The sequence below is a fragment of the Ranitomeya imitator genome, chromosome 1, assembly GCF_032444005.1.
Source record: "Ranitomeya imitator isolate aRanImi1 chromosome 1, aRanImi1.pri, whole genome shotgun sequence".
NCBI classification, from domain to species: Eukaryota; Metazoa; Chordata; class Amphibia; order Anura; family Dendrobatidae; genus Ranitomeya; species Ranitomeya imitator.
The window spans coordinates 1053167904-1053312082 of NC_091282.1; the positions used below are offsets into that span (position 1 = coordinate 1053167904).

The 144179-nt window shown below is 43.5% G+C and overlaps 2 protein-coding genes across 2 annotated transcripts; both read right to left on the reverse strand.

The window, feature by feature from the left end:
- Nucleotides 1-14135: 14135 nt before the first annotated feature.
- LOC138656841 (uncharacterized) lies at nt 14136-19360 on the reverse strand. Its single transcript, XM_069744120.1, has 2 exons — nt 18953-19360; nt 14136-15640 (listed from the first exon to the last, which is right to left on the reverse strand). Exon 2 carries the CDS (start codon nt 15632-15634, stop codon nt 14375-14377), a length of 1260 nt encoding a protein of 419 aa, XP_069600221.1. The 5' UTR covers nt 15635-15640; nt 18953-19360; the 3' UTR covers nt 14136-14374.
- Nucleotides 19361-30291: 10931 nt separating this feature from the next.
- ASIC5 (acid sensing ion channel subunit family member 5) lies at nt 30292-101849 on the reverse strand. Its single transcript, XM_069743846.1, has 10 exons — nt 101840-101849; nt 96986-97304; nt 87200-87437; nt 85133-85255; nt 81944-82093; nt 68609-68756; nt 62056-62112; nt 38953-39121; nt 35614-35705; nt 30292-30922 (listed from the first exon to the last, which is right to left on the reverse strand). The coding sequence occupies exons 1-10, from the start codon at nt 101847-101849 to the stop codon at nt 30741-30743; spliced, it is 1488 nt and encodes a 495-aa protein (XP_069599947.1). The 3' UTR covers nt 30292-30740.
- Nucleotides 101850-144179: the final 42330 nt, after the last annotated feature.

Genomic DNA, 144179 nt, shown 5'->3' on the forward strand with positions numbered 1-144179 from the left:
TGTGTTTGATGGATCTGGATAAGTTGGAAACTTGGGCTGAAAGGTGGCAGATGAAGTTTAACAATGATAAATGTAAGGTTATACACATGGGAAGAAGGAATCAATATCACCATTACACACTGAACGGGAAACCACTGGCTAAATCTGACAGGGAGAAGGACTTGGAGATCCTAGTTAATGATAAACTTACCTGGAGCAGCCAGTGCCAGGCAGCAGCTGCCAAGGCAAACAGGATCATGGGGTGCATTAAAAGAGGTCTGGATACACATGATGAGAGCATTATACTGCCTCTGTATTAAATCCCTAGTTAGACCGCACATGGAGTACTGTGTCCAGTTTTGGGCACCAGTGCTCAGGAAGGATATAATGGAACTAGAGAGAGTACAAAGGAGGGCAACAAAATTAATAAAGGGGATGGGAGAACTACAATACCCGGATAGATTAGCGAAATTAGGATTATTTAGTCTAGAAAAAAGACGACTGAGGGGCGATCTAATAACCATGTATAAGTATATAAGGGGACAATACAAATATCTCGCTGAGGATCTGTTTATACCAAGGAAGGTGACGGGCACAAGGGGGCATTCTTTGCGTCTGGAGGAGAGAAGGTTTTTCCACCAACCTAGAAGAGGATTCTTTACTGTTAGGGCAGTGAGAATCTGGAATTGCTTGCCTGAGGAGGTGGTGATGGCGAACTCAGTCGAGAGGTTCAAGAGAAGCCTGGATGTCTTCCTGGAGCAGAACAATATTGTATCATACAATTATTAGGTTCTGTAGAATGACGTAGATCTGGGGATTTATTATGATGGAATATAGGCTGAACTGGATGGACAAATGTCTTTTTTCGGCCTTACTAACTATGTTACTATGTTACTATGTGTCATTACTAGGATTACTCCCACCCCCCAGAAATTAAAGTGTCCCACAGAAAGTATTAATGCCCCTCCTGTGCAAAGACCTGTATGCTCCTTTGAAGGATATAATATCCCAAGTTCCCCCTTCCAGTAACAAATACCCTTGAGTGTTCACTTAAAGTAACAATGCCACCAAAAAAAAAATGGAACCTGAATGCCCCTATCAAAACTAATAATGTCCCCATTCATAACAAATAATGTCCTCTGAACACCCACACAGCTCTGTGTATACAGAATGATGGTCCTACAGCCCCCAGTACCCCTTTAATATACATTGAGGACCCCAAAATTCCCTATATATAGTAAAATGGCTACATAGCCCCCCATATACAATTATATAGTATGAGGCTTTACAGTGTCCTATATGTACTATAGCTCCCCACAAATAGTATGTCTCCAAACTCCCTATAAATAGTATGATGGTCCCCTACAGCTCTGTAATTGCAATATTATATCCCTCACAACTGCCTATATATAGTATGATGATCCCGCATCCCCTCTATACCGTATATAGTATCATATCCCTACAGCCCCCTATATAGAATATGTTGGCCCCACAGCCCCGTATGATGGTTCCCACAGTTTCTTTTAGTTATATACATATTATATATAGTGTGTAGGTATCCCACTGCCCCACATATATAGTATGATGGTCCCCACAGCCCCACATATATATTATATATAGTGTGATGACCCCAGTTCCCACCATAAATATAGTACGATGGCCCCAGTTGCCCATATATATAGCATGATGTCCCCAGTTCTCCCCACATATCAGTTATCCCCATATATATAGTATAATTGCCCCAGTTCTCCCATATATATAGTAGGATTGCCCCAGTTCTCCCCATGTATGTTATAAGATGGCTCCAATTATATATATATATATCTACTATATAATTGTCTAAGGGGTACTTCCGTCTGTCCTTCTGTCTGTCTGTCACGGATATTCATTGGTCATGGCCTCTGTCTATCATGGAAATCCAAGTCGCTGATTGGTCGCCGCAAAACAGCCACGACCAATCAGCGACAGGCACAGTCGGGAAGAAAATGGCCGCTCCATACTCCCCGCAGTCAGTGGCCGGCGCCCGCTCCATACTCCCCGCTCCCCGCAGTCAGTGTCCCCGGCACTCTGCTCCCTGCAGTCAGTGTCCCCGGTGCTCCGCTCCCTGCAGTCAGTGTCCCCGGCGCCCGCTCCATACTCCCTTCCGGTCACCGCTAACACAGGGTTAATGCCGGCGGTAACGGACCACATTGCCGCGGGTAACGCATTCCGTTAACGACGAGAACGGTGAGTATGTTAAACTACAAGGGGCCCTCGGATCGTTAGGTGAGTATGTTTACTTTTTATTTTTATAACCTGTGACATACGTGGCTCGGTAATATACTACATCACTGGGCAATATACTACGTGGCTCTGTGCTTTATATATTATTGAAACACAGAAGTACCACAAGATATCAAAAGATATACTCTGCAAGAAATATAAATATATAAACTATTTGTATATTGATTTTAGGTACTCTGTGAAAATATGTGATGACCACCACCACTTAAGGGTAAGAACCACCCAAACACAATGATAATGGACCTACCAGAGATAAGCACCACAACAGGAATGTATCACTTAAAATCTGCTTTTATTACATAATTTGAGTAGCAACAATACAATCATTAAAAAAATGTATCATATAAAAACAAACAATCAGTACGCACCACAGGACATATGAGAATAGTACAATAGCAGCAAATACCCAGATTTATAAATTTAGATCCCTACCACGGATAGAAAAAGGTATTCTGTTATCGATAACACTTGGTCTAAAAAAATGGTCTGTCTAAAAAAGTGCATATAGTAGGCAAAGATGTCAAGCTAGAGACAGTGTTATATCACAGAATTTGTATGTGCTGAATATTAATGCTTATATATAAGGAATGGACCTAGTCTTTAAAAACGCTAAGTGCTGTGTTTGGAACCAATAATCCGATGCGTATTACTATATAATATATATATTACTTGCCTATAAAATCCCAAAAAATTTTGTGCAAACAACTAAAATGGACTGCTAATTACTTAAAAGCATGTGTAAGTGTGTTAAAAAAAGAGAAAACAACTGGAAAGTGCAATGTGCCAAAATAATTTATATATATGAATATATTATATATGCATCTGCAAATGCCTATCAACTCAGATGAAAAAGTGCTAAGTGCTACGTAGAAATCGGTGACCAGATGCTTATTGCCACAACAAATGCCTATATGTTCAAATGAGCCTAAAACCAATAAGTGCTGCGTGCTGTGCCTAGGACACCCATATATTTGTGCCAAAAGAATAGAGATGTCAGAGGAGCTGCCTACCCACTGCAGATAACCATAAAGCAGGGGACTACTCGACAACAAAAAGTGCTTGGAGGGGATCTAGAATTGTATTATCATAGGTCAATACCTTGGGTAGCTGGGTCCTGTGGTCGCGCACCCTGACGCGCGTTTTGGACAAATTCCTTCGATCCTGTGATCGATAACAGAATACCTTTTCCTATCCGTGGTAGGGATCTAAATTTATAAATCTGGGTATTTGCTGCTATTGTACTATTCTCATATGTCCTGTGGTGCGTACTGATTGTTTGTTTTTATATGATACATTTTTTTAATGATTGTATTGTTGCTACTCAAATTATGTAATAAAAGCAGATTTTAAGTGATATATTCCTGTTGTGGTGCTTATCTCTGGTAGGTCCATTATCATTGTGTTTGGGTGGTTCTGTGGCTCTGTGCTGTATACTACGTGGCTGGACAATATACTACGTGGCTCTGTGCTGTATACTACATCGCTGTGCAATATACTACGTGGCTCTGTGCTGTATACTACGTGACTGGGCAATATACTACGTGGCTGGCCAATATACTACGTCGCTGTGCAATATACTAGGTGGCTGGGCAATATACTAAGTAAATGGGCAATATACTACGTAACTGGGCAATATACTAGGTGGCTGGGCAATATACTACGTCGCCGGGCAATATTCTACGTCGATGGGCAATATACTACGTGGCTGGGCAATATACTACGTGGCTGTGCAATATAATACGTGGCTCTGTGCTGTATACTACGTGGCTGGACAATATACTATGTCGCTGTGCAATATACTACGTGGCTCTGTGCTGTATGATACATCGCTGTGCAATATACTACATGGCTCTGTGCTGTATACTTCGTGGCTGGGCAATATACTACGTGGCTGGGCAATATGCTACGTCGCTGTGCAATATACTACGTGGCTCTGTGCTGTATACTATGTGGCTGGGCAATATACTACGTGGCTGGCCAATATACTACGTCGCTGTGCAATATACTACGTGGCTGGGCAATATACTACGTAAATGGGCAATATACTACGTTACTGGGCAATATACTACGTGGCTGGGCAATATACTACGCCGTCGGGCAATATACGACGTCGATGGGCAATATACTACGTCGCTGTGCAATATACTACGTGGCTGGGCAATATACTAGGTGGCTGGGCAATATACTACGTCGCTGGGCAATATACTACGTCGATGGGCAATATACTACGTGGCTGGGCAATATAATACGTGGCTCTGTGCTGTATACTACGTGGCTGGACAATATACTACGTCGCTGTGCAATATACTATGTGGCTCTGTGCTGTATAATACATCGCTGTGCAATATACTACATGGCTCTGTGCTGTATACTTCGTGGCTGGGCAATATACTACGTGGCTGGGCAATATGCTACGTTGCTGTGCAATATACTACGTGGCTCTGTGCTGTATACTACGTGGCTGGGCAATATACTACGTGGCTGGCCAATATACTACGTCGCTGTGCAATACACTACGTGGCTGGGCAATATACTACGTAAATGGGCAATATACTACGTAACTGGGCAATATACTACGTGGCTGGGCAATATACTACACCGTCGGGCAATATACTACGTCGATGGGCAATATACTACGTCGCTGTGCAATATACTACGTGGCTGGGCAATATACTACGTAAATGGGCAATATACTACGTAACTGGGCAATATACTACATGGCTGGGCAATATACTACGCCGCCGGGCAATATACTACGTCGATGGGCAAAATACTACGTGGCTGGGCAATATACTACGTGGCTGGACAATATACTACGTGGCTCTGTGCTGTATACTACATCGCTGTGCAATATACTACGTGGCTCTGTGCTGTATACTACGTGACTGGGCAATATACTACGTGGCTGGCCAATATACTACGTCGCTGTGCAATATACTAGGTGGCTGGGCAATATACTAAGTAAATGGGCAATATACTACGTAACTGGGCAATATACTAGGTGGCTGGGCAATATACTACGTCGCCGGGCAATATTCTACGTCGATGGGCAATATACTACGTGGCTGGGCAATATACTACGTGGCTGTGCAATATAATACGTGGCTCTGTGCTGTATACTACGTGGCTGGACAATATACTATGTCGCTGTGCAATATACTACGTGGCTCTGTGCTGTATGATACATCGCTGTGCAATATACTACATGGCTCTGTGCTGTATACTTCGTGGCTGGGCAATATACTACGTGGCTGGGCAATATGCTACGTCGCTGTGCAATATACTACGTGGCTCTGTGCTGTATACTATGTGGCTGGGCAATATACTACGTGGCTGGCCAATATACTACGTCGCTGTGCAATATACTACGTGGCTGGGCAATATACTACGTAAATGGGCAATATACTACGTTACTGGGCAATATACTACGTGGCTGGGCAATATACTACGCCGTCGGGCAATATACGACGTCGATGGGCAATATACTACGTCGCTGTGCAATATACTACGTGGCTGGGCAATATACTAGGTGGCTGGGCAATATACTACGTCGCTGGGCAATATACTACGTCGATGGGCAATATACTACGTGGCTGGGCAATATAATACGTGGCTCTGTGCTGTATACTACGTGGCTGGACAATATACTACGTCGCTGTGCAATATACTATGTGGCTCTGTGCTGTATAATACATCGCTGTGCAATATACTACATGGCTCTGTGCTGTATACTTCGTGGCTGGGCAATATACTACGTGGCTGGGCAATATGCTACGTTGCTGTGCAATATACTACGTGGCTCTGTGCTGTATACTTCGTGGCTGGGCAATATACTACGTGGCTGGCCAATATACTACGTCGCTGTGCAATACACTACGTGGCTGGGCAATATACTACGTAAATGGGCAATATACTACGTAACTGGGCAATATACTACGTGGCTGGGCAATATACTACACCGTCGGGCAATATACTACGTCGATGGGCAATATACTACGTCGCTGTGCAATATACTACGTGGCTGGGCAATATACTACGTAAATGGGCAATATACTACGTAACTGGGCAATATACTACATGGCTGGGCAATATACTACGCCGCCGGGCAATATACTACGTCGATGGGCAAAATACTACGTGGCTGGGCAATATACTACGTGGCTGGACAATATACTACGTGAACATGCATATTCTAGAATACCCAATGCGTTAGAATCGGGCCACCATCTAATATATATATATATATATATATATATATATATATCTAATATATAATTGCCTAGAATACTACTTCCTGCAATTTGTGCCAACTTCCATGGCTTTGTCCGGAGCTAATGTCCGGAGCTAATGTCCGAAGCTAATGTGCGGAGATAATGTCCGGAGCTAATGTCCGGAGCTAATGTCCGGAGCTAATGTCCGGAGATAAGTGACGTCAACAGTGTCCAGTGTCTGATTGGTTGCCGCCTGCTGCGAGCGACCAATCAGAAACGTGCCGTACTGTGACACACTCCGCCCGCCATTTTGGTGTGATTTTTGAATTTTTACCTCACAGCAAGTTTCTACTGCGTGGAGGCGGGCCCAGTGACGTTGCTCTTCAAGCTCCTGCCGAATTTCGTCAAAAAAATGATAATACCATTTACCAAAACTATATATATTTAGTTGTGAAGTGGTTCAGTGACATTTTCACACCAATTTTGAACTTTTGTTTGGTGTTTTCTCCATATAATGCCTATTATTTTTGTTCTTTCTTACTATTATTTATTAATTGTATTATTTTTACATTTGAATAAATAAAGTATATATGGATTCTAGACTCCCGATTCTTTAGAATCGGGCTGCCATCTAGTATACTGTATATATATATATATATATATATATATATATATAATGATGGCCTAAGTTCTCCATATTAAAAATAATGAAGTTTATACTCACCTCATCCTGATTCACAGCACTGCAGCCTCCATTTTCTCTTCTGGTCCGCAGAGCGACATGAGACAATAATGTCATTGCACCGCTTGCATGAGCACACTGAAGTCTCAGGAAGCTGCGGTCTGCAGTTTATGAAACAGACCAGGGCTGCCACTTGGAATTTCAGGACCCATACTGGCAACATTTTTGGGCCCCCTTGTGACTCCGCCCAGGATCCACCCCAGCTCCGCCTCCACCACCCCACTGCCCACTCTTTGAAAAACTCAACTTCTCCACCACATCCTCACCAATCAGATATTACCAGTTCCCATCCAACACCAGATCACATTCATAACCAGCAGCTTTTGTTCTGGCCAGAATAATTTTTAAGCTGCCAACATGACACGGTAGACTCATTCGGGCAGGTCCTACTCTACTCTAAACTATTAAAAATAAATATATCTTTAGGTATTTTTTTAAGGGAATGACTCACATACATTTTTTTTAAACAACCAAATAATACCACATACAAGGAACAAATACCGCCACACCATGGCCAAACCACATATTACCACCACATAGATACTGAAAACTATAATACTGATCATTTATTTAAAAAAACACAATACTAAGTGCCATTGTACACAGGAACTCTGTATTTACTGTCAGTGTACAGGAAGTACAATGATCACTGGTGACATTATACCAGGAGCTCTGCATATAGTGTCAGTGTACAGGTAATACAGTGATCACCAGTGACATTATACACAGGAGCTCTGTATATAGTATACAGTGTATAGTGTCAGTGTACAGGTAAAACAATGACTCATCAGTGATATCTCTAGCTGAAGTCCTTCATCTTTGCTTTTCTTTTTCATCCAACACAGTCTGCCGTCACTTCTTCCAGCCAGGACTCATCTCTGCATGAAATAACACAGTTACCGTTTCCAGAGCACATTCCCCACTTTTTCCCTTTCTTCTACACTACACATCTGAATACAGAGGTGCACCCACAATCAATATATAATTGGTTATTATGCAACTCACCATTCCAAATCTAAATTATAATCCACCATTGTGCACCCACTAACAATAAATAGCCACTTTCCCCATTTAATATATAAATTAATTACTGTACTCTTTCCCCCAATTCATTACCAGTCACTTCATCCTCAACGCCCCCCACTATGTACCTCTCACTCTAACCCTAACCCCGATTCATTATATTTGCATGCCCCTCCCACCCCAATTCATTGTCATGTCTTTCTCCCCCACCCTCTATTAATTATCAACTGCTCTACCCCACATTCATTTACTCCCCCACCCTTAAATTCCTTTATTTGTTCTCCCCCTAGATTATCATTTACTCTCCCCACCCCCCACCTTCAATTCATCATTTGCTCTCCCCACCCCCACCTTCAATTAAATTGGTGACCCCGTCCCTCACACTGAATTCATCATTTGCAGTCCCCTGTTCTCTCTCCCACTTCATCATTTGCAGTCCCCTCACTTTAATGTGAAGTCCCCTTACTTCATCCATTGCAGTCCACTATCACCCCCTCAGTTCATCTGCTGCAATGCCCCTTCATCATGTGCAGTCCCTCTTACCCCCCCACATCATCATGTGCAGTCCCACTCCCCCACTTCATCATGTGCAATCCCCCTTACTCCCACACTTCATGTGAAGTCCCCCTTACCCCCCACTTCGTGTGCAGCCCCACTGCTTCTTCATCATGTGCAGTCCCCGTTACCCCATGTCATCATGTGCAGTCCCACTCCCCCACTTCATCATGTGCAATCCCCCTTACTCCCACACTTCATGTGAAGTCCCCCTTACCCCCCACTTCGTGTGCAGCCCCACTGCTTCTTCATCATGTGCAGTCCCCGATACCCCATGTCATCATATGAAGTCCCACTCCCCTATTTCATCATGTGCGGCCCCACTTCATCATGTGCAATCCCCCTTACTCCCCCATTTCATCATGTTCAGTCCCCCTTACCCCCCACTTCATGTCCAGCCCCACTCCCCCTTCATCATGTGCAATCCCCCTTATCCCCCATGTCATCATGTGCAGCCCCACTCCATCATGTGCAGCCCCACTCCCCCACTTCATCATGTGCAGTCTCTTTTAACCCCCAAACTCCATCATGTGCAGTCCACCTTACACTTAACAGTTCATCACATGCAGTTACCCTCACCCCTCACCCACTGAATTCATTTTATAAAGAAAACAAAAAAGTTTTTCATACTTACCTTACAGTCTCTCGCCCAGCAGTGCCGCTCTGCTTCCAGCGTCCGGTACATGTCGGCGCGTGCGCGATGACGTAATCGAGCATGTGTCGACACCTGACCCGGAAGAACAGAGAACATGGAGGGAGTGGGAGCTGTGCAGTGGCAGCCGTCAAGGTTAGATGGCTGTGCACAGTTCCCGGTCCCGATGCTGACGTGTGTGCTGATAGACTGTGATGCGGCTGTGTCTGCTGCCGGCTGCGTCACAGTACAGCGGACATGGCTGCACACAATTTGCTGTGCATAGCCATCAGGCGGGCGGCCCTGTACAGCTGCTGGGGTGCAGCCTGGGGCCTCTCTGCCCCCCGACACAGCCCACCCCTGTGCTTTAGCACAACTTGTCAGAGATTGACAGCAGCATTTAACATGTTAACAGACACAGGTGGATCAGGATTCCACCCAATAAAATCAGCTGTTACGTGGAGGGAAAGATGCGGGCCCCGGCGCTGAACCCACAGAGAAACGACTGATGATGTATGAATACGTCATTGGTCGGGAAGGGGTTAATGTGTTAATGTGTTTGCATTAAAGAGGTCAAAAGGGATTAAATACAGTCTTAGGAGATCTCAGAGTGTTGTGTACCTCTTTTCCAAGGAATCAGAGGCTTTGAAATTTGTGGCAATCAAAATTCTGCAAAGCTGGCAACCTGTAATTTCAAAAGATCCACTCATCTCCACCTTTAACATTATAGATGGCTTGCAGCATGTTACATGCCAAGTTACTGTTTGCTGCATCTTGGTACGCAATGTACTAAATGTCCAGTTAATGTTTGCTATATCAGTAAGTGATGGGATAAGGGCACTGAACTATATCCATTACTAGTTTAATCTTGTGTGAAGGTGCAGTAGAGGAAGAAGGCACGTGTACCTAGATGATGAGGTTTTAATGTTATATAGAACTATCCTGCTTGATAATTATTTACTTAAGATGGAATGGAATCAGGTGTGGGCTTCCCCGGGGGCAGAGGAGCATATCTCCCACTATCAGGCAGGCGCCCATCATCTGTTTTGGGCCGCTGTCTGCTGCTTTGGATGACAAGGGCTAGAACTGTACATTTAACTGTGATTTCACGTCACCCAGCGTGCTTTGCTGCTTCTACACGCCAAAGATAAGCTTGTGGGCAGAATGGATGAGGTTAGCATAGTGCTGCGACAGGAGGTCTCGGACGTGAGGTGGGGAAAGGACACTATACATCTTGCTATGTACGGGACGGATCCTTCTTTGTGTCTGCGGTTGCTCTACATAATGCATGGTGGGTTTTATTACAGCAGTTTGAACAGTGTCGGACTGGGGTGTCAAGGGCCCACCAGTAACCTACTCAAGGACCCCACTTTTTAGCTTCATACAAATGTGACATTGTCCTCAATCACAAATTTATATAACAATGAACTGGGTAGATTGGTAAATGAATTAGATGCTGCCTTTGCTTATTATTTTTTGCACATAGACGTATGAGGGGTTGTTTTTTCCAGGATGAGTTGTACTTTAGAATTACACCATTCATTTTGGTGCCTGTCTCAGCACCATTCATTTTACCACATAATGGTGGTGGAAAAAAAAATCTAAGTGTGTTGAAATTGGGAAAAAAATGTTATTGAGACAATTGTTTTTTAGGAATTTTTTTTTACAGCAGACATTTTGCAGTAAAAAATGAACTGGCCGCTTGATTCTCCTTATCAGTACAATTGCAGCAATACAACATTTTCCAACTTTTTAAATCACTTTACTGGTGAAAAAAATCAGAACTTTAAACAAAAATAGTTTTGATTATGTCACCATTTTCCAAGACCTATAAATTCTTTCATTTTTCAGTCTATGGAGCTGTGTAGTGCTTAATTTTTGCAGGTCGATACATTACTATTGATAACATTTTAGGATAGATATGACAACAAATATAATCCGTGTACCAATCACAAATCAGGACTATAAGGTCATGGGTTCCTTTTCTTGTACATCCTCCAACGTGGTGTACATGATACAATGTACGAGGTGCCCTGGAAGTATTTATATTGGGGAAACTATGCAAAAGCTACAAACTAGGATGAATCTACACAGACATACAATCAGGAATGAAATGGACACACCGGTGGGAAAACATTTCTCTGGACCTGGACACAGTATGACAGATTTAAAAGTCTTAATACTTAAAGGTAATTTTAAGGACCACAGGGAAAGAAAAATTTTGGAATACAAACTAATGAATATGTTTAATTCGTTGACACTAGGACTCAATTTAAAGGTACCGTCACACTAGACGATTTTACAACGAGAACGACAACGATCTGTGACGTAACAGCGTCCTCGTTAGCGATATCGTTGTGTTTGACACGCAGCAGCGATCTGGATCCCGCTGTGATGTCGCTAGTCGGCGCTGAAAGTTCAGAACTTTATTTTGTCGTTCGATTGGCGTGTATCGTTGTGTTTGACACCAAAAGCAACGACGCCAGCAACGATCATAGGGGCCGTCGCAGCGTCTTGCTCTAGCCAGGTAGGCGTTGTACATTAAAAAGGAGACGCCTTTACAATACATTGCAGTGACGCCCGTAATAGATTTAAATTTTAAACGTTTTCTTGGAAAATATCAATTTACCACGATCACATAAACTTCCCATACTATGATAGCCTAGGTCCAATACATATCGCCTGATTAATACAATATATTAATATATATTAATATATTAATATTAAAATATGCAATTACAAAGGATAGGGGACCGCCAAGTGATAAAGTATTACCTAAAATAAAAAAAAGGATACGCTATTACAAAAGGTGACTCCCTCTGTCCTGATAAAGCCTGGGAGGTGGTGTGTACATTCCATAAAAGAGGTCTTTACAATACATAACAATTACAAAAGGAGACGCCTTTACATTACATTATAACATTAAAAAAGTGACCTCAGGACATGACTTTACAAAGGAGATGCCATGTGTCGCAATAGTCTGTGATGTGGTGTCTACATTATAAATAAAGGGGGTCTTTATAATACATTACAATGACAAAGGGGAGGACATAATGACATTAAAAAAGGTGACGCCATAACATGACTTTACAAAAGGAGATGCCATCTGTCGCAACAGCCTACATGGGGATTACAACAGCCATTACAAAAAAAGGCTTTTACTTTATTTAATAAAAAAAAAATGGTGACGCCATAACGTTATACAATGGAGTGGGTGTGATGTCTCCCTGTGAACTGTGATAGGCCACAGCGGGATCATCTATAGGTAGGTTCTATAGCAAGGTTCCGATATAAAAAGCTTGAGTCAACTGTTCAATCACTTGTGCGTACTTCAACTACGAGCATCTTGCAATAGGTTGGAAATCCACAACTCTGCATCGTGTTCATTCTCCATCTCGTAAGCGTTCTGGTTGGAAATCAAGATCTTTGCAGCGTCTTTGTTTTATAACCTCTCGTGAGCGTCTTGTTTTGAAATCTGGAATTCTGATCCGTATTGATTTAACATCTCGTGAGCGTCGTGGTTGTAAATCGAGACCTTTACATCGTTCTCTAGCTTCTTGTGAGCGACCTGGTTGGAGATTTTGAACTCATCAGCGTTCTTATTAAATCTTTCATGGTAATTTTTTTTTTTTTTTTTAATCTGCCATTTTCAAGCCCCAAAATTGGTATTAATATTATAAAAAAAACATACGAACCATTCCATCACTAAAATGGTGGAAAACTGAGCGACACATCTATGTTGAACATCACTGAGCGTCAGCCCAGTAGCCAGTTTTATTTGGGACCACCACAGGAGCCCATGCACAGCACTCCTGTCCGCAGACCAGGCCCACATCATTCTCAGTTCTGGACACCACCTGCACCTCCTTCTTTTGCAGACTTTTCACAAGGACCTCCTACGTCCACGGACCGGTACAGCGAGATGGGCACCTACTATCAAAATTTGTAGGGATCTTGTCTTGAAAACACTATAGACTTCAGTTTTATAACGTCCATAATCCACTCTGCCTACTGCCCTGCAGTCATTGGCCTGACGCCCGGTAATTAATCCTTGTGCCACATGAAAATGTCATGTGAAAACAAATAAAATATATATATTTTTCAAATTTGTCTCCATACTACGTGGCTCTCTGGATGGGCAAAATACTATGTGGGTGGGCAATATGCAAAGTGGACATGCATACTGTACAATACCAAATGCATTATAATCGGGATATATATATATATATATATATATATATATATATATATATATATATATATATATATATATATATATATATATATATATAGAACAGCACAATGCTCACCAATAGCGGGTGCCTAGCCCCCTGGATAGAATGGTCCAAGCATTTATCCAACATATATACAAAATAGGAAAAAGAAGGCAGCACTCCCAAAGTTTCATGTGAAAAAAATATGGAGATTTCATCGACCCACATCACTGCTCGACGTTTCGGCTCCCTGAGCCTTTTTCGAGCCTTGAAAAAGGTTCAGTGAGCTGAAACGTCGCGCAGTGATGTGGGTCGATTAAATCTCCATTTTTTTTTTCACATGAAACTTTGGGAGTGCTGCCTTCTTTTTCCTATTTTGTATATATATATATATATATATATATATATATATATATATATATATATATATATATATATATATACACATACACACACACACACACACACACATCATGAAAGCGCTAGGGCAGAAGAGGTTGTTGATTCCCATGGTTCATATGTTTGATACAGAAGTAGAGTATTTTCATAGTTCAATATTTTAATTGGAATGGAATAAAAAGAACAAGACAATGTACATAAATCAATATATCGTTATGTTGACATTGTTACTTGACAAAGAAATTGGTTGGGTTCTAAAAAGAATGGTACACGAGAGCGGATGAACAAAAACAAATGTAATCCATAATAAATGGTAAAAGATATGCCGACAGTTGCGCTACAATTGTTGGTGCTGCCATGAGACAGCCCCTGGACCATTGAAAAAGTCACAGTATTTTTCCCTGCAATTTGTCGCGTCATCATTGTTCCTTCCGGATCCCAGACTTTCCAGGCCAGAAACCCTGTGCTCATCTAGACGCCATTCTCCCTGGGTTATATCCCCGTTTGCAGGGTCAACAGAGTCTACATACTGTGGAGGGCTGTATGCAGTGGCATCACGGCGGCGCAAAAAGTTGTGGAGGACGCAACAAGCAAGAACCACAGAGTCTATAGACGATAGTTTCATGTTCATTGCAGTGTGGAAAACACGAAATCGGTTTGCCATGATTCCAAACGCATTCTCCACAACGCGTCTAGCTCTCGAAAGCCGGTAATTAAATATGCGCCGCTCAGGTGTCAGAGTTTTCTGGGAGAATGGCTTCAAAAGGTTGGGATGCAGTGGGAACGCCTCATCTCCGACAAACACAAAGTTCATGTTTTCAGTAGTGTCACTGTTGGGAGGCAAGGCCAGTTTGTTTTCTTTCAAGCGGTCCCCAAAATCGGTTAGCTCCAAAACTCCGCCATCAGATAATCTCCCGTTAATCCCTACAGACACACTTACAAATTCGTAGTTCGCATTAACGAGGGCCATCAGAATTACGCTGAAATAACCCTTATAGTTATAATAAAAGGAGCCGGAGTGTGGTGGTTGGGTGATGCGGACATGTTTCCCATCCAAGGCACCCCCGCAATTAGGGAACTGCCATTGCTCATGAAATCCCCTTGAAATCTCTTTCCAATCATCCGGGGTCTCCGGGAAAGGCATGTAATTTTGGTGTAAAGCAGAGATAATTGCTTTACATGTCTCCGGAATTATGACGCTGAGTAGGGTTCGGGAAATCGCAGCGCAGTAATGCAAGTCTTGCATAGACCTTCCAGTCGCCAGGAACCGGAGCGTAACAGCCAGTCTCTCATCCACAGGGACAGCAGCTCGCATCCTTGTATTTTGCCGCCTAATATAAGGTTCCACAGCTTCAAGTAGGAAATTAAATGAATCCTCGGACATTCTCAGGTAGTTCTTGAAATCATGCGGGTTGTTCTCCTTCAGTTCCCTGATTAGGCCCATGTGGGACAATTGATTCCTCTTCTGCAGCCACTGTCTGGTCCACATGCGGCGCTGTCGCTTTGCACGATTGTTTCGCGCTTCAGCCTCCAGCTGGTTCTGAGCTTCTAACAGCAATGCAGCCGCTACAATCGCAGGTACATCCGAAAGAGACATGGCAACCTGAAAAAGCACAATAAAAAATAATTATTACATATGATTTGCTAAAGTGACACAAGACAACCAATACTGTTAAATAGTGTTCACACATCTTTTTTTTTTTTTTTTTTTGTTATAAGGCAAAGTTCACATTAGCGTTTTGTTCGGTGCAGCCACGGCAATGCATGTGCCACTATATTTTACCTAGGGGCCTGAAATAACATGTGTTGCCCTATCGTTTTGTGAATCATGCGTCAGGACACAGAGGACGATGCATGATGTTTTTTTTCTGACCCTAAAACCATGGAAAAGTTAATGCATGGGTCACAAAAAGCGGCGTTGGGCATGTGCTCACATATCTGTTCAGCGTTGCATCTCAGACGCTGCCCTGTTCTACAGAAATGTGAACATAGGATTTAATGGAAATTTATATTTACATGTGTAATAAGCAGCGTTTAACACTACAGCTGCACCTCATTAACATCCCAAAATTACGATACAAGCTACTACAAAACTGAAAGCAAGACAATAAACGCTGTGACTTGGTAACGGGAACGCCAAAAAAAAAAAAAGGATGTCTGGAGCCGGCGTCACAAACGCGACGCTGTGCATAATCAGAGACGCTATAGCGATGCCGATCGCGCCGCAGCTAGGACCTCCTCTGGGCGTGGTTAGGCGGTGCCGTACAGCGTCTATCTTTAGAAAATGGCGGCGAGACAGCGCTGTGCTCCTCTGGGGCAGGCCGAGGTGCGTTTTTTTGTGGACAGAATGGATGCCCTCGACTATGAGGGACGGAGGAGCCGGCCTGCCCACCCAAATTTGCACAAGAATGCAGTGCTGGGCCGCATTGCAGAAATGATGGAGAGGAGGTTTAGCATCCGGCGCAGTGCGCTGCAACTGCGCAAGAAGTGGGCCGACCTGCGCTATAAGCAGCCACTCCATCTGGCACACTTGCGAGCGGAGGCAAAGCAAGGCAAGTATCAGAATGGTGGAATTGGAAGACGCACGGTACCGAGCGGGGGGAAATGGGAGACTCGTGCCCGTGGTTGCCAACTTGTCCGGGACTTACGAGGACAAAAATTTAATATTTTCTTTTCAAATTTCTATAGTGTCCAAGCGCAAAAATGCGTTGTCGCGTAAAAATTGGTCAGGTCATGAATTCCATAATCTCCACCCCCCATATTTAATTTATACGGATGTCCGCAATTGTAATCCCGATTGGCCTGAAATCATTACGTGGAGGTTGGCAACCCTGCTCGCACTGCCAGTAGGGGGAAACAGGAGACGTGCACTGCCGTGAGGTGCTTCCTATGTTCTATATATGTAATTACATTTAGCTTGTCAAAATTGATTTTTACTCCTTCCCGCAAATGGCCTCTTTTTTTTTTTTTTTTTCTACAGCTCTGTACTTTTGTTGTCTAAACATGGCGATTTCTTTTTTTTAATTTTTTTGTGTAGAGAGACGCCGCCGGCACCAGAGGGCACTGGCCTCCACCACAGCGGCCAGCAGCAGGCCACAGCCTGGACCGTCACGTAAGTTATCCATCATTCATTTCAATTTTATAACTGCATATGGGACTTTACAGGGGAGCAGAAATATAGAATACATTACAGATGCTGCCGAATTTCGATAGGCTCCTAACTTTTGCTGTCAATGTTGTCTAGTTTTATTGTGATGTCTACAGCTCTGTACTTTTGTTGTCTAAACATGGCGATTTCTTTTTTTTATATTTTTGTGTAGAAAGACGCCGCCGGCACCAGAGGGCACTGGCCTCCACCACAGCGGCCAGCAGCAGCCCACAGCCTGGACCGTCACGTAAGTTATCCATCATTCATTTCAATTTTATAACTGCATATGGGACTTTACAGGGGAGCAGAAATATAGAATACATTACAGATGCTGCCGAATTTCGATAGGCTCCTAACTTTTGCTGTCAATGTTGTCTAGTTTTATTGTGATGTCTACAGCTCTGTACTTTTGTTGTCTAAACATGGCGATTTTTTTTTTTTATATTTTTGTGTAGAAAGACGCCGCCGGCACCAGAGGGCACTGACCTCCACCACAGCGGCCAGCAGCAGCCCACAAGCTGGACCGTCACGTAAGTTATCCATCATTCATTTCAGGCTCCTAACTTTTGCTGTCAATATTGTCTAGTTTTATTGTGATGTCTACAGCTCTGTACTTTTGTTGTCTAAACATGGTGTTTCTTTTATTTTTGTGTAGAGAGACGCCGCCGGCTACAGAGGGTACTATCCTCCCCCACATCTTCCAGCAGCAGCAGCAGCAGCCCACAAGCTGGACCGTCACGTAAGTTATCCATCATTCATTTCAAAATTATAACGGCATATGGGACATAAGAGGTGAGCTGAAATATTGTATACATTACAGATGCAGTAACCCCACCGCAGTCCACTACTCCGCCCTTCCGCTACCCATCTTCCTCCCCCGGCTCGGCATCATTCTCCCCAGAGGCGAGCATTCGTAAGTGACGATAAACTGCGAGCGGTTCCCCACAGCGAGTTCAATTGTTAAACAGATATGATTTTGATTACTTTTAGCTCCGGGAACTCTGGCCCGAGACAGGGGATGGGTGGTCAGCAGCTCCAGTGATGGACAACAGGCGTCCCTTCTCCGTAAGTATACAGACAGTGGGAGGGGTTATCGGTGGGATGTCACATTTGACAGCGACTAATAAAATGCAACCAATAAAAAAAAGACCTCTGGGACAGGACAAAAAAAAAAGACTTTTATTCTATCTTCGATCTACAGAACCGGACACTGTGAGAGAGCTGCTGGCCAAACAAGAGGGACTGGAGCGGACAGTAGCGCTCTTGGAGCGCACAGTAGTGCTGCTGCAGCATCAAGTGCAGCAACATGGACGCACGCTGCGACACCTTTTGGCGCGCGGGCGTTAAAAATGTTTTTTTTTTCTGTTTTTCTGTAGTGTTTTGTTGAAAAAAAAAAAAAAACAGTTCAGTTTCTAAAAAAAAAAAAATTTCGTTCCTTTAAGTTGTGTGCTGTTTTATTTACTAGCGGAGCACGCCAGGGCCAGCCAAGGCAGACACAAGAGAATTAGTTAACCTTTCCATATAGTGTGTGCAAAATTGGCAGACAGCTAGTTTACCTTTCCATATGGTGTGTGCAAAATTGGCAGACAGCGCAACTGAGTTTGCAAATCGCATAGTAATGCCTCCATCTTGTGCGTCTGCTTGCCAGATGCACAAGATGGCTGCCGGAGGTGTTTTATCCATCATTACACCATATACATAGATAAACATTATTGAATAGCCATAACTATACACAAAAGAAACAAACAACTGAAAGACATTTCATACCGTTGATGAGCAAGAAAAGAAACGATGAAGACGCCTGCAGTAGAATACGTTCTAGACAGAACGTCCACGGGAGAAGAGGATCGTAGCTGGCGAAGGATCGTTCCGAACAGGACGCTGGAAAGGCAGAAGACCGTGAAGACACAGCGCTCCAACAATATGAATCAATCGCTGTAGAGTTGCGGTTTATATTCCGGGACGCCGTAACGTCACATCCTGGGTGTCTCCCTGTGCAGAAAACACACCTATCTGGCTACGTCTGCATCGTTAGATCGTTACACTCTTGCTGTGTGACACTGAGCAAACGACTAGCGAGGACGATCTGTGAGTCGCTGTTACGTCACTATATCGCTCCAGCATCGTTCGTAGGTTGGTGTGTTTGGCATCTCTGCAGCGACCTAAACAGCGACGTTCCAGCGATCTTATTTTGGTCGGATCGTTGTCGTTCTCGTTGTAAAATCGTCTAGTGTGACGGTACCTTAACACCTGGATTTATGAGTCACTACATGGATACAATTCACACCTCCACCAGACCGACTCCAGATAACTAAGAACATTATAACCACTGCCTCTCCATTTGTAAGAAAATGCCTAATTTGATTACCTTGGCTTATCTATGGACTCATCACACTTGCCACCCCCTAACAAATTTAGTTTTTTTTTTTTGCTTTAGTATTCTTTAAATGTTGTGCTTGTTTCTTATTAATCTATTTGTAATCTGCCTGAAGAAGGAGCCACTGTGCTCTGAAAGCTTGCAAACATATTATTTTCTGGTTAGCCAATAAAGGTATCACTCCTAGAATACTTCTGTCATCATTGGGCAGAAAAGTATTCACATCGATTTTTCTGGCTAATACGGTACCACAATACAATTTGTTATTGTACATCAGGATAGATATGACATTTTGATAGATTGGATTTTTCTGGACACGGTGAAGTCACATATGTGTATTTTTTTAGGTATTTTCAATTTTTTTATTATTCACTATATTCACTATATTTATTAGTATTCTTAGGGGATTTGAACCTGCAATTATCGGTTTGCTCGTACTACAAGTGTTTCTCACAAAATTAGAATATCATCAAAAAGCTAATTTATTTCAGTTCTTCAATCTAAAAAGTGAAACTCATATTATATAGAGTCTTGACTTGGCTTACAGCCAATGAATACTCAAAAGTCATTTTCTTAGTAAATTAGAATACTTTATAACACCAGCTTGAAAAATTATTTTAAAATCTGAAATGTTGGCGTACTGAAATGTATGTTCAGTAAATGCACTCAATCCTTTTGCATCAATTACTGCATCAATGCAGTGTAGCATGGAGGCGATCAGCCTGTGGAACTGCTGAGGTGTTATGGAAGCCCAGGTTGCTTTGATAGCAGTCTTCAGCTCATCTGCAATGTTGGGTCTGGTGGCTCTTATCTTCCTCTTGACAATACCCCACAGATTCTCTATGGGGTTAAGATCAGGTAAGTTTGCTGGTCAATCAAGCACAGTGATACTGTTGTTTTTAAACCAGGTATTGATACTTTTGGCAGTGTGGACAGGTGCCAAGTCCTGCTGGAGAATTAATTTTCCATATCCAAAAATCTTGTTGGCAGAGGGGAGCATGAAGTGCTCTAAAATTTCCTGGTAGATGGCTGAGCTGACTTTGGTCTTAATAAAACACAGTGGACCTACACCAGCAGATGACACGGCTCACCAAACCATCACGGATTGTGGAAACGTCACACTAGACCTCAAGCAGATTAGATTCTGTACCTCTCCACTCTTCAGATTCTGGATCTGGGACCTTGATTTCCAAATGAAATGCAATATTTTCTTTCACGTGGAAACAACACCTTGGACCACTGAGCAACAGTCCAGTTATTTTTCTCCTTGGCCCAAGTAAGACACTTCTGGCGTTGTCTATTGATCATGAGTGGCTTGAAACAAGGAGACACTTGTAGCCCATGTTCTGGATACGTTTGTGTGTGGTGGCTCTTGAAGCAATGACTCCAGCAACAGTCCACTCCTTGTGAATCTCCCACACATTTTTTGAATGGCCTTTTCTTAGCAATCCTTTCAAGGCTGCAGTTATCCCAGTTGCTAGTGCACTTTTTTCCACCACACTTTTTCCTTCCACTCACCTTTCCTTTAATATGCTTGGATACAGCACTCTGTGAACAGAGCCAGCTTCTTTAGCAATGACCTTTATGACCTTTTGTGGCTTACCCTCCTTGTGGAGTATGTCAATGACTGCCTTCTGGACATCTTTCAAGTCAGGAGTCTTCCCCATGATTGTGGCGCCTAGTGAAACAGACTAAGGGACCTTTTTAAATGCTGATTGCCTCCATGCCACGCTGCATTGATGCAGTAATTGATGCAAAAGGAGCCTCGACCAAGTACTGAATGCATTTACTGAACATACATTTCAGTAGGTCAATATTTCGGATTTTAAAGTCATTTTTCAAGCTGGTGCTATAAAGTATTCTAATTTACTGAGATAATGACTTTCGGGTTTTCACTGGCTGTAAGCCATAATAAGCAACATAAACAGGAATAAACGCTTGAAATAGATCACTCTATTTGTAATGATTCTATATAATACACTGCTCAAAAAAATAAAGGGAACACTAAAATCCCACATCCTAGATATCACTGAATTAAATATTCCAGTTCTAAATCTTTATTCATTACATAGTGGAATGTGTTGAGATTGAGAACAATAAAACCTAAAAATGATCAACGCAAATCATAACTAATTTCCCACGGAGGTCTGGAGTTGGAATGATGCTCAAAATCAAAGTGAAAAATGAAGTTACAGGCTAATCCAACTTCAGTGGAAATGCCTCACGACAAGGAAATGATGCTCAGTAGTGTGTGGCCTCCACGTCCTGTATGTCCTCCCTACAATGACTGGGCATGCTCCTGATGAGGTGGCAGATGGTCTCCTGAGGGATCTCCTCCCAGACCTGGACTAACGCATCTGCCAACTCCTGGACAGTCTGTGGTGCAACATGATGCTGGAGGATGGTGCGAGACATGATGTCCCAGATGTGTTCAATCGGATTCAGGTCTGGGGAACGGGCGGGCCAGTCCATAGCTTCAATGTCTTCATCTTGCAGGAACTGCTGACACTCTCCTGTCACATGAGGTCTGGCACTGTCCTGCATTAGGAGGAACCCAAGGCCAACCGCACCAGCATATGGTCTCACAAGAGGTCTAAGGATCTCATCTCGGTACCTAATGGCAGTCAGGCTACCTCTGGCGAGCACATAGAGGGCTGTGCAGCCATCCAAAGAAATGCCACCCCACACCATTACTGACCCACTGCCAAACCAGTCATGCTGAAGGATGTTGCAGGCAGTAGATCGCTCTCCACAGCATCTCCAGACTCTGTCACGTCTGTCACATGTGCTCCCAGAGTGCCAGTAGTGAATTTGCCATTCCTGGTGTTCTGTGACAAATGCCAAGCGTCTGGCACGGTGTTGGGCTGTGAGCACAACACCCATCTGTGGACATCTGGCACTCAGACCATCCTTATGGATTTGGTTTCTAATTGTTTGTTCAGACACATGCACATTTGTGGCCTGATGGAGGTCTTTTTGCAGGGCTCTGGGAGTGCTCTTCCTTTTCCTCCTTGCACAAAGGCTGAGATAATGGTCCTGCTGCTGGGTTGTTGCCCTCCTACGGCCCCCTCCAAATCTCCTGGTGTACTAGCCTGTCTCCTGGTAGTGCCTCCAGCCTCTGGACACTACGCTGACAGACACCTTGCCACAGCTTGCATTGATGTGCTCTCCTGGATGAGCTGCACTACCTGAGCCACTTGTGTGGGTTGTAAAGTCCGTTTCATGCTACCACGAGTGTGAAAGCACAAACAACATTCAAAAGTGACCAAAACATCAGCCAGAAAGCATTGGTAGTGAGATGTGGTCTGTGGTCCCCACCTGCAGAACCACTCCTTTATTGAGTGTGTCTTGATAATTGCCAATAATTTCAATCTGTTGTCTATTCCATTTGCACAACAGCATGTGAAATTGATTGTCAGTGTTGCTTCCTAAGTGGACAGTTTGATTTCACAGAAGTTTGATTTATTTGGAGTTATATTTTGTTGTTTAAGTGTTCCCTTTTCATTTTCATGGCGGAAGACCCAACCACAATCCATCTTCAATGCTCTTAATGAAGGAAGAAGGTTGGCCAAAATTTTGCGATACATGACCCCATCCATCCTCCCTTCAATAAGGTACAGTCGTTCTGTCCTCCTTGCTGAAAAGCACCCCCAAAATGTGTTTCCCCCACCTTGCTTGATTGAGACGATGTTCTTGGGGGTGTACTCATCCTTCTTCTTCCTGCAAACACAGCGAGTTGAGCTGATACCAAAATGTTCTATTTTGGTCTCATCTGACCACACGACCTTCTCCCATCCCTCCTTTTTATCATCAAGATCGTCATTGGTGAACTTCAAACAGGAAGAAAAAAAAGGAAAAGCCAGTTCACCGATCTTTCAGAAGGTGCACAGTACCCACGTTCTGATGAGACGAACCATGTAGAAAACACAGAAAAAAAAATTTGTTCCAGCTCTTCTTGATAAAAGATTTTTTTTCATACGTTTAAAATACAGCTAGCCCCTCGGACAATGCACAGGAGGACATGAGCTATGCGTTTCGATCGCTGCCGTGATCTTTATCAAAGCTACACGCCACTGAGTGAAAAAACATTAAAAAGAACCCAACACTGATCAAATGTCAGATTTCCATCACATGATCAAAAGGTCCTTGTGCCAAAAATGCATACATTTGAACATATATAAAAACACACATATATATCGCTGCAAATTGGTTATTTACACATATAAAAATTAACAAAAGACAATAGCAATACAAATCAATATATTATGCCTTGATTATTAGTAGTGAAACATGGTTTAACCCATCCAGAAACCTGGTTCCCAAATTGAAGATCCAAAATGTTTCTCGGGTAAGTAAATTTCTCCTAGTGTCCCCACCATTTTAATCCATGATAGTGAAGCTTGTTACTAATGGTAATGCTTGAGACTGTGGTCCCAGCTCTCTTGAGGTCATTAATCAGATCCTCTCATGTAGTCCTGGGCTGTTTCCTCAACTTTCTCAGAATCATCCTTACCCACGAGGCAAGATTTTGCATGGAGCCCCACACAGAGAAAATTTGACTGTCATCTTGTGTTTCTTCCATTTTCTAATAATTTTGCCAACAGTTGTTGCCTTCTAACCAAGCTGCTTGCCTAATGTCCTGTAGCTCATTTCAGCATTGAGCAGGTCTACAATTTTGTCTCTGGTGTCCTCAGATAGCTCTTTGGTCTTGGTGGAGAGGTTGCAGTGTGATTGATTGAGTGTGTGGACAGGTGTCTTTTATACAGATAACGAGTTCAAACAGGTGTAATAATACAGGTAATGAGTGCAGAGTAGGAGGGCTTCTTAATGAAAAAACAACAGGTGTGTGAGAGCCATAATTCTTGCTGGTTGGTAGGTGGTTAAATACTTATCTCATGCAATAAAATGTAATTTAACTAGGCAAAATAGTAAAATGAGATTTTCTGTTTTTAATTTTTAGATTCTGTCTCTCACAGTTGAAGTCTACCTACAATACAAATTATAGACCTGACCATTCTTTGTAGGTAGGAAAAATTGCAGAATCGACAATGTATCAAATACTAATTTTCCCTACTGTACAGTAAAAATCACGGTTACTTTTGAAGCCTGGCATGACATGTTCCCATTCTGGCATGCTTTTAATGCCACTTTTAATTGCCCAGAGCTCAAGCAAGTCAAGGACCCACGTGTGCTGATGGCTGTTGATAGCTGAAGATATTTTCCCCTCTTCCCAGTTTGTTGTGCTTGTTGCACCTCCCCTGCTGGATGGTAGCAATGCTGCAGCTGCTGAAGTGTCCTAAACACTCAGTCAAGGACTGGATCCTATCCAATAGGGAGAAACTGCCTCTAAGGGACTGCGTCCTTGTCTCAAGAACCAATGTTTATGGGAGGGCAGATGGAAGACCTGATGATTCAGCTGAGTTCAAGACAGATTGACTGGGCCCATGAACTTATGGGGACACTGTTGTGTTGGCCTGAAGGCCTCTGATTTTAAAGAACTTGAACTCTTTGTTCCGGGGTCCTAACTCAGCGGGACCAGAATCTCCAGAAAGAGACTTAATGCTTATTGTTTTCTAGAAGTGAGATTGTGTGTAGTAATGTAATGTATAAATGGGGTAAAGTGAGAGTTAATTTTGGGGACTAGTCTTGGTGAAAAGCATTCCTTTCTATTGGGAAGGGAGACAGGGTCTGGTCTTCAGAGTGAGCAGTGCCGTTTACGTGGGTAACCCTAGATAAGTGAAGACTTGAGAGGAGGGATAGCGAGATCCTGAAGATAAGTGATTAAGAGAGACAGAGTGGCCTTCCAAAGACGGGTTCTAGGAGAGGATGCCTAGCCACGAGACGTTGGGCTTTTAAAGCTGAGAGGTAAGGGGCCTAAACAGGACTGAGTATGGTGGACTAGTGAAAAATCATGAGTGGACATTCCAAAGCACCAGTAGTGGAAGAAAAAGAATGTAAATAGCCAAACAAGTAAATGAGACTTGTTGATCAGAACTGTAGTGTTAAAGCTGAGTTGTGGCAAAGTTGGGAGAAACTGGGCACATAAATATCCCTGGAGCATACTACTGTGAGGTGGCCAGGCAGGTAGTCGTGGCGGTGAGCTGTTGTGTTCCCACACCCTGGCACCCCACAAAGGAAACATAATGTCCCATCAGTTGTGCGTGATAAGTGCAAAATAGAACACTCACATTAGGCTCCGGGGTTCTGAATTTCTAGTTCCAGCTTCCGGATTCACACAAACAGTTCCAGACTTGGTATTCATGATTAACAGTTCAACTTTACTTGAGGACAGGGGTTTTTAATACAGATGCAACACAGTTCACATTCATTTGCATTTCCTGAGCTCTTCCTGCATTCTCTAGCAACTCTCCTCCCGAAGACGCTCCTTTCACACCTGCTGCTCTCGTGCCCCTAGGTCTAGGTCCTCCAGCTCTATCTTTCCCCATCCGGTTTCTCTTGGGAAAGGTAAAAGGCCCACTCAGCTCTGCCTAGTCCCGGCAATATTCCCCAACTCCTCTCAGAATGATTACTACACTGTATGGTGACCGCTCACATGCTGCCCATCCAGGGGCCCTGCACCGCCTCAGCGGTCTCCAGCCCCAAGGCCCTTCTGCCTTCCGTCTCCAGTTGCTATATCCCTCGCTCTGCTCTTAACCAGGAAGTCTCTCCACTATATCTCACTGCTATGTACTACACCCATCTCTCGCTCCTTCCAACCTGGAATAACCCTTATTTTATCTATGCTTATACTGACACTCTAATTCCCTTTCTCTATTGTGCCCCACTAAACTATACCCAATACTATCCTATTCTACAGCTACCTTCTTAACTTGTCCTTCTCATCTTCCCCAATTCTTGTAATAATATTGAACATTAGATGTAAAACTCTTATGCAATATAACATACACAATATTATTATTAAGATACAAGTAAGCATCGTTCACATTGCTTCAATTTAACTGTACACACATGGACAAGGGGAGATGTGCATGACAGCTTCGATCACCCCCTTACACTACTAAGGAAGGATACTGTGTGAAAAATGCTTCATGTTGCAAAGAAATGTCCATAAGACTTTGTACCCGCTATCCCTTGTATACAAAACTTACAAAGTTAATGGTTAGTAAAGAGTTTATTTTTGAATGGTGATCTCCCTCATTTAACTGTGAAACGTCTGGTCCTAGTAAACCAGCAAAATCGCTTTCAAGCAGCCTGAACGGGGGTGTTGCCCACACAGCACAAGGCCACACAACCAGCCTGGACCCTGTGCAACATTCCACAAATGCAGTATTGGAGGAGCGCAGTGATAATGACGCTGGACAGATCGGGAGACAACAGTACACTCCAATGACACTAGCCATCTCAAGAAAAGTCTTTACAAGCTCAATATAAAAGAGCTTATAATCACAGTGCTCGTTTGGCCATCGCTGCAAGACTGCACTGATGAACATAAATCCAGACAATGAGCGGTAAACAATAACATTCAAATCACTCTGCGTGAGAGGATTTTTATCGCCTTGCTGATATCCACCGTACACATATGACATAAGTTGAAAGCGGGCGGATCGGGCAGACAGGCTGAGCCCACCCGACAGATGGCAGATAATGACTGTGCGTCGCAGACATAACCTGCCTCCAGCATTTCTACCCGTGACTGTTAATCTGTCAATCTCTGACAACAACATTGGCACTGGTGTGGAGGACACGTCATTCTATACTCTGATCAGACACCTGGCGACATGATCATGGGGAACCGAAGGGTTGCTATGGCCTGTTGAAGACCCCCATGCTTACCCTCAGTGAGCAGTATTGAAACTGAGCATTTGGCTGGGATTCAAATCAGACTGTGATTTTTACTGTACAGTATATAGCAATAATGAAGTATTGCTGTATATAGGATAAGCAATCAGACAATCACAGGCTCAAGTCCCCTAGGGGAATTAACAAATATGGTAAATGGTAAATGATTAAGTTTTTTATTTTTAAATGACAAACAAATTTTCTTTTTTTCAGAACTTTCCGATGTGTCTTTCCCCACTAAAATAATAACAAGCTTGGAATCGCAGAAAATCATATGAACTTGGACAATCATGAAGCAAAGTAATTTTCACCACACAATGTATGCCGTGAAAACAATTCCCAAAAAACAATGTCAGTATTTCTTTTTCTCTTTGTAATTTTACTGCACTTTTTCCAGTACAATATGTGGGAAAATGAATGGTGTCATTAAAACGTATAACTTGTCCCCCAAAAAACAAGCCCTCATATGTTTATGTTAATGGAAAAAATAAAAAAAAGATATGGCTCTTGGAAGAAGGGGAGGAAAAAACGATAACATTAAAAAACAAATTGGCTATGTTAGGAAGGAGATAATAACCAGTAAGTTGAAAAGTTGCTTGTATGAGCACTTAGCAATTTTATAAAACATGGGAGTAACCCTTTAAAGATTGAAATGCAGGATATCTACACATGCACCCAAATGCAGCTCTGCAGCAGTGAGTTAGGAGACTAGTATAATGACGACTTCCCACCGTGACCATGGACATTTTCATTGTATAACAGACATTAGCATTGTTCATATTCCTTAGGTTAGCCTGGGAGAAAAAAATGCAATGTACAGCAGAAAGAGTATTTTAAAATCTTTACTATTAATGCTCATTACATTTCTTTGCTCAAGGTCCCAAATAAATGTAAATTTTAGTAATTACAATAAAAACTGTCTATTCGATTCTTATACATAATTATTGTACTTTTTTACATATGATGTAAGCAAATCAATAAATAACTACAGTGGAGAAAGTAAGCATTTGATACACTGCCGGTTTTGCCACCTGCAAAAAATGGAGAGGTATGTAATATTTATCGTGGTTACACTTCAACTGAGTGAAACGAAATCTAAAAATAAAAACAGAAAATCCCACTGTATGATTTTTAAATAATTAAATTGCATTTTATTGCATGAAATAAATATTTGGTCACCTACCATCCAGCAAAAACTCTATCAAAGACCTGCTACTTTTTCTTTAAGAAGCCGTCGTACTCTGCACTCATTACCTGTATTAATTAATTGCACCTTTTTTAACTCATTGCCTGTATAAAAGACACCAGTCCACACACTCAATCCATCACACTCCAACCTCTCCACCATGGCTAAGACCAAGGAGCTGTCTAAGGACACTAGGGAAAAAATTGTAGACCTGCACAAGGTTGGAATGGGCTACCAGACAATAGGCAAGCAGCTTGGTAAGAAGGCAACTGTTGGAAAAATTATTAGAAAATGGAAGAAACACAAGATGACTTTCAATGGTCTCGGGCTCCTTGCAAGATCTTGCCTCGTGGGATAAGGATGATTCTGAGAAAAGTCAGGAACCAGCACAGAACTATCAATACCAATATCAATACTACCTGTCAATCTTCCTCAGTCTGGGGCTCCATGCAAGATAGTGAGGTAAGGATGATTCTGAGAAAGGCCAGGAATCAGCACAGAACTACATTGGAGGAAATGGTCAATGACGTGAAGAGAACTGGGGCCACAGTCTCAAATATTACTGTTAGTAACATACTTTGCTGTCATGGATTAAAATCCTATACAACACGCAAGGTCCCCCTGCTCGCTCCAGCAGATGCCCAGGCCCGTTTGAAGTTCGCCAATGACCATCTGGATTATCCAGAGGAGGCATGAGAGAAGGTCATGAGGTCAGATGAGACCAAAATTAGAACTTTTTGGTTTCAACTCCACTTGCCATGTTTGGAGGAAGAAGAAGGATGAGTACAACCCCAATAACACCTCCCTAACCTTGAAGCATGGTATGGGAAACATACTTTGGGGCTGCAAATCTGTAAAGGGAACAGGATGACTGCACAGGGGAGGATGGATGGGGTCATGTATCGCGAAAATTTAGCCAACAACCTACTTCCCTCTGTAAGAGCATTGAAGATGGGTTGTGACTGGGTCTTTCACTTTGGAGGGAGTTGAAACTTAATGTTGCCCAGCGGCAGCCCTGAAACCGGAAAGATCTGTAGAATATCTGTATGAAGAAGTGGGCCAAAATCTCGCTGCAGTGTGTTCAAACTTGGTCAAGAACTACAGGAAACGTCTAACCTCTGTAACTGCAGACCAAGGTTTGTGTACTAAATATTAAGCTCTGCTTTTCTATTGTATCAAATACTTATTTCATGCAATAAAATACAAATTAATTATGCAAAAATTGTACAATGTAATTTTCTGGATTTTTTTTAAAGATTCTTTCTGTCGCAGTTGAAGCGTACCTACAATTAAAATTACAGACCTCTTCATTCTTTATAGGTGGGAAAACTTGCAGAATCGTCAGTGTGTCAAATGCTTATTTTGCTGACTGTAGATACTATAAGTGCATGTAAAACGAACATGAAAACATCATATAACAAAATGTCACTATGCATGTCAACATGCTACATCTGTACTTAAAGATCTTTTACATTTATGGATCTACATATCTGGAAAGTTTCTGCAGCTGTGGCTTTAAATGAAATCTTTCAGTATAATCAACCCTCCTAAGCTTTATATGGGCATACAGATAATGGAAAGTCGAATATGATAACACCTTGATGTCTGTGGTCTTATTCTAGAATAATCCAGTTTTGTCTGAAAATGTAAATGAGCTGTTAAGATCTGTGAGCCTGTCGTAGATTCCCAAGAACCTGCATCCAGAAATTATTTTACATGAAAGAGGGTGTTACAAGTGTGAAATGTGATGACTGTTCTCTGTTCTCTTGATCTCACTGCAGAGCTAAGTGTGATTATAACTAACAAAGTACAGAATAGCTGAACCTTGTCTTATTACAAGCACATTTGCAGTTGTACTCCTTCTCTTATATTGTTGTCAACTCTGCTGTGCTGCCGTTCTCCCCACTGGCTGGTTGTGAGATGGAAGTTGAAGAAGTGTTAAAGAAGAATAAGACATTGGATTGCAGATATCAAAGTGTCACTTCATTCAGCTTCCTATGACGTACTTGCTCATATAGACGACTTAGCAGGGTTGATCATACTAACCGATTCAATTTTAAAAGCTATAAAATTCATTCGAAATATGCATTACATACATTATTTAAAGCACTCCCTTAGCGGAAAGATTTCCATATACATGAATTTATGGAAAATAATTATTAGTGGTCAAAAGACAGATAATAGACTGGTCATTAGCATTCTTGCCTCTCCTGTTTATATCTTGACTGGCTGTCAGTCCATTGTGAGATATTGGGAACTTTCAGAATGAGAAAGGCACATAACCAGAAGAAGTTGGTCAGCAGGAACTCTAGAATTTCAATAATTGTAATCATGCTTGCTCCACAGAACAAACCCATCTGGCCACCAACGTCAGCTAAAAAAAAGAACACGATGGGAGAACCTGTTAACATGGCTGTCACCAAAAGAATTTACAGATCAATTTAAAGCTTATAAAGGATCACAATTGACGTAGATCCAAATTAAGGACAAGATTCTTTGCTGTGGATGGCACTTCCAAAGACAGAATCAATACTGGCAAAGCTGTTCAATTCATTTGAAACCAGCCTCAATCTATAGTATATTCTCCACAGGGCTTTCATTCATCCAGTTCGCAGTGATTATTCTATGCCCTGAACTCACAAATAGTTATACTCACAAATGTATTAATTACAACATTTCTATTTGTGAGGGTGGAGAGGATGACGTTTCACCTCTCTGAAAACTCCTGTTATTTTAATGAATGGAAAATGTACTGTTTTTTTTGTGTTATCCTCATTGAAGCTGCAGTTCCTGATAGTCATGTAAGGGTTAACTGTACGGCCGGCCCACATTTGGGGAAAAGTATAAGAGACTTATGGGTTAGTTTCAATTTTGTGTAAGCAGTTAGCAAAAAAAGAGAAAGGAAGGAGTAAGGACAACTTCAAAAAAGGTGCTCAGGACTGTGTGTGTGTATGGGCTGAGAGAATAGGAAGCAACAGAATCTCATTGGTGGCAGCAGTCTACTGTAAGCAGGTGAGTCGGTGGAAAACCTAAATTGAGGAGTTTCACAAGGGTCTCTAAGTGACTACAGGGAACAAAGGAGTGTGGGCCAGGCTTGGAAACGTCAGTCGCAGAAAGAGACAGTCCACAAGGTTGGGGGTACCCTCAATAAGGTGAGAGCCAGAGGTCTGCCATTATGTGGTTTCATAGAAGTAGGCTGAAATGTGGTAGTCACAACTCAACACATCTCAAATTTCAAAAACCTGACCGGCACATCCAAACATAGACTCAGTGTGAACAGGTGCTGAACCTAGAGTCGCCAACTCGTATATAGTTAAGTAAAAAAGGCAGCACACTGCAGCGCTAGAACATACAAACTTGAAAAACAAAATTTGAACTGCATTACTGCACTAGAAATATGAACAATGAGAGCATTTAGCGCATAAAAATGGCCAATTTTATGTGTACCTGGTAGCCCCTTTACGGCATCTCTCTTATACCAGGTCCTACACTTGCCTTACCTTGCTGAGAATAAACGTCTCCATCTGAATGGGTACATGTGAAACCTCTTCCTAGACTAAAATTCTCTCTCTCTATGGAGGGGTATTGGACCTGCTGTAATTAAAACACCTGTATTGTATGTATTCTCTAGCCTTCTGATCGTGCACTCCGCCTCCTAGCCAGAGGTGTTTTAATTACAGCAGGTCCAATACCCCTCCATAGAGAGAGAATTTTAGTCTAGGAAGAGGTTTCACATGTACCCATTCAGATGGAGACGTTTATTCTCAGCAAGGTAAGGCAAGTGTAGGACCTGGTATAAGAGAGATGCCGTAAAGGGGCTACCAGGTACACATAAAATTGGCCATTTTTATGCGCTAAACGCTCTCATTTTTCATATTTCTAGTGCAGTAATGCAGTTCAAATTTCGTTTTTCAAGTTTGTATGTTCTAGCGCTGCAGTGTGCTGCCTTTTTCACTTAACTATATACGAGTTGGCGACTCTAGGTTCAGCACCTGTTCACACTGAGTCTATGTTTGGATGTGCCGGTCAGGTTTTTGAAATGTATTCTCTAGCCTTCTGATCGTGCACTCTGCCTCCTAGCCACAGGTGTTTTAATTACAGCAGGTCCAATACCCCTCCATAGAGAGAGAGAATTTTAGTCTAGGAAGAGGTTTCACATGTACCCATTCAGATGGAGACGTTTATTCTCAGCAAGGTAAGGCAAGTGTAGGACCTGGTATAAGAGAGATGCCGTAAAGGGGCTACCAGGTACACATAAAATTGGCCATTTTTATGCGCTAAACGCTCTCATTTTTCATATTTCTAGTGCAGTAATGCAGTTCAAATTTCGTTTTTCAAGTTTGTATGTTCTAGCGCTGCAGTGTGCTGCCTTTTTTACTTAACTATATACGAGTTGGCGACTCTAGGTTCAGCACCTGTTCACACTGAGTCTATGTTTGGATGTGCCGGTCAGGTTTTTGAAATGTATTCTCTAGCCTTCTGATCGTGCACTCCGCCTCCTACCCACAGGTGTTTTAATTACAGCAGGTCCAATACCCCTCCATAGAGAGAGAGAATTTTAGTCTAGGAAGAGGTTTCACATGTACCCATTCAGATGGAGACGTTTATTCTCAGCGAGGTAAGGCAAGTGTAGGACCTGGTATAAGAGAGATGCCGTAAAGGGGCTACCAGGTACACATAAAATTGGCCATTTTTATGCGCTAAACGCTCTAATTTTTCATATTTCTAGTGCAGTAATGCAGTTCAAATTTCGTTTTTCAAGTTTGTATGTTCTAGCGCTGCAGTGTGCTGCCTTATTTACTTAACTCAACACATCGACCCAAGTGGCACTATACTGGGAAGATGGAGGTCTCAGACTTAAGCTGCCATTCTCCATCTGTGATGCTGTTCATATCCATTGGAAGCGTACCAATGCATTGTACAAAAGATCATGACAACTGTATCTCTTGCTATTTTATATGTGCAAACCGGATTGTTATTAAAGAGAACTTTGTTTTCATGAACAGGTGTTGTTTCAATATCTTTGGTCGAAGGGAACCGATGCCAAGCAAAGTGTGGCAGAGCAGGAGTGGGAGGTAACCATAGCAGAAAACTGCCGTTCAAACACACAAATTCAAGACTCTGTTTTCCTGTAGTGGTCTGGGGTCTGGGAGTTGAGTACCTTTCCCGCGGCTACCACCCCAGGCACCATTACATATATATAAACTATCCACAGAACAAAGGACATCAAGAGCATACTTGCTCAATTGGGGTGTTGATGGCATCTGCTAAACAATTTGATTGAATATTTGTGAAACTTAAGATTTGTTTTTGCCTAATTGCTAAATAAAAGCCCACACAAATTCAAAATTTCGGGCAAAACTTAGCCCTGGTCTTTATTATTATGACTCAATTTGGTCCACCAAAAAGTATTATTCATGAGAATATGCCCCTAATTTCATCCTAATCCAATATCAAAAATTACCGCACACTTGAAGCTGCTATGATGCAAATATATAACAAGTTTATTATGTTCAAAAAACAGGTTGCCACAAAAAGGAAACAAAAAGTGCAGATAGAAACCCAACGTTTCGACCCTCCCAGGCCTTATTCATGGGGTTACTTGATGCACGCTAGGATACATATGTAGGTGGCAGGCATAGGGTAGGAGGGCAAGTCCCTTGGTATATAAGCTATCGCTTAACCTGGAACAGGCTGGGAATATGCTGTTTTGTAATGCAAAGCGATAGTGGCACACAGGGGCTGTGACATCCGTAGTGGGCCTGTGTATTGCTGAATGACCCGTGCGGGCAGCGCTCCTGAGGCTTGTAGTGACGTAAATGGAGGGTGCTGGATGAGCGGCGCTCCTGCACCCTGCTGCTGTGGCATGCCCGCACGGGTCATTCAGCAATACACAGCATTACAAAACAGCATACTCCCAGCCTGTTCCAGGTTAAGCAACAGCTTATATACCAAGGGACTTGCCCTCCTACCCTATGCCTGCCACCTACACCTGTATCCTAGCGTGCATCAAGTAACCCCATGAATAAGGCCCGGGAGGGTCAAAACGTTGGGTTTCTATCTGCACTTTTTGCTTCCTTTTTGTGGCAACCTGTTTTTTGAACACAATAAACTTGTTATATATTTGCATCATACCAGCTTCAAGTGTGCGGTAATTTTTGATATTGGACTGTTTTGGACCATACGGTCTGTTTTACCAGCACCTACTTACCTCTGACCTGAGTGCACACCATTATTTCCTTCCTAATTTCATCCTAGGCATGAAGAGGTTTCTGTTTTGGATTTGTACAAAATCAGCAGGAAAAAAATCCTGGCATGCTTCATTGGAGGTAGTTTAGGTGAGAATATTGTTGTAAACATGGAACTCAAGATACTCCTACAAATAGCTTTACCTCTCTACATTTCAGTCATAAGAACAGAGGATTCATGTATTTTTTTATGCACTAATTTCGGTATATTTTATAGGTAAAGATGGTTTAAAGGGAATCTGTCAGTAGGATAAACCCTCCTAAGCTATTTACATGGGCGTGTAGGTCATAGGAAACTATATAAAATGATACCCTGATATCTATGATCTGATATTTTACTCCAGAGATATCCACGTTTTTCTTATATGTAAATGAGCTGTTCTAGGCTATGGGCTGGACACTGATCTGTATGACAATCTGCCTCCAGAGCTTATTATATATAAAAGTGGGTGTTAGCACTGTCACTTTGAATTCTTTAATCTGTGATATACTGCAGTAACAGCACAGCAGCACCTTTATAACAGCATATTTTTTAAATTCACATTATACACCTTGCTTTCAAGGCAAATAATAGCTTTGCTGTATTGAGATTAGCGACAAATATATTCACTGCTTATCAAATTTTGTTGAAAATTTGGAAAAGCCTGTAAATTCAAACTTCAAGAGAGTTGATCATCTTTAATGGCAGTTTAATGAACTGATTAGTTCTTTAATAAAGCAAAAATCGTTTACAAATGGAGTCAAAGAACTTTATGCTGGATAGTACAGTAATACAGATAAAAACTATTTCAGTAGGATTTTTTGTATGGTAACTTACAAAGAAGTTCAGTAGATGACAAAGCTTTCTGTTGCTTGGTTATTTTATAATTCAACTCATGATATTTAATGTCAATGTACACCAAATTATTCCTAAAAAGAAAAAAAAAGATCAAATTCACCTACTGTATTAAAGTAGAAATAAAAACTTTATACTAAAAACAAATGTTATGTCATTCACACAATATAGACATAATAGATTTGTGAATATTAATTTTGGAGAATACAGTAGGTAATTTTCCTAAGAAAAAGGGTTTAATTTAAACTCTCAACCATTTTATTTTCTTGGGATATAAGTTGCTTTCAGTACTGCCTGGCAAAGGCTTTTTATGTTCTTATTGAACACACATGAACATTTAGTCAAGTGGAAATTGTAAATATAACTAAAAACAATTTGTGGTCTTCTGGCACCTCTAAATATGGCTACCATGAACAGTCTTGGAGCTAAATACTCCATTTTCCAGATGCCAAGAATTCCATGGCTTTTACCCTTTAACTCCTATACAGGATTCTGGACTTAAAATGGACCCCCCAAGGCTGAAGCTACAGAATTTGCTGCTGTTCCATGGTGCGAGTTGAAGGCAAGAAAGTTGAGCAGGCGGGGTCAATGCCAAAAGGTCATATCAGGGACGAAATCCAAATGCAAGCTGATGGTCAAAATTAAAACCTATTTCAGAAATCGGAATGCATCACGACAACACAACAGGAGCACAGAATAGACTTACAGACAAGATAGCAAAACTATTTACTGATGGTGGAAGTCAGAGCTTCAGGGGTTTAAATAGCTCTCAGGAAAGAGTGATCAAAACCAGATCAAAATTAAACTCATAGTTCCTTGAATAAGCTGCACCAAAAGTCCCTGGAAAAAAACAGGACTGTTGCTGTCATGCGTCACCAGTAATACAGGTGCACCACAGCCCAGTAGCCAAAGCAGATAAAGAGGAGACATGAATTGACACATATGTTACACATATAATGTATTTTTTGGACTACATCATGTATTTTTTAGCAAGAAAAAGTCTTACTTAAAAGTGGCTGCGTCCTATATTCTAAAGTCAGAATCTCAATCTCCCCACACCTGAGCAATGCCTGACCCTCCTCTCCAGTTCCTCAGTGATCTGGCAGGGGGCTCATGAAGTGCTTCTCCTCATCATCCTGAGCATTTTGCAGCGATGCATACATACAGTGGGTACGGAAAGTATTAATATCCCTTTGAATTTTTCACTCTTTGTGTCATTGCAGCCATTTGGTAAATTCAAAAAAGTTAACTTTTTTCTCATTAATGTACACTCTGCACCCCATTTTGAGCTAGTACAGCCATGAGTCTTCTTGGTAATGAATAATGATGCCACAAGTTTTTCACACCTGGATTTGGGGATCCTCTGCCATTCTTCCTTGCAGATCCTCTCCAGTTCCGTCAGGTTGTATGGTAAATGTTGGTGGACAGCCATTTTCAGGTCTCTCCAGAGATGCTCAATTGGGTTTAGGTCAGGGCTCTGGCTGGGCCAGTCAAGAATGGTCACAGAGTTGTTCTGAAGTCACTCCTTTGTTATTTTAGCTGTGTGCTTAGGGTCATTGTCTTGTTGGAAGGTAAACCTTTGGCCAAGTCTCAGGTTCAGAGCACTCTGGAAGAGGTTTTCATCCAGGATATCTCTGTACTTGGCCGCATTCATGTTTGCTTCAATGACAACCAGTTGTCCTGTCCCTGCAGCCAAAAAACACCCCCATAGCATGATGCTGCCACCACGTTTCACTGTTGGGATTATATTGGGCAGGTGATGAGCAGTGCTTGGTTTTCTCCACAAATACTGCTTAGAATTATCACCAAAAAGGTCTATCTTCATTTCATCAGACCAGAGAATCTTATTTCTCATAGTCTGGGAGTCCTTAATGGTTTTTTTTTTAGCAAACTCAATGCGGGCTTTCATATGTCTTGCACTGAGGAGAGACTTCCGTTTGGCCACTGTGCCATAAAGGCCTGACTGGAGGGCTGCAGTGATAGTTGACTTTGTGGAACTTTCTCCCATCTCCCTACTGCATCTCTGGAGCTCAGCCACAGTGATCATGGGGTTCTTTTTTTACCTCTCTCACGAAGGGTCTTCTCCCACGATTGCTCAGTTTGGCTGGCCTGCCAGGTCTTGGAAGACTTCTGGTGGCCTCAAACTTCTTCCATTTAAGGATTATGGAGGCTACTGTGCTCTTAGAAACATTGAATACTGCAGAAATTCTTTCATAACCTTGGCCAGTTCCTTTGACCTCATGATTCTCATTTGGTCTGACATGCACTGTGAGGTCTTATATAGACAGGTGTGTGCATTTCCAAATCAAGTCCATTCAGTTTAATTAAACACAGCTGGACTCCAATTAAGGAGTAGAACCATCTCAAGGATGATTACAAGGAATTGGACAGCATGTGACTTAAGTATGAGTGAATGAGCAAAGTGTCTGAATACTTATGACCATGTGATATTTTAGTTTTTCTTTTTTTATAAATTTGCAAAATAATTACTGCATTTTTGCTTTTTTTCAGTCAAGATGGGGTGCAGAGTGTACAGTAATGTGAAAAAAATGAACTTTTTTAAATTTACCAAATGACTGCAATGAAACAAAGAGTGAACAATTTAAAGGGGTATGAATACTTTCCGTACCCACTGTAGTTGCAGAGTGCTTTTCTCTCTGCCAAACACTAACCTGTCTGATCAATGCAGGGCAGGAGAAAATGAGCTTTTTTACTGGCTCTGCTCCATTACATCTGCTAGAGACTTTTCTGGCACCGAGGTCATTCACACAAATACTGTGTCCAGCAGCCCCTTCCTTCATTCTCTCTTCCTCCTCCTAGGTCAGTGAAGCTCCAGTATCAAAACCAAGTGCCTCCAATTTTCTTATAGACCGTAGCATCCTAAAAATGTAGCAGTTTATTTTGTCTTTAAGACGAAAATCTAATACTACAATAATGTGGGATTAAAACAAAACACATTAAAGATACCTCCTTTGTGGATGGTCCCTTTTTTATCTAGGAAATAACTGTACAAGACATTCTTCCCTCAGGTTACTCATTTAAAATCAATAGACCGTTCACTAGCTGATGTTTGTCACTTGCTGTCTATGATTTATGTTGCTTAAGTACTTAGTGATAGAACAATGTTTTATCCACAAGTTGTTTGACTGCCAGTCTCCTGGCCTTCCTATGTTTGCAGACCATAAAATTCCAGCTTGAGAAAATCTGAGGTCATCAATGAGCTCAAATATTTCTTTGTAATCAATAAGGGAACGTGGATAAATATTAGTAATGAGGTGACAACGCAAGAACTTTAATTCAGACTGGTATATGCACACTTACCTCATGTACGAAGCATTTTTGTTAAGTTTACTTGAGAGATAATCAGCTGCTTTGACACTTGGAAATGTTGAATATGAGAGGACCGCAGGATAGTCTGTCTCTTCACAAGGAACGGGACACGTAGAATTGTATGTTCCTACTGTACATAGCTCTTCCTTCTCAAGTCGAACTGCAAACACAATATAGTCTAACCACATACAGTAAAACTACTTACAGTTTATAGGTAAAACAATAAATAATATATCTTTCTGCTAGATCATGAAATTCATGCTACTTACTCTAAGGATGTCCACGGCTGGGGAGAAGAAGCTACTATAACCAAAAGTTGGGTGACAGTGTGTTAGGCATCTGGATTCTCCCACTGTGCGGGATAGATCCCAAGCATTGTCTGTAGCTGAGGTCTCCCATTCGGGTCTGGCCGCTGTGGATGCTGCTCAGCACAGACATCAGTCCCAGCGTCTTGCTCAGGCTTGTGGTATACGTTTGGTTACTGCTGGCTCTCCAGCCAACTCTATGGTAACCAATGATATGCAGGTGGAGCCTTGCGCTCTGGAGTCTAAGTCCAGAGATCACCTTTCTGAGCATGTCCATGATGTGGCGTCTTCTTATTGGTGGTCAGACTTTAGCTGCTCTGGTGATGTGGCAGCTCTGGATTGGCCCGCAGGCGATGTCTCGACCAACTGGGCATGAGTGTTTGGGGTGGAGCCTGGCATATAAAAGGCTCTCAGCGGCGCACGCGGGCGCACTAGTGTCATTTATGTTTGTTGTGTGTGGGTGGCTACTCTACCACTCCATGTTTGTGTGTGTGTGTCTTTGCTCAGAGTTTGTACATATTGGCAGGCAGGTTGCACACTTATGCGGTTTCGTACCATTGGCTATGTGACGGGGCCTCTGGTCTGCTACATGCTTAGGGTGCCGGTCAGGCACAGGTTCAGTAGTGTCAAGACTGGGGTAACTAGCCGCTTGGCTTAGCATTTGTTTCGTACATGTGCGCGATTAGTACAGCTCAGTTACAGAGCAAGTTCAACCCTTATGCTATACTTCTCGGTGTAAGCAACAGGGTATTGTACCTAGCGTCAAAAAGCTCTCTTTCGGCTAAGCATCTGCTTCATTCATGTGTGCGGTTAGCACTGTTTAGTTGCAGAGCTTGCCCAATCCACGTGCTATTATCCCTGTGATGCTAACAGGGTATAGCACTTTCATACTGGTACTGTACCTCTTGGTGAAGTAACTGAGTTGGTACTCAGTGTTCCGTTCACACTGAGTGGCATTAAAGCAATGTGTGTTCAAGGGAATGCTTGCTGTTGTGTTCCGTCAATACTCACACTAGCAGCAGGGTTCTTCTCAGGTTTTAATTGCACTTTACTTTTATATTTTATTTAGTGCAATCCGCCAACCCTAACACAGTGGGTATCACCTGGTACGGGGCCAGTGGAACTACTGACCCTAGGTTGGGATCTTGTGGACTGGGACCATCTCACTGTGACCATTTACCTTGAGTTGCTGTAAGACCGTGGATGGAAGAAATAAAACTAATAGAAATATTATTACAACCCACAACATCAGATCTATACAAGTGGTGGCAGCAGAGGGATCACCTATCTATCGACAGCTTACCAGGTAAATTTATTGAGCGATGACTTGGCAGAAGAGATGGCAGAATTCATCTACAAGAGGCTCAAGAAGGAGAAGCTGAAAGTCCTTTGCTCTGGGAGAGAGCTACAGTGGTTGCCGTAGGTCAACCGTGTGACCCTAATTCAATGCTTTGACCGAGTGGGATCGAGAACACCCACGGAGGTGGTCACTTCAGATGTGGAGGAACCATGTTTTGGCATTGGTGGTTTTCCTTTTTGGATGCTGCCCTTCCCGTGGTTGTTCCTTCCATGTGAAAGACCTGGCTATTTATTGCTTGCGTTGAGAAACACGTGATGGTGTCTCCGTGACTTTTCTACATGCATTTGCATATTTCCCATAAGGGATGGGGGCAGTGTTCTGGATCACTGCGTTGAGAAACACGTGATGGTGTTTCCGCGGTGTTGGATGTTTTGATCTCCCCGAGGTAACATAGTAACATAGTAACATAGTTAGTAAGGCCGAAAAAAGACATTTGTCCATCCAGTTCAGCCTATATTCCATCATAATAAATACCCAGATCTACGTCCTTCTACAGAACCTAATAATTGTATGATACAATATTGTTCTGCTCCAGGAAGACATCCAGGCCTCTCTTGAACCCCTCGACTGAGTTCGCCATCACCACCTCCTCAGGCAAGCAATTCCAGATTCTCACTGCCCTAACAGTAAAGAATCCTCTTCTATGTTGGTGGAAAAACCTTCTCTCCTCCAGACGCAAAGAATGCCCCCTTGTGCCCGTCACCTTCCTTGGTATAAACAGATCCTCAGCGAGATATTTGTATTGTCCCCTTATATACTTATACATGGTTATTAGATCGCCCCTCAGTCGTCTTTTTTCTAGACTAAATAATCCTAATTTCGCTAATCTATCTGGGTATTGTAGTTCTCCCATCCCCTTTATTAATTTTGTTGCCCTCCTTTGTACTCTCTCTAGTTCCATTATATCCTTCCTGAGCACCGGTGCCCAAAACTGGACACAGTACTCCATGTGCGGTCTAACTAGGGATTTGTACAGAGGCAGTATAATGCTCTCATCATGTGTATCCAGACCTCTTTTAATGCACCCCATGATCCTGTTTGCCTTGGCAGCTGCTGCCTGGCACTGGCTGCTCCAGGTAAGTTTATCATTAACTAGGATCCCCAAGTCCTTCTCCCTGTCAGATTTACCCAGTGGTTTCCCGTTCAGTGTGTAATGGTGATATTGATTCCCTCTTCCCATGTGTATAACCTTACATTTATCATTGTTAAACCTCATCTGCCACCTTTCAGCCCAAGTTTCCAACTTATCCAGATCCATCTGTAGCAGAATACTATCTTCTCTTGTATTAACTGCTTTACATAGTTTTGTATCATCTGCAAATATCGATATTTTACTGTGTAAACCTTCTACCAGATCATTAATGAATATGTTGAAGAGAACAGGTCCCAATACTGACCCCTGCGGTACCCCACTGGTCACAGCGACCCAGTTAGAGACTATACCATTTATAACCACCCTCTGCTTTCTATCACTAAGCCAGTTACTAACCCATTTACACACATTTTCCCCCAGACCAAGCATTCTCATTTTGTGTACCAACCTCTTGTGCGGCACGGTATCAAACGCTTTGGAAAAATCGAGATATACCACGTCCAATGACTCACCGTGGTCCAGTCTATAGCTTACCTCTTCATAAAAACTGATTAGATTGGTTTGACAGGAGCGATTTCTCATAAACCCATGCTGATATGGAGTTAAACAGTTATTCTCATTGAGATAATCCAGAATAACATCCCTCAGAAACCCTTCAAATATTTTACCAACAATAGAGGTTAGACTTACTGGCCTATAATTTCCAGGTTCACTTTTAGAGCCCTTTTTGAATATTGGCACCACATTTGCTATGCGCCAATCCTGCGGAACAGACCCTGTTGCTATAGAGTCCCTAAAAATAAGAAATAATGGTTTATCTATTACATTACTTAGTTCTCTTAGTACTCGTGGGTGTATGCCATCCGGACCCGGAGATTTATCTATTTTAATCTTATTTAGCCGGTTTCGCACCTCTTCTTGGGTTAGATTGGTGACCCTTAATATAGGGTTTTCATTGTTTCTTGGGATTTCACCTAGCATTTCATTTTCCACCGTGAATACCGTGGAGAAGAAGGTGTTTAATATGTTAGCTTTTTCCTCATCATCTACAACCATTCTTTCCTCACTATTTTTTAAGGGGCCTACATTTTCAGTTTTTATTCTTTTACTATTGATATAGTTGAAGAACAGTTTGGGATTAGTTTTACTCTCCTTAGCAATGTGCTTCTCTCTAGTGCTTCTCTCTATCCTTAGCAATGTGCTTCTCTCTTCTTCTCTTCAACACTAGAGGTCATTCATCCTTATGTTTATAGTCCTTTTACTAGACACTGCTCCTAATAGCCAGTTTCCTACTCCACACTGATGAGGGGCAAATACCCCGAAACAGCTGTCTGTGGATGGATACCATGTTTTGGCATAGGTGGTTTTCTTTTTTGGATGCTGCCTTTCCCGTGGTTGTTCCTTCCCGGTGAAAGACCTGGCTATTTATTGCTTGCCTTGAGAAACACGTGATGGTGTCTCCGCGGCTTTTCGACATGCATTTGCATATTTCCCATAAGGGATGGGGACAGTGTTCTGGATCACAGCGTTGAGAAACACGTGATGGTGTCTCCGCGGTGTTGGATGTTTTGATCTCCCTGAGGTCATTTATAATTATGTTTATAGTCCTTTTACTAGACACTGCTCCTAATAGCCAGTTTCTTACTCCACACTGATGAGAGGCAAATACCCTGAAACAGTTGTCTGTGGATGGATACCATGTTTTGGCATAGGTGGTTTTCCTTTTTGGATGCTGCCCTTCCCGTGGTTGTTCCTTCCTGGTGAAAGACCTGGCTATTTAGTGCTTGCGTTGAGAAACACATGATGGTGTCTCTGCGGCTTTTCGACATGCATTTGCATATTTCCTATAAGGGATGGGGACAGTGTTCTGGATCACTGCGTTGAGAAACACGTGATGGTGTCTCCGCTGTGTTGGATGTTTTGATCTCCCCGAGGTCATTCATCTTTATGTTTATAGTCCTTTTACTAGACACTGCTCCTAATAGCCAGTTTCCTACTGCACACTGATGAGAGGCAAATACCCCGAAACAGTTGTCTGTGGATGGATACCATGTTTTGGCATAGGTGGTTTTCCTTTTTGGATGCTGCCCTTCCCGTGGTTGTTCCTTCCTGGTGAAAGACCTGGCTATTTATTGCTTGCGTTGATAAACACGTGATGGTGTCTCCGCGGCTTTTCGACATGCATTTGCATATTTTCCATAAGGGATGGGGGCAGTGTTCTGGATCACTGCGTTGAGAAACACGTGATGGTGTCTCCGCGGTGTTGGATGTTTTGATCTCCCCGAGGTCATTCATCCTTATGTTTATAGTCCTTTTACTAGACACTGCTCCTAATAGCCAGTTTCCTACTCCACACTGATGAGGGGCAAATACCCCGAAACAGCTGTCTGTGGATGGATACCATATTTTGGCATAGGTGGTTTTCCTTTTTGGATGCTGCCTTTCCTGTTATGAACTGGTGGTTTAGGAGCAACATGGGACGAGCTCTGAAGGAGGTGGTACCTGTACTGACCGCAGTCCCTAAGCTCAACACAACACTAGAAGTAGCCGTGGGATACTCCTGTCACTCCCTAGGCACCTCGTCACAGCCTTAGAACTAACTACCCCTAAAGATAGAAACAGGAAAACTATCTTGCCTCAGAGAAAATCCCCAAAGGATAGATAGCCCCCCACAATTAATGACTGTGAGTGGAGAGGGAAAAGATATACACAGAATGAAACCAGGATGTAGCACAGGAGGCCAGTCTAGCTAGATAGATAGGACAGGATAGAATACTGTGCGGTCAGTATTAAAAACTACAAAAATCCACACAGAGTTTACAAAAATCTCCACACCTGACTAAAGGTGTGGAGGGTAAATCTGCTTCCCAGAGCTTCCAGCTTAACTGAATTAATCCATACTGACAAGCTGGACAAAACATAGAATGCACAGAACGAATAAGTCCACAACATGTGGACAGAAAAGAACAAAGCAAGGACTTATCTTTGCTGAACTGGTCAGGATATCAGGGAAATCCAAGAGAGATGTGAATCCAACCAGGAACCATTGACAAGTGGCACTGGCTGAAGGGAAGAGCCAGGCATAAATAGCCAAGCAGAAAGACAATCAGTGGAAGCAGCTGCAGACTGCTAAATCCAAGGAACAGCCATACCACTTAAAACCACCGGAGGGAGCCCAAGAGCATAACTCACAAAAGTGCCACTTACAACCACCAGGGGGAGCCCAAGAGCGGAATTCACAACAGTACCCCCTTCCTTGAGGAGGGGTCACCGAACCCTCACCAGAGCCCCCAGGCCGATCAGGACTAGCCAAGTGAAAAGCACAAACCAAATCAGCGGCATGGACATCGGAGGCAACAACATAAGAATTATCCTCCTGGCCATAACCCTTCCACTTGACAAGATAATGAAGCCTCCGCCTCGAAAAACGAGAATCCAAAATTTTCTCAACCTCATATTCCAACTCTCCCTCAACCAACATGGGGCAGGAGGATCAACCGAGGGATCAACGGGCACCACATATCTCCGCAACAAAGATCTATGGAAAACATTATGAATGGCAAAAGAGGCTGGAAGAGCCAAACGAAAAGACACCGGATTGATAATTTCAGAAATCTTATAAGGACCAATAAACCGAGGCTTAAACTTAGGGGAAGAAACCTTCATAGGAACATGACGAGAAGACAACCAAACCAAATCCCCCACACGAAGCCGGGGACCAACACACCGACGGCGGTTAGCAAAACGTTGAGCCTTTTCCTGAGACAACGTCAAATTGTCCACCACATGAGTCCAAATCTGCTGCAGCTTGTCCACCACAGAATCCACACCAGGACAAACAGAAGGCTCAACCTGCCCCGAAGAAAAACGAGGATGAAAACCAACATTACAAAAGAAAGGTGAAACCAAAGTAGCCGAACTAGCCCTATTATTAAGGGCAAACTCTGCCAACGGCAAGAAAGCCACCCAATCATCCTGATCAGCAGATAGAAATCATCTCAAATAGGTTTCCAAGGTCTGATTAGTTCGCTCAGTTTTGCCATTAGTCTGAGGATGAAACTCCGAAGAAAAAGACAAATCAATGCCCATCCTAGCACAAAAGGCCCGCCAAAATCTAGAGACAAACTGAGAACCTCTGTCCGACACAATATTCTCCGGAATGCCATGCAAACGAACCACATGCTGAAAAAGCAATGGAACCAAATCTGAGGAGGAAGGCAACTTAGGCAAAGGTACCAGATGGACCATTTTAGAGAACCGGTCACAAACAACCCAGATAACAGACATCTTCTGGGAAACAGGAAGATCCAAAATAAAATCCATGGAAATATGCGTCCAGGGCCTCTCAGGGACCGGCAAAGGCAAAAGCAACCCACTAGCGCGGGAACAGCAAGGCTTGGCCCGGGCGCAAGTCCCACAGGACTGCACAAAAGCACGCACATCGCGCGACAAGGAAGGCCACCAAAAGGACCTACCAACCAAATCTCTGGTACCAAAAATCCCTGGATGACCAGCCAACACTGAACAATGAACCTCAGAATTTACCTTACTTGTCCATCTATCAGGAACAAACAGCTTCCCCACTGTACAGCGGTCAGGCTTATCAGCCTGAAATTCCCGAAGCACCCGCCGCAAATCAGGGGAGATGGCAGAAAGAATCACCCCTTCCTTAAGAATGCCAACCGGCTCAAGGACTCCAGGAGAATCAGGGGAAAAACTCCTAGAGAGGGCATCAGCCTTAACATTCTTAGATCCCGGAAGATACGAGACCACAAAATCAAAACGGGAGAAAAACAGGGACCATCGAGCCTGTCTAGGATTCAGCCGCTTGGCCGACTCGAGGTAAATCAGATTTTTATGATCAGTCAAGACCACAACGCGGTGCTTAGCTCCCTCAAGCCAATGTCGCCACTCCTCAAACGCCTACTTCATAGCCAACAACTCCCAATTGCTGACATCACAATTGCGTTCCGCAGGCAAAAACTTTCTGGAAAAAAAAGCACACGGTTTCATCAAAGAACCATCAGAATCCCTCTGAGACAAAACGGCCCCTGCCCCAATCTCAGAAGCGTCGACCTCAACATGAAAAGGAAGAGAAACATCCGGCTGACGCAACACAGGGGCAGAAGTAAATCGGCGTTTAAGCTCCCGAAAGGCCTCAACAGCTGCAGAGGACCAATTCGTCACATCAGCGCCTTTCTTCGTCAAATCAGTAAGGGGCTTAACCACACTGGAAAAGTTGGCAATGAAACGGCGATAGAAATTAGCAAAGCCCAAAAATTTTTGAAGGCTCTTCACAGATGTGGGTTGAATCCAGTCATGAATAGCTTGGATCTTAACAGGATCCATTTCCATAGACGAGGGAGAAAAAATAAAACCCAAAAAAGAGACCTTCTGAACTCCGAATAGGCACTTAGACCCCTTCACAAATAAAGCATTATCACAAAGGATCTGGAACACCATCCTGACCTGCTTCACATGAGACTCCCAATCATCGGAAAAAATCAAAATATCCTCCAAATATACGACCATGAATTTATCAAGATAATTGCGAAAAATATCATGCATGAAAGATTGGAACACAGATGGAGCATTAGAGAGCCCGAATGGCATCACGAGGTATTCAAAATGGTCTTCGGGCGTATTAAATGCAGTTTTCCATTCGTCACCCTGTTTAATACGAACAAGATTATATGCCTCTCGGAGGTCAATGTTAGTAAACCAACTAGCCCCCTTAATCTGAGCAAACAAATCAGAAAGCAAAGGCAAGGGGTATTGGAATTTGACGGTGATCTTATTAAGAAGACGATAATCTATACAGGGTCTCAAGGAGCCATCTTTCTTAGCAACAAAAAAGAAACCCGCTCCCAATGGTGACGAAGACGGACGAATATGCCCCTTCTCCAAAGACTCCTTAACATAACTCCGCATGGCGGCATGCTCTGGCACAGACAGATTGAAAAGTCGGCCCTTAGGGAACTTACAACCTGGAATCAAGTTAATAGCACAATCACAGTCGCTATGTGGAGGAAGGGAACTGGACTTGGGCTCATCAAATACATCCTGGAAATCCGACAAAAACTCAGGGACCTCAGAAGAGGGGGAAGAGGAAATTGACATCAAAGGAATGTCACTATGTACCCCTTGACAACCCCAACTAGTCACAGACATAGTTTTCCAATCCAGCACCGGATTATGTTCCTGTAACCATGGAAAACCCAGTACAACAACATCATGCAGGTTATGCAACACCAGAAAATGGCAATCTTCCTGATGTGCTGGAGCCATGTACATGGTCATCTGCATCCAGTACTGAGGTTTATCCTTGGCCAATGGTGTAGCATCAATGCCCCTCAAAGGAATAGAGCTCTGCAAAGGCTGCAAGGAAAAACCACAGCGCCTGGCGAATTCTAAGTCCATTAAGTTCAGGGCAGCGCCTGAATCCACAAATGTCATGACAGAAAAGGACGACAATGAGCAAATCAGGGTCACAGTTAAAAGAAATTTAGGCTGTACAGTAATGATGGTAACAGACCTAGCGACCCTCCTAGTACGCTTAGGGCAATCAGAAATAACATGAGCAGAATCACCACAGTAAAAACACAGCCTATTCTGACGTCTGAATTCCTGCCGTTCTGTTCTAGTCAAAATCCTATCACATTGCATAGGCTCAGGACTCTGCTCAGAGGACACTGCCATATGGTGCACAGGTTTGCGCTCGCGCAGACGCCGATCAATCTGAATGGCTAGAGACATAGATTCGCTCAAACCAGCAGGCGTAGGGAAGCCCACCATAACATCTTTAAGGGCTTCAGAAAGACCTTTTCTGAAAATAGCAGCCAGAGCATCCTCATTCCATTTAGTGAGCACAGACCATTTCCTAAATTTCTGGCAGTATAATTCTGCCGCTTCCTGACCTTGACACAGGGCCAACAGGGTTTTTTCTGCATGATCCACAGAATTAGGTTTGTCATACAATAATCCGAGCGCTTGAAAAAATGCATCTACATTCAGCAATGCCAGATCCCCTGATTCAAGGGAGAATGCCCAGTCCTGAGGGTCACCACGCAGCAAGGATATGATGATTTTAACTTGCTGAATGGGATCACCAGAAGAACGGGGTTTCAAAACAAAAAAACAATTTGCAGTTATTTTTAAAGTTCAAAAACTTGGATCTGTCCCCAAAAAACAAATCAGGAGTAGGAATTTTAGGCTCCAAAGCCAGAGTCTGGACAACATAATCTTGGATACTCTGTACTCTTGCAGCAAGTTGATCCACAAGAGAAAACAAACCCTGAACATCCATGCCAGAGCATAAATCCTGAACCACCCAAAGATCAAGAGGAAAAAAAAGACAAAACAGAGCACAGAAAAAAAAATGGCTCAGAATTTTTTTCCCTTCTTTTGAGATGCATTTAATTCATTTTAGGCCACTTGTACTGTTATGAACTGGTGGTTTAGGAGCAACATGGGACGAGCTCTGAAGGAGGTGGTACCTGTACTGACCGCAGTCCCTAAGCTCAACACAACATTAGAAGTAGCCGTGGGATGCTCCTGTCACTCCCTAGGCACCTCGTCACAGCCTGAGAACTAACTACCCCTAAAGATAGAAACAGGAAAACTATCTTGCCTCAGAGAAAATCCCCAAAGGATAGATAGCCCCCCACAAATAATGACTGTGAGTGGAGAGGGAAAAGACATACACAGAATGAAACAGGATGTAGCACAGGAGGCCAGTCTAGCTAGATAGATAGGACAGGATAGAATACTGTGCGGTCAGTATTAAAAACTACAAAAATCCACACAGAGTTTACAAAAATCTCCACACCTGACTAAAGGTGTGGAGGGTAAATCTGCTTCCCAGAGCTTCCAGCTTAACTGAATTAATCCATACTGACAAGCTGGACAAAACATAGAATGCACAGAACGAATAAGTCCACAACATGTGGACAGAAAAGAGCAAAGCAAGGACTTATCTTTGCTGAACTGGTCAGGATATCAGGGAAATCCAAGAGAGATGTGAATCCAACCAGGAACCATTGACAAGTGGCACTGGCTGAAGGGAAGAGCCAGGCATAAATAGCCGAGCAGAAAGACAATCAGTGGAAGCAGCTGCAGACTGCTAAATCCAAGGAGCAGCCATACCACTTAAAACCACCGGAGGGAGCCCAAGAGCAGAACTCACAAAAGTGCCACTTACAACCACCGGAGGGAGCCCAAGAGCGGAATTCACAACACTTTCCCATGGTTGTTCCTTCCCGGTGAAAGACCTGGCTATTTATTGCTTGCGTTGAGAAACACGTGATGGTGTCTCCGTGACTTTTCTACATGCATTTGCATATTTCCCATAAGGGATGGGGGCAGTGTTCTGGATCACTGCGTTGAGAAACACGTGATGGTGTTTCCGCGGTGTTGGATGTTTTGATCTCCCCGAGGTCATTCATCCTTATGTTTATAGTCCTTTTACTAGACACTGCTCCTAATAGCCAGTTTCCTACTCCACACTGATGAGGGGCAAAAACCCCGAAACAGCTGTCTGGAGTGAGGTTTTCTGGAGCAATCCAGACCCTTTTGCAGAGAATTCTGTTTTTTTTTGTGGTCGTTTGTACCGACAGCTTTGAAGATGAGTTATGTGAGGAACACCATCCGAGTGACGTTGGAGCCATCTATCCGGGCAAGGAACAGCGTGGTCTTTATTGTTCGTGACCTTATTGAGGAAAAGGCAGGAGGAAAGCGAGAAAACATCTTTAGTATCAATGAGTTCCCTAATCAAGGTAACTACGACATTACTTTTATGTCAGAGCATTATTGCCTGAACATCTATGAGTGGTTCCGGAATCATGCTAGAGATCCCTGTTTGAAGGGAGTGAAATGTGAACCACTGTTTGGTCTTCAGGAAAGGCAGGTGACTATCACTGTCTATAACCCCTTTACTGAACCTGCATTGTTGGAGAGCTTCCTCTCACAGTATTGTGACTTTGTTTCAATGGGAGAGAAGCAAGTGAACTGCTTAGGAATCTTTAATTGTCGATACAAGTATCGTGTAAGGTTCAGAAGAGATCCTGGCAGTGTGGGTGGGTTCAGACACCCTCCGGCGAACTTCTCTGTGGCAGGGCATAGGGGTTTCCTGACGTACCCTGGGCAGCCTCTGTTTTGCAGGAGATGTTTCTCTTTTGGACGTGTCCAGGCAGACTGCCAGAAGGGGCAGTGTTGCCGAAACTGCAAGAAGGAGGGGCATATGGCTGGTGATTGCCCGATGGCTAAGACCTGTGATGTGTGTGGTAGTAGTGACCACATATATAAGGATTGTCCGCAGAGAGCGCCTAGACGCTCAGAAAGTGAATGGAGGGAGGAGGAGGAGAGAAGGAGGAGGTTGGCGATTATCAGAAAGGAATCTGAAAGAATGGAGAGAGAGGAAAGGAGGGAGAGGGAGAAGGAGAGGGAAAGACGCTCTGTGACTCCAGATGACATTGTGCTAGCACCCCGTGGTGCTATGAGTGATGCACAGAAGGAAGATAAGGAGCTTTGGTTGGCGGCAAAAAAAGTAGAGAAGGGGTTTAAGAAGAAGGAAGAAGATCAGGAAGAGGATGAGGAAGAAGATGATGACTCTACTGTGCCTGAAATGTTTTCTCTTGAGGAAGCAATGGATGCAACGGAGGAAGACGTGCGCATTTCGGAAGCTGAGAGCCCTGTGCTCCCCTCAGATCCTCAGAATATTGGAGGGCTTTCTTCAGATGAGGACAGGGGTGGGAATAAGTGTCAGAGGGAGGAGGATGGGGAAAGTGATGAGGCATGCAGTAGTATGCCTAAGAGAAAAATTGGGCCGGCTATAAAAAGATGGAGTGAGCACGAAGGGGCTAGTGGTTCAGAGACTTGCTGTTCAGTCCTAATGGCAGAGGAGGACAGTGGTGATACTGGGTAAAATGAAAGCTCAGTGGATCTGTTGTTTTTTTTTCTCTCCTTTCTGTGAGTCTTGACCTTTGTCAAGGGCTTTTTGTGTAATGTGTGTAGTTTTGTGGTAATTTTTGCATTGTTTTTTGTTTTTATAGTATGGGTTTTTCTATAGTTTCTCAAAATGTGAGAGTTTTTAAGAAAGCGAGGAGGAGAGCAGCAATTCTTGATTTTTTAGCTATGCAGAGTGCATCTATTTTTTGTTTGCAAGAATGTGGGATTGTGGATGGTGTGAAAGGGGATGAGTGGTCTTATGGTGCGTCTGTATGGTCTGGTAGTGCAAATAATAGAAATGATGGTGTGGGTATTTTAGTTAAGGGGCAGGAGGTGGTTTTGAATAATTATTTGGTGGTGGAGGTGGGGAGGTGTATCTTAGCAAATTTTGAATATAAAAATGTTAAGTTTTGTGTTATCAATATTTATGCGCCAGTAGAAAAAAATGAGCGTAAGTTATTATTTGAAAAAGTGAAGCTTTTTGTTCCAGGAAGAGTGCCTGTGGTGATTGTGGGTGATATGAATTGTGATGTGGGGGGAGTGAATGTGGATGTGTCTGGAAAAGTTTTGCTGGAGTTAGTTACTGACTTTGATTTGAGTGATATGCAGCGTGTGTGTAAGGTTAACCCTTTGTTAGATACCATTTTTTCTGATAGTGGAAGAGCACAGTCCAGGTTGGATTATTGTTTTATTTCTAAAAATATTATTCCTGTTGGATATAAGCAGGATAGGGTCGTTTTTTCGGACCATGTTTGTGTGTTGTGCGAGTTAGATATTAATGTTAGTGGTGTGTTTGGAAAGGGTTTGTGGAAATTAAATGTGAAATTGTTGGAAAATGAAGCTGTGAGGAAGGAGTATGTGAGAAAGTATGAACAGTGGTGTAAAAGTAAGGAAAGTTTTGGGAATGTTTGTGAGTGGTGGGATTGGGTTAAGAGGCAGACAAAAAGTTTTTTAAAAGTGTGGGGTATGAATTTGCGGCAATTAAGAGGGAAAAGTTTGTTAAGTTGAATGTCCGTTTATGTTTATTGTATAAATTGAGGGAAGGAGGAATGGAGGTGGAGGAGGGGATAAAAAAGGTTAAAAAAGAAATTAATGAGTTTTTGGAGGAGAAAGGGAAGAGTATTATTTTTAGGGCAAAAATTGATAGAATGGAGCAAGATGAAAGGTGTTCAAGGTTTTTCTTCAAAAAGGTTTTTGGGAAAAAGCAGAGTATGAGTGTTTTGAATGCAGAGGATGGAAGAGAGGTAAGTGGGGAGGATATGTGTGAACATGTGGCTAAGTTTTATGAGGAGCTGTATGCAGTGAAGTGGAGGGATGAGGCTTTGGAGGAGGATGTACTAAGTGTATTAGAAAATAAATTGAGTGAGATGGAGAGAGAGAGAGTGATGGGTGAGGTGACAGGTGATGAGGTATGGAAGGTAATGAATAGCATGGCGTTAAATAAGACTCCAGGAGAGGATGGTCTTCCTATAGAGTTTTATAGGGTGATGTGGCATGTGATTGGTAAGGATTTTGTGGATGTGTGTAAGTATATGTGGTCTAGTATGGAGGTGGCTGAGAGTATGCGTGCAGGGATGGTTGTGTTAATACCTAAAAAAGGAGATTTGAAGAGTTTAAAAAATTGGAGACCGATAACGTTGTTGAATTGCGATTATAAGATCTATGCAAAAGTAATGGCGAATAGGATGCGTGATGTGATAGAGAGTGTGATTGGGGATGAACAGTGTTGTGCAGTGCCTGGGAGACGTATACATGAGTGTGTGTGTATGTTGAGAGATTGTTTGTGGGACTGTATGAGTCGGAAGAAGAGTGTATTTGTTTTGAGTTTGGACTTTGAAAAGGCGTATGATCGGTTATCACATAGTTTTTTGTTTCGGGTATTATTGAGAATGGGGTTTCCGCCTGATTTTGTTTGGAGGATGAGGAGCTTATATAAAGACATTTATAGTTGTGTTTTGATGAATGGTTCTGTGGGTAGAAGAGTAAATGTTTTTTCAGGTGTGCGACAAGGTTGTCCTTTGTCTCCTGTGGTTTTTATTTGTGCGATTGAACCGTTGCTTTGTATGTTGAGGAAAGATAAAGTGATTAGAGGTGTACAAGTGCCAGGAGGTGGAGGGAGGGAATGGAAGGTTAGTGCTTATATGGATGACGTGTGTGTGTTGTGTGATTCAAAGTATTCTGTGAGGCGGGTGAAGTTATTAGCGTCTATTTTTTGTGGTGCGTCAGCATTTAAGGTGAATTGGGAGAAGAGTGAGTGTAAGGTTTTTGGGGGAGGGGTTTTAAGTAAGGATGTAGGAGTGAATGAGGTGACTGGGTCTATTAAGGTTTTGGGGGTGAAATTTTCAGAGAGTTTGGATGGGAAAGAAAGTTGGGATGATGCGAAAGGAAAGGTTGAGCGGAAGTTATGTTTTTGGAAGATGAGAAGTCTTTCGTTTTTTGGAAAAATCTTAGTTATTAAAAGTGTGATTTTGCCTATTTTCTTATATATTGCAGTGGTCTTTCCGCCGGGGTATATGTGTATGAGGGGGTTAAATAGGATTCTGTTTGTGTTTTTGTGGAATTCTAGAATGGAGAGGGCTAGGAGGGAGGTTTTGGTGAAACGTTTAGAAAAAGGTGGGTTGGGTTTTCCAAACCTTGAGGTGTTTTTTGGTGTAAATATTGTGGTTTTTGTGTTGAGGGTGATTAGGATGGATGGCAAGTTTTCTTGTCTGTGTAGGTTTTTGTTTGGGGCATATTTATTTCGTTTGAAGTGGCGAGAGAGGGATCTGAGGTATCCGGTTGCTTTTGACGTGCCTAGATGGTATGTGTGGGTTTATAAATCTTTGGTGAAGTATGAGTTGTGTGATGTGGATGTTAGGTTGTTGAGTAATAAGAAGGCTGTGTATAGGATGATTGAATGTAGAGAGACAGAGTGTGGAATAAACATGGTTAGAGGGAATGATATAGAAAAAGTATGGAAGAAAGTGCGGTTAGACGGTATGACGAATAGGCAGAGTGAGATTGTGTGGCAGTCTTTGCATGGAGTGTTACCAGTTAGAGAATTTCAGAAGAATCGTGGGTTGGGGAGAAATGATATGTGTCCGAGAGGTGGGTGTGGTGGAAGGGAAAGTGTAATACATGTGTTTTGGAATTGTCATTATGCTAGGGAGGTGATTGGAAGAATGGGACCGTTGTGTAAAGAATTGTGTGGTGTGAGCTTGTTATCATTCGAGTTGTTCATGTTTGGCTTGGGAATGTGTGATGGAGTGAAGGAGAGAGTGTTGTGGTTAATAGTTGCATGTATAAAGGAAGTATTATGGGATGTGAGGAATGTGTATGTTTTTAAGAGAAAGGAAATTGTAGTAAAGAATAGTTTAAAAGTGATTTTGGGGAAGATGTATGTGTGTTTTCTATGGGATAAAAGAAGAAGGGGGGAGGTGGATGCCGAAGGGATTTGGAAGGTGAAGAAGTGGAGATACCTTGTAAATATGTCTTGACTTGTTTTTTCTGATGTTGTAGTGAACTGAAATTTTCCGATGATGATGGGAACAGCTTTTGTGTTTTGGATTTGATGCAGCTGTTTGGGATTTTTCTTTGGTCTTGGATTTCTGGACCGTGGATTTTCCCATCTGAGGGAAGAAAAAAAAAAAAGAAACAGCTGTCTGTGGATGGATACCATATTTTGGCATAGGTGGTTTTCTTTTTTGGATGCTGCCTTTCCCGTGGTTGTTCCTTCCCGGTGAAAGACCTGGCTATTTATTGCTTGCCTTGAGAAACACGTGATGGTGTCTCCGCGGCTTTTCGACATGCATTTGCATATTTTCCATAAGGGATGGGGACAGTGTTCTGGATCACAGCGTTGAGAAACACGTGATGGTGTCTCCGCGGTGTTGGATGTTTTGATCTCCCTGAGGTCATTCATAATTATGTTTATAGTCCTTTTAATAGACACTGCTCCTAATAGCCAGTTTCCTACTTCACACTGATGAGAGGCAAATACCCCGAAACAGTTGTCTGTGGATGGATACCATGCTTTGGCATAGGTGGTTTTCCTTTTTGGATGCTGCCCTTCCCGTGGTTGTTCCTTCCTGGTGAAAGACCTGGCTATTTATTGCTTGCATTGAGAAACACGTGATGGTGTCTCCGCGGCTTTTCGACATGCATTTGCATATTTCCCATAAGGGATGGGGGCAGTGTTCTGGATCACTGCGTTGAGAAACACGTGATGGTGTCTCCGCGGTGTTGGATGTTTTGATGTCCCCGAGGTCATTCATCCTTATGTTTATAGTCCTTTTACTAGACACTGCTCCTAATAGCCAGTTTCCTACTCCACACTGATGAGAGGCAAATACCCCGAAACAGTTGTCTGTGGATGGATACCATGTTTTGGCATAGGTGGTTTTCCTTTTTGGATGCTGCCCTTCCCATGGTTGTTCCTTCCTGGTGAAAGACCTGGCTATTTATTGCTTGCGTTGAGAAACAGGTGATGGTGTCTCCGTGGCTTTTCTACATGCAGATATGGAGGACGGCAGCTCTTGGGAGGGACCACAGCTAAAGGCTGTCATCTAGATGGCGAAGGATTGACTGACTGAGTTGATGTGGATGCTGGCTGCGCTAGGATAGACGGCCATGGAGATAGAGCGGGCGGCAGTGGTAAACAAATATCTACTCCCACTCGCCTCACCGCAGATGACAATGGATAACAGAAGAGAGGGGCCCCATCTTTAAGGTACTGAGACATATTACAATTCAATGATGTCACCTCGGATATTGATGTACATCTCTGGTTATTTGAAAACCTCTACCTGCAGCATGAGGTGTCAGTCAGTGACTAGCTGAGATTTTTGAGTTTTGGCCTGACTGGAAAAGCAAGAGAAGCTTTTAATAACTTTTCTTCTGGTTATCAGAGATGTTACTCTACCATTCATAGTGCATTACTAGAGAACTATGCCGTCATGCCTGATACCTACACGAGTAAATTTTGTGAGACTGACAAACCCATTTCACATGCGCATCATATGTCATGCACTTGGTGGATAGTAAGACTGAGGGCTCGGGAAGCAGAATATGTCTTGGATATATTAATGCAGAAACAATGTATGTCTAAGCTCCCAGGTGACTTAAAGGAATGGGTGGTGGTTAGAAAACAACTCAGTCTAGATGAGGCTGCAAGACTGGCTGATGATTAGTCTGCCAATCGACCCGGGCTACATGGAAAGACAGCCCCAGTGAGTCGGAAACAGGGGCTTACATGGAGGTCGGTGAGACCCATGGACCAGCAAGAAGAGGAACTGTGGGGATTTCAGACTTTACCACACTTCACAAAGAGGAGGTTTCCCAAGCCCCCACGTATGGTCCTCATCAAAGCAAGGGGGGTTAAGGTTCCATATCTGTGGATGCATGGGACACTTTGCCAGGGAATGCCAGGAACATTCTAGCCTACATCATCCGCATCCCCAACCAGTGAACACTGTACTGCAAGGGGTCTGGAATGCTGGGGGAGAGACGATCCCACTAACCCAACCAGAAAAGGAAGAGGCATGTTTGGTACAAGGACAAGTGTACTGAACTAAGATAGTATACATCAGTGATCAGAAACCAGCATCTGCAGCCAGTGTGGGTAGAGGGCATGGAGGCTAAGGGGGTGCTGTGACTCTGGAGTCTCAGTAATTTTGATCAAAGAACATCTAGTACCGGACGACCAATGTCATTTTCCCGCCAGCCATGTTAGTCAACGTAGCTAGAGGTGAATCTCTGAATGTTCAGAGGGCCCAATTACATTTAGACTTTGGATCACAGTCATAGAATGGTGGATGTAGGAGTAGTGTGGCACTTAACAGTAGATGTGTTGCTGTGGAACAACCTATATTTAGATTGTGAGCCTCATCGGGGACAGCGATGATAATGTCTGTAAAGCGCTGCGGAATATGTTAGTGCTATATAAAAATAAAGATTATTATTATTATTATAGGCAGTGTTGGTGTGCCACTGGGCAAATGTCTTCACCCGAAGACAAGGATCCATATCATTGAGCTGAAGAATCACAAGAGAGAGGCACCACATCGTTTGTCTTCATTAGCTTCCAGGATCTGTGGAATGCGAAGGATACCATGGTTGGATGCAATGGATATGAGTTCAGTTCTCATCAGTTATATGTGGAGTTTCCCAGGTCGAACCCAGGATCAGGGGGAGGATACCAAGGACCCCGTGGAACGAACAGACGCCTGCCCCGTCAAAGTGAACACAGAGTTCTCGTCTCAGGGCTTCCCCCATTGAGGAGTTGGCAGGATCTGAAAGATCATATGAGAGAAGTTGGAGATGTCTGCTATGCTGATGTACACAAGGATCAAATGGGGATTTTGGAGTTAATTCGGAAGGCAGACAGAGAATATGCTTTGAGGAAACTGGATGATACAAAGTTTTGTTCTTAAGAAGGTGAAACCCCTAACATCCTTGTCTGTGATGAAAGAAATGCTGATAGCTTGTCCTCGACAAGTGGAGAAGGATGACCAGAAGCCTATCACGTCTGGCTTATTAAGAAGGAGGAGGAAAGTAACGAGACAGCATTTATTCTTAATTATGCCAGACGTACAGAGATTACAGAAAGTATTCATACCCTTTTAAAATTTTCACTCTTTATTTCATTGCAGCCATTTGGTAAATTCAAAAAAGTTAATTTTTTCATATTAATGTACACTCTGCACTCCATCTTCACTGAACAAAAACAGAAATGTTGACATTTTTGCAAATTTAATAAAAAAGAAAATCTGAAATATCACATGGTCATAACTATTCAGACCTTTTGCTCAGACACTCATATTTAAGTCCATTTCCTTGTGATCCTCCTTGAGATGGTTCTAATCCTTCATTGGAGGCCAGCTGTGAAAGGCACACACCTGTCTGTATAAGACCTCACAGCTCACATTGCATGTCAGACCAAATGAGAATCATGAGGTCAAAGGAACTGGCCAAGGAGCTCAGAAACAGAATTGTGGCAAGGCACACATCTGGCCAAGGTTAAAAAATAATTTTTGCAGTACTCAAGGTTCCTAAGAGCACAGTGGCCTCCATAATCTTTAAATGGAAGAAGCTTGGGACCACCAGAAGTCTTCCTAGACCTGACCCTCCAGGCAAAATGAGCAATCGTGAGAGAAGAGCCATGGTGAGAGAGGTAAAAAAGAACCCCAAGATCACTGTGGCTGAGCTCCAGAGATGCAGTAGGGAGATGGGAGAAAGTTCCACAAAGTCAACTATCACTGCAGCCCTCAACCAGTTGGGCCTTTAGGGCACAGTGGCCCAACGGAAGCCTCTCCTCAGTGCAAGACATATGAAAGCCCACATAGAGTTTGCTAAAAACACATGAAGGACTCCCAGACTATGGGAAATAAGATTCTCTTTTGTGTTGATACAAAGATAGACCTTTTTGATGATAATTCTAAGTGGTATGTGTGGAGAAAACAAGGCACTGCTCATCACAAAGCAAGGCACTGCCCAATACAATCCCAACAGTGAAACTTGGTGGTGGCAGCATCATGCTATGGGGGTGTTTTCAGCTGCAGGGACAGGATGACTGGTTGTCATTGAAGGAAACATGAATGCGACCAGAGGTATCATGGATGAAAACCTCTTCCAGAGTGCTCTGGACCTCAGACTTAGCAGAAGGTTCACCTTCCAACAAGGCAATGACCCTAAGCACACAGCTAAAATAACAAAGGAGTGGCTTCAGAACAACTCTGTGACCATGCTTGACTGACCCAGCCAGAGTCCTGACTCAAACCCAATTGAGCATCTCTGGAGAGACTTGAATATGGCTGTCCACCAACGTTCATCATCAAACCTGACGGAACTGGAGAGGATCTGCAAGAAAAAATGGCTGAGGATCCCCATATCCAGGTGTGAAAAACTTGTTGCATCATTCCCAAGAAGACTCATGGCTGTACTAGCTCAAAAGGGTGCTTCTATTCTATGCCGAGCAAAGGGTCTGAATACTTATGACCATGTGATATTTCAGCTTTTCTTTATTAATAAATTTGTAAAAATTACTACATTTCTGTTTTTTTTCAGACAAGATGGGGTGCAGAGTATACATTAATGAGAAAAAGGGAACTTTTTTGAATTTACCATATGGGTGCAATGATAAAAAAGAGTAAAAAATTAAAAGGGTATGAATACTTTCCGTACCAACTGTATTGATCCTATATTCCTATGGTCATTTACCTGGAGTTGCTGTAAGACTGTGGACTGAAGAAATAAAAGTAATTGCATCACCTGCCTAGGTGATTATTACAACCCACAACCTCAGACACTGACATTAATAATTTCCTCAACACCATTGAACAAGTGAATCCGAGCAGACAGAGTTAGCATGTGTGACCGCCAGCACTTGACACATTAGACATTCTGGAAATTAATTAAGGAACTTCTTTGGGACACCATAACAAGAATGTAATGGCAATATCTAGACAAGGGAACTTTTTTTAAATGATTCCAAGTAAATTTTTGGGGAATCATGGAGTGTTGATGAATTATCATTGCAGCTATGTAGAATATGATTGCAAGTTCAAGTCGCCAAATGGTTGAAAAAATTCCAATAAATAAAAAATAATCATCTGACATCACTCCGGAATGAAAACTAGTCATTAGAATAATGGACCATTTTGTCTTGATTATTTTTGCTCTGGGGGAATTGCGTACGGGCTTTTGTGATTGTAGTTATTGCTGTACATTACACAGTAAATTTATTATTGTGTGTACTATAATCAGGTATGGACTAGGACTGAAATTCAGCCCTGGCATTTAAAATCATACAGGCCCATGCTGTCCCCATCCCCAAGCACCAGATGGAATATATTACTACTATTAGCCTGGATGGAGGAAAGCAAAATTTACTACAAGGCCAATATTTCTAATTATTCCCGTGGCCTACTGGGGTAAGTGATGGAGACAGTGACTTTGTGCTCCGTCAAAACTCTTAATAGTGTGGGTGAATTGAGAACACCAATTCTGTTAACAATGTAGAAGACAAGGCGGCCCACGACCAGACAGGCCCTTCTGGTATTTGCCAGAATTGTCAGATGGCCAGTCCAGCCCTGATTATAAATTATATACATTATATTAACAATATAATATAAATCATTCCTTTTTCCCTGCAGGGTTGTTTATCATTCCTGAAAATGTTATCTGTCTGTCGTTATCAGCTTTGTTAAAAAAAAAATGAACAGTTACAATTAAGAAAGTCCTGAAATTTCTGAGCTCAGCAATTAATAGCAGACGAATACTCTTCCTGTGAGTTACTGGACTGTACTATGAATCCTGGGACTAGACATTATACAGTGTGTATACACTAGATGGAGGCCCGATGTGAGGGCGGTAATGTCACGATGGGGGCAGGTTTTTTGCAGCGCTGAGAATCTCCGCCCATGTGCTCACCCACCTATCCACTCTCTCTTTCCCCATGTGCGGACTTCTCCTGTCTGTGCTCTCTTCTTTGTCCTGTCTACCCCATGTGCAATCCCCCTTGTCCACTGTCTATCTCCTTCCTGCGCTATGTTCTCCCCTCATGTGCTGTCCTGTTTAAGCTGTCTTCCCCCTGTGCTCTGTCTCTCTCACTCCTATGCACTGTGTGTGTGTGTGTGTGGTGGGTAAGGCATATACAGTGTGTTTTTGTGTGTGTGTGTGTGTGGTGCGTACAGCATATACAGTGTGTTTTTGTGTGTGTGTGTGGTGCGTACAGCGTATACAGTGTGTGTGTGTGGTGCGTATGGTGTTTACAAAGGGTGTGTGGTGCGTACAGCGCATACAGTGTGTGCGTGTGTGGTGCGTACAGCGTATACAGTGTGTGTGGTGCGTACGGTGCATACAGTGTGTGCGTGTGTGAGTGTCATGCGTATGGCGTATACTGTGTGTGTTTGTGTGTGTGTGGCGCGTACGGCGCATACAGTGTGTGTGTGGTGCGACAGTGTTCTGCTGGTGGTACCGCAGAAGAGGCTGGTACCACCAGCAGTTTCCATATTGAGATACAAATCACTTGGGTGTCCCAATATGGCGGTCAGTGAACTTCTGCCATTTGGAATTCTGGGATCTGGACACATCTGGACGGAACAGGATGTGAAGACATTTCAAGGTAAGTATATATTAAGATCACGTTTTAACATAAACCTGATATGGCAATCAACTGTTCACCACGTGACAAGTCTTCAAAACATCAATCACCCAGATTTCCAAGAAAATCAGGCATTTCATCAGACATCTTCACCTATTACTCATTCCTAGTACATTAAATATTTACATAGTTGCTGCATCATTTACCATCACTTCTTTCTCAACCAAGTCCCCTATCTGCCTCATGCATGTACGAGTATATATAGTAAAAATACTATAGTACGCAAATAAATACATTCAATACAACTTACGAAGTGTTGGGTATACACAGTTATAGAAACGATGAAGATCACATTCTTTTCCAATACCTATAAAGAAAAAAAGTGTACTTTACCTGCATTGTTTCATCAGACAAGTAATGCTGCCTGTCACGCAGATGTAAAGGGAATTTGTAAGTGTTAATAACCCTCCTAAGTCATCTATATGGCCATGTAGGTCACAGAAAGCTGGACAAAATGATACCTAGATATCTGCGATCCAATAACTTAATCCAGAGAAATCCACATTCTTCTTAATTTGTAAATAAGTTAGGATCGGATTGCAGATATCAAGGTATCATCTTGTTCAGCTTTCTATGATCTACATGCCCATATAGACAGCTTAGAAGGTTGATCCCTTTATTAAAAAGCATTCATCATTATTAGGCTTTGGCCAAAGTAGACTATTGTGGCAAATAATATACATTTTCCCAAGGACTCATCATCCAATAGCACAATGAAAAAGGTTAAATGGCTGTATGCATGTATACATCCGGATAATCCATACCATGTATGGCAATGGATCGGTAATTTCAGGCCCACACAACAATGCAAACTATCATGAAAATTACACTATATAATTTGTATAATCAAGATACAGCACTTCAGCGTTTGTTATGTTATGTATGTATGTATGTATGTATATATACAGCTCTGGCAAAAATTAAGAGACCACTGCAAAATGTTCAGTTTGTCTGATTTTTCTCTTTATAGGTATATTTTTGAGTAAAATGTAAATTGTTCATTTATTCTATACACTTCTGACAACATGCCTCTGAATTTCCAAGCAATAAATTTAGTATTTTTTTCTGAAAAGGAGAAATGGTCAACATTTAAAAAAAACAGTGCTTTCAGACCTCAAATAATGCAAAGAAAACAAATTCATAATCATTTAGAAACAACAATACTAATGTTTTAACTCAGGAAGAGTTGAGAAATCAATATTTTGTGGAATAACCATGATTTTTAATCACAGCTTTCATGTGTCTTGGCATGCTTTCCACCAGTCTTTCACACTGCTCCTGGCATAAAAATGTAAGCAGTTCTTCTTTGTTTGATGGCTTGTGACTATCCATCATCCTCTTGATTGCATTCCAGAGGTTTTCAATGGGGTTCAGGTCTGGAGATTGGGCTGCCCATGACAGGGTTTTTATGTGGTGGTCTCTTAATTTTTGCCATATACAGTATATATACATATATATGTGTATATATATATATATATATATATACAGTGGGGCAAAAAAGTATTTAGTCAGTCAGCAATAGTGCAAGTTCCATCCCTTAAAAAGATGAGAGGCGTCTGTAATTTACATCATAGGTAGACCTCAACTATGGGAGACAAACTGAGAAAAAAAAATCCAGAAAATCACATTGTCTGTTTTTTTAACATTTTATTTGCATATTATGGTGGAAAATAAGTATTTGGTCAGAAACAAAATTTCATCTCAATACTTTGTAATATATCCTTTGTTGGCAATGACAGAGGTCAAACGTTTTCTGTAAGTCTTCACAAGGTTGCCACACACTGTTGTTGGTATGTTGGCCCATTCCTCCATGCAGATCTCCTCTAGAGCAGTGATGTTTTTGGCTTTTCGCTTGGCAACACGGACTTTCAACTCCCTCCAAAGGTTTTCTATAGGGTTGAGATCTGGAGACTGGCTAGGCCACTCCAGGACCTTGAAATGCTTCTTACGAAGCCACTCCTTCGTTGCCCTGGCGGTGTGCTTTGGATCATTGTCATGTTGAAAGACCCAGCCACGTTTCATCTTCAATGCCCTTGCTGATGGAAGGAGGTTTGCACTCAAAATCTCACGATACATGGCCCCATTCATTCTTTCATGTACCCGGATCAGTCGTCCTGGCCCCTTTGCAGAGAAACAGCCCCAAAGCATGATGTTTCCACCACCATGCTTTACAGTAGGTATGGTGTTTGATGGATGCAACTCAGTATTCTTTGTCCTCCAAACACGACAAGTTGTGTTTCTACCAAACAGTTCCAGTTTGGTTTCATCAGACCATAGGACATTCTCCCAAAACTCCTCTGGATCATCCAAATGCTCTCTAGCAAACTTCAGATGGGCCCGGACATGTACTGGCTTAAGCAGTGGGACACATCTGGCATTGCAGGATCTGAGTCCATGGTGGCGTAGTGTGTTACTTATGGTAGGCCTTGTTACATTGGTCCCAGCTCTCTGCAGTTCATTCACTAGGTCCCCCCGCGTGGTTCTGGGATTTTTGCTCACCGTTCTTGTGATCATTCTGACCCCACGGGGTGGGATTTTGCGTGGAGCCCCAGATCGAGGGAGATTATCAGTGGTCTTGTATGTCTTCCATTTTCTAATTATTGCTCCCACTGTTGATTTCTTCACTCCAAGCTGGTTGGCTATTGCAGATTCAGTCTTCCCAGCCTGGTGCAGGGCTACAATTTTGTTTCTGGTGTCCTTTGACAGCTCTTTGGTCTTCACCATAGTGGAGTTTGGAGTCAGACTGTTTGAGTGTGTGCACAGGTGTCTTTTTATACTGATAACAAGTTTAAACAGGTGCCATTACTACAGGTAATGAGTGGAGGAAAGAGGAGACTCTTAAAGGAGAAGTTACAGGTCTGTGAGAGCCAGAAATCTTGATTGTTTGTTTCTGACCAAATACTTATTTTCCACCATAATATGCAAATAAAATGTTAAAAAAACAGACAATGTGATTTTCTGGATTTTTTTTTCTCAGTTTGTCTCCCATAGTTGAGGTCTACCTATGATGTAAATTACAGACGCCTCTCATCTTTTTAAGTGGTGGAACTTGCACTATTGCTGACTGACTAAATACTTTTTTGCCCCACTGTATATATGCTCAAAAAAATAAAGGGAACACTTAAACAACAGAATATAACTCCAAGTAAATCAAACTTCCATGAAATGAAACTGTCCACTTAGGAAGCAGAACTGTTTAACAGTCAATTTCACATGCTGTTGTGCAAATGGAATAGAAAAAGGTCCTTGGAGTGCACTCAGCCCTAATAAGGCGAGGTGCTGGCATAATCGACCAATGGTCCCAAATACCAGTGGAAATTTAAATTCACCGCACACTCTATTCGATTTTCATGCAAAATTTAGTATAATTTTATTAATACATAATCTGGGAGCATAACAGAATATTATAGTTTATGCGATCTTACAAACATTTTGGCTCAACCAAAGCCTTTGTCACGTAATCGCTTATTCCAGTTATAAGAGTAGCATGCAGAAAAGGGGAAGAAGGTCCCAGTAGTGTTACACATACACTATTGTAATGTAATCGGCGATCCAAGCAAGGCACGGGAGCACCGCTTCTAATAGCAAACATAACAGATCTACATCTACTGGCCATGAACATCTTCATGCCGGCATTTACATTACAATAGTGTATGTGTAACACTACTGGGACCTTCTTCCCCTTTTCTGCATGCTACTCTTATAACTGGAATAAGCGATTACGTGACAAAGGCTCTGGTTGAGCCAAAACGTTTGTAAGATCACATAAGCTATAATATTCTGTTATGCTCCCAGATTATGTATTAATAAAATGATACTAAATTTTGCATGAAAATCGCATAGAGTGTGCGGTGAATTTAAATTTCCACGTGCAAATGGACTAGACAACAGATGGAAATTATTGGCAATTATCAAGACACCCACAATAAACGAGTGGTTCTGCAGGTGGGGGCCACAGACCATGTCTCCTGGTGTACTAGCCTGTCTCCTGGTAGCGCCTCCAGCCTCTGGACACTACGCTTACATACACAGCAAACCTTCTTGCCACAGCTCACATTGATGTGCCATCCTGGATGAGCTGCACTACCTGAGCCACTTGTGTGGGTTGTAGAGTCCGTCTCATGCTACCACGAGTGTGAAAGCACAACCAACATTCAAAAGTGACCAAAACATCAGCCAGAAAGCAATGGTACTGAGATGCGGTCTGTGGTCCCCACCTGCAGAACCACTCCTTTATTGAGTGTGTCTTGATAATTGCCAATAATTTCCATCTATTGTCTGTTCTGTCTTGATTATCAAACAGTGTTGCTTCCTAAGTGGACAGTTTGATTTCACAGAAGTATGATTTACTTGGAGTTATATTATGTTGTTTAAGTGTTCCCTTTATTTTTTTGAGCAGTGTATGTAACATAGTAACATAGTTAGTAAGGCCGAAAAAAGACATTTGTCCATCCAGTTCAGCCTATATTCCATCATAATAAATCCCCAGATCTACGTCCTTCTACAGAACCTAATTGTATGATACAATATTGTTCTGCTCCAGGAAGACATCCAGGCCTCTCTTGAACCCCTCGACTGAGTTCGCCATCACCACCTCCTCAGGCAAGCAATTCCAGATTCTCACTGCCCTAACAGTAAAGAATCCTCTTCTATGTTGGTGGAAAAACCTTCTCTCCTCCAGACGCAAAGAATGCCCCCTTGTGCCCGTCACCTTCCTTGGTATAAACAGATCCTCAGCGAGATATTTGTATTGTCCCCTTATATACTTATACATGGTTATTAGATCGCCCCTCATTCGTCTTTTTTCTAGACTAAATAATCCTAATTTCGCTAATCTATCTGGGTATTGTAGTTCTCCCATCCCCTTTATTAATTTTGTTGCCCTCCTTTGTACTCTCTCTAGTTCCATTATATCCTTCCTGAGCACCGGTGCCCAAAACTGGACACAGTACTCCATGTGCGGTCTAACTAGGGATTTGTACAGAGGCAGTATAATGCTCTCATCATGTGTATCCAGACCTCTTTTAATGCACCCCATGATCCTGTTTGCCTTGGCAGCTGCTGCCTGGCACTGGCTGCTCCAGGTAAGTTTATCGTTAACTAGGATCCCCAATGTATATATACATTTGTGCTCAAAAGTTTACATACCACTGCAGAATTCTTTCTTTCTTTCTTGTTTTTTTTTTTCAGAGAATATGATCGTTAACATCAAAACTTTTTCTCCACTTATGGTTAGTGGTAGAGTGACACCATTTATTGTCAAACTACTGTGTTTTCTCTTCTTAAATCATAATGACAACCCAAAACATCCAAATGACTCTGATCAAAAGTTCACATACACTGGTGATTTTGGCCTGATAACTCAGAAGTTGACACAAATGGGTTTGAATGGCTACTAACGGTAACATCCTCACCTGTGACCTGTTTGCTTGTAATCAGTGTGTGTGCGCATAAAAGCTGAGCGAGTTTCTGGGATTCAAACAGATTCTTGCATCTTTCATCCAGCCACTGATGTTTCTGGATTGTGAGTCATGGGGAAAGCAAAAGAATTGTCAATAGATCTATGGGAAAAGGTAGTTGAACTGTATAAAACAGCAAAGGGATACAAAAAGTTATCCAAGGAGTTGATAATGCCAGTCAGAAGTGTTCACAGTGTGATTAGAAATGGAAAATCAGGGGTTCTGTAAAAACAAAACCACGGTCTGGTAGACCAACAAAAATGTTGTCCACAACTGCTAGGAATATTGTTTGGGATGCAGAGAAAACCCTAGAAATAACATCAGCTGAAACACAGGACTCTTTGAAAACTAGCAGTGTGGCTGTTTCAAGATGCACAATATGGAGGCACTTGAAGAAAAATGAGCTGCAGGATCAAGTCAATAGTAGAAAGTCATTGCTGGGCAAATGCCACAAAGTATGTCACCTACAGTATGCATAGCAGCACACAGAAACAAGCCTCAAAACTTCCGGAAAAAGGTAATTTGGAGTGATGAGACCAAAATTGAACTTTTTGGCCACAACCATAAATGTTACGTCTGGAGAGAGGTCAACAAAGCCTTTGATGAAAGGAACACCATTACTACTGTAAAATACTGAGGTGGATCTCTGGTGTTTTGGGAATGTGTGAGCTACAAAGGCACAGGAAACTTGGTCAAAGTTAAAGGAAAGATGAATGAAGCATGTTATCAGCAAATACTGGGGGCAAATTTGAACTCATCAGCCCAGAAGCTGTGCATAGGACATACTTGGACGTTCAAACATGACAACGATCCAAAACACAAGGCCACAAGTTGCCCTGTCATTGGCTACAGCAGAACAAAGTGAAGGTTCTGGAGTGGCCATCTCAGTCTCCTGACTTCGATATCATTGAGCCACTCTGGGGAGATCTCAAACGCGCAGCTCATGCTAGACAGCCCAGGAATTTACAGGAACTGGAGGCTTTTTGCCAAGCAGAGTGGGCAACTTTACCATCTGAGAAAATATAGAACCTCATCCACAACTACCACAATAGACTTCAAGCTGTCATTGATGTTAGAGGGGGCCAATACATGGTATTAAGAAATGGGGTATGTTAACTTTTGATCAGGGTCACTTGGATGTTTTGGGTTGTCATTATGATTTAAAAAGAGAAAACACAGTAGTTTGACAATAAATGGCTTCACCTAACCACTAACCATGAATTGAGAAAAAGTTTTGGTGGTATCATTCATATTCTCTGAAAAAAAGGCTTTCAAACGTTCTTTATAGCTATTTTACATCTGGCTTTTAAAATGAAATGCGTTATTTTTAATTAAAACTTATACCTGGCAGAAGAAAAGGCAAACATCCACATTCATTTTGTATATAAGACGACTTGCATTCTTGAAGGCATCCATAAGTGCTGTAGACTTCTTCATATGCTAGTACTAATGCAGGATTGCACTCACCCCAAGGATATTCCTGAGTAATTGTCTGGAATGTGTACAAATGGGTTTTCTAATTTAGTGATTTTCAAAGAAGAGGAAAAGGTAAAACAAACTGAGCCTTAATGTGAATTAATTTAGAAAAGAAGAAGTATCATTTTATCTTTAAGATCAATGTAGAGTTTTACACAAAAGCCTTTAAAATAAATAATAATGATATCCACTCGACATAATAGATATATGGTCTGTCGCCATTTAAAGGTAAATATTTTATGTCAGTTTATTATATGTTCCCCAGTGCGCATTCAGGTATATGAAATAATTTACTTTTAGTTTCTCTGTAATACATGTCATTTTCTTATTTACCAACATTCACAAATCTAACGTTACTTAAGCCCAACATTAGTATGACCTGGATACCTGCCAAAAATATACAGACACTCGCCAAAAACTACCACTTTTGGGCAAGAATTTATTTTATTTGCGGTAATTAAAATGAGCCTGAATGTCATATCTGAAGGTGTATTAAAGGCTGGAGTTACAGTGAGAGCTCCGATTAATCAGATTACGCAAAAGTATAATAATCTTTATATAGCGCTAACATATTCCGCAGTGCTTTACAGTTTTGCACACATTATCATCACTGTCCCCAATGGGGATCACAATCTAAATTCCCTATCAGTATGTCTTTGGAATGTGGGAGGAAACCGGAGTACCCGGAGGAAACCCACGCAAACATGGGGAGAACATACAAACTCTTTGCAGATGTTGTCCTGGGTGGGATTGGAACCCAGGACTACAGCGCTGCAAGGCTGCTGTGCTAACCACTGCGCCACCGTGCTGCCCAAGTATGAAAGGTAACGTGATTAACCAATAAGCTGCTTAAAACAAGAGATGAACAAGCGTGAAACGTGTCATGAATAATGATCAACAGCGATTTTGATAAGATACATAAATAAAATTCAGGTTTGCTGTAATGTAAGTTTCTATAAGAAAACTACAATGACATTTTAGAATATATTTGTCATTTAATTCCATAATGATTACTCCAAAAACATAAAATTGGAGAATTTTCATTCCTTATTTTCTTCAAAAGTAGCAGCAGTGGTTTACTCACTCAAAGATTTTACCCAAATAGATTGGGGTACGTGACAGAAATAAAACATATCTTTGTACTGTATATGCTATTAAAATGCACAAACATGGGAATAATAGGTAAATATCTCCATGTAGATAGATAGAAATAGAGATGAATAGTATATTAGTCCTTAATATGAGGCAAGCGATTGGCTAAACGGGAAGAAACTGGAATTCTTCAGTATTATGGTCAGTCTGCAAAAAAAAATTCTATGAAAAAAGTAGGGTACTCATTGAATATCTATAGATTAACTGCAATATACATAAAAACAGTGTAATAAATGAATCTCAGAGATGAGTCCCAAAGAAAATTGAGTCACTATTAATGATGAGTGAGCGTGCTCAGATATCATGTTATCCAAGTATCTCGGGCATGCTCGAGTAAGACAGCCGCAACACATGGAGGGATTACCTGTTTGTTAGGCAGTCCCCACATATGTTGTGTCTGTCTAACAGCCGTGATTCATGCATCCACAGGGACTTGAACATAATATACGAGCACAGTTGACATACTCGGATAACACCAGAGCATTCTCAGATAGCACGCTCACTCATCACTAGTCACTATACAATAAGCATACAGATGTCACCAAACCTATGGTGCACTGATGACTCATATGGACGTATTTAGTATGACCACAGTGGTGGGTTTATAATAATTAAACAAAATATTAATAAAGTAGAATGTCCTCACCTGTTAGTGGTAGATTGCTGGTGGTCTGGCATTGTGGGTGTCTCAGATAGTACTTTGCAGATATTGTGGGAAAGGCATCTGGTATTGCGCCCATCTTTCCCTATATAATCTGCACTAGTCTGATACCCCTTTTGCTCCCACCCTGACAAGGGCAGCCTACAGCTAATTCCTATATCAGTTGGCCATGCACTCTGCCTTTATGCCGCTTGTTTTCCCGACATGTTTCTTGCAGAGGAGTCATCAGGGAACATGTACACATGGTGTAGTAGGAGTATATACTAAAGTGCTCGTCATAAGAGCCACTCCTATCTCCTCTACCTCTAAGCAAAGCAGTGGGGAGGTTTATGGGCAGGGGTTATATCCCATCACATAATGATTATAATAAGGAACAGGTGATATGAAAGTCAATTGTCCAATAAAAACATTATTAGTAATTACAAAGTCACAAAATTATATACTTGCTGTGACCTAATTAGTTACATATCACTCACCAGTGGGTATAGCGTGTGGTAAGACATGCGGTCTTTAGGTCTATGTGGTGTGCGCTCCTGATGGAACGCAAACAAACTGAAATGAACTGTAAAAACGTAATTTCTGGTAACATAGGGATCGCGTCTTCATGACGTTTCCTCCTCTTCATTGAGCGCACAACCATTTTGGAGTGGGCTATATCATCGCTATGTGGCCAGTAGTGGCTGTGGTTGCAGTTCTTCAACACAAAAAGTAAAACTCATACATTATATAGAGTCATTACGAACAGAGTGATCTATTCCAAGTGTTTATTTCTGTTAATGTTGATGATTATGGCTTACAGTCAATGAAAACCCAAAAGTCATTATCTCAATAAATTAAAATACTTTATAGCACTAGCTTGAAAAATGATTTTAAAATTCGAAATGTGGCCTACTGAAATGTATGTTCTGTAAATGAAGTGGCTTGGAGGCGATCAGCCTGTGGCACTGCTCAGGTGTTATGGAAGCCTAGGTTGCTTTGATAGCAGCCTTCAGCTTGTCTGCATTGTTAGGTCTGGTGTCTCTCTTCTGTCTCTTGACAGTACCCCATAGATTCTCTATGGGGTTTTATGTCAGGCGAATTTGCTGGCCAATCAAGCACAGTGATACTGTGGTTTTTAAAACAGGTATTGGTACTTTTGGCAGTGTGGACAGGTGCCAAGTCCTGCTAGAGAATGAAATTTCCATCTCCAAAAAGCTTGTCAGAAGAGGGAAGCATGAAATGCTCTAAAAAATTTTGGTAGACGGCTGCGTTGACTTTGGTCTTGATAAAAGACAGTAGACCTACACCAGCAGATGACATGGCTCCCCAAACCATGACCGATTGTGGAAACTTCACACTAGACCTCAAGCAGCTTGGATTGTGTGCCTCTCCACTCTTCCTCCAGACTCTTGGACCTTGATTTCCAAATGAAATGCAAAATTTACTTTCATCTGAAAACAACACCTCGGACCACTGAGCAACAGTCCTGTTCTTTTTCTCCTTGGCCCAGGTAAGAAGCTTCTGGCATTGTCTATTGGTCATGAGTGGCTTGACACAAGGAATGCAACACTTGTAGCCCATGTCCTGGATATGTCTGTGTGTAGTGGCTCTTGAAACAATGACTCCAGCAGCAGTCCACTCCTTGTGAATCTCCCCTAAAGTTTTGAATAGCCTTTTGTTAAAGGCTGCGGATATCCCGGTTTGTGCACCTTTTTCTACTACACTTTTTCCTTCCACTCAACTTACCATTAACATGCTTGGATACAGCACTCTGTGAACAGTCAGCTTCTTTAGCAATGACCTTTGGTAGCTTACCCTCCTTGTGGAGTGTGTCAATGACTGCCTTCTGGACATCTGTCAAGTCAGCAGTCTTCCCCATGATGTGGAGCCTACTGAAACAGACTAAAGGACCTTTTTAAATGCTTAGGAAGCCTTTGCAGGTATTTTTTGTTAATTATTCTAATTTAATGAGATAATGACTTTTTGGGTTTTCATTGGCTGTAAGCAATAATCATTAACATTAACAGAAATAAACACGTGAGCTAGATCACTCTGTTTGTAATGACTCTATATAATATATGAGTTTCACTTTTTGTTTTGAAGAACTGAAATAAATTAAGTTTTTGATGATAATCTGATTTTGTGAGAAGCACCTGTACGTAAGGCCAAAGTTTTGAAGGGCAGTGGAAACCCTATGTAAAAATACCCAACAGAATGAGAAAAACTGGAGTGCTGAAAGAACAAATTAGGGCTATCTCAAGTCATGCATTGATAATAACCATACTTTTTATAACAAAAATTCATCTAGGTGTTTTCAACAGTTTTCAGGCATAAACATATTGAAATATTATTTTTTGGAACTTTTGGTGCATCTACCCAAGTTTCAGCCATAATGAATTGAATTTGAGCAGGATTTGGCATGATAGCATCCATCCAGCAAAGTAATCAAAATTAACGACACTTAAATTACACCAGATATTTGCTTCAATCCCTGATTGGAGTAAGATTTCTGGCTGAGGTTCACAGTGTATGAAAGATGTGCCTAATACTTTAAGTGACGTGAATCTCTTAAAGGGACACTGTCACCTGAATTTGGAGGGAACAATCTTCAGCCATGGAGGCGGGGTTTTCGGGTGTTTGATACACCCTTTCCTTACCCGCTGGCTGCATGCTGGCTGCAATATTGGATTGAAGTTCATTCTCTGTCCTCCGTAGTACATGCCTGCACAAGGCTGCTTGCAGCGTTCGAGGTACGTCACTCAAATGATGGCACATCGCTAGCGCACGCCCATTGCGGGCGTGCGTCAGCGATGCGTTCGCCATTGCAAGCAATGGCAGCGTTAACGGACTATATTACACCACGTTATGCCGCGGTGTAACGTAGTCCGTTTAACGGGTTCACACAACACAGTGTGAACCTAGCCTTACTTTGACTGCAGCCAGACATAAAAAAAACAATATAAATCGAGTACCGCTGTAATTGCACTGACCCAAATAATAAAGTCATCTAATCAGTTGTACTGCAGGAGCAATGGCATAAAAATTAAATAAAACCAATTCTTCACCTGCTGTTGTTTTTTTCATTCTGCCTCCCAAAGATCGCAGTAAGGCCGGCGTCACACTGGCGTTTAAAACGGCCGAGTGCAATGCGATAAAACATCGCATTGCACTCGGACCAATGTTAACATATGGGGCCGCTCCCAGCAGCCGACTTTTTGACGCCCGTTTTCCTCGGTCCGAGACAATCGCAGCATGCTGCGATTGTTACCGATTATCGGATCGGACTCGCCAATGCAAGTCTATGGATGCGAGGAAAAATCGGATTACAAACGGACCACAAGTGTGACTTGCGATTAAATCGCCAGACTTCGCCAGGTGACAGGAAATTGCATCAGGCATTGCCAGGAAGCTTTGGCATGCTAATTACACTGGGAGAGTTAAAAAAAACCAGGAACAACGCCTCCACGGATTCCTACAAGCATGTCGACGCTAATTAATGTCGAGATGCTTATAGTTCTGGTCCAAGAGAGACCAGAACTATGGGACCAGAGAGATGCCCACTGTGCCGACCGGGCATGCAAGGAGGCAGCGTGGAGAAGAATATGTTGCCAAATGTTCCCAGATTATGCAGACAGATCTCGGGAGGACCAGGAGAGAATTAGTAAGTACACTAATGTATTTTTTTGGGGTTTTGTCAACACAGTAAAATGTGCATTTTTGTAGTTTGAGCGAGGGGGGGGGAATTTAGCAAAAGTGTCCTCCTTGTCAGATAACCAGCTTTTTCAAAGTATTACGGCACATTGTTATGTGTGAATGTTTACCCCCTAAATTTTGGGCCGCAATGTATGTTGTCCCCATTACTTTGCTATGCATTAATTACCACATTTTTCACTCAAAAATTTTAACATTTCTTGTTGATGTTTGGCCCCTATCTTAGCCAGTATATAGGTGAATAAAAACATCATCATTGTAGTTACTTTCCTTTTCAAGTATGTTCTGATGAAGGTCCTTTTCCACCCTTTTTTTTTTTGGTGGTTTAATCAATTAATTAATTGTTTTTTATTGTTTGCAAAGTCAATTTTTTTATGGTCTGAACATACCATATTTTTGTTTTCAAAACTTGTGTTTTGTGTTACATTTAAGTGAATGATGTGACAAGGCGTTGGCGTAGCTGTAGGGATTCATATAGGAGGGAGAGACAGCTGCGGAGCCGGAGTGGTGCGGATGGAACCACCAAGAGGAAATACCTCTACTTTGACAGGCTGAATTTCCTAGCTCCGGTGATGGATCTGAGACCGTAAGTGAATTTTATTATTCTGTTTTTGTTTTATATTGGTGATTGAATTTATTTAATTTATATGATTTAATTTCTAAATATAGCACTGAGTCAAACCTGACAGAGAGGGAGACAGGTACCGAATCAGAGGTGCAAATTGATCCAGTGGGTGATGATGATGAACAGGCTGGTCCTTCCTCATCACTTTCCAGAAGCACCCAATCAGCACCACCACCACCACTACCACCACCGGAATCAGAAAGCCAGGCTGCACATCCCGATGAACAGGCCATCAGTAGCAGCCCCACCATGCCTCTGGCTGCCTCTCCCCAGGCTTCTGGCATCCCACGGCGAGCGCGGCGAAGAAGAGAAGGAGCAGGGTCTGTCACAAGGACTCAGGTGGACAGAGGTGTTTTGGATTACTTGTCATCAGTGACTCGTGATGATGGGGAGGAGGCATATGGACGCAGTCTGGCACAGTATCTCAGGGCTATTCCCCGTGAGTTCCGGTTGCGTACAAGAGGGGCTATACAAATAGTCCTAGATGCCAGTACCCCACCCAATAATCCCAGGCCTGTTTTTTCTTTTTTAGAAAGGTGGCAGCTTACAAATGATAATCCAATAGAGTCACATGTAAGCCATCAAGTGCAAGGTGAATCAGCCTCTCATCCTCCACAAGCTCCTCCTCCTACTCAAGCACGGATGCCTACACCTCCGCCACAGCTAGCACCACTCACAAATGTGCCTCATCAAGGCCAATATATGGGCCATAGTGCACATGCCCAATATGGCCACTTGAACATACCCAATGTTGTTGGCTGGCCACAACATGGGTATGGGCGACATGGCCATATTGGGGGATATAGTCAGTTTGGTCAGCCCTACACTCAGGACAACCCTCAACATTTACAAAATTTACAATACCAAAACCCACAACTGGATCCTGGAAGGTTCCAACAGAATCCAGGTCTGTCTGCCACCACACATGCTGACACTGAGGTTGGCCAGCAACCTAGGCAAGCAACCCAATCTGGACCACCGCCTTCTCCACCCCCGACCTACCATCATTTGTAGTCATCAAGGGGACGATGGGGAGGGAGGGTCCTAGGGCAGGGAAGTAACTATGCTGATTCTAGGAACAGCAACATATCATTGTTTAGACATACAATAACGTAATGATAAGCCGCTCCTCTCAAGAAATAGGTTTGTGCATTCTGGTGTCCGGAAACGTGACCTCAGGGTGCCCAATATCACCAAAAAATAACAAAAAACAAGGCCCATCCAAGAATATGGCAAATAATTGTCAGGATGGCTACGCAGACATGATTCTAGATGGGGGAAATGTCCTTTTAGTTAGCCTTTGCCTCAAAAGTGGATGGACCAACATTCTTGCTCCTCCTTCGCGGATCCACAATCACAGGGTATGCCTCTCAAAAACGTCGGAAGAAAACAAAATTGAAAAGCACGCGCTCAGTGGTGGTTCAATGCCAGTCTATCTGTCATGTTTGTCACAAAGCACAACTAACACAAAACAAGCAACAAATGTTGGGTAAAGTTGGTAGCCTCACAATAAATAGGTGTCTGGCTGCTTTTTTTAATTTATTACAGGCCTAAAAACCGTTATTTGTCCATTTTGCTAGCCGCCGACAAAATATCGCCAGACGGATGTCAAACGGATTTCGAACGGACGCTCACATGCGAGGAAATCGCATCCTCGCATTACAATCGGATTACAGACGGATCAGTGTTTAGGAAACATTTGTGCGATTCTCGTCCGTATAAAACGGACCGATTTTTTAGACATTGTGTGTGACGCCGGCCTAAGACTGTGTGCACACGTTGCAGATTTTTAGTGTTTTTTTCACATTTTTTCGCTATAAAAATGCAAAAAAACCATACATTATGCATCCCATCAATTAGAATGCATTCCGCAATTTTTGTGCACATGATGCGTTTTTTTCCGTGAAAAAAACGCATCGCGGTAAAAAACGCAGCATGTTCATTAATTTGGCGGATATTTTGCGGATTTCCCAATATATTATTGCATTGGGAACCTCTGGAAAAATCAGCAAAAAACACACCAAAAACGCGGTAAAAACGTGGTAAAATCGTGGTAAAAACGAATGCGGATTTCTTGCAGAAAATGTCCGGTTTTGCACAGGAAATTTCTGCAAGAAATCCTAAACGTGTGCACATAGCCTAAGGCTCGGCATACATTTATTCTGTGCTCTATGCTCAGAACATATACCGGGAATTCCATGTAAATCTCTAAAACACGTGATTCAGATGGAGCCTCTGGCGGAAGATTCCCTATAATGAGGCAGATGGGGACACTGTGGGCGGGGTCCCTCTTTTTAAACCTGCATAAAAGTGTGGTCATCTACAATTTTGTGCACTTCTAAAAAGTAGGACAACACTGAACAGAGGCCTAATGGAGTTCAAAGTAACTCTGCTGCCTCAATATAGTGAAAAGATCCCTGAGGGGTTTCATCTGAATCACGTGACTCGGAGATTCAGATGGAAACCCAGACATCCTCAGCGCAGAAAATAGGATATACGTGATGTTATGTAAAATGTTCCCAACAAAAGCTTCAAATCTATCCACAAAAAGCAAGTCCCCATTTAGGTTTGTCATCTGTTAACAGAAATATATCGGGCTTCCACGTTACTAGTAGTTCAAAAATTCTGGAAAAGAATTCTGAGCTCACAAATACTAATGCCTCCTCCCATGTTTGGCATTTCTGTAGCGATGAAAGCCCACCTAATTTAAGGGTGCATGTCTCCAGAAGCACGAGCTGGGCATCATGCACTAGACACTACAACATACGGTCACTATATTGTCACTCAGAAACATCCACTGCTGCTTCTTTCTGAAAACCACCCATGGAGTCAAATCCTCATTACACCTGCAGATCAATTCCCAAAGGGGTATGTTTCCAATATAGGGTCACTTTAGGAGGGTATTCTTCTCTTCTAGCACTTAAGGATCTGTATATGGTGTCTGCAAACTATTCTAGGAAAATCTGTGCTCCAGGAGGCAAATAGTAAAAATGTAATTACCGTATATACTCGAGTGTAAGCCGAGATTTTCAGCCCAAATTTTTGGGCTGAAAGTGCCCCTCTCCGCTTATACTCGAGTCACGGTCGGCGGGTGAGGGGGGGAGAGGTCTGAGGCATACTTACCTGCTCCTGGTGCTCCTGGCGCTCCCCCTGCCCGTCCCACGGTCTTCGGTGCTGCAGCTCTTCCCCTGTTCAGCGGTCACGTGGTACCGCTCTTTAAACTTATGAATATGGACTCCACTCCCATAGGGGTGGAGCCGTCATTCCTCTAATGAGCGGTGCCAGTGACCGCTGACAGAGGAAGAAGCTGCGGCACCCGAAGACCAGCTGTCTGGGGGAAGGAGCGGGACGCCGGGAGCAGGTAAGTATTACATATTCACCTGTCCACGTTCCACACGCCGGGCGCCGCTCCATCTTCCCGTCCTCTGGCTCTGACTGTGCAGGTCAGAGGGCGCGATGACGTATAGTGTGCGCGGCGCCCTCTGCCTGAACAATCAGTGTGGAGAGACGCCGGGACGGGACGCTGAGGAGCTGCAAGCAAGAGAGGTGAGTATGGAATTTTTTTTTATTGCAGCAGCCGCAGCATTATATATACCGGTAGCACAGTTTTCTATGGCACATCTATGGGGCAATAATGAACGGTGCAGAGCACTATATGGCAGAGCTTTCTATGGCACATCTATGGGGCAATAATGAACGGTGCAGAGCACTATATGGCAGAGCTTTCTATGGCACATCTATGGGGCAATAATGAACGGTGCAGAACACTATATGGCAGAGCTTTCTATGGCACATCTATGGGGCCATAATGAACGGTGCAGAGCACTATATGGCAGAGCTTTCTATGGCACATCTATGGGACCATAATGAACGGTGCAGAGCACTATATGGCAGAGCTTTCTATGGCACATCTATGGGACCATAATGAATGGTGCAGAGCACTATATGGCAGAGCTTTCTAAGGCACATCTATGGGGCAATAATGAACGGTGCAGAGCACTATATGGCAGAGTTTTCTATGGCACATCTATGGGGCAATAATGAATGGTGCAGAGCACTATATGGCAGAGCTTTCTATGGCACATCTATGGGGCAATAATGAACGGTGCAGAGCACTATATGGCAGAGCTTTCTGTGGCACATCTATGGGGCAATAATGAATGGTGCAGAGCACTATATGGCACAGCTTTATATGGCACATCTATGGGGCAATAATGAACGGTGCAGAGCACTATATATGGCACAGCTTTATATGGAGCATCTATGGGGCAATAATGAACAATATGGAGCATTATATGTGGCACAGCTTTATATGGAGCATCTATGGGGCAATAATGAACAGTATGGAGCATTATATGTGGCACAGCTTTATACAGAGCATCTATGGGGCAATAATGAACAGTATGCAGCATTATATGTGGCAGAGCTTTCTATGGCACATCTATGGGGCAATAATGAACGGTATGGATCATCTATATGGCACAGCTTTATATAGCACATCTATGAGTCAATAATGAACGGTGCAGAGCACTATATATGGCACAGCTTTATATGGAGCATCTATGGGGCAATAATGAACAATATGGAGCATTATATGTGGCACAGCTTTATATGGAGCATCTATGGGGCAATAATGAACAGTATGGAGCATTATATGTGGCACAGCTTTATAAAGAGCATCTATGGGGCAATAATGAACTGTATGCAGCATTATATGTGGCACAGCTTTATATGGAGCATCTTATGGGGAAATAATGAACGGTATGGAGCATCTATTTTTATTTTTGAAATTCACCGGTAGCTGCTGCATTTCCCACCCTAGGCTTATACTCGAGTCAATAAGTTTTCCCAGTTTTTTGTGGCAAAATTAGGGGGGTCGGCTTATACTCGGGTCGGCTTATACTTGAGTATATATGGTATTCTTTCTTCATCACCCAATTGTATGAAATTCTGTGAGGCACAAGGTGCTCACCACACATCTAGATAAATTCATTGAGCAGTCTAGTTTGCAAAATGGGGTCACTTTTGTTTTTTTTTCATCATGGCGCATTTGGAGAGCACTTCAGGGGTTTTCCAAATGCACCATGATTTCCTCAGACCATTCCATCAAGGTCTGTATTTCAAAAAGTCATTCCTCCTTTTCCGAGCCCATCTGTGTGCCCAAACAGTAGTTTTCCCCATCATATGGGGTATTGCTGTACTCAGGCAAAATTGCACAACAAATGTTGGGGTACATTTTCTTCTGTTACACTTGTGAAATAAAAAAAAATTCAAATTCAAATAACATTTTTATGGGAAATATTTGATTTTTTATTTTCATGTCTCAATGTTATAAACGTCTGTGAAGCACCTGAGGGTTCAAGGTGCTCAGCACACATCTAGATAAATTATTTGAAGGGTCTACTTTCCAAAATGGGTTCACTTGTGGGGGATTTCCACTGTTAAGGCACATCAGGGGCTCTCCAAACGCAACATGGAGTTGGCTCTTGATTCCACCTGGTTTTGTGGTAAAAAAGTCAAATGATGCTACTTTTATTCTGAGCCCTGCCATGCACCCAAACAGTATTTTCCCCCACATATGGCGTATTGGCGTACTCAGCAGTGGAGATGGGTGGACATTTGGATGTTCAGGCCGGGCAAGTTTGGCCAAATAGTTAAAAAATGTTCAGGTTCGGGTACCAGACTTGAATGGGGTGTCCGAACACAGCTATGACTGGAGGTAAAAAGCTTACCCAGTGTTCGGGGGGCCAAACTCGAACAATAACACAGACTTCCTGGTGAAGTATGTGTTCGGTAGGCGTTCGATACAGATGCTGAACTTTACTGTTCGGGTTTGCCTATCTCTACTCAGCAGAAATTGCACACCATATTTTGGGGTCCAATTTATCTTGTTACCTTTGTGAAAACAAAATAAATTGGGGCTAAATTAACATTTTTGTGAAATAAAGTAAAATGTTCATTTTTTCTTCCACATTGCTTTAATTCATGAATAAAGCACATAAGGAATTAGTAAACTTCTTGAATGTAGTTTTGAGCATTTTGCGGTATATAGTTTTTAGAAAGGTTTATGTTTTGGTTATTTTCTGTCATATAGGCCCCCCAAAGTCACTTAAAATGTGATGTGGTCTTTAGAAAAATGGTTTTGTAAATTTTGTTGGAAAAATGTGAAATTGATGACCAACTTTTAACCTTTCTAACTTCCAAAAAGAAAAAAAAAAGTTTAAAAATTGATGCAGGTGTAGAAGTAGACATGTGGTAAATGTTATTTATTAACTATTTTGACTGACATAAGTCTTTGTTTTCAGGGAATAAGAATTCAGAGTTTGAAAATTGAGACATTTTCAAAAGTTCCTCCAAATTTCCAATTTTTTCACAAATAAACGCAAGTCATATTGAACAAATTTTATTACTGTCATGAAGTACAGTATGTCATGAAGAAACGTCTTAGAATCACTGGGATCCGTTGAAGCGTTAATACCTCATAAATTAACGCTGGTCAGAATTGTAAAGCTTGGTCTGGTTATGGAAGGGAAAAATGGCTGGGGGGTGGGGAGGGGGTTTATATCCCAAAGAGAAACAGTTTTCAAACTGGTAAAAGCGCATGCATGATAAAACTAGAAAATGTGTCTGGCCATGAACGGGGATAAATGGACAGTCATGAACTGGTTAATTAAATGAGTGTTTGTAATTTGTAAATATTTATCTAATGTTTCGAAAATAACGGAAGAACTTGTATTGCATTAGTCACAGAAACCGGCTTTATAATTAGGTTTGACAGAAACCAGGAGCTGCCTTAACATATCTGAATCCCTAAGGGTCATCACTATGTTCTACAAAGCTATGCTAATATCTGGAAGATGACATTTATTGGCTTTATAGCCTGCTGGCTTTCAGTGGGGTCCGCGGTTTGTTTTTAAGAACATAGTACATTATGTATGTAAATCTAATTAGAGGAAAGACTATGCATGCACTTAGGAAACCTTCTTGCTGTTAAATCGTCTTCTGAATCATTTATTTGCATAATAAAATATACCATATTTGCCTCCAGCTTCCATTCTTTTAAATATGTAAATACCTTGAAATGTCTTATAGAAGCGTGAGCGTGCATCCCTGCAGGACAGTGTAGACCCAAGCCATCAAATCTGGGAGGAATCTTTGGAGAGTGTATCACAAATATTATCCCAGCATCCACGTACCCCAGCGACGGATCATCAGTAAATTCTGTCTGGTTTAAAAGAACCATACATATTAATTATAAAGAGATGTGTATTAAACGTTGTAGTCAACGTACCAAAAGGTATATACTGTATATGATAGATAACAACAAGGCTTGAAAAAGGATTCTTATATCCGAAACGTTGCCACGCCTGCTCAGGCAATAAAGTCCACTTTTTTCTATTATTTCTTGTGCTGCTTTTCTTTTTTTGATATTATAGATAACAACTAGAAAGATGAAGAATACATCCATGTGAAAATGAAACATCTTCGAAGCTGGTAGTATTTTACAGGACCTCTACTGTTACTCTAAAGAAACAGTAACAGAATCATCAACAATACTACAAGGTAATACTAAAAGCATGATGTCAAGGATAGGGAAATGAATGGCATATCCGTCCACAATGTGTAAAAATTTGTTCATGCTTTATTAAAGGTTCATTAAAAACACGGAATCCAAAAAATATATATATAAACCTGACAATACATTTGCACAAAGTTAGGCAAATATTATTTTTTTGGGTAATAAAGCTGTAAAGTAAAAAAAATGGGGCAAAATATGAAGGGATCTGAAAATTCTATAGGACAGAGTTTTAGAGGGCCTCAAAAGCAACAAAAATATCACATTCCGTACATACTGGAGTATAAGTCAACCTTGAGTATAAGCCGAGGAACCTAATTTTTCTACGAAAAACTGGGAAAACTTATTGACTTGAGTATAAGCTGGGTATGCATTGTCCCCTCATCCCTATCCTGGTATGCATGGCTCCCCATCCCCATCCTTGTATGCATGGCTCCCCATCCCCATATGCATAGCTCCCCATCCCTGCCCTTGTATGTATGGCTCCCCGTCCCTGTCATTGTATCCATGGCTCCTCATTCCCTATCCTTGTATGCATGCTTCCTATAAAAAAAAACACATCCTACTTACATTTCCTGCGCGCCCTCGCTGCATCTCGTTCCGGCGTCAGCAGCTCTTTCGGCTGAGTGATCACATGTCCCTACTCATTAAAGTAATGAATATTTATTCCACACCTATGGGAGTGGAGAGGGGTGAATATTCATTACCCTAATGAGCGGGGGACACCTGGTTGCTTGGCTGGAAAACTGGCACCAGAAGGAGATGCAGCGAGGGCACGCAGAGAAGGTAAGTAGGATGTGTGCTGGAAGCTGGCGGCTGCGGCTGTAACTACTGTGTGCATGCTATAATAGAAATGAATATTCACTGCCAGCGCAGTGAATATTAATTTCTCTTTAGCACAGTTACATAGTTATATAAGTTTATATAATTTATACAATGTGATTTTCTGGATTTTATTTTTGATATTCTAAATCTCAATGTTAAAATTAACCTACCCTTAAAATTATAGACTGTTCATGCCTTTATCAGTGGGCAAACTTACAAAATCAGCAAGGGATCAAAGACTTATTCCCCCCACTGTATATAATATACCATTACTTAATGTCTCTGCTTGCCCACGCGTTGGAACTACTGCCTGGGGCACTCTCTCTTTGCCCTGCTTTCCTTCTCACCACTGCTCCATCAGTTGACTGTCAGATAACTCTGCAACATCCCGCTAGCCTTTCTGTCCCAGACCTCGCCTCAAGAGGATCACTCACTCCATCTAAGACTTTTCCTTGTCTCCACTCTAGATCACGCTATCTGTTGCCTCACTTTAGTGACACCCAATTCATACAGCACTGCTGTCTAATCAGACCACTGGCAGAAACAGACAGAAAAGGGCCCCTGTGCAAGAACAATATATGGGCCCTTTGCAGGACAAGAGCTCCTAAAAATGCAAAATAACATCTGCTTTGGAGGTACAAATGGGCCCACTTAACTCTTAGGCGCCTGTGCAGCTGCACAGGTTACACCAATGATATTGCCACCTTTTACTCAGACCAAAAGGTCTGCTCTTGCTGCAATCTAGACCCTATCTGCCTCCCTGACAAGAAACTCCTTCTGTCCATTCACTTTAGGCCCTCCTACTCTGGGCTCGTCTCAACTATTAACCTTGTAGGCTACCTAGTGCTGGGAAGAACACAACCTATCATTATCAATACAGCTTATTATGCATTCAAATGTCATAACGCAATGCAACAATAAGCATGTTTTTAGAGGGAATGTGGGCAACACCTCCACCTCCTTACACATGCCCCAAAGATTGCTGTGCAGTGACCTCTGGGACCCTACAGCCAGAACTTCCAGCTGCAAGTAGGTGCAAGAGCATGAGCAGTGAACTCTGGGGCCTGCTCATAGCTGGAAGCCCTGACCTAGAGTGAATGGCAAGCTGTAGATGTGACACAATGGAGGCATGAATGACCAAACAGTAGAAAGTGGCAGCCAGACAGGAGAGCAGTGAGGCAAGTATGGTTTTTTTAACCTTTTGCCAGTCTTCTCCTGTAGCGAATTACCAAAAATTTGTTTTCTCCAAAACGCAGATTTTTTAAAAAATTCCAATAGAATGAAATACCACCCAAACAAATTTGTCCATCTATACTTCTAGGAGAACTCGGAGTGTTATACAAATATTGTTGGGCCAGTTAGAGGCTTTTCTGTATTGCAAACGGACGCAGAGAGAAAATCAAAATTTGTTGAAAAAATGATGCAAAGCTGGAGAATTAGAAAAGATCTGCCCAACTCTATTGGAATACATTCACATGTAGCAAATACACTGCAGAATTTACAAGTACATTACCAGTAAAGAGGATCTTGTTTTACTAAATTTCATCCACATTCTGCAACTGCATTTCTTATACAGATCTGTTAAGAAATATATCCACATGGGACATAAATTGGGCAAAAATAAAACTACACATCATTTGGTCTGGATCTTGCTGGAAATTTGCAAAGGGTAACATTTGCTGAAAATATCTGAACATAAATTGACTGGTGAGCAATTTTAAATTCGCACCACAGGACACTGTTCTTTGCGGAATATTTATGCAGATTTGGAAAAGTCTGCCTCAAGTGAGTTTATAGTTAATGTTTAATATTGGACGGTTGTAAAGAGATGTTTGTCTTCAATTACTGAAGTTATTGTATTACCTGCTTTATATCAAATAGTACACTTAATCCTCTTCCAGAACTACTGACCCTTTTATGTGGTTTGGCGGGATCTTGATTAAAAGTGTAACAGTTTCCATATTCTGTGAAAACATGTTTAAAATCCTTAAAGGGAATAAATAGATAATGAGAAACTTAGTCAATAAAATAAACTATTTAAACATAAAGAACAAATGCAGCATACTCTTTAACAGAACTTTAAGCAATGATGTTTGTTATTTGCTGAATACATTTATTAATTAACTTCAGTAAGTTCACACATAACGTTTTTGCTTTGAAAAAAATACAGCATTTTACTGTACCAGCAAATCTAATAAGATTTCTGACGTTTTATGCATATGCTGATTATTTTTTTATTTTGCGCATCTGAAGCAGTTTCAAGTATGCAGCAAGTCAATTCTTTCAGCATTTTTCACCCATTCAAATGAATGGAGAAAAAAATCTCATAAAAAACGCATGCAAAAGTGTGACAAAAATCATGCGCATTTCATGCGGAGGTTAACAGAAATGTCTGCTGTAGATATTTAATGTGTGCACACACTGTGATGTATCCTTACTGCATGTAGGTATTCACAATTAACCCCATAGGGAGGGGATGCAGTCAATTTTTGGTTTTGCTGTTTTATTTTTTTTAATTTTTTTCAAATAGCCATAACTTTTTAATTTTCTACCCACATATCCGTTTGACTGATTGTTTCTTACAGGATGGGTTATAGTTTTAAAGGAAAACATTCATTTTACAACGTGGAGTGAAATGATGAAGAAAAAAAAAAGCAATTCCATCATTATTTTTTGGGTTTTCAGTTAGCAGCGTTAATTGTGCAGCAAAAATTACCTGGAAATATGATAATCCAGGTAAGTAAGATTACAGAGATACATGTAGGGTTTTTTTTTTACTATTTTAATGGCTTAACAAAAAAATCTGAATTTACGACGTACATGCATGTTTTTTCTTCAAGCAGCACAGACGACAAGGGCCAATATAAGTCTATGAGTCCATGAAAAAGAGCTACAGCACATGGATGTCATCCGTGTGCCATCTGTGTGCTGGACGTGTTTAACATTAGTAGAGGAGAAGCTATGTAATTTCATTCTATCTTTATCCATACTGGAAAAACACTGATGACACCGGTACTGTTTTTTCTGGTACTGGCTTTATACGGATGTGGGAAGGGGCCTTAGGCCGGGGTCACACTTGCGAGTGTAATGCGAGAAACTCGCGTGTGTCTCTCGCCTCAATACCCGGCACTGCCGCCTGGCTCAGGACCGGAGTGTGTGGCTACATGCAGCCGCACGCTCCAGTCCCGAGTGCCGTCAGCAGTGCCAGGTATTGAGGCGAGAGACTCGCGCAAGTTTCTCGCATTGTACTCACAAGAGTGACCCCGGCCTTAAACAGAGTCTGTCAGCACAGAATGACTGACAAACCAAGTAGAGGAGCTCAGATACAGCCAGGCTCGGACCAGCCCACAGGAGAACAGGAGAATCCTCCGGAGGGCCCCTTGCAGTAGTGGGCCACCACCCTCTTATATGAGCAGTTCTTGGCACAATTCACTTGATTCACTATGTACAGACAAAGGCAGCATCTTTATTTTTATTGCTATAGAAATTTGTGATTGCGGACAATATCACATTTGCATGTAGCTGAAAAGTGGAGCCCTGGAGTTGATGTTACTGGTGGGCCCTTGGCATCACAGTCCGACACTAGATACAGCTATGATAAAAATCTCACGTACTGGCCCGACATCTCTCCTGACAGGAGCATAGCAGCATAATGTATTCCTATGCAGCTGTCACGCTCAGGTAAGGAGTCCATTTTTCAATTCGATCCGCGCACCAGAAATGCGTCTGTCTGTCTGTCCCCTACTTGTTAACCCTCACATTGTAAAATCAGCTTTAATGTGTAGACTATTACTGAATCAAAATGTAATATGGTAGTCATAAATTAGACTGCTAAGTTATGATTGGCAAATTAGTTTTTGCAAATAATCATGTATATGTGAAGATCTGTCCTTCATTATAAACTACTGGAAGAAATGAAAGAAACTTTACCTCTGGGTAGCATGGAATGCCAAAAAAATTACACTTTAATAATGTCCTGTTATTGATATAAAATCCATGGTTTTTGGTGAAGTCCTTAATGCTGAAATTTTGGTTAAGTTGCAAAAAATCTATTACTTCCTGTAAACTGTCAAAATTTTCCTCGGTATTCGAAAAATAAAGAACTGTAGACACAATGTTCCACATTAAAAATGCAACACTCAGATTATTAACAGCATTGGTTTGGTACCTAAAAAACGAAGAAGATACTGATTGTGAGACATTGGCAAGGAAAGCAATGGGAATTACTATAAATCCCCAAGATTCCTCTTAGACCTCATTCACACATCAATATTTTTGATCAGTATTTCATCAGTATTTGTATGCCAAAACCATGAATGTCTCCAAAGCACAGAACAGGTGTCAATCTTTCAATTCGTTTTTCTCTGTAGGTTACTCTCGTAACTTTGGTTTATAAACACTGATGCAAAATACTGAAGTGTGAATAAGGACTTAAGCTTTATTCGCACATAAGTGTGATGTGTCCTTAGGATGTCCTTTTTTTCAGGCAGCACACTGACACGTAGAGCTTCATGTAATGACGGTTTCACACGTCAGTGGCTCCGGTACGTGAGGTGACAATTTCCTCACGTACCGGAGACACTGACTCACGTAGACACATTTAAATCAATGTGTCTCTGCACATGTCAGCGTGTTTTCACGGACCGTGTGTCCGTGTGCAAAACACGGAGACATGTCAGTGTTTGTGGGAGCGCACAGATTACACGGACCCATTAAAGTCAATGGGTCCATGTAAAACACGTACCACACACGGACGCTGTCCATGTGCAGTCCATGTGCCGTGCAGGAGACAGCGCTACAGTAAGCGCTGTCCCCCCCACGTGGTGCTGAAGCCGCCATTCATATCTTCTCTCCAGCAGCGTTCGCTGGAAAGAAGATATGAAAAAACCTTTTTTTTTTATTTTCGTGTTTAAAATAAAGATCCCTGTCCCCACCCCCCTCCTACCCCCTGTGCGCCCGCCCGCTGTTAATAAAATACTCACCCGGCTCCCTCGCAGCGTCCTGTCCTCGCCGCACCTTCTACTGCATGAGCGGTCACGTGGTGCCGCCCATTACAGTCATGAATATGCGGCTCCACCTCCCATAGGGGTGGAGCCGCATATTCATGACTGTAATGGGCGGCACCACGTGGTCCTCAGAGTCACATCTGCTTCTGAGGATAAGTTTATCCGAGTCACCAGCCTCAGAAATCGCAGGTTAATAGCAGCTCAGATTAGAGACCAGGTCAATGCCACACACAGTTCTAGCAGCAGATACATCTCTACAACAACTGTTAAGAGGAGACTTTCTGCAGCAGGCAGTGTGAATGTACAATTTTCATAGTCATGAAAATTCATAGTCATGAAAATACAGAAATATCTTTAAATGAGAAGGTGTGTCCAAACTTTTGGTCTGTGCTGTATACAGTATATATAAATATATATATATATATATATATACACACATATACACTGCTCAAAAAAATAAACGGAACACTTAAACAACAGAATATAACGCCAAGTAAATCAAACTTCTGTAAATCTGTCCATTTAGGAAGCAACACTGTTTGACAATCAATTTCACATGCTGTTGTGCAAATGGAATTGACGACAGATGGAAATTATTGGCAATTATCAAGACACACTCAATAAAGGAGTGGTTCTGCAGGTGGGGACCACAGACCACATCTCAGTATAAATGCTCTCTTGCTGATGTTTTGGTCACTTTTGAATGTTGGCTGTGCTTTTACACTCATGGTAGCATGAGATGGACTCAAACCCACACAAGTGGCTCAAGTAGTGCAGCTCATCCAAGATGGCACATCAATGCGAGCTGTGTCAAGAAGGTTTGCTGTGCGTAGTGTCCAGAGGCTGGAGGCTCTACCAGGAGACAGGCCAGTACACCAGGAGACGTGGAGGGGCCAGTAGGAGGGCAAGAACCCAGCAGCGGGACCGCTACCTCAGCCTTTGTGCAAGGAGGAACAGGAGGAGTACTGCCAGAGCCCTGCAAAATGACCTTCAGCATGCCACAAATGTGCCTGTGTCTGAAAGGTCCGGCACCTGCGCACTGCAGTACTTTACTCTGCCCTCAACAGGGCAGACAAAGTACGCCTGCGCTGGAGCCGCAGTGTGAATGCAAGAAGAGGACGTCATCGTAAGAAGATGGGAGGCCTCGAACCGGACCGCGACACCCATCGGACCAGAACCAGCCCCTGGGTGAGTATAATCTAATCTCTTTTTCTCATCTTTCAAGATGCATCTGGAGCATTACAGAATGCTGTAGATAAGTCCCTGATGCTGGTGGGCTTAGCTCACCTTCGCTTTTGGGGGTGACAGGTTCCCTTTAAGAAGCATTTCAAGTTCGTGGAGTGGTATAGCCAGACCTGAACCTGATAAAAAATCTTTTGAGAGATCTGAAACTCAATGTTGCTCAGCAACAACCCTGAAATCGGAAAGATGTGGAGAAGATCTGTATGGAAGAGTTGACTAAAATCCCTGCTCAGTGTGTGCAAACTTGGTCAAGAACTGCAGGAAATGTCTGACCTCTGTAATTGCAAACGAAGGTTTCTGTGCCAATATTAGGTTCTGTTTTTCTATTGTATCAAATACTTGTGTCGTGCAGTAAAATGCAATTTAATTATGTAAAAATGTGCTCTTCTGGATTTTTTTAAGATTCTGTCTCTCACAGTTGAAGTGTAACTCCACTAAAAATTACAGACTTCTCCATTCTTTGCAAGTTGAAAATTTTACATACCCTAGCAGAATTTTTGCTTTCTTGGCCTTTTTTCTGAGAATATGAATGACTAGCTGTTTCCAGCCAGCTAATGCTCGGCACGCTCATTGCTATCTAATATAAACATTGTGATATCTTTCTCTGTCCTTATCAATCTGCTCAGGTGTTCTTTGTTGATAACCAATCCTACGATTTTGTCGATATTGTTGTTGTCAATCAGCTACTGCATCATTGTCCGGATTTTCCTGCGGCCTGTGAGATGCACCTGGCGACTTTTCTTGGCTCATTTTGTTTGGGAGAATGCAGATGCAATTAAATGTACGTTTACCTTGGCTGAAGTGGTTGAATTACATAGAAAGGAAGTGCTGCTTGTGGTAATGTGGGGGGCGCAGCCTCGTGTGGTAATGTGTGGGGACGGAGCCTCGTGTGGTAATGTGTGGGGGCGGAGCCTCGTATGGTAATGTGTGGGGACAGAGCCTTGTGTGGTAATGTGTGGGGACGCAGCCTCGTGTGTTAATGTGTGGGGACGCAGCCTCATGTGGTAATGTGGGGACGAAGCCTCGTGTGGTAATGTGTGGGGATGAAGCCTCGTATGGTAACGTGTGGGGACAGAGCCTCGTGTGGTAATGTGTGGGGACAGAGCCTCGTGTGGTAATGTGTGGGGACGCAGCCTCGTGTGGTAATATGTGAGGACAAATCCTCGTGTGGTAATGTGGGGGGACAGAGCCTTGTGTGGTAATGTGTGGGGACGCAGCCTCGTGTGTTAATGTGTGGGGACGCAGCCTCATGTGGTAATGTGTGAGGACGAAGCCTCGTGTGGTAATGTGTGGGGATGAAGCCTCGTATGGTAACGTGTGGGGACAGAGCCTCGTGTGGTAATGTGTGAGGATGAAGCCTCGTGTGGTAATGTGTGGGGACGCAGCCTCGTGTGGTAATGTGTGAGGATGGAGCCTCATGTGGTAATGTGGGGGATGGAGCCTCATGTGGTAATGTGTAGGGGCGGAGCCTCGTGTGGTAATGTGTGGGGACGCAGCCTCATGTGGTAATGTGTGGGGACAGAGCCTCGTGTGGTAATGTGTGGGGACGCAGCCTCATGTGGTAATGTGTGAGAATGAAGCCTGGTGTGGTAATGTGTGGGGGCGAAGCCTCGTATGGTAATATGTGGGGACAGAGCCTCGTGTGGTAATGTGTGGGGACAGAGCCTCGTGTGGTAATGTGTGGGAACACAGCCTCATGTGGTAATGTGTGAGGATGAAGCCTCGTGTGGTAATGTGGGGGGACAGAGCCTCGTGTGGTAATGTGTGGGGACGCAGCCTCGTGTGGTAATGTGTGGGGACAGAGCCTCGTGTGGTAATGTGTGGGGACGCAGCCTCGTGTGGTAATGTGTGGGGACGCAGCCTTGTGTGGTAATGTGTGAGGACACAGCCTCGTGTAGTAATGTGTGAGGATGAAGCCTCGTGTGGTAATGTGTGGGGACGCAGCCTCGTGTGGTCATGTGTGAGGATTGAGCCTCATGTGGTATTGTGGGGGACAGAGCCTCATGTGGTAATGTGTGGGGATGGAGCCTTCTGTGGTAATGTGGGGGGCGGGATTATGTGAAGGGTGGGATTATGTTTGGTAATGTGGTGGGGGGTGGGATTATCTGTAGTAATGTGGTGGGGGGCGGGATTATGTGTGGTAATGTGGTGGGGGCGGGATTATGTGTGGTAATGTGGTCGGGGGGCAGGATTATGTGTGGTGATGGGGTGGGGGGCGGGATCATGGGTGGTGATGGGGTAGTGGGGCGGGATTATGGGTGGTGATGGGGTGGGGGTGGGATAATGGGTGATGATGGGGTGGGGGGGTGTTATTATGGGTGGTGAAGGGGTGAAGGGGCGGGATTATGGGTGGTGATGATATAATGGGTGGTGATGGGGTGGGGGGCGGGATTATGGGTGGTGATGGGGTGAGAGGGCAGGATTATGGGTGGTGATGGGGTGGGGGCTATGGGTAGTGATGGGGTGGGGGGCGGGATTATAAGTGGTGATGGGGTGGGGGGCAGGATTATGGGTGATGATGGGGTGGGGGGGTGTTATTATGGGTGGTGAAGGGGTGAAGGGGCGGGATTATGGGTGGTGATGATATAATGGGTGGTGATGGGGTGGGGGGCAGGATTATGGGTGGTGATGGGGTGGGAGGGCAGGATTATGGGTGGTGATGGGGTGGGGGCTATGGGTAGTGATGGGGTGGGGGGCGGGATTATAAGTGGTGATGGGGTGGGGGGCAGGATTATGGGTGGTGATGGGGTGGGATTATGGGTGGGGATGGAGTGAGGGGGTGGGATTATGGGTGGTGAAGGGGTGAAGGGGCAGGATTATGGGTGGTGATGGGGTGGGGGGATTATGGGTGGTGATGGGGGAGGTGGGATTATGGGTGGTGATGGGGTGGGGGGGCAGGATTTATGGGTGGTGATGGGGTGGGGGCTGGGATTATGGGTGGTGATGCGGTGGGGGGCGGGATTATGGGTGGGGATGGGGTGAGGGGGCAGGATTATGGGTGGTGAAGGGGTGGGGGGGCGGGATTATGGGTGGTGATGGGGTGGGGGGGCAGTATTATGGGTGGTGATGGGGTTTAAGAGCAGGATTATGGGTGGTGATGGGGCGGGATTATTGGTGGTGATGGGGTGGAAGGGCAGGATTATGAGTGGTGATGGGGTGGGGGGTGGGATTATGGATGGTAATGGGGTGGGGGGGTGGGATTATGGGTGGTGATGGGGTGGGGGGCATGATTGTGTGGTGATGGGTTGGGGGGCGAGATTGTGTGTGGTGATGGGTTGGGGGGCGAGATTGTGTGTGGTGATGGGTTGGGGGGCAGGATTGTGTGTGGCGATGTGTTGGGGGGCGGGATTGTGTGTGGTGATGTGTTGGGGGCGAGATTGTGTGTGGTGATTGGGTGAGGGGCGTGATTGTGTGTGGTGATGGGGTGGGGGGCGTGATTGTGTGTGGTGATGGGGTGGGGGGCGTGATTGTGTGTGGTGATGGGTTGGGGGGCGTGATTGTGTAGTGATGGGTTGGGGGGTGTGATTGTGTGTGGTGATGGGTTGGGTGCGAGATTGTGTGTGGTGATGGGTTGGGGGGCGAGATTGTGTGTGGTGATGTGTTGGGGGGCGGGATTGTGTGTGGTGATGGGTTGGGGGCGTGATTATGTGTGGTGATGGGTTGGGTGGTGAGATTGTGTGTGGTAATGTGGTGGGGGGGCAGGATTATGTGTGGTGGTGGGTTGGAGGGCGAGATTGTGTGTGGCGATGTGTTGGGGGTGGGATTGTGTGTGGTGATGTAGTGGGGGTGGGATTGTGTGTGGTAATGAGGTGGGGGCGGGATTGTGTGTGGTGATGTGGTGGGAGGCGGAGCTACTGTGCAGGGGGTGGGATTAGCGAGTAATCACGATGCCTCTTATATATATAGATAACACCAAAACTTTATCTCCACTCATGGTTAGTGGTTGGGTGAAGCCATTTATTGTCAATCTACTGTGTTTTCTCTTTTTAAATCATAATGACAACCAAAAACATTCAAATTACTCTGATCAAAAGTTTTCATACTCCATTTCTTAATATCGTGTATTGCCCCCTCTAACATCTATGACAGCTTGAAGTCTTTTGCGGTAGTTGCGGATGAGGTTCTTTATTTTCTCAGATGGTAAAGCTGCCCACTCTTCTTGGCAAACAGCTCCAGCTCCTGTAAATTCCTGGGCTGTCTAGCACAAACTGCGCGCTTGAGATCTCCCCAGAGTGACTTAATGATATTGAGTTCAGGAGACTTAGGTGGCCATTCAAGAACCTTCACTTTGTTCTACTTTAACCAATGACAGGTCGACTTGGCCTTGTGCTTTGGATCGTTGTTATGTTGAAACATCCAAGTACTTCCCATACGCAGCTTTTGAGCTCATGATTGCAAATTTGCCGAGTATTTTCTGATAACGTGTTGCATTCATCTTTCTTTAAACTTTGACCAAATTTCTTGTGCCGTTGTAGCTCACACATCCTCATAACATCAGCGATCCACCTCCAGGCTTTACAGTAGGAATGGTGTTCCTTTCATCATAGGCCTTATCACTACAAATTACCTTGTTCCAGATGTTTTGAGGCTTGTCTCTGTGCTGCTTTGCGTATTGTAAGAGAGATACTTTGCGACATTTGCGCAGTAATGGCTTTCTTCTGGCGGCACGACCATGTAGCCCATTTTTCTTCAAGTGCCTTTTTATATTGCATCTTGAAACAGCCACATCTCTATTTTTCAGAGAGTCCAGTATTTCAGCTGATGTTATTTATAGGGTTTTCTTTGCATTGCAAACAATTTTCATGGCAGTTGTGGATGGCATTTCTGTTGGTCTACCTGACCATGGCTTTGTTTTTACAGAGCCCCTGTTTTTCTATTTATTAATCACAGTTTGAGCGCTGCTGCCTGGCATTATCAATTCCTTTGATATCTTTTTGTATCCCTTTCCTGTTTTATACGGTTCAACTACCTTTTGCCATAGATCCATTGACAATTCTTTAGCGTTTCCCCATGACTGACAATCCAGAAATGTCAGTGGCTGGTTAAAAGATGCAAGAGTCTGTCTGGATCGCAGAAACTCACTCAGCTATTATGCACACACTGATTACAAGCAAACAGGTCACAGGTGAGAATGTTACCTTTAGCATCCATTCAAACCCATTTGTCAATTTCTGTGCATTTTATCAGTCCAAAATCACCAGGGTATTTAAACTTTTGATCAGGGCATTTGGATATTTTGGGTTGTCATTATGATTTAAAAAGAGAAAACACAGTAGTTTGACAATAAATGGCTTCACCCAATCACTAACCATGAGTGGAGAAAAAGTTTTGGTGTTATCATTCATATTCTCTGAAAAAAGGCCAAGAAAGCAAAAATTCGGCTGGGGTATGAAAACATTTGAGCACAACTGTGTATATATATATATATGTATATATATATATATATATATATATATATATTAGCTATTGAACCCGTTCTACGCCCGGGTGGTGAGCATTTATATTGGTATATGGTCTCCATCATGTGCTGCTGCCATCCTGCGCCCGTTCTGTCATGTGCTGCTGCCATCCTGCGCCCGTTCTGTCATGTGCTGCTGCCATCCTGCGCCCGTTCTGTCATGTGCTGCTCCCATCCTGCTGCCATCCTGCGCCCGTTATGTCATGCGCTGCTGCCATCCTGCGCCCGTTCTATCATGTGCTGCTGCCATCCTGTGCCCGTTCTGTCATGTGCTGCTGCCATCCTGCGCCCGTTCTGTCATGTGCTGCTGCCATCCTGCGCCCGTTCTGTCATGTGCTGCTGCCATCCTGCGCCCGTTCTGTCATGCGCTGCTGCCATCCTGCGCCCGTTCTGTCATGTGCTGCTGCCATCCTGCGCCCGTTCTGTCATGTACTGCTCCCATCCTGCGCCACTATTGTATTATATGCCCCCGTATGCTGCTGCCATATAAAAAAAAAAAATACCATACTCACCTATCGTCCGGCTCCACTGCAGGTGTGTCTTCAAGAAAATGGCGCCGGAAAGCGCGGACTGCGCAGGCGCCGATTCCGGCAGCAGGAATCGGCGCCTGCGCAGTCCGCGCTTTCCGGCGCCATTTTCTTGAACACACACTCCGGCTCCTCTGCTTGTGACTGGACTCTGTCACAGCAGAGGAGCCGGAAGACGGAGCCGCAGGCAGCGCTGGAACGGAGGACAGGTGAATATACCTACCCTCCCTCCTGGCGCGTTCACGGTCCCTGACTCTCCGGTGGAGATCGCGGTATGCGTTCAGTGCTTACGCATACCGCGATCTCCTGGGAGCGTCACTCTGTGGGGGCCAGACTGCGCCGGCGCTTGCGCCTGCGCAGTCTATAAAGGCTTCGGACTGAGTGACGCTCCCAGCGTTATATTATAGATATACATACATATGTACACTCACACATACAGTACATTTATTGTAATATGTAGTTTTTTTTCTAGTAGCAGCAGAGGTGTAGAATGTGGGTAGGTGTAGGTGTGGGAATAGGATCCGTTGACACCAGCGCAAACCTTAACTGGGTGTGCGTCCTCGGACACACATTCAGCTGAAGTGCATTGCGCTGCAATACATGCTGCCGGACAATCAGAAGCCAGCAGCTCACGTCATCATGTATGTGACTGGGGGTCGCATGGCAGTGATGTTATGCGCTCCTGCTGCTTGCACGCTGAGTCACCTGCCGGCTTCTGAAAAAGACGCCACGTGGCAGGGAAGCGGAGGGAAGGGGAGTATAATCTTTTTTTTTTTTAGTGCATTAAAGGACAGCAGCAAAATGGGGGACATATACCAAGCTGAGCCCAGGATGGGGAACATATATACTCAGGATGGGTGATATATATTCACCGGGATGATGCCCAGGAGAAGGGACAAATATACATAATAACATACATACCAGGATGTGCCCAGTATGGGGGACATGTACATTAGGATGGGGAACATATACTGTATTCCAAGATGAGGGATATACATACCAGGATGGAGGTCATATATACCAGGGTGAGGCACATATATAACAGAATGGAGGACACAGCTATATACCAGGATGGGATCAGGATGAGGGACGTATATACCAGGAAGGAGCCCAAAATGGGAGACATTACTACATAATGGGGGAGAGTGGCTACTTGTATGTCTTTTAGAATTTAGAATGCTACAAGGGCTCATACATCTGATCACCATGCAGGGGCGGGGAGGCAGCAGTGGCGAAGCACAGGTCCAAATTTTGCATTGGGGCCCATGGGACTCTAGTTACAACACTGAATAGCAGACAATGCTTCTCTTTAGATGTAAATGATTCTCATTATTCTCGTGCTCTGATTGCTCCACATCCATGCATAACATTAATCACTTATGTGATTTAATACGATAAGCTAATAAAATGCATGTTAAATGTCTTAGAATTCATCAACAACAATTGTTACATTGATGAGAAGATTAGAAGAGTGTACATTTACCTGTTTAAATTACAAAATGTCACAGAAGGGAATTCAATCTTGTCCATATATTGAACAGTCACTGAAGTAGTTGTCGGCCAGCTGAAATAATTGATAACTCGAATATAGACTTGTGTTAAGGCTGCAATGACAAAAATCATGACCACAGCAATCCAGAGCACTCTACGGATTTGCCCACTTGGTCCAGAATTACTTTTTACGAGGTTATGCAATCCATGGAAGGAGGTGGAAACAGCAAAATCATGGTTAAACTTCCGACGATCTTCTACACATGGAGCTGTATGCTTTCTAAAATAGGAATGTATCTTATTCCAGAAGGCTAAAAGAAAAGTGATAATTACCATTATTTTATAGAGTCTGTCTATAATACTGATACACGGTTGGAAAACGATAACACAACACATAACTGACATTATGAGTTAAATGCTCGTATCATTAGGGATCATAGGGCCCATCAAAGAAAATAATTCTGAGCGCCCACCCTTCATGGTAATGTATGCTTGCAATCACATTGAAGTATTTGCTATTGACATTGCATATATTGATATTATTAATAAAATCCATAAAAAATTCAACCCTAGTAATTTGCCCCAAACTCAGCTCCAGGTCAGTCTTTAGAGCCCACTGTTGTATCAGAGTCCACCAAAGGAATTTCTGGTAAGTTAGTCTAATTCTGGTGCAAAATGAATATGAACTGCACAGTTATAGTCAAGGGTGCCAGTGAAGAACTTGTCACCGTCATAGTAATCCAACTGAAGACATATTGCCTTATCCATATTGTTAATAAAGTAGTTTTCCCACAATAACAAGTAATCTCCTATTCGCAGGATGTACTGCAGGATTACTTGCTTTTCGCTGTGGGTTTTAGTTTTGAGACCCCCAGTGATCCTGCCAACTGGGCTTGGCAGTGCCCTTTCTTGAATGGTGTAGAGGTGCGCATGCCCAGTCTCCATTCCATTCACTTTCTACAGGACTTCTGGAAACATCTGGGCACCGTACTGAGCTTTGTCCAGCAGTTCTATAAAAAATAAATAAACTGGAGGTGGAGCAAAAAACGTTCTTAGGGTTTTGGAGGCCACATTCTCAGGATCCTATCAATAGGAAATAACTTGAGTTTTTGAGAAAACCCTTAAATCGTTATCTTAGGGTACCGTCACACAGTGCAATTTTGATTGCTACGACGGCACGATTCGTGACGTTCGAGCGATATAGTTATGATATTGCAGTGTCTGACACGCTCCTGCGATCAGGGACCCCGCTGAGAATCGTACGTCGTAGCAGATCGTTTGAAACTTTCTTTCGTCGTCTAGTGTCCCGCTGTGGCGGCATGATCGCATGGTGTAACATATATCGTGTACGATGTGCGCATAGTAACCAACGGCTTCTACATCGCACATACGTCATGAAATTATCGCTCCAGCGTCGTACATTGCAAAGTGTGACAGCAGTCTACGACGCTGGAGCGATATTGTTACGATGCTGGAGCGTCACGAATCGTGCCGTTGTAGCGATCAAAATTGCACTGTGTGACGGTACCCTTAGTCTCCAGGTTTAGACAGTCAGAATACATGACGATAATACAGCTATTTTATAAGCTCCAAGTGTTCAGTCCATTTGGATCTTTCTTAGAAGTAATTAAATAAAGCTAATGAAGCATTGCATGAGGAGCCCACTCTTCGCATCTCTCAGACATGTTTAAGATATGTGCTCAAAAGATACAAAAACCCCATAACTAAAATACTATGCAAACAAGATATATAGCCAAACCCCATAATTAGAATACTATGCAAACAAGATATATAGCCATAAATGAAGTTCTGTTTATTAGCTTTGATCATAATTTCTACATACCGCAAATATCAAGTATAACAAATTTAACAGATCAGTATAATTTTTAGCACAGTGTCTTCTTGACCAAGATGAAATGCTACATTTAGAAGACCTGCAGTATCATATCATTGTATATTCATAGAAATAAATAATAAATGTGAGGCTGCTATAATCACTTCATAAATACAGGGTTATTTAAGTTTAAGGCTTTCATACTACCTTCATGATGCACATTTGACTTATTTGGTTGGTCCATTTTGCAAAGAAGAAAATGATGAATTGATGTGATGTGTAAGTATAGATGTAGTTTTATAGGAAGCCCAGTGTGGGTGGAGAACTTCTTACTTGTGCATAATCCAGTTGTTAAGCTGCCTGCGTTGCTACAATGCACTTCCTATACTAATAGTACAGGCCTAATAACACTAATGGAAGGTCAATAAAATCTTCTGATCTGAATAAGTGTGATCAACAAATTACAGCAGCGATGTCTACACAATTGTATGTTACAGAAACAAGTCTTGAAGCCATACACAAAACGCGCGTCAGGGGTGTTCTTCTCTGGTATGACTTTCACTTTGGCATGCCTTTTTTCTAGTATGGCTACTGCTTAATTATTTAGTTGTATTTATATAGGACTTGTTCCACTTTTTATTTTTGGATAGGATCTGCTCTTGTCGGGGGCCATGCCCCCTATATATATAATGTGCTTTGTAATCAATATGCTATAGTAAGTGTGCTTTATACATAACACACTTGGAATCCTGTCAGTCATAGCCTTAAGTAACTTCCTATAGGAAAGATTCCTCAACACACTGGGCTGTTTTGCTTTATTTCCCTCAATATTAACAAAGATTTATTCTCATGGATATGTGTATCCCTGGGTTTAATGGTGGCAATACTATGTACAACCCATGCATATATAATATATATCATTGTCTAATGTGTCTCCCAATATTTCAATATCATTTTCAGCTATTATTTATGAGACAGCTTTTTATTATTATATATTTTTGTACATGTATTTATGGTAATTATGGCGTTGTAATACTGGCATTCTCTGTGAAGTCTACCTCTGTTTTAACATCTCCTTTTAATCAGGTTTTATATTTTTGTTTTATATGTTCCCAACAAAGTTTATTGAATTTTACTTGTGTCTGCTTTTCTCCTATTTTTTGTAGGATCTAAATTATTACTTGGGATGGAAGGCCTCTCCTATGACGAGAGGTTGGAAAAGATGGGGATGCTTGGCTTAGAAAAAAGACGTTTCAGGGAAGATCTCATATATAAGTATAAGCCCGACTAATTCATCTCTCTCCTCACTACTCCTCCGCTTCCCCCCTCTGCAAATCTCTTTACTGGCTCCCATTCCCTCAGCGTATCTAGTTCAAATTACTAATACTGACCTACGAAGCCATACACAACCTGTCTCCTCCATATATCTCTGAACTAATCTCCCGATATCTTCCCTCACGTAATCTCCAGTCCTCCCAAGACCTCCTTCTCTCCTCCACACTTATTCGCTCCTCACCCAACCGCCTCCAAGACTTCTCCCGAATATCCCCCATCCTCTGGAATTCTTTGCCCCAACATGTCCGACTATCAACCACATTCGGATCCTTCAGACAGAACCTGAAAACCCACCTCTTCAGGAAAGCCTACAGCCTGCACTGACCCCGCTGCCTCTTCATCACCATCGGAGCTACCGCCTCATCAACACCGGAGCTCCTGCAACCGTCAACCTACTGTCTCCTTCCCCATAATCCTGTAGAATGTAAGCCCGCAAAGGCAGGGTCCTCGTCCCTCTGTATCAGTCCGTCATTGTTAGTTTGTTTACTGTAAGTGATATCTGTAACTTGTATGTAACCCCTTCTCATGTACAGCACAATGGAATCAATGGTGCTATATAAATAAATAATAATAATAAGTAGATGTGTGGCCAATACAAAGGACTGGCAAACGACTTATTCCTTCCAAGGACCTGGGGATATTTATTGCGTGTGGAGGAAAGGCGATATGGTAAGTATGCTATTGTAAAGTAGGCATTGACGACAATAGTGGAATTGAATGCAAGAAGACAAAACATGAAATTTCCTTCATCTTTAAGTGGTAATAAGCTAAAATAATATGCAGATGGCATCAAGAAAAATATTGTACACATTAGGCTACAGTTACACATGATAAAAACCGCATTAAAAACGTTAAAAAAAAAAAAAGAATTGAAAGCTTACTTTATGCTAAATATTTGTTAAAACTTTTTTTTAAGGAAACAAAAAACAGAAAAAATATCACCAAAATTACCTGTGCACTTATTTTATTTTAAATACTTTTAGATTAAACAAATTTTATTTGGACTGAGACATAGCTATAGTGGTTTAAGAGCAAATTTACCAGGTTACTAACACTTAAAGGGAACCTGTCACCTGAATTTGGCGGGACTGGTTTTGGGTCATATGGGCAGAGTTTTTGGGTGTTTGATTCACCCTTTCCTTACCCGCTGGCTGCATGCTGGCTGCAATATTGGATTGAAGTTCATTTTCTGTCCTCCATAGTACACGCCTGCACAAGGCAAGATTGCTTTGCGCAGGCGTGTACTATGGAGGACAGAGAATGAACTTCAATCCAATATTGCAGCCAGCATGCAGCCAGCGGGTAAGGAAAGGGTGAATCAAACACCCAAAAACTCCGCCCATATGACCCAAAACCAGTCCCGCCAAATTCAGGGGACAGAGTCCCTTTAAAGGGGTCCCACAGGTTACTCTCTCACATAAAGAGACACTGCTATTATAAATGGCAAATGGTGGTATAGGAGGGGAGCCCTGATCTAGTGTTGGCACTGAGGCACAGAAACTACTTAGATGATTGAATTTCTGGCAATTGATAGTGTATGTGATGCTTGACAGAAGCACAAGAGGGAGCATCACTCCAATTTGTAGCCCTGCAATTAAAATTACACACATTTATTTTCTGAGCTTAAAAAGAACCTGAATACTGAAGAAAAAACAACAACAACAAAATGCTATTTACCTGCAGCCATAGTGGTTATATGCAGGTAAATAGTGTTTAAACACATGCTCAACCGTTTATCTGAGAAAGCATGGCAGCTCCAATTTAACTGCCACATATCTTTGCAATGCTATTTACCTGCAAATTACCACTATAGCTGCTGGAATTGCATGTTTTAGATAGCATAAATTAATTCTATAGTGCAGACCTGGGCAAAGAACAGCCAGAGGGCCACATCCAGCCCTTTGGCTGTTCCAATCTGGCTCTAGGACAGAGGCAGCCAAAGGGCTGAAATAGTGACCCACAGGATGCACCCTGCCTGCCATCCATCTGCCTCCGCCCAATGTCACCACTATTCGCTTAATCAGGATGCAGACAGCGGTTGATACCTTGGTGGAAGAGGGGTCGCCGGCCCCTTTTCAAATCAATAAGGCCGGTTTCACACGTAAGTGGCTCCGTTACGTGTAGTGACACTGACACACGTAGTCCCATTCAAATAAATGAGTCTATGCACATGTCAGCGTGTCTTGATGGACCGTGTGTCCGTGTGAAAAATATGCAGACATGTCCATTTTTACCCGGACATACGGGCTGCTAAAAGTCCCATACAGGTGCACACAGAGAACAGTGTACACTGTCCTCCGTGTGCACAGACGGCTGTGGGGGAAACAGTGCTACTGTAAGCACAGTTTCCCTGCGTGTGGTGCTGAATGCGGCTTTCATCCATTGTCCCCTGCTCTGCCGGCAGCAGCGCGAGCAGAGGACAATAAATGAATGAAAAAAACGACGTGGGGTCCCCCCTAGTTTATTAACCAACCAGACAAAACTCACATGTACGGGCTGCTATTCTCAGGCTGGTAAGGGGCCATGGATATGAGCCCCCCCAGCCTAAAAATAGCAGCCCACAGCTGCCCAGAAAAAGTGCATCTATTAGATGCTCCAATTCTGGAGCTTTGCCTGGTTCTTTCCACTTGCCCTATAGTGGTGGCAAGTGGGGTAATGAGGGGTTAATGTCACCTTCCTATTGTAAGGTGACATTAAGCCGGCTTAGTAATGGAGAGCTGTCAATAAGAGACCTCTCCATTACTAATCCTGTAGTTGTTAAAGGGTTAATTTTTATGAATAGGTAATTCAAAACCACAGTGGACCTTGAAGTTCAGAGCACACAAGTGACCTGACAAAAACCACAAAACATAGGATGAGCTCTGAGACGTGGGAACTCTGCTGACCGCAATCCCTAAACCTATCAAACCACACTAGAGGTAGCCGTGGATTGCGCCTAACGCTCCCTATGCAACTCGGCACAGCCTGAGAAACTAGCTAGCGTGAAGATAGAAAAATAAGCCTACCTTGCCTCAGAGAAATTCCCCAAAGGAAAAGGCAGCCCCCCACATATAATGACTGTGAGTAAGATGAAAATACAAACACAGAGATGAAATAGATTTAGCAAAGTGAGGCCCGACTTACTGAATAGACCGAGGATAGGAAAGATAGCTTTGCGGTCAACACAAAAACCTACAAACAACCACGCAGAGGGGCAAAAAGACCCTCCGCACCGACTAACGGTACGGAGGTGCTCCCTCTGCGTCTCAGAGCTTCCAGCAAGCAAGCAAAACCAAAAAAGCAAGCTGGACAGAAAATAAAGCAACAAAAGTAACACAAGCAGAACTTAGCTTATGCTGAGCAGACAGGCCACAGGAACAATCCAGGAGGAAGCAAGACCAATACTAGAACATTGACTGGAGGCCAGGATCAAAGCACTAGGTGGAGTTAAATAGAGCAGCACCTAACGACTTAACCTCATCACCTGAGGAAGGAAACTCAGAAGCCGCAGTACCACTCGTGACCACAGGAGGGAGCTTGATCACAGAATTCACAACAGTACCCCCCCCCTTGAGGAGGGGTCACCGAACCCTCACCAGAGCCCCCAGGCCGACCAGGATGAGCCATATGAAAGGCACGAACAAGATCGGCAGCATGGACATCAGAGGCAAAGACCCAGGAATTATCTTCCTGACCATAACCCTTCCACTTAACCAGATACTGGAGTTTCCGTCTCGAAACACGAGAATCCAAAATCTTCTCCACTATATACTCCAACTCCCCCTCCACCAAAACCGGGGCAGGAGGATCAACAGATGGAACCACAGGCGCCACGTATCTCTGCAACAATGACCTATGGAATACGTTATGGATGGAAAAAGAATCTGGAAGGGTCAAATGAAAAGACACAGGATTAAGAACCTCAGAAATCCTATACGGACCAATGAAACGAGGCTTAAACTTAGGAGAGGAAACCTTCATAGGAATATAACGAGATGACAACAAAACCAAATCCCCAACACGAAGTCGGGGACCCACACAGCGTCTGCGACTAGCGAAATGTTGAGCCTTCTCCTGGGACAAGGTCAAATTGTCCACTACATGAGTCCAAATCCGCTGCAACCTGTCCACCACAGTATCCACACCAGGACAGTCCGAAGACTCAACCTGCCCTGAAGAGAAACGAAGATGGAACCCAGAATTGCAGAAAAACGGTGAAACCAAGGTAGCCGAGCTGGCCCGATTATTAAGAGCGAACTCAGCCAACGGCAAAAAGGACACCCAATCATCCTGATCAGCAGAAACAAAACATCTCAGATATGTTTCCAAGGTCTGATTGGTTCGTTCAGTCTGGCCATTTGTCTGAGGATGGAAAGCCGAGGAAAAAGACAAATCAATGCCCATCCTAGCACAAAAGGCTCGCCAAAACCTTGAAACAAACTGGGAACCTCTGTCAGAAACGATGTTCTCTGGAATGCCATGTAAACGAACCACATGCTGGAAGAACAATGGCACCAAATCAGAGGAGGAAGGTAATTTAGACAAGGGTACCAAATGGATCATCTTAGAGAAGCGATCACAAACTACCTAAATGACCGACATTTTTTGAGAGACGGGGAGATCCGAAATAAAATCCATAGAGATATGTGTCCAAGGCCTCTTCGGGATCGGCAAGGGCAAAAGCAACCCACTGGCACGAGAACAGCAGGGCTTAGCCCGAGCACAAATCCCACAGGACTGCACAAAAGAACGCACATCCCGCGACAGAGACGGCCACCAAAAGGATCTAGCCACCAAATCTCTGGTACCAAAGATTCCAGGATGACCAGCCAAAACCGAACAATGAACCTCAGAGATAACTTTATTCGTCCACCTATCAGGGACAAACAGTTTCTCTGCTGGGCAACGATCAGGTTTATTAGCCTGAAATTTTTGCAGCACCCGCCGCAAATCAGGGGAGATGGCAGACACAATTACTCCCTCTTTGAGAATACCCGCCGGCTCAGGCAAACCCGGAGAGTCGGGCACAAAACTCCTAGACAGGGCATCCGCCTTCACATTTTTAGAGCCCGGAAGGTACGAAACCACAAAGTCAAAATGGGAGAAAAACAGCGACCAACGAGCCTGTCTAGGATTCAACCGTTTGGCAGACTCGAGATAAGTCAAGTTCTTGTGATCAGTCAAGACCACCACGCGATGCTTAGCTCCTTCAAGCCAATGACGCCACTCCTCGAATGCCCACTTCATGGCCAGCAACTCTCGATTGCCAACATCATAATTTCGCTCAGCAGGCGAAAACTTCCTGGAAAAGAAGGCGCATGGCTTCATCACCGAGCAATCAGCACCTCTTTGCGACAAAACAGCCCCCGCTCCAATTTCAGAAGCATCAACCTCAACCTGGAACGGAAGCGAAACATCTGGTTGACACAACACAGGTGCAGAAGAAAAAGACGCCTTAACTCTTGAAAAGCTTCCACAGCAGCAGAAGACCAATTGACCACATCAGCACCCTTCCTGGTCAAATCAGTCAATGGTTTAGCAATACTAGAAAAATTACAGATGAAGCGACGATAAAAATTAGCAAAGCCAAGGAACTTTTGCAGACTCTTCAGAGATGTTGGCTGAGTCCAATCATAAATGGCCTGGACCTTAACAGGGTCCATCTCGATGGTAGAAGGGGAAAAAATGAACCCCAAAAATGAAACCTTCTGAACACCAAAGAGACACTTTGATCCCTTCACAAACAAAGAATTAGCACGCAGGACCTGGAACACCATTCTGACCTGCTTCACATGAGACTCCCAATCATCCGAGAAGACCAAAATATCATCCAAGTATACAATCAGGAATTTATCCAGGTACTCTCGGAAGATGTCATGCATTAAGGACTGAAATACTGATGGAGCATTGGCAAGTCCGAATGGCATAACTAGGTACTCAAAATGGCCCTCGGGCGTATTAAATGCAGTTTTCCATTCATCGCCCCGTTTAATACGCACAAGATTATATGCACCACGAAGATCTATCTTGGTGAACCAACTAGCCCCCTTAATCCGAGCAAACAAATCAGATAGCAGCGGCAAGGGGTACTGAAATTTGACCGTGATTTTATTCAGAAGGCGGTAATCAATACAAGGTCTCAGCGAACCATCCTTCTTGGCCACAAAAAAGAACCCTGCTCCCAATGGCGATGACGACGGCCGAATATGACCCTTCTCCAAGGATTCTTTTACGTAACTCCGCATAGCGGCGTGCTCATGTACAGACAAATTAAACAGTCGACCCTTAGGAAGCTTACTACCAGGAATCAACTCGATAGCACAATCACAATCCCTATGCGGAGGTAGGGCATTGGACTTGGGCTCATCGAATACATCCCGGTAATCAGACAAGAACTCTGGGACCTCAGAAGGGGTGGATGATGAGATAGACAGAAATGGAACATCACCATGTACCCCCTGACAACCCCAGCTGGACACAGACATTGATTTCCAATCTAATACTGGGTTATGGACTTGTAGCCATGGCAACCCCAACACGACCACATCATGCAGATTTTGCAACACCAGAAAGCGAATATCCTCCTGGTGCGCAGGAGCCATGCACATGGTCAGCTGGATCCAATACTGAGGCTTATTCTTGGCCAAAGGCGTAGCATCAATTCCTCTCAATGGAATAAGACACTGCAAGGGCTCCAAGACAAACCCACAGCGCCTAGCAAACTCCAAGTCCATCAAATTCAGGGCAGCGCCTGAATCCACAAATGCCATGACAGAATAGGAAGACAAAGAGCAGATCAAAGTAACGGACAAAAGAAATTTCGACTGTACCGTACCAATGGTGGCAGACTTAGCGAACCGCTTAGTGCGCATAGGACAATCGGAGATAGCATGAGTGGAATCACCACAGTAGAAACACAGCCCATTCTGATGTCTGTGTTCTTGCCTTTCGGCTCTGGTCAAAGTCCTATCGCACTGCATAGGCTCAGGTTTATGCTCAGATAATACCGCCAAATGGTGCACAGATTTACGCTCACGCAAGCGTCGACCGATCTGAATGGCCAAAGACATAGACTCATTCAGACCAGCAGGCATAGGAAATCCCACCATGACATCCTTAAGGGCTTCAGAGAGACCCTTTCTGAAGATTGCTGCCAAAGCACATTCATTCCATTGAGTGAGCACAGACCACTTTCTAAACTTCTGACAATAAATCTCTATCTCATCCTGACCCTGACACAGAGCCAGCAAATTTTTCTCTGCCTGGTCCACTGAATTAGGTTCATCGTACAGTAATCCGAGCGCCAGAAAAAACGCATCAATATTACATAATGCAGGATCTCCTGGCGCAAGGGAAAATGCCCAGTCTTGAGGGTCGCCACATAATAAAGAAATAATGATCTTAACTTGTTGAACTGGGTCACCAGAGGAGCGAGGTTTCAACGCCAGAAACAGTTTGCAATTATTTTTGAAACTCAGAAATTTAGCTCTATCTCCAGAAAACAAATCAGGAATAGGAATTCTTGGTTCTAACATAGAATTCTGAGCCACAAAGTCTTGAATATTTTGTACTCTTGCAGTGAGAAGATCCACACATGAAGACAGACCTTTAATGTCCATCACCACACCTGTGTCCTGAACCACCCAAATGTCTAGGGGAAAAAAAAGGCAAAACACAGTGCAAAGAAAAAAAAATGGTCTCAGAACTTCTTTTTTCCCTCTATTGAGAAGCATAGTACTTTGGGCCTCCAGTACTGTTATGAATAGGTAATTCAGAACAACAGTGGACCTTGAAGTTCAGAGCACACAAGTGACCTGACAAAAACCACAAAACATAGGACGAGCTCTGAGACGTGGGAACTCTGCTGACCGCAATCCCTAAACCTATCAAATCACACTAGAGGTAGCCGTGGATTGCGCCTATCGCTCCCTATGCAACTCGGCACAGCCTGAGAAACTAGCTAGCCTGAAGATAGAAAAATAAGCCTACCTTGCCTCAGAGAAATTCCCCAAAGGAAAAGGCAGCCCCCCACATATAATGACTGTGAGTAAGATGAAAATACAAACACAGAGATGAAATAGATTTAGCAAAGTGAGGCCCGACTTACTGAATAGACCGAGGATAGGAAAGATAGCTTTGCGGTCAACACAAAAACCTACAAACAACCACGCAGAGGGGCAAAAAGACCCTCCGCACCGACTAACGGTACGGAGGTGCTCCCTCTGCGTCTCAGAGCTTCCAGCAAGCAAGCAAAACCAAAAAAGCAAGCTGGACAGAAAATAAAGCAACAAAAGTAACACAAGCAGAACTTAGCTTATGCTGAGCAGACAGGCCACAGGAACGATCCAGGAGGAAGCAAGACCAATACTAGAACATTGACTGGAGGCCAGGATCAAAGCACTAGGTGGAGTTAAATAGAGCAGCACCTAACGACTTAACCTCATCACCTGAGGAAGGAAACTCAGAAGCCGCAGTACCACTCGAGACCACAGGAGGGAGCTTGATCACAGAATTCACAACAGTTAATAAACCACACAGTAAAAAAAAAGTCTTTTACTGAAATCAAACAATAAACAGTTTTCCCATCTTTATTAGTCTGCCATTCCAAGCGAATCCCTCGATCTCCTGTAAAGAATGTCAAAATAATAAACCAACACTATACCCATACCTGTCCGGTGTACAGTCAGTCCCACACAGTAATCCATATCTAGGGAAATGTACAGTTTACAAACGGGAATGCTGCTAATGCGACCGCTCCCGGCTGTAAACTACTGGGGAATGAATGAGAAGCAGCGAGCACAGACTCAGTGACGTCACCGCTAGTTACTGAGCCTCTCATGTGGCCACTTGGGAAAATTAATTGGCCACCCTTGGTCTAATGCATACTGCAAGATGCAGTCTCCCTTGCCTAAGGGCTCATTCACATGTTTTTCATGTACAAGTGCTATCCATGCTTTTTCTTATATGTAAAAATACATGACGTCTGAATGAGGCCTTATTTTAGTAAGAGATGCCTGACAGACAGACTGCAGGTATTCAAAACCTCAAAGAAGTTGCAATATGATTGACTTCCTACCCAATGACACAGCACACAGGACAATTGATGATAGATCACAGCTTTTGTTAGAGGAAAATTATCAGCTGATTAATGCTGCCCAAACCACAGACAGCATGAATCAGAGACTGGCTGCACGATTGGAGTCAGGTATATTTTTATCTGCAATGCTTTGGCTTTTCAGATAAAATATAGAGGATCTAGTCGGTAACCATAACTGGAGGCGTGTCTTATCCAGTGTCGCCCCTGCCAGCTTTTCCCAGCGCTGCTGCAGGTGATTGACAGGTGTCTCACTTAGCAAGAGACTTGTCAGTCACCTCTAATGTTACTTTGAGAAGCTGGCCGAGGTGACACTGGATAAGGCTACTTTCACACTAGCGTCGTTTGGCCTCCGTCGCAATGCGTCGTTTTGCAGAAAAAACGCATCCTGCAAAGTTGTCTGCAGGATGCGTTTTTTCTCCATAGGCTTGTATTAGCGACGCATTGCGATGCATTCCCACACGTCACAACCGTCGTGCGTTGCTTGTAACGTTTTTGTTGCGTCGTGTCCGCCATTTCCGACCGTGCATGCGCGGCCGGACCTCCGCCCCCTCCTCCCTGCAACTTACAATAGGGTGTAGCGGATGCGTTGTAATAATGCATCCGCTGCCACCATTGTGCAGCGTTGAGACAGGATGCGTAGGTACGTCAGCCCAACGCACTGTGACGGGCTGATGCTAGTGTGAAAGTAGCCTAAGTTTTGTCTCCAGCTATGGTCCCCGGCCAGATCCTCTCTCTATATTTTCTCTGGAACACTAGAGAGTGACAGAAAAAAATATATCTGGTTACAGTAATGCAGCCAGGCTATTATTCATGCGGTCCATGGTTTGGGCAGCATTAATCAGCTGAAAACTTGATAATGTATACAATAATGACTGAGAAGCGATGTACAAACCATAGAACCTTCTGTAGGCATGTCCTACAGCTGTGATAATTTTGGGCGGTAATGGAAAAGACACAAATGATAGAATGCTAGGGGGGCATATTGATATGTATCACAAAAATATTAGAATAGCTCCTAAAATTAACACTGTTCCATAAGGGGCCAGACTGTAACTCATGAACAAATGGACAAAGCAACCAGTCTCTTTTACCTGATATTGAAAGGCTGAGATACAAAAGTATATGAGAATACATAGATTCCTCCCTCACCCATTAAGATATAGGGTGGGATAGGAGGTCATTGGTCAGCTGGGGCGATGCCATTGGTAACAAACCGAGGGAAGAAACAATGCCTGTCATGGACACAAGACAGCGCCTTTTAAGGGACAACACTAACTCCATACAGTTGGGAGCACTCCACTTGAAAGGCAGCCAAAACTACAAATAATCTGCACGTTTTTTCCACTGTAACCATGAAAGAACACATAGGAAAACCAATATACTTCTTTGACATCAATATTTAAATCATCACTTTTTCCACACAGAGCAGCACGCTCATAAATAGTTTGAATATAGCTCTCGATGCCAAAATAAACTTACCGGTGGTCCAGTAGGAGCTGCTACAGGACCTGTGCATGTGACCCCTGATCTCCAATGAGAGGTCTTCCCTTGGGCATGCTCAGAAGAAGAAAAGCAGGACTTAGTACCAGGGACGCCTGCTCGCCGCTGATCAGTACTGGTTACAATGGCTGAGCCTGGAAGAACAGCAGCAACCAGCCGCACAATATCAGCTTGAGCCAGATGCTGGGACCGATGTCTCTGCTGAGCAGGCTCCACTGCGGCTGGAGGAGAATGGGAGACCGCTGCAGAGATGGCTTGAGATTCCCACTGTGCAGCAGTGGGAACGACACCTAACGTTACCTGTTATGAAAGGTAATTCAGTACCACAATGGACATAGAGGTCAGCGCACATACAGTGACCTGGCAATAACCCAAAAAAACAAGAACGAGCTCTGAGACATGGGAACTCTGTTGACCGCAATCCCTAATCCTCTCCAACACACTAAAGGCAGCCGTGGATTGCACCTAACGCTCCCTATGCAACTCGGCACGGCCTGAGAAACTAGCTAGCCTGAAGATAGAAAATAAGCCTACCTTGCCTCAGAGAAATACCCCAAAGGAAAAGGCAGCCCCCACATATAATGACTGTGAGTTAAGATGAAAAGACAAACGTAGAGATGAAATAGATTTAGCAAAGTGAGGCCCAACTTTCTGAACAGAGCGAGGATAGGAAAGGTAACTTTGCGGTCAACACAAAATCCTACAAAAACCACGCAAAGGGGGCAAAAAGACCCTCCGTACCGAACTAACGGCACGGAGGTACACCCTCTGCGTCCCAGAGCTTCCAGCAAGCAGTAAAAAACAAATTGACAAGCTGGACAGAAAAAAACAGCAAACAAATAGCAAAGAGGAACTTAGCTATGCAGAGCAGCAGGCCACAGGAACGATCCAGGAGGAAACAGGTCCAATACTAGAACACTGACTGGAAGCCAGGATCAAAGCACTAGGTGGAGTTAAATAGAGCAGCACCTAACGACTTCACCACATCACCTGAGGAAGGAAACTCAGAAGCCGCAGTACCACTTTCCTCCACCAACGGAAGCTCACAGAGAGAACCAGCCGAAGTACCACTTGTGACCACAGGAGGGAGCTCTGCCACAGAATTCACAACAGTACCCCCCCTTGAGGAGGGGTCACCGAACCCTCACCAGAGCTCCCAGGACGACCAGGATGAGCCATATGAAAGGCACGAACAAGATCGGGAGCATGGACATCAGAGGCAAAGACCCAGGAATTATCTTCCTGAGCATAACCCTTCCACTTAACCAGATACTGGAGTTTCCGCCTTGAAACACGAGAATCCAAAATCTTCTCCACAATATACTCCAACTCCCCCTCCACCAAAACCGGGGCAGGAGGATCAACAGATGGAACCATAGGTGCCACGTATCTCCGCAACAATGACCTATGGAATACGTTATGTATGGAAAAAGAATCTGGAAGGGTCAGACGAAAAGACACAGGATTAAGAACCTCAGAAATCCTATACGGACCAATAAAACGAGGTTTAAACTTAGGAGAGGAAACCTTCATAGGAATATGACGAGAAGATAACCAAACCAAGTCCCCAACCCGAAGTCGGGGACCCACACAGCGTCTGCGATTAGCGAAACGTTGAGCCTTCTCCTGGGACAAAGTGAAATTGTCCACCACATGAGTCCAAATCTGCTGCAACCTGTCCACCACAGTATCCACACCAGGACAGTCCGAAGACTCAACCTGCCCTGAAGAGAAACGAGGATGGAACCCAGAGTTGCAGAAAAACGGTGAAACCAAGGTAGCCGAGCTGGCCCGATTATTAAGGGCGAACTCAGCCAAAGGCAAAAAGGACACCCAGTCTGTTGTGAATTCTGTGGCAGAGCTCCCTCCTGTGGTCACAAGTGGTACTTCGGCTGATTCTCTCTGGGAGCTTCCGTTTGTGGAGGAAACTGGTACTGCTGCTTCTGAGTTTCCTCCCTCAGGTGATCTGGTGAGGTCGTTAGGTGCTTCTCTACTTAACCCCACCTAATGCTTTGATTCATGCTTCTTGTCAATGTTCCAGTGTTGGACTTGTGTTTCTCTGGATCATTCCTGTGGCCTGCTGCTCTGCATAGCTAAGTGCTTCTTTGCTATTTGTTGCTATTTTTTCTGCACAGCTTGTCTATTTGTTTTGCTGGAAGCTCTGGGACGCAAAGGATGTACCTCCGTGCCATTAGTTCGGTACGGAGGGTCTTTTGCCCCTTTGCGTGGTTTTCTTTTAGGGTTTTGTGTAGACCGCAAAGTTATCTTTCCTATCCTCGTTCTGTCTAGAATATCGGCCTCACTTTGCTGAATCTATTTCATCCCTACGTTTGTCTTTTCATCTTACTCACAGTCATTATATGTGGGGGGCTGCCTTTTCCTTTGGGGTATTTCTCTGAGGCAAGGTAGGCTTATTTTTCTATCTTCAGGCTAGTTTCTCAGGCTGTGCCGAGTTGCATAGGGAGCGTTAGGCGCAATCCACGGCTGCCTCTAGTTGTGTTTGGAGAGGATCAGGGATTGCGGTCTGCAGAGTTTCCACATCTCAGAGCTCGTTCTGTTATTTTGGGTTATTGTCAGATCACTGTGTGTGCTCTGACCTCCATGTCCATTGTTATACTAAATTGCCTTTCATAACAGTACAGGAAGCCAAAAGTACTAATGATTCTCAATAGAGGGAAAAAAGAAGTTCTGAGACCATTTTTTTTTCTTGGCATTGTGTTTTGTCTTTTTTTTCCCCTAGACATTTGGGTGGTTCAGTACACAGGTGTAGCGATGGACATTAGAAGTCTGTCTTCATTTGTGGATCAGCTCTCGGCAAGAGTACAAAAGATTCAAGACACTATTGATCAGAAATCTATGTTAGAACCAAGAATTCCTATTCCTGATTTGTTTTTTGGAGATAGAACTAAGTTTCTGAGTTTCAAAAATAATTGTAAGTTATTTCTGGCCTTGAAACCTCGTTCCTCTGGTGATCCAGTTCAACAGGTTTTGATTATTATTTCTTTTTTGCGCGGCGACCCTCAGGACTGGGCATTTTCTCTTGCGCCAGGAGATCCTGCATTAAGTAATATCAATGCGTTTTTCCTGGCGCTCGGATTGCTGTACGATGAGCCTAATTCAGTGGATCAGGCAGAAAAGAATTTGCTGGCTCTTTGTCAGGGTCAGGATGAGATAGAGGTATATTGCCAGAAATTTAGAAAATGGTCAGTGCTCACTCAATGGAATGAATCTGCGCTGGCAGCTATGTTCAGAAAGGGTCTCTCTGAAGCCCTTAAGGATGTCATGGTGGGATTTCCTATGCCTGCTGGTCTGAATGAGTCTATGTCTTTGGCTATTCAGATCGGTCGACGCTTGCGTGAGCGTAAATCTGTGCACCATTTGGCGGTATTACCTGAGCTTAAACCTGAGCCTATGCAGTGTGATAGGACTTTGACCAGAGTTGAACGGCAAGAACACAGACGTCTGAATGGGCTGTGTTTCTACTGTGGTGATTCCACTCATGCTATCTCTGATTGTCCTAAGCGCACTAAGCGGTTCGCTAGGTCTGCCACCATTGGTACGGTACAGTCAAAATTTCTTCTGTCCGTTACCTTGATCTGCTCTTTGTCATCATATTCTGTCATGGCGTTTGTGGATTCAGGTGCTGCTCTGAATTTGATGGACTTGGAATATGCTAAGCGTTGTGGGTTTTTCTTGGAGCCCTTGCAGTGTCCTATTCCATTGAGAGGAATTGATGCTACGCCTTTGGCCAAGAATAAGCCTCAATACTGGACCCAGCTGACCATGTGCATGGCTCCTGCACATCAGGAGGTTATTCGCTTTCTGGTGTTGCATAATCTGCATGATGTGGTCGTGTTGGGGTTACCATGGCTACAAGCCCATAATCCAGTATTGGATTGGAAATCCATGTCGGTGTCCAGCTGGGGTTGTCAGGGGGTACATGGTGATGTTCCATTTTTGTCAATTTCGTCATCCACCCCTTCTGAAGTTCCAGAGTTCTTGTCTGTTTACCGGGATGTATTTGATGAGCCCAAGTCCGATGCCCTACCTCCGCATAGGGATTGTGATTGTGCTATCAATTTGATTCCTGGTGGTAAATTCCCAAAAGGTCGACTGTTTAATTTATCCGTGCCTGAGCACACCGCTATGCGCAGTTATGTGAAGGAATCTCTGGAGAAGTGGCATATTCGCCCGTCATCGTCGCCATTAGGAGCAGGGTTCTTTTTTGTAGCCAAAAAGGATGGTTCGCTGAGACCTTGTATAGATTATCGCCTTCTTAATAAGATCACTGTTAAATTTCAGTACCCCTTGCCTTTGTTGTCTGATTTGTTTGCTCGGATTAAGGGGGCTAGTTGGTTCACCAAGATTGATCTTCGTGGTGCGTATAATCTGGTGCGAATCAGGCGAGGCGATGAATGGAAAACTGCATTTAATACGCCCGAGGGTCATTTTGAGTATCTAGTGATGCCATTCGGACTTGCCAATGCTCCATCAGTGTTTCAGTCCTTTATGCATGACATCTTCCGAGAGTACCTGGATAAATTCCTGATTGTGTACTTGGATGACATTTTGATCTTCTCGGATGATTGGGAGTCTCATGTGAAACAGGTCAGAACGGTTTTTCAGGTCCTGCGTGCTAATTCTTTGTTTGTGAAGGGATCAAAGTGTCTCTTTGGTGTTCAGAAGGTTTCATTTTTGGGGTTCATCTTTTCCCCTTCTACTATCGAGATGGATCCTGTTAAGGTCCAAGCCATCCATGATTGGACTCAGCCGACATCTCTGAAAAGTCTGCAAAAGTTCCTGGGCTTTGCTAATTTTTATCGTCGCTTCATCTGCAATTTTTCTAGTATTGCCAAACCATTGACCGATTTGACCAAGAAGGGTGCTGATTTGGTCAATTGGTCTTCTGCTGCTGTGGAAGCTTTTCAAGAGTTGAAGCGTCGTTTTTCTTCTGCCCCTGTGTTGTGTCAACCAGATGTTTCTCTTCCGTTCCAGGTCGAGGTTGATGCTTCTGAGATTGGAGCAGGGGCTGTTTTGTCGCAGAGAGGTTATGATTGTTCAGTGATGAAACCATGCGCTTTTTTTTCCAGGAAGTTTTCGCCTGCTGAGCGGAATTATGATGTGGGCAATCGAGAGTTGCTGGCCATGAAGTGGGCATTCGAGGAGTGGCGTCATTGGCTTGAAGGAGCTAAGCATCGTGTGGTGGTATTGACTGATCATAAGAACCTGACTTATCTCGAGTCTGCTAAGCGTTTGAATCCTAGACAGGCTCGTTGGTCGCTGTTTTTCGCCCGTTTTGACTTTGTGATTTCGTACCTTCCGGGCTCTAAAAATGTGAAGGCGGATGCTCTGTCTAGGAGTTTTGTGCCCGACTCTCCGGGTTTATCTGAGCCGGCGGGTATCCTCAAGGAAGGAGTAATTGTGTCTGCCATCTCCCCTGATTTGCGGCGGCTGCTGCAAAAATTTCAGGCTAATAAACCTGATCGTTGTCCAGCGGAGAAACTGTTTGTCCCGGATAGGTGGACAAATAAAGTGATCTCTGAGGTTCATTGTTCGGTGTTGGCTGGTCATCCTGGAATCTTTGGTACCAGAGAGTTAGTGGCTAGATCCTTTTGGTGGCCATCTCTGTCGCGGGATGTGCGTTCTTTTGTGCAGTCCTGTGGGATTTGTGCTCGGGCTAAGCCCTGCTGTTCTCGTGCCAGTGGGTTGCTTTTGCCCTTGCCGGTCCCGAAGAGACCTTGGACACATATCTCTATTGATTTTATTTCAGATCTTCCCGTCTCTCAAAGGATGTCAGTCATTTGGGTGGTCTGTGATCACTTTTCTAAGATGGTCCATCTGGTACCCTTGTCCAAGTTGCCTTCCTCCTCTGATTTGGTGCCGTTGTTCTTCCACCATGTGGTTCGTTTGCATGGCATTCCAGAGAATATCGTTTCTGACAGAGGTTCCCAGTTTGTTTCGAGGTTTTGGCGAGCCTTTTGTGGTAGGATGGGCATTGACTTGTCTTTTTCCTCGGCTTTTCATCCTCAGACTAATGGCCAGACCGAACGAACCAATCAGACCTTGGAAACCTATCTGAGATGCTTTGTTTCTGCCGATCAGGATGACTGGGTGTCCTTTTTGCCTTTGGCTGAGTTCGCACTTAATAATCGGGCCAGCTCGGCTACCTTGGTTTCGCCATTTTTCTGCAATTCTGGGTTCCATCCTCGTTTCTCTTCAGGACAGGTTGAGTCTTCGGACTGTCCTGGTGTGGATACTGTGGTGGACAGGTTGCAGCAGATTTGGACTCATGTAGTGGACAATTTGACCTTGTCCCAGGAGAAGGCTCAACGTTTCGCTAATCGCAGACGCTGTGTGGGTCCCCGACTTCGTGTTGGGGATCTGGTTTGGTTATCTTCTCGTCATATTCCTATGAAGGTTTCCTCTCCGAAGTTTAAACCTCGTTTCATTGGTCCTTATAGGATTTCTGAGGTTATTAATCCTGTGTCTTTTCGTCTGACCCTCCCAGATTCTTTTTTCATACATAACGTCTTCCATAGGTCATTGTTGCGGAGATACGTGGCACCTATGGTTCCATCTGTTGACCCTCCTGCCCCGGTTTTGGTGGAGGGGGAATTGGAGTATATTGTGGAGAAGATTTTGGATTCTCGTGTTTCAAGACGGAAACTCAGTATCTGGTTAAATGGAAGGGTTATGCTCAGGAGGATAATTCCTGGGTTTTTGCCTCTGATGTCCATGCTCCCGATCTTGTTCGTGCCTTTCATGTGGCTCATCCTGGTCGGCCTGGGGGCTCTGGTGAGGGTTCGGTGACCCCTCCTCAAGGGGGGGGTACTGTTGTGAATTCTGTGGAAGAGCTCCCTCCTGTGGTCACAAGTGGTACTTCGGCTGATTCTCTCTGGGAACTTCCGTTTGTGGAGGAAACTGGTACTGCTGCTTCTGAGTTTCCTCCCTCAGGTGATCTGGTGAGGTCGTTAGGTGCTTCTCTACTTAACCCCACCTAATGCTTTTATTCATGCTTCCTGTCAATGTTCCAGTGTTGGACTTGTGTTTCTCTGGATCATTCCTGTAGCCTGCTGCTCTGCATAGCTAAGTGCTTCTTTGCTATTTGTTGCTATTTTTTCTGCCCAGCTTGTCTATTTGTTTTGCTGGAAGCTCTGGGACGCAAAGGGTGTACCTCCGCGCCGTTAGTTCGGTACGGAGGGTCTTTTTGCCCCTTTGCGTGGTTTTCTTTAGGGTTTTGTGTAGACCGCAAAGTTATCTTTCCTATCCTCGTTCTGTCTAGAATATTGGGCCTCACTTTGCTGAATCTATTTCATCCCTACGTTTGTCTTTTCATCTTACTCACAGTCATTATATGTGGGGGGCTGCCTTTTCCTTTGGGGTATTTCTCTGAGGCAAGGTAGGCTTATTTTTCTATCTTCAGGCTAGTTAGTTTCTCAGGCTGTGCCGAGTTGCATAGGGAGCGTTAGGCGCAATCCACGGCTGCCTCTAGTTGTGTTTGGAGAGGATCAGGGATTGCGGTCTGCAGAGTTTCCACGTCTCAGAGCTCGTTCTGTTATTTTGGGTTATTGTCAGATCACTGTGTGTCCTCTGACCTCCATGTCCATTGTTATACTGAATTGCCTTTCATAACACCAGTCATCCTGATCAGCAGAAACAAAGCATCTCAGATATGTTTCCAAGGTCTGATTGGTTCGTTCGGTCTGGCCATTAGTCTGAGGATGGAAAGCTGAGGAAAAAGACAAGTCAATGCCCATCCTACCACAAAAGGCTCGCCAAAACCTCGAAACAAACTGGGAACCTCTGTCAGAAACGATATTCTCTGGAATGCCATGAAAACGAACCACATGCTGGAAAAACAATGGCACCAAATCAGAGGAGGAAGGCAATTTAGACAAGGGTACCAAATGGACCATCTTAGAGAAGCGATCACAGACCACCCAAATGACTGACATCTCTTGAGAGACGGGAAGATCTGAAATAAAATCCATAGAGATATGTGTCCAAGGCCTCTTCGGGACCGGCAAGGGCAAAAGCAACCCACTGGCACGAGAACAGCAGGGCCTAGCCCGAGCACAAATCCCACAGGACTGCACAAAAGTACGCACATCCCGCGACAGAGATGGCCACCAAAAGGATCTAGCCACTAACTCTCTGGTACAAAAGATTCCAGGATGACCAGCCAACACCGAACAATGAACCTCAGAGATAACTTTATTCGTCCACCTATCAGGGACAAACAGTTTCTCCGCTGGGCAGCGATCAGGTTTATTAGCCTGAAATTTTTGCAGCACCCGCCGCAAATCAGGGGAGATGGCAGACACAATTACTCCCTCTTTGAGGATACCCGCCGGCTCAGATACACCCGGAGAGTCGGGCACAAAACTCCTAGACAGAGCATCCGCCTTCACATTTTTAGAGCCCGGAAGGTATGAAATCACAAAGTCAAAACGGGCAAAAAGCAACGACCAACGAACTTGTCTAGGATTCATCCGCTTGGCGGACTCGAGATAAGTCAAGTTCTTATGATCAGTCAAGACCACCACGCGATGCTTAGCTCCTTCAAGCCAATGACGCCACTCCTCGAATGCCCACTTCATGGCCAGCAACTCTCGATTGCCCACATCATAATTTCGCTCAGCAGGTGAAAACTTCCTGGAAAAGAAGGCGCATGGTTTCATCACCGAGCAATCAAAACTTCTCTGCGACAAAACAGCCCCTGCTCCAATCTCAGAAGCATCAACCTCGACCTGGAACGGAAGCGAAACATCTGGTTGACACAACACAGGGGCAGAAGAAAAACGACGCTTCAACTCTTGAAAAGCTTCCACCGCAGCAGAAGACCAATTGACCAAATCAGCACCTTTCTTGGTCAAATCGGTCAATGGTTTAGCAATACTAGAAAAATTACAGATGAAGCGACGATAAAAATTAGCAAAGCCCAGGAACTTTTGCAGACTTTTCAGAGATGTCGGCTGAGTCCAATTATGGATGGCTTGGACCTTAACAGGGTCCATCTCGATAGTAGAAGGGGAAAAGATGAACCTCAAAAATGAAAGCTTCTGAACACCAAAGAGACACTTTGATCCCTTCACAAACAAAGAATTAGCACGCAGGACCTCAAACACCGTTCTGACCTGCTTCACATGAGACTCCCAATCATCCGAGAAGATCAAAATGTCATCTAAGTACACAATCAGGAATTTATCCAGGTACTCTCGGAAGATGTCATGCATAAAGGACTGAAACACTGATGGAGCATTGGCAAGTCCGAATGGCATTACTAGATACTCAAAATGGCCCTCGGGCGTATTAAATGCAGTTTTCCACTCATCGCCTCGCTTAATACGCACAAGATTATACGCACCACGAAGATCTATCTTGGTGAACCAACAAGCCCCCTTAATCCGAGCAAACAAATTAGATAACAATGGCAAGGGGTACTGAAATGTAACTGTGATCTTATTTAGAAGGCGGTAATCTATACAAGGTCTCAGTGAACCATCCTTCTTGGCTACAAAAAAGAACCCTGCTCCTAATGGCGACGATGACGGGCGAATATGCCCCTTCTCCAAAGACTCCTTCACATAACTCCGCATAGCGGCGTGCTCAGGCACAGATAAATTAAACAGTCGACCTTTAAGGAATTTACTACCAGGAATCAAATCGATAGCACAATCACAATCCCTATGCGGAGGTAGGGTATCGGACTTGGGCTCATCAAATAAATCCCGGTAATCAGACAAGAAAAAAAAAAAAAAAACCACGATGTTCCAGCTCCAAAAGGTAAAATAAACAAACTTTATTGGGAAAATAATACGCGTTTCGACCGGAAAGGTCTTTGTCAAAAGAAACGCGTAGCCAAACTCACGCAGGTCATGGTATTGTCTTCATGGAGCTCATTATTTTTCATGTTTTTATATTTTCCCAATACAGTTTGTTTATTTTACCTTTTGGAGCTGGAACATCGTGGTTTTTATTTTCCATTGGTTCGCATCGTGTCAGGACTTGGTTCCGTGCTCTGCTGGATATGGTGAGCTGGCTTTTTTTCTTTTTTCTTTGCAATCAGACAAGAACTCAGGAACCTCAGAAGGGGTGGATGATGAAATAGTCAGAAATGGGACATCACCATGTACCCCCTGACAACCCCAGCTGGACACAGACATGGATTTCCAATCTAATACTGGATTATGGACTTGTAGCCATGGCAACCCCAACACGACCACATCATGCAGATTATGCAACACCAGAAAGCGAATAACCTCCTGATGTGCAGGAGCCATGCACATGGTCAGCTGGGTCCAGTACTGAGGCTTATTCTTGGCCAAAGGCGTAGCATCAATTCCTCTCAATGGAATAGGACACTGCAAGGGCTCCAAGAAAAACCCACAACGCCTAGCATACTCCAAGTCCATCAAATTCAGAGCAGCGCCTGAGTCCACAAATGCCATGACAGAATACGATGACAAAGAGCAGATCAAGGTAACAGACAGAAGAAATTTTGACTGTACCGTACCAATGGTGGCAGACCTAGCGAACCGCTTAGTGCGCTTAGGACAATCAGAGATAGCATGAGTGGAATCACCACAGTAGAAACACAGCCCATTCAGACGTCTGTGTTCTTGCCGTTCAACTCTGGTCAAAGTCCTATCACACTGCATAGGCTCAGGTTTAAGCTCAGGTAATACCGCCAAATGGTGCACAGATTTACGCTCGCGCAAGCGTCGACCGATCTGAATGGCCAAAGACATAGACTCATTCAGACCAGCAGGCATAGGAAATCCCACCATGACATCCTTAAGGGCTTCAGAGAGACCTTTTCTGAAAATAGCTGCGAGCGCACCTTCATTCCACTGAGTGAGTACGGACCACTTTCTAAATTTCTGACAATATACCTCTATTTCATCCTGACCCTGACACAGAGCCAGCAAATTCTTCTCTGCCTGATCCACAGAATTAGGCTCATCGTACAGCAATCCGAGCGCCAGGAAAAATGCATCGATATTACTTAATGCAGGATCTCCTGACGCAAGAGAAAATGCCCAGTCCTGAGGGTCGCCACGCAAAAAAGAAATAACGATCCTAACTTGTTGAACTGGGTCACCAGAGGAGCGAGGTTTCAAAGTCAGAAATAGTTTACAATTATTTTTGAAACTCAGAAATTTAGTTCTATCTCCAAAAAACAAATCAGGAATAGGAATTCTCGGTTCTAACATAGAATTCTGAACCACAAAGTCTTGAATACTTTGTACTCTTGCCGTGAGCTGATCCACACATGAAGACAGACCTTTAATGTCCATTGCTACACCTGTGTCCTGAACCACCCAAATGTCTAGGGGAAAAAAAGGCAAAACACAGTGCAAAAAAAAAAAAAATGGTCTCAGAACTTCTTTTTTCCCTCTTTTGGGAATCATTAGTACATTTGGCTTCCAGTACTGTTATGAAAGGTAATTCAGTACCACAATGGACATAGAGGTCAGCGCACATACAGTGACCTGGCAATAACCCAAAAAACAAGAACGAGCTCTGAGACGTGGGAACTCTGTTGACCGCAATCCCTAATCCTCTCCAACACACTAAAGGCAGCCGTGGATTGCACCTAACGCTCCCTATGCAACTCGGCACGGCCTGAGAAACTAGCTAGCCTGAAGATAGAAAATAAGCCTACCTTGCATCAGAGAAATACCCCAAAGGAAAAGGCAGCCCCCACATATAATGACTGTGAGTTAAGATGAAAAGACAAACGTAGAGATGAAATAGATTTAGCAAAGTGAGGCCCAACTTTCTGAACAGAGCGAGGATAGGAAAGGTAACTTTGCGGTCAACACAAAATCCTACAAAAACCACGCAAAGGGGGCAAAAAGACCCTCCGTACCGAACTAACGGCACGGAGGTACACCCTCTGCGTCCCAGAGCTTCCAGCAAGCAGTAAAAAACAAATTGACAAGCTGGACAGAAAAAAACAGCAAACAAATAGCAAAGAGGAACTTAGCTATGCAGGGCAGCAGGCCACAGGAACGATCCAGGAGGAAACAGGTCCAATACTAGAACATTGACTGGAAGCCAGGATCAAAGCACTAGGTGGAGTTAAATAGAGCAGCACCTAACGACTTCACCACATCACCTGAGGAAGGAAACTCAGAAGCCGCAGTACCACTTTCCTCCACCAACGGAAGCTCACAGAGAGAACCAGCCGAAGTACCACTTGTGACCACAGGAGGGAGCTCTGCCACAGAATTCACAACAGTTACCCCCCTCCTTGGGCCTCACTATGCTTGATGGCAGCAATGAGCTGGGGAGCCCGAATGTGCTCAACAGGCTACAAGGACCGGTCCTCTGGGCCATGACCCTTCCAATCCAACAAATAGAATTTTTTGCCACGTACCACCTTACACCCCAAGATGGCATTCACATTGTATTCGTCCGCGGACGAACCCGATGTCTCGGCAGATGACTCGGACGGGCTTTAGGAGGGACACATGAAAGGTGTCAGTGATGCCTAGGCGTGGAGGAAGGGTCAGACGGTAGACCACATGATAAACCTGTTCCAGGACCTTGATCGGACCTAGGTAGCTAGCCGCAAACTTAGTGATATTGCAAAGCAGGGTGTGACTAATATCTAAAAAATAACTTTTAATATATTACATTAAAAATTGGTATAATCAACCACATATAAATAAAACATAAAGGACTCACAGAAAAAAGTGTTTACTGGCATACCTGTTATGATCTGGTGACCTTGGAGCAGCATGAAAACTATCACTGGAGTAGGTGGTAACTATACTGACTGCAAACCCTGATCTTAACACCGCAACTAGAAGTAGCCGTGGGGTGTGCCTAACAAAACCTAGACACCTCGACACAGCCGGAGGACTAAATACCCCTATAGATGGAAATAGGAATTCTACCTTGCCTCAGAGCAGAACCCCAAAGAATAGGCAGCCCCCCACAAATAATGACGGTGAGTAGTAGGGGAAAAGACACACGCAGGCAGGAAACAGGATTTAGCAAAAGAGGCCACACTAGCTAAAATAGGAAAGGATAGGACAGGATACTAAGCGGTCAGTATTAAAATCCTTCCAAAAATATCCACAGCAGAAAATACAAAATCTCCACCATCTAACTAAAGATGTGGAGCGTAGATCTGCAACTCCAGAGAATCCAACAAGACTGAGAAAACACTGACACAGTCTAAGCTGGACAAGAGAAAACAAATGAATAGCACAGAATATAAGCACACTGCATGTGTGCCACAGAAAAAGAAACTGACACTTATCTTTGCTGAATTGGCAGCTGAGCAGGAGAAGCCAGACAAAGATCCAACACTTCCAAAGAAACATTGACAACTGGCAAGGACTAATGAATCCTGCACACCTAAATATCCCAGTCAGAACTGCAATCAGCAGATACACCTGGCCAGGACTGCGACTCAACTGCATTCCCACCTAAAACCACTGGAGGGAACCCAAAAGCAGAATTCACAACAGTACCCCCCCTTGAGGAGGGGTCACCGAACCCTCACCAGGGCCCCCAGGATGATCAGGATGAGCCAGATGAAAGGCACGGACCAAATCAGCAGCATGGACATCAGAGGCAAAAACCCAAGAATTATCCTCCTGGCCATAACCCTTCCATTTGACAAGGTACTGATGCCTCCGCCTCGAAAAACGAGAATCCAAAAACTTCTCAACCACATACTCCAACTCTCCATCAACCAACACAGGGGCCGGAGGATCAACAGAGGGAACAACGGGCACCACATATTTCCGCAATAAAGATCTATGGAAGACATTATGGATAGCAAAAGAGGCCGGAAGCGCCAAACGAAAATACACCGGATTAATAATCTCAGAAATCTTATAAGGACCAATAAACCGAGGCTTAAACTTAGGGGAAGAAACCTTCATAGGAACATGACGGGAAGACAACCAGACCAGATCCCCAACCCGAAGCCGTGAACCAACACACCGACGATGGTTAGCAAAACGTTGAGCCTCCTCCTGAGACAACACCAAATTGTCCACCACATGAGCCCAAATCTGCTGCAACCTGTCAACCACAGAATCCACACCAGGACAGTGAGAAGGCTCAACCTGCCCAGAAGAAAAACGAGGATGAAAACCAAAATTACAAAAGAAAGGCGAAACCAAAGTAGCCGAACTAGCCCGATTATTAAGGGCATCATCCTGATCAGCAGACACAAAGCATCTCAAATAAGTCTCCAAAGTCTGATTAGTTCGCTCGGTCTGGCCATTTGTCAGAAGATGAAATGCAGAAGAAAAAGACAAATCAATGCCCAGCCTAGCACAAAAGGCCCGCCAAAACCTAGAAACAAACTGGGAACCTCTGTCGGACACAATATTCTCCGGAATACCATGCAAACAAACCACATGCTGAAAAAACAACGGAACCAAATCTGAAGAGGAAGGCTATTTAGGCAAAGGCACCAAATGAACCATCTTAGAGAACCGGTCACAAACAACCCAGATAACAGACATCTTCTGGGAGATCGGAAGATCAGAAATAAAATCCATAGAAATATGCGTCCAGGGCCTCTCAGGGACTGGCAATGGCAAAAGCAACCCACTAGCACGGGAACAACAAGGCTTGGCCTGCGCACAAGTCCCACAGGACTGCACAAAAGAACGCACATCACGCGACAAAGAAGGCCACCAAAAGGACCTACCAACCAAGTCTCTGGTACCAAAAATGCCAGGATGACCAGCCAACACGGAACAGTGAACCTCAGAAATCACTCTACTAGTCCATTTGTCAGGAACAGTTTCCCCACAGGACAGCGGTCAGGTTTGTCAGCCTGAAATTCCTGAAGAACCCGTCGTAAATCAGGGGAAATGGCAGAAAGGACCACCCTTATTTCAGAATACCGACCGGTTCTAAGACCTCAGGAGAATCAGGCAAAAAACTCCTAGAGAGGGCATCAGCCTTAATATTCTTAGAACCCGGAAGGTACGAGACCACAAAATCAAAACGGGAAAAAAACAAGGACCATCGAGCCTGTCTAGGATTCAGCCATTTGGCAGACTCGAGGTAAATCAAATTCATATGATCGGTCAAGACCACAATACGGTGCTTAGCTCCCTCAAGCCAATGTCACCACTCCTCAAACGCCCACTTCATAGCCAACAACTCCCGATTGCCGACATCATAATTGCGTTCAGCAGGCGAAAACTTACGGGAAAAGAAGGCACACGGTTTCATTAAGGAACCAACAGGATCCCTCTGAGACAAAACGGCCCCAGCCCCAATCTCAGAAGCGTCTACCTCAACCTGAAACGGAAGAGAAACATCCGGTTGGCGCAACACCGGAGCAGAAGTAAATCGACGTTTAAGCTCCTGAAAGGCAGAGACAGCCGCAGAGGACCAATTCGCCACATCAGCGCCTTTCTTCGTCAAATCAGTCAAGGGTTTAACCACGCTGGAAAAATTAGCAATGAAACGGCGATAAAAATTTGCAAAACCCAAAAATTTCTGAAGACTCTTCACGGATGTGGGCTGAATCCAATTATGAATGGCCTGAACCTTAACCGGATCCATCTCTATAGACGAGGGAGAAAAAATAATGCCCAAAAAAGAAACCTTCTGCACCCCAAAGAGACACTTATACCCTTTCACAAACAAAGCATTGTCACGAAGGATCTGAAATACCATCCTGACCTGGTGCACATAAGACTCCCAATCATCGGAAAAAAATCAAAATATCGTCCAAATATACAATCAAGAATTTATCAAGATAAGTCCAGAAGATATCATGCATGAAGGACTGAAAAACAGTTGGAGCATTAGAGAGTCCGAATGGCATCACAAGGTATTCAAAATGGCCTTCGGGCGTGTTAAACGCAGTTTTCCATTCATCACCCTGCTTAATACGAACAAGATTATATGCCCCCCGAAGGTCAATCTTCGTAAACCAACTAGCTCCCTTAATCCTAGCAAACAAATCGGAAAGCAAAGGTAAAGGGTATTGAAACTTGACCGTGATCTTATTCAAGAGGCAATAATCAATACAGGGTCTCAAGGAACCATCTTTTTTAGCAACAAAAAAGAACCCCGCTCCCAACGGTGAAGAAGATGGTCAAATATGCCCTTTCTCCAAAGACTCCTTAATATAGCTCCACATGGCGGTATGTTCAGGCACAGACAGGTTGAAAAGTCGACCCTTAGGAAACTTACAGCCAGGAATCAAGTCAATAGCACAATCGCAGTCCCTGTGCGGTGGAAGGAAACTGGACTTGGGCTCATCGAATACATCCTGAAAATCAGACAAAAACTCTGGAATTTCAGAAGAGGAAGAAGAGGAGATTGACATCAAAGGAACATCATTATGAACCCCGTGACAAGCCCAACTAGTCACAAATATGGACTTCCAATCCAACACAGGATTATGTACCTGCAACCACGGAAAACCCAGCACGATAGCATCATGCAAATTATGCAACACCAGAAATTGACAATCTTCCTGATGGGCTGGCGCCATGCGCATGGTCACCTGTGTCCAAAACTGGGGCTTATATTTAGCCAAGGGTGTAGCATCAATGCCCTTAAAGGAATAGGTTCTGCAAAGGCTGCAAGGGAAAACCACAACGTTTGGCAAACTCAAAGTCCATTAAGTTCAAGGTGGCGCCTGAATCCACAAACGCCATGACAGAAAATGATGACAATGAGCAGATCAAGGACACAGATAACAAAAATTTAGTTTGTACAGTACTGATGGTAATTGAACTGGCGATCATCTTTGTCCGCTTAGGGCAGACAGAAATGACATGAGAAGCGTCACCACAATAATAACACAACCTATTCTGACGTCTGAAACCTTGTCGTTCCGTTCTAGACAGAATCCTATCACACTGCATTGGCTCAGGAATTTGGTCTGAGGATAACGCCACAGTGCGCACAGTTCTGCTCTCCCGCAAGCGCCGGTCAATCTGAATGGCCAGAGACTCAGACCGGAAGGCGTGGGAAACCCCACCATAACATCTTTAACGGATTCAGAAAGACCCTTTCTGAAAATTGCCGCCAAAGCATCATTATTCCATTTAGTCAACACAGACCATTTTCTGAATTTCTGACAATACAATTCTGCCGCCTCTTGACCCTGAGACAGGGCCAACAAGGTCTTCTCAGCTTGATCCACAGAATTAGGTTCATCATATAATAATCCTAAGGCCTGAAAAAAGGAGTCTACATTAAGCAAAGCCGGATTCCCAGATTTCAGGGAAAATGCCCAATCCTGCGGGTCGCCACGCAGCAGGGAGATGACGATTTTAACCCGCTGAATGGAATCACCGGAGGATCGAGGTCTCAAAGCAATAAACAGTTTACAGTTGTTTTTAAAACTCAAAAATTTGGACCTGTCACCAAAAAACAAATCAGGAGTAGGAATCTTCGGTTCTAAAACAGGAGTCTGAACAATATAATCAGAAATACCCTGTACCCTAGCAGCAAGCTGGTCTACACGAGAAGCTAATTCCTGATTATTCATGCTAGCACAAGGTTTCTCAGCCACCCAGAGATTAAGAGGGAGGAGAAGACAAAGTAGACTGAAGAAAAAAAAATGGCTCAAGACCTTTCTTCCCTTCTTCTGAGATGCATTTAACTCATTATTGGCCAGTTGTACTGTTATGATCTGGTGACCTTGGAGCAGCATGAAAACTATCACTGGAGTAGGTGGTAACTATACTGACCGCAAACCCTGATCTTAACACCGCAACTAGAAGTAGCCGTGGGGTGTGCCTAACAAAACCTAGACACCTCGACACAGCCGGAGGACTAAATACCCCTATAGATGGAAATAGGAATTCTACCTTGCCTCAGAGCAGAACCCCAAAGAATAGGCAGCGCCCCACAAATAATGACTGTGAGTAGTAGGGGAAAAGACACACGCAGGCAGGAAACAGGATTTAGCAAAAGAGGCCACACTAGCTAAAATAGGAAAGGATAGGGCAGAATACTAAGCGGTCAGTATTTAAATCCTTCCAAAAATATCCACAGCAGAAAATATAAAAGCTCCACCATCTAACTAAAGATGTGGAGCGTATATCTGCAACTCCAGAGAATCCAACAAGACTGAGAAAGCACTGACACAGTCTAAGCTGAACAAGATAAAATAAATGAACAGCACAGAATATAAGCACACTGCATGTGTGCCACAGAAAAAGAAACAGACACTTATCTTTGCTGAATTGGCAGCTAAGCAGGAGAAGCCAGACAAAGATCCAACACTTTCAAAGAAACATTGACAACTGGCAAGGACTAATGAATCCTGCAAACCTAAATATCCCAGTCAGAACTGCAATCAGCAGATACACCTGGCCAGGACTGCGACTCAGAGACAACTGCATTCCCACCTACAACCACTGGAGGGAACCCAAAAGCAGAATTCACAACACATACCCCTAGGTTTAGGGTCCCCCACTGGGGTGGAGGGACTATACATTGGTTTCCACTGATGAGTATATAAACGCCGAAACACGTAGGGAAAATGTGTTTGGTATATTGGGGTTAAAATTACTTTCCTGACAGCGTGGACGGGTATGTGTGTGGCCGGAATTGTAGGCCCCCCTCCCAGATGCTGCGGACGTGAGTGATCTTACCCTTATGGAATAAGAAGTTCAGAGGTGAGATCGTTCCATTTTTTACATTCTGTGTCTCCACATGAGCGATGGAGACAGATTGACACTGATATGTATATTTAGACAGTCTCGGGGAATTGGTGATTTATAGATTCCCTTTGCATGGAAATTTTTTCTGTGAGTCCTTTATGTTTTATTTATATGTGGTTGATTATACTAATTTTTAATGTAATATATAAAAAATTATTTTTTTGATATTAGTCACACCCTGCTTTGCAATATTGTTTTTGGATTGGTGGATATACCGCTTTTTTGATTCCCGCAAACTTCGTGGACTCAACTCGCAGCCTGATGTTACAGGCGGAGAGCCACACTAAATCACCAGGAGCAAAGGTCGGAGCGGGGAGCCGATGTGCATCGGCGGAGACCCTCATTCTTTCTTTGGAGGCCCGGATAGCATCCTGTGTGTGGTCCCAAATGTCACATGCCTCCACAGTCCAGTCTGCCACCCTGGAGTCGGCGGAAGACACGGGCATGGGTACAGGAACCTGCGGACGCTGTCCGTAATTAAGGAGGAATGGGGTCTGTCCAGTGGAGTCGGCTATGGCATTGTTCAGCGCAAACTCCGTCCATAGTAGCAAGGATGCCCAGTCATCCTGCTTGGCTGAGACAAAATGTCGCAGGTATGTGACCAGGGTCTTGGTTGGCCTTCTCTAACAACCCATTAGTCTTGGGATGGTATGCTGAAGAGAGATTCAGCTCAATGCTGAGTAAACGACAGAGGTCTCTCCAGAAGCGAGACGCAAACTGGGGACCCCGGTCACTGACAATTTAGTCTGGCATACCGTGTAGGCGGAAAACGTGCTTAATAAACAACGCCGCTAAGGTTCGTGCATAAAGTAGTCGTGGAAGATGCACCAAGTGCACCATTTTAGAAAAATGGTTGGTGACTACCCAAATAATAGTGCAGCTACGGGACTTAGGTAAGTCCACCACAAAGTCCATCCCAACCATTTCCCAGGGCCTGTCTGCCACTGGCAGGGGATAAAGTAGCCCAGCAAGCCGTTGTCGAGGAGACACAGGCTCGAATATAGTTTCCGACGTTACGGGCCATATGCGGCCACCAGTACGCCCTCACCAGAAGCTCAGTTGTCCTCTTGGTTCCAAAATGTCCACCCACCCTGGACGAGTGAGGCCAAGAGAGAACCTCCGGTTGCAAATAAGATGGCACAACGGTCTTGCCCGGGGGCAGAGACTCTAGCAAAACCGAGGCCACGGTCTTCAGGCTCTCCAAAGGGACAATTAACCGAGGCTCCTCCACCTCCTCCTCTACTGATGACACTACAGAGGGGGAGAGAGCATCGGCACGGTTGTTCTTCTCCCCGGAAAGATAATGGAAGGTGAAGTGGAAGCGGGAGAAGAACAAGGACCATCTAGCCTGGCGAGAGTTTAGCCGCTAGGCAGTCTGTAAATCAAGCAAATTTTTGTGGTTGGTATACACTTAGAAGGGAAAATGAGCCCCCTCCAGAAGGTGTCTCCACTCCGAGAAGGCAAACTTCAAAGCTAGCAACTCCCTGTCACCGATGGAATAATTCCTCTCTTTGCAAACATCTCTCCGGTGGCAGTCCATATCTGGAGAGTAGATGAGAATATCATCCAGATAGACTACGACCGAGGTGGTGAGCATATCCCGGAAGATATCATTCACAAAGTCTTGGAAAACGGCAGGAGCATTGCAAAGCCCGAATGGCATCACCAGGTATTCATAGTGCCCATCCCTGGTGTTAAATGCTGTCTTCCATTCGTCCCCCTCACTGATGCAAATCAGGTTGTAAGCACCCCGCAGATCAAGCTTAGTAAATACCCTCGCTCCCCGCAACCTATCAAATAGCTCAGATATCAGAGGCAGAGGGTATTTGTTCTTAACGGTGATTGCGTTAAGACTCCTGTAATCTATGCATGGCTGAGACAACTATAGACATAGTTCTCCGTTCTTCTTCTGCACAAAGAAGACCCCCACCCCTGCAGGTGACACTGACTTCCTAATGAATCCTCTTGCCAGATTCTCCTGAATGTATTGGGTCATCGCCTCCATCTCTAGGAGAGATAGGGGATAGACTCGACCCCGGGGAGGCTCTGCACCAGGCAAGAGGTCAATAGGACAGTCATAGGGGTAGTGGGGTGGAAGGGTCTCAGCAGCCCTCTTGGAGAACACGTCCGCATAGGGCAGTGCTTGGGGAGAGAAGAAAGATCTTCAGGTACTTCAGTAGTAGCAACCTTAGACATCTACCCTCACAAGATTCACTCCATCTCAGAATTCTCCCAGAGGACCATTCTATATGAGGAGAGTGGTAGCGTAGCCATTGTATCCCTAACAGTACCTCATCAATTCCCTCGGGAATGACTAAGAGGGAGATAATCTACTGATGGGATGGAGACATGGATAAAGTAAATGGGATGGTATGGTGTGTTATTTGTGGGGGCAGAGTCGACCCATTCAGCACTCGTACAGTCACCGGCTTGGTGAGCATCACCAGGGGTATTGCGTGGCATTGGGCAAAGGCAGAGGACATAAAATTCCCATTCCCCCCGGAATCCACACAAAGCTCGACTGTAAGAGTGGATGAGCCAAAGGTGATTGTCCCTTTGAAGGACAGTTTGGAGGAAAACGTCGCCGCGTCTTGAGTACCTCCTCCTACATCCACTAGACACTGATGTTTTCCCAACCGCTGGGAACATCTGGAGGCAAGATATTCTGACCGCTGGTAGACATGACAGACCTTGAGTGCACGAGCGATCCGCGACTTAGATCCCGCTCGTGACACCTCCATGGCCTCATGTGGCTCGGATGCCTGGACAGGAGATTCCAGAGGTATGGCGAAGGTGGGAGCAAGCCAAAACCTCTGCCTACACTGGGTTTGCGCCAACTTTCACTCGTTAAAACGAAGGTCGATGCGGGTTGATACAGCTATTAGCTCCTCCAGTGTGGCGGGAATCTCCCTAGTGGCCAAAGCATCCTTCACATGGTCAGCCAGCCTCCTCCAAAATGCAGGGATGAGGGCTTTATCCGGCCACTCCAGCTCAGATGCTAAAGTCTGGAAGTGGACGGAAAAATGGCGGACCAAGGATGAGCCCTGTGTCAGTGCTAGCAGTTGGAGCGCCGTATCATGGGTGACTTGAGGTCCGAAAAAGACCTGTTTCAGAGTGCTCAGGAACCACATGATCGTCACGCTCCCATAGCGGTGTAGCCCACTCCAATGCTCTGTCCTACAAGAGAGATATTATGAATCCCACTTTATCCCGCTCTGAGGGGAAACGTGCAGCCAGAAGCTCAAGGTGTATCGCACACTGATTCACGAATCCCCTGCATGACTTGCTGTCTCCAGAGTACTTATCTGGCAGCGGGAGGCGGGATAAGGTTGGAACAGGGGTGGCAGTGGACAAACTAGCTGCAGCCACGCTAGCAGCCTCAATAGCTACTGCGGTAACATTCACAGCTGAGGTTGCGTGCTCGAGAGCCACCAACCTGCCCTCCAGCTGCTGGATGTACCGCTGCAGTCACTGTTCGTCCACCATTACTAGCCTGACCCTGGTGCTAGCATAATGTTAGGGCTAGCGGAACGCACCAAATAATTATAAGGATGGTATAAGGTACGTTCGCAGCCCGGGGTCCACCGTGCAGAGATGAACCCTGCTCCTGAGTAATGACGGACTATATGGCGGTATAATGTGGATACACACACAGGTTAGCTTCACCCGGTATGAAGGAAGCAAACCCTGCTGCTTCACAAGGCCACGGTACCGCACAAAGAGTGCAAGCAATGAGTCACAGAACTCTGTCCCAAGACTCAGGGAAAGAGTTCCTCTAGACCTCTTGCGCTCGACACCGCTACTGGGGTGTCAGAGATTAATAGAACTAATAATTTTCTGCACAAGGGTGCGTGCAGTGCCGCTCTGGTGGATGCCACTAACCACCCAGACTTGGGACAGGAAAGTACTCTATTAGTGCACGGCGCCGCACTGGCGGTCATTGCTGTCAGATGCTGTATCGTGTGCTAGCTGTGCGGGAGAGCACTGTCAGGCACTAGGTAGCTTCCACTATTCGCAAACAGTCAACAACACTAGGGATGGGAATGATTCGGAGCTTTCATCCATCGACAGGCATACATCCACACACACACCATGTGAACTTTTTATAGCGGAAGCTCTCCAGGACCTTCCTAGTGGTCCAATAGAAGCTGCTACAGGACCTGAGCATGCGACTCCCGACCTCCAATGAGAGGTCATCCCTTTGGCATTCTCAGAAGAAGAAAGGCAGGACTTAGTCCCAGGGACGCCTGCTCGCCACTGATCAGTACTGGTTACAATGGCTGAGCCGCACAGTGTCAGCTTGAGCCAGATGCTGGGACCAACGTCTCTGCTGAGCAGGCTCCACTGTGGCTGGAGGAGAATGGCTCTAGATTCCCCCTGTGCAGCAGCGGGAACTTGACACCTAACACAAGTTCCATAAAAGAACTATAAAACACAGTGAAAATGTGGAAAAAAATAGAAGTTTGAAGTAACCTCCTTTTCCAGCATTAAAAATAAGGATATATATATATATATATATATATATATATATATATATATATATATGTATATACTGTATTTTTATATACAGTATATATAAAATACACATATGCGGGATATCCACATCTGGAGTAGTCTATCTAAATATAAAGTTAATTAACATGATTGGCAAATTCTGTATAGAGAAAAAATATATAAACATGATAATTTTTTGACAACAGTGCAAAAATATGCAATAAAGCCGATGTCACACATAACATATAAAAAATTGGTCCGTTTTTCACTGCCGAGAATCGCAGAAATGTTCCCTGAACAGTGATCCATATGTCATTCGTGTGCAATGCAAGGATACGTTTTCCTCACATCTAAGCATATGTGTGACATCCGTGTGACATCCGTATGGCGAGATTTTCTAGCCGGCTTGCAAAATGGACATACAATGGATCCTGGCCCAGAAAATCATGAATAAATATTGTGGAAGCCTATTTATTGGCTCCACAAGTTCCATTCTACAAGTGGAAAAAATTGCGTAGTAAAAAGGGAAAAAGTTCAGAAACTTTCCCATGCTACAGCGTTCATGTCCGGTCAGGTGGGGATGCTGCGCTGACAGCTTTCATTCATTACACAGTGGTTTACAGTCGGGGCGGTAGCATTAGCACTGCTCCCGGTTGTAAACTATTTAACCCTTGAGATGAATTGCAGCATGGGACTTGACTGTATGGCGGACAGGTATGGGATATTGTTGCTTTTCTATTTTTTATTTTATTACAGGAGAACAAGGGCTTCGCTTGGATTGGGAGTGTAATAATTAATTATTTACGTATCTATGTTTATGTATGTTTAATTATTTCATTTAAAGACTTTATTCTTGATGTGTGTGGATTTTTTTAACCCTTTCATACTATTGGATTAATATTGGATAGGTGTCTTATTGACACGTCTCCATTATTAACCAGGCTTAATGTCACTTTACAAAAGCAAGGTGATATTAACCCATTATTACCCCATATGCCAAGGCTACAGGGCAATGGGAAGAGAGAGGCTAAGTGCCAGAATTGGGGCATCTTACAGATGCGCCTTTTCTGGGGTGGCTGGGGGCAGATGTTTCTAGCCAGGGGAGGGCCAATAACCATGGTCCTTTTCTAGGCTATTAATATCTGCCCTCAGTCACTGTCTTTCGCTCTCTGGCGGAGAAAATTATGCGGGAGCCCACGCAATTTTTTTCCATGAATAAATTTGTTAATTTAATACCTACATCTCCAAAATTTAACACACACATAGTACTAACATTATTAGCCAGGGACATATATAAATCTAACTGATATGCAATGGTTTACTGCTTGCAAACCATGTGACATATCCTGTCGGCTTCTGCAATGATTTAAAGAAGCCGACAATTGAATTATCACCTATTCTGTTTCCTTTCTATGAAATATAAATATATATACAGTGGGGCAAAAAAGTATTTAGTCAGTCAGCAATAGTGCAAGTTCCACCACTTAAAAAGATGAGAGGCGTCTGTAATTTACATCATAGGTAGACCTCAACTATGGGAGACAAACTGAGAAAAAAAAATCCAGAAAATCACATTGTCTGTTTTTTTAACAATTTATTTGCATATTATGGTGGAAAATAAGTATTTGGTCAGAAACAAAATTTCATCTCAATACTTTGTAATATATCCTTTGTTGGCAATGAGAGAGGTCAAACGTTTTCTGTAAGTCTTCACAAGGTTGCCACACACTGTTGGTATGTTGGCCCATTCCTCCATGCAGGTCTCCTCCAGAGCAGTGATGTTTTTGGCTTTTCGCTTGGCAACACGGACTTTCAACTCCCTCCAAAGGTTTTCTATAGGGTTGAGATCTGGAGACTGGCTAGGCCACTCCAGGACCTTGAAATGCTTCTTACGAAGCCACTCCTTCATTGCCCTGGCAGTGTACTTTGGATCATTGTCATGTTGAAAGACCCAGCCACGTTTCATCTTCAATGCCCTTGCTGATGGAAGGAGGTTTGCACTCAAAATCTCACGATACATGGCCCCATTCATTCTTTCATGTACCCGGATCAGTCGTCCTGGCCCCTTTGCAGAGAAACAGCCCCAAAGCATGATGTTTCCACCACCATGCTTTACAGTAGGTATGGTGTTTGATGGATGCAACTCAGTATTCTTTTTCCTCCAAACACGACAAGTTGTGTTTCTACCAAACAGTTCCAGTTTGGTTTCATTAGACCATAGGACATTCTCCCAAAACTCTTCTGGATCATCCAAATGCTCTCTAGCAAACTTCAGACGGGCCCGGACATGTACTGGCTTAAGCAGTGGGACACGTCTGGCACTGCAGGATCTGAGTCCATGGTGGCGTAGTGTGTTACTTATGGTAGGCCTTGTTACATTGGTCCCAGCTCTCTGCAGTTCATTCACTAGGTCCCCCCGCGTGGTTCTGGGATTTTTTCTCACCGTTCTTGTGATCATTCTGACCCCACGGGGTGGGATTTTGCGTGGAGCCCCAGATCGAGGGAGATTATCAGTGGTCTTGTATGTCTTCCATTTTCTAATTATTGCTCCCACTGTTGATTTCTTCACTCCAAGCTGGTTGGCTATTGCAGATTCAGTTTTCCCAGCCTGGTGCAGGGCTACAATTTTGTTTCTGGTGTCCTTTGACAGCTCTTTGGTCTTCACCATAGTGGAGTTTGGAGTCAGACTGTTTGAGGGTGTGCACAGGTGTCTTTTTATACTGATAACAAGTTTAAACAGGTGCCATTACTACAGGTAATGAGTGGAGGAAAGAGAAGACTCTTAAAGAAGAAGTTACAGGTCTGTGAGAGCCAGAAATCTTGATTGTTTGTTTCTGACCAAATACTTATTTTCCACCATAATATGCAAATAAATTGTTAAAAAAAACAGACAATGTGATTTTCTGGATTTTTTTTCTCAGTTTGTCTCCCATAGTTGAGGTCTACCTATGATGTAAATTACAGACGCCTCTCATCTTTTTAAGTGGTGGAACTTGCACTATTGCTGACTGACTAAATACTTTTTTGCCCCACTGTATGTGCGTTAATGACATATATATATATATATATACCTATACTATGTGTATACATTTATTTTATCTCTTCTATTTTAGCATGTCAGTGTGATTTTACATTACAGCACCCTGAATTGCCAGCTTTTCTAAAGGACACCGATGCATATTTCTTGCAAGTCACGTGCATTTTCCATGTGTATTCTGTTTTTTTCTCGCACCCATAGACTTGCATTGGTGAGTCTCGGCCTTAAGGGCAGTCTCACACGTCCAGATAATTCCGGTACCGGAAAAATCGGTACTGGAATTATCCGTGTCCGTGTGCCGGTGCGTTTCTGTGGCACATCAGTGTGGCACACGTGCGGCACACGTGTGCCGCCCGTGTGCCCACTGGGTACCACACGCACCGTGCGGGAGACAGCGCAAAAGTTTAGCGTTGTCCCCTGCATCTGGTGCTGAAGCCGCGATTCATATCTTCCCTGCAGCAGCGTTTGCTGTAGAGAAGATATGAATAATCATGTTTAAAATAAAGGTCCATGTGCCCAACCCCCTCCCACCCCCTGTGCGCCCCCCCCCCCCCCGCTGTTATTAAAATACTCACCCGGTTCCCTCATTGGCTGGCGCTGCTTCCTGTCCTGGCCGCACCTTCTACTGTATGAGCGGTCACGTGGGGCCGCTCATTTACAGTAATGAATATGCGGCTCCACCACTATGGGAGGTGGAGCCGCATATTCATGATTTAATGGGCGGCCCCACGTGACCGCTCATACAGTAGAAGGTGCGGCCAAAACAGGAAGCAGCGCCAGCCAGCGAGGGAGCCGGGTGAGTATTTTAATAACAGCGGGTAGGGAGCACACAGGGGTGGGAGGGGGGTGGGCACATGGAGCTTTATTTTAAACACAATTATTCATATCTTCTCTACAGCAAACGCTGCTGCAGGGAAGATATGAATCGCGGCTTCAGCACCAGTGGGGGGGACAGCGCTTACAGTAGCACTGTCTCCTGCACGGCACACAGACTGCACACGGACAATGTCCGTCTGCGGTACGTGTTTTACACGGACCCATTGACTTTAATGGGTCCGTGTAATCCGTGCGCTCCCACGAACACTGACATCTCTCCGTGTTTGGCACACGGAGACACGGTCCACAAAAAATCAATGACATCTGCACAGATGCATTGATTTAACTGTGTCTACGTGTGTCAGTTGCTCTGGTACGTGAGGAAACTGTCACCTCATGTACCGGAGCCACTGACGTGTGAAACCGGCCTAAAACGGTGCAAATTGCAGCATGCTGCGATTTCCTCGCACGTATAATACGCACAAGAAAAAAACAGATGATGGGAGCTGCCCCATAGATTAACATTGGTCCGAGTGCTATGTGATTTTTATCGCATAGCACTCGTCCGTATTCCTCTCTAGTGTGACTTCGGCCTAAAAAAGTAAATCAGGACATGGTATGTACCTCACAATGGTGTGAATAAATATAAACGTTGAAAAAAAAAAATTGGGGTATTCCCATACAGATAACAAGAAACCTATAGACCACCTGTTTTCAGGACCTAGGACATAAATCGTACATGAAAGCATAACATACATGCTGTACAAAAGTGCAATAATAATATCCATGCTAGTAATAAATTACTGCACTCTCACCCAATCCATATGACTGGTTGTTGTAGTTTGTGGAGTCACTTGAGGGTTAACAATAAAAAGGATTTTGCCATGACCCTAGTTCTCCCTGTCCTGCCTCATGTGGTATTCGGAATTGTGTTTCTCCCGGATATTTTATTTTACTGTTCTCCACTAGATCATGAGGTAAAATGGATGATATATTTTAAATGTACAACTCGTCCTGCAGAAAACATGCCCTCATACAGACATAGCAATGAAAAATGGAAAAGTTATGGCTCTAGTAAAAGGGAAAGAAATAAATCAAAACTGCAAAAATAGAAAATTGCTTTGTCGTGAAGGGGTTAAACCCTTTTATATTCAAACAAACAGTTCAGTATTGGATATGTTTCACTACTAGCACTTAATATACTATGAGAGTAATATAAGGCTATGCAAGTCACTGCCAAAGGAAGTTGCAATGGGTAAATTGCTGAATTTATTTCACCATTGTGGATGTTTACTTTTACAAAATATATTACTGTGCAAGATACAGTGCCTTGCGAAAGTATTCAGCTCCCTGGAACGTTTCAATCTTTTCCCACATATCATGCTTCAAACATAAAGGTATCAAATGTAAATTTTTGGTGAAGAATCAATAACAAGTGGAACATAATTGTGAAGTTGAACGAAATGTATTGTTTATTTTAAATTTTTCTGGAAATTCAAAAACTGAAAAGTGGGGTGTGCAATATTATTTGGCCCCTTTACTTTCAATGCAGCAAACTCACTCCAGAAGTTCATTGTGGATCTCTGAATGATCCAATGTTGTCCTAAATGCCTAATGATGATAAATATAGTCCACCTGTGTGTAATCAAGTCTCCGTATAAATGCACCTGCTCTGTTACAGTCTCAGGGTTCTGTTTGAAGCACAGAGAGTATCATGAAGACCAAGGAACACAACAGGCAGGTGCGTCATACTGTTGTGGAGAAGTTTAAAGCCGGATTTGGGTAAAAAATGATTTCCAAAACTTTAAACATCCCAAGGAGCACTGTGCAAGGGATCATATTGAAATGGAAGGAGTATCATACCACTGCAAATCTACCAAGATCCGTCCGTCCCTCTAAACTTTCATCTCAAACAAGGAGAAGACTGATTAGAGATGCAGTCAAGAGGCCCATGATCATTCTGGATGAACTGCAGATATCTACAGCTGAGGTGGGACAGTCTGTCCATAGGACAACAATCAGTCGCACACTGCACAAATCTGGCCTTTATGGAAGAGTGGCAAGAAGAAAGTCATTTCTCAAAGATATCCATAAAAAGTGTTGTTTAAAGTTTGCAACAAGCCACCTGGAGACACACCAAACATGTGGAAGAAGGTGCCCTGGTCAGATGAAACCAAAATCGAACTTTTTGGCAACAATGCCAAACGATATGTTTGGCGTAAAGGCAACACAGCTCATCACCCTGAACACACCATGCCCACTGTCAAACATGATGGTGGCAGCATCATGGTTTGGGCCTTCTTTTCTTGAGAAGGGACAGGGAAGATGGTTAAAATTGATGGGAAGACGGATGGAGCCAAATACAAGACCATTTTTGAAGAGAACCTGTTGGAGTCTGCAAAAGACCTGAGACTGGGACAGAGATTTGTCTTCCAACAAGACAATGATACCAAACATAAAGCAAAATCTACAATGGAAGCTCATCAAGAGAATGCCAAGATTGTGAAAAGCAGTTATCAAAGCAAAAAGGTGGCTACTTTGAAGAAACTAGAATATAAGGCTGGTTTCACACTTGCGTTTTTGTCTGCTGCGTTTTTTTTCCCTATATTTAACATTGAAAATGCATGCGTTTTTTTGTGTATGCGTTTGGTCGCGTTTTGCAACGCATGCGTTTTTTTACTGCATGCGTTTTTTTTCTAAAATGCTACTTGTAGTATTTTTAGAAGCGTTTTTTGGACCAAAAAAACGCATGCGTTTTCATGCGTTTTTTTTGTGTCAAAAAATGCATTGGAGTCAATGGGAACGCATGCGTTTTTTGGTGCATGCATTTTTTGCGTTAAAAAACGCATGCTTTTTTTATTAAAAACACTGAAAACACACTAATATGCCACCACCCAATGTAAAGGTGATAAAGGGATCCTAACCCTACCCCTAACCCTAACCCTAACCCTACCCCTAACCCTAAGGGATCCTAACCCTACCCCTAACCCTAACCCTAACCCTACCCCTAACCCTAAGGGATCCTAACCCTACCCCTAACCCTAACCCTAACTCTACCCCTACCCCTAACCCTAAGGGATCCTAACCCTACCCCTAACCCTAACCCTAACCCTACCCCTAACCCTAACCCTAAGGGATCCTAACCCTACCCCTAGCCCTAACCCTACCCCTAACCCTAACCCTAAGGGATCCTAACCCTACCCCTAACCCTACCCCTAACCCTAACCCCTTTATGGTTAGGGGTAGGGTTAGGTTTAGGGTTAGGGGTAGGGTTAGGATCCCTTAGGGTTAGGGGTAGGGTTAGGGGTAGGGTTAGGGTTAGGGGTAGGGTTAGGGTTAGGGGTAGGGTTATGATCCCTTAGGGTTAGGGTTAGGGTTAGGGTTAGGGGTAGGGTTAGGGGTAGGGTTAGCGGTAGGGTTAGGATCCCTTAGGGTTAGGGTTAGGGGTAGGGTTAGGGTTAGGGGTAGGGTTAGGATCCTTTAGGGTTAGGGTTAGGGGTAGGGTTAGGGTTAGGGTTAGGGGTAGGGTTAGGGTTAGGATCCCTTTAGGGTTAGGGTTATGATCCCTACCCCTAACCCTACCCCTACCCCTAACCCTAACTATTTCTGTTTATAGTGGGTTTTTTACTTTTTTTTAATGATTGGCAGCTGTCACTCATTTCTCAGCATGCGTTTAAAAAACGCAAACGCATGGAAAAACGCATGTAAACGCGGTAAAACGCCGTGTTTTTTACACCACATGCAAAAACGCATGCGTCAAAAAAACGCAGCGTTTGCATGCATTTACATGCGTTTTTTCACCATGCGTTTTTTTGCGTTTTTACCGCAAAAACGCACCCAAAAAAACGTAAATGTGAAACCAGCCTAAGACATAATTTCAGTTGCTTCACACTTTTCATTAAGTATATAATTCCACATGTGTTAATTCATAGTTTTGATGCCTTCAGTGTGAATGTACAAGTTTCATAGTCATGAAAATACAGAAAAATCTTTTAATGGGAAGGTGTGTCCAAACTTTTGGTCTGTACTGTATGTTTGCATTTTAAACATGTGCTTTAGTGAGAATATCTGTGGGGATAAAGTCTGATGCAAAGGGAATAGAGTTCACAGATCATTGGTCGATACTGGTGGGTGGATTAAAGGTCAATGACTCTTGTCGCGAGTTGCAATTCAAATAAATGGAAAAATAAACACATGAAAAAATAAATAGTAGACTGGTTTTGACATTGCTCATTAAAATCCTATGTTCAATTGTTTGTACATATGTGTATAACTCTATCTCCCTATCTAGCGGCTGCTTAATGCCCTGCTTAGACCTTGCGACTACCATGCTATGTGCACAGAACGATCGATGATACATTTGGTACAAAAGGTATATTAGTGATCATTCCGTGCATATATTAAATGTGTTCTGCCTGTCCGAACATGCTATTAAACAACTGACAATCAGCAAACAAGTAGTTGATTAGCGGTCATTTATACCACATGTTGGATGGTGTACACCCACCTTCTCTTCCGTTTTTTTAGTTTGGCTCATCCAATTTTCTTTTCTTTTGTTCCAAAGATAACATTGCAACAATTCCTGTAGCAATGCTATTTGCCCTTCACAGTAGGGGTCACTTAATGTTTTGCATGCCACAGAATCTTCTGAAACTCTTCTTTTGTATAATTTTAGGCTTAGGTTTCTACTAAACAGAATTTTAGGCTTAAGGTACCGTCACACATAACGATATCGTGAACGATATCGTTGCTTTTTGTGACGTAGCAACGATATCGTTAACAAAATCGTTATGTGTGACAGCGACCAACGATCAGGCCCCTGCTGGCAGATCGTTGATCGCTGGGGAAAGTCCAGCACTTTATTTTGTCGCTGGATCTCCCGCTGACATCGCTGAATCGGCGTGTGTGACGCCGATTCAGCGATGTCTTCACTGGTAACCAGGGTAAACATCGGGTTACTTAGCGCAGGGCCACGCTTAGTAACCCAATGTTTACCCTGGTTACCATGGTAAATGTAAAAAAACAAACTACATACTTACATTCCCGGTGTCTGGTCATTTCCCTCGCCGTCAGCTTCCCGCACTGACTGGTGAGCGCCGGCCAGCCGTAAAGCACAGCACAGCGGTGACGTCACCGCTGTACTTTACGGCCGGCGCTCAGTCAGTGCTGGAAGCTGAAGGCGAGGGACATGACCAGACACCGGGAATGTAAGTATGTAGTGTTTTTTTTTTTTTTTACATTTACAACGGTAACCAGGGTAAACATCGGGTTACTAAGCGCGGCCCTGCGCTTAGTAACCCGATGTTTACCCTGGTTACCCGGGGACTTTGGGATCGTTGGTCGCTGGAGAGCTGTGTGTGTGACAGCTCTCCAGCGACCAAACAGCGACGCTGCAGCGATCGACATCATTGTCGGTATCGCTGCAGCGTCGCTTAGTGTGAAGGTACCTTTAGGTTTCTACTAAACAGAATGTTTCTCAATGACATTACTGAAATATTCTGACAAATTCTTCCCAAAAATTGTGACCGTATATATCTTATTGTAGATAAAGTTATATTCCAAATATCCGCAAAAGAGTGCATTAAAACAAGTTCTCCAAATATGTGTGATTTAGCTGGCAAAAAATAACATTGACAAGCTGTTATGACAGCATTAGGGATGAGCGGACTAGTGCAACTTCTGGTTTGACTGAACTTTAGTCCGCGCTGCCCAAGGTCCAATGGTGTAGTCACACAGATGACCCAGATCGGTGCGCAGAATGGGCAAAACAAAAATTGGAATAGGACCCTCAATTTAAACAGAGCATTATGTTCAGTGATGAGGCAAACTTTTTTGGGTGGGCCATTTATATGGATACACCTAAATAAAATGGGAATGATGACAGTTTTCTTGCGTAGGGTGTCTTGCATAGAAATCTGCTGCAATGACCCGGGTACTGCGTTCATGAAATAATAAAGTTACATTAAAACCAAGCACACCATTGTTTTTCTCAATAAGTTTGACGTGTCACATGACCCTCTTCCTATTGGGAAAAAATAAAGTTGGATCCAAAATGGCCAACTTCAAAATGACTGCCATGGCCACCACCCATCTTGAAAAGTTTTCCCCTCCCATGTACTAATGTGCCACAAACAGGAAGTTGATGTCACCAACCATTCCCATTTTATTTAGGTGTATCCATATAAATGGCCCACCCTGTATATACAGTATATATATATATACACATGGCCCACTGTATATACAGGTCCTTCTCAAAAAATTAGCATATAGTGTTAAATTTCATTATTTACCATAATGTAATGATTACAATTAAACTTTCATATATTATAGATTCATTATCCACCAACTGAAATTTGTCAGGTCTTTTATTGTTTTAATACTGATGATTTTGGCATACAACTCCTGATAACCCAA

What these genes read in the sequence shown, in the direction of transcription:
- LOC138656841 (XM_069744120.1), bottom strand. Translation starts at nt 15,634, where the DNA reads ATGTCTCTTTCGGATGTACCTGCGATTGTAGCGGCTGCATTGCTGTTA.
- ASIC5 (XM_069743846.1), bottom strand. An exon ending in CTTCTATAAGACATTTCAAG is followed by an intron (nt 68,757 to 81,943) that starts GTATTTACATAT and finishes TACACATTCCAG; the next exon opens with ACAATTACTCAGGAATATCC. An exon ending in GTCATCTACTGAACTTCTTT is followed by an intron (nt 30,923 to 35,613) that starts GTAAGTTACCAT and finishes TCTTTTTTTTAG; the next exon opens with CTGACGTTGGTGGCCAGATG.